General features: G+C 42.9%; 4 protein-coding genes across 7 annotated transcripts; 2 read left to right on the top strand and 2 right to left on the bottom strand.

The window, feature by feature from the left end:
* Positions 1–18,705: 18,705 nt before the first annotated feature.
* On the top strand, positions 18,706–24,886 carry FAM8A1 (family with sequence similarity 8 member A1). The gene is made up of 5 exons (XM_056854807.1): positions 18,706–18,784; positions 20,538–20,658; positions 22,039–22,162; positions 22,799–22,938; positions 24,702–24,886. The coding sequence occupies exons 2-5, from the start codon at positions 20,585–20,587 to the stop codon at positions 24,844–24,846; spliced, it is 483 nt and encodes a 160-aa protein (XP_056710785.1). The 5' UTR covers positions 18,706–18,784; positions 20,538–20,584; the 3' UTR covers positions 24,847–24,886.
* Positions 24,887–31,815: 6,929 nt separating this feature from the next.
* Positions 31,816–97,622, bottom strand: NUP153 (nucleoporin 153). The gene is made up of 21 exons (XM_056854808.1): positions 97,494–97,622; positions 77,330–77,543; positions 75,888–76,136; positions 67,371–67,507; positions 67,162–67,290; positions 64,753–64,869; positions 64,452–64,505; positions 60,480–60,626; positions 59,685–59,734; positions 58,671–58,800; positions 58,027–58,164; positions 55,914–56,006; positions 55,070–55,160; positions 54,136–54,243; positions 47,607–48,224; positions 44,015–44,209; positions 42,477–43,340; positions 37,982–38,365; positions 36,304–36,591; positions 33,199–33,352; positions 31,816–32,030 (listed from the first exon to the last, which is right to left on the bottom strand). Exons 1-21 carry the CDS (start codon positions 97,605–97,607, stop codon positions 31,943–31,945), a joined length of 4,362 nt encoding a protein of 1,453 aa, XP_056710786.1. The 5' UTR covers positions 97,608–97,622; the 3' UTR covers positions 31,816–31,942.
* Positions 97,623–108,902: 11,280 nt separating this feature from the next.
* On the bottom strand, positions 108,903–118,949 carry LOC130481678 (tRNA selenocysteine 1-associated protein 1-like). Of its 4 annotated transcripts, none has more exons than XM_056854435.1 (9): positions 118,927–118,949; positions 117,292–117,359; positions 116,312–116,388; positions 116,095–116,219; positions 113,819–114,016; positions 112,485–112,604; positions 110,731–111,118; positions 110,152–110,194; positions 108,903–109,293 (listed from the first exon to the last, which is right to left on the bottom strand). In XM_056854435.1, the coding sequence occupies exons 3-9, from the start codon at positions 116,339–116,341 to the stop codon at positions 109,157–109,159; spliced, it is 1,041 nt and encodes a 346-aa protein (XP_056710413.1). In that variant the 5' UTR covers positions 116,342–116,388; positions 117,292–117,359; positions 118,927–118,949; the 3' UTR covers positions 108,903–109,156. The 4 variants fall into 4 exon arrangements, with proteins under 4 accessions (XP_056710413.1, XP_056710414.1, XP_056710415.1 ...); XM_056854436.1 differs by having other exon boundaries at positions 116,095–116,216; XM_056854437.1 differs by lacking the exons at positions 116,312–116,388; positions 118,927–118,949.
* Positions 118,950–122,004: 3,055 nt separating this feature from the next.
* On the top strand, positions 122,005–140,393 carry PAK1IP1 (PAK1 interacting protein 1). Its single transcript, XM_056854521.1, has 10 exons — positions 122,005–122,111; positions 125,109–125,271; positions 127,001–127,121; positions 128,689–128,763; positions 132,227–132,279; positions 135,800–135,945; positions 136,033–136,130; positions 137,082–137,181; positions 138,287–138,416; positions 140,251–140,393. The coding sequence occupies exons 1-10, from the start codon at positions 122,049–122,051 to the stop codon at positions 140,391–140,393; spliced, it is 1,092 nt and encodes a 363-aa protein (XP_056710499.1). The 5' UTR covers positions 122,005–122,048.
* The last annotated feature ends 3,786 nt before the right edge of the window (positions 140,394–144,179 follow it).

The raw sequence follows: 144,179 nt of genomic DNA, 5'->3' as shown, positions 1-144,179 counted from the left end.
AGATCAGGGTATAAATTGTGCCTCCGGCACCTCACAAGGTACAGAAGTCCTTCAATTTTTGATTATATTCAGTTGTAATATCTATACTGTATACAACAGACAGTGCTCATCCAATAAGACTTTGCTGTCTGATGGTTAATCTGTGTAATGTTGTGGCTTTAGTCCATGCCATTTTTCAATAGTAAACTAACATGGATAAAAATAAAATTGTAACTTGTTTAAATACAGAATTGTATAAGAGGTGATTTATCACATCGTTTAGCACAGGGGTCCCCAACCTTTTTGAGCCTCAGGGGCCGCTTTCCTTCAGTCTCTTAGTGAAGCTCCTTGTACTGTGGGGGCAGCTGCTGCCAACATAATATTGTTAAAAATCTGCTCAGCCAATCAAATCTCCAATGGCCACTCAGAAACCTTGCTGGGCAAAAGCTCCACTTGGCGCTGCCCTCGTTTAAAAAATACTTGGCAGGCACCAGTAATAATGTTGTCAGTCACCATGGTACCCAAGGGCACCACGTTGGGGATTCCTGATGTAGCAGATGGCTTATTTAAATGAGACTTATAAAAATGTAATATTCAACATTTTACTTCTGAGACACTGAGAAAATAGGAACAATATTATGCCATAATTTATAAGCATTTTTTTGTTTCAAAACATTTTAAAAAATTCATCATCAGCAGAAACGTAAGAGGCCTGAGCTTTAAAAAATGTCCCATGCAATGAAGCAACGGCCAACTTGTCTATCAACATGCACACTTCTGCATATGCTCTCTCATAGTCACATAGAAACAAAGAAACACTTTCTTCATAGAGATACATGCAAGCAAGCATGCATAAGTTCCCTCCCATACATGTCTCTTTTTCATGTCTCCTTTTAAACAGCTTTCTCTCATACCCCAGTGATATGGCAGTGATATAAACCAAAATACCCAAGGGTAGTATGATATTAATTCAGGTCCTGGAAGAATTGCTAGGAGTTCCACACTCCTGATCAACTTTTGTATGCTAGGAAGTCACGTTTAATGCGTTAATGCCTTGAGCCCGACCTTGGTTGGGAAAAGGTAGAGTAGAAGTCAAATAAATATTAATGTGGAATATGGAGACGCTCAAGAGACAAATCCAAACTTTGTTTCGCTATATAATTGAACAGCTTCAGCACAAATAACCTTACATTTAAGAAGATGATGGGAATTTTTGCTAATTCCCCCTCCTGCTGCAACCCCCCACTGTATTGTTCCCGAAGGTCTGCTGGCCTCCCTCTACTGGAGTAGGAGGAAGGAAGCAGTGAAAAGAGCCTTGGCTACTTACCGTGAAGGCTTCTTCTGCTCAGAGGGACGAAGGGCATCTTCATTATGGGTGTTTCCTTTTCCTCTTATCTCGGGAGGCAGGAACCAAATATTTAAATTTTTCTGACCTCTGAGGGTAAACGCCCCCTTGTGATCAGTTAAAGACTTTCCGAGCCTTATATATTTAAGATAGACTGAAGAAACATGTTAGTTATAATTCTATACAAGAAATAAGTTCCTAATAAACATTAACGATGAACCTTTAGGATAACTATAAGTCATGAACCAACAAACAGCGTTTAACTTGAATTGAATGTCAACTGGAAGTTAGATGTAACCATGATTACCTGTAATTTTATTTTATTTGTTTTATTTATATTTTACTGACGTCTGGGCGGGCAAGATGCCCTTCGTCCCTCTGAGCAGAAGAAGCCTTCACGGTAAGTAGCCAAGGCTCTTTCTCGCTCAGAGGGAGAAGGGCATCTTCATTATGGGACATACAAGAGCTGTCCCCCGCCCTTGGGAGGGTTAGACGTCCTGAAGTATACTTTGCAGTACTCGTCTGCCTAAGGCGGCATCTGCTGACAAGTATAGATCTAATTTGTAGTGTCTCACAAATGTGGACACCGAGGACCAAGTTGTAGCCTTACATATCTCTTCCATAAAGCACGGCAGTCGAAGGCTGCTGAAGTAGCCGCACTTCTTCCCAAGTGGGCAGTAACGCCCGCAGGAGCAGGTAGGTTACTTATTCTATAAGCCTGTGTTATGTATAAGGTGATGGTCCTACTATTGGATGCCTTGGACATATGCTTGCCCTTGTCAGGTGGTGAGATATGAACGAATAAGGAGTCAGAGTTCCTAATAATTTTAGTAAGATAAATGTAAACAGGTAGTGCCCTTCTTAGGTCTAGCTAGTGCCAGGCCTTCTCCTTAGGATTCTTGGGGTTAGTGCAGAAGATGTAAGCACTATGTCCTGCTCCCTGTGAAACTTGCGGCTACATTTTGTCCTATCTCAGTGATTGGTTCGAATGGTAGTTGTGTGAGTGTGTCAAAGCTGTGTGCAGGCTCTAGTTGTGAACCTGTGTCTAACAGGAGGAGCTAAATAACTGACGCCCCTTAAAAAGGCTTTTATGTGATGGTGTTTGGTTAAGCGGTATCCAGATACCTTGGGTACTATGGTAGCTATAGATGCCAGTTGCCTTTGTAGAGTGCAGGTAGCTAGCCCTAAGCTGTGTCCCTCCTGATGGCTTCCTTGTTGTCAATATGGTAGTGACGGCCACCGGGCTATAACCTAGGGCTATAAGTCATCTCCTTTCAGTGCCCATGCGGTCAGTTTGTACCACCCTGGATTGGGATGGCATATTGGGTCTTGTAGAGGGAGATCTTGTCCATACAGAACCATTGGAGACTTCCAGACAGACATCTGAATTATAGATGGGAACCACGGTCGTCGCAGCCAATATGGAGCTATGAATCTGACTGATGCTTTTTGAAGTCGTACCTTTCTCAATACCCTTGGAGGGAGGGGGGGAACCCGTACAGTAGGTCGTGTGGCCCTGGTGACATTAAGAGGTCCATTTGTTCCGTCCCCTGTTGACGGTACATGGAATAGTACCTTGGCAGCTGGTGGATGATGCTGGATGCAAACAGATGAATCTGTGGCGTGCCGAATCTCTGAGTAATAAGTTGAAAGACCTCTGGATGTAGAGACCATTCTGCCTCGCTGATGTCCTGTTTGCTGAGCCAGTCTGCTTGTATGTTGACTGTGCCCTGAATATGTTCTGCTGATTTTGATGAGAGGTTGGACTCGGCCCAAGGAAAAATGTAGTCGCTTCTGAGGATCGTCCTGTTCTTGATGGTCCATGTTGCTTGAGCCATTGTCCCTTGAGTGTGGCTTCCCAACCTGATAGACACACGTCCGTGAAGATTTGAATTGGTGTTGGACGGAGATACCAACTTCCTTTCGTCAAATTCTGAGACTGAAACCGTCATACTAGTCTTGATCTGACTTCCTCGGTCAGGATGAGATTTCTGTCACTTCTTCCTTGGTATGTCTCTTTGGTACGGCCTTAAGAACCATTGAAGAGGTCTTGCTCGTAAGCGTGCCCCTTGAACTGCGGGAATGCATGCAGACATGTGACCCTTCAGTTTGGTCAGGGACATTAGAGAAGGCGACCGGGAATTAATCGCTTTCTTTGCTAGAGATGAAATGTTGTGGATTTTTGTCCACCGGAAGGTATAAGGAGTTTGTCAGTGTGTCTATGTCCATCCCCCATCTCTCTCAATCGTTGGGATGGAACTAAGTGGGTCTTTCTGAAGTTGATTATGACCCGTGTTCTGTTAACCTCTTCAGAACTCTCTCTGAATGATCTATGCTCTGCTAGTTTGAGCTTGCGCAAATCAGAATGTCGTCTGAGAAGGGTGCATTCTCACGCCCTCCTTGCGCAGAGATGTGACTGGTGTGTCCAGAACTTTGGTGAATACTCGAGGAGGGGCGATGATAACCCGAATCGTAAGGCCCTGAATTGGAAGAGGTGTCCCTTGTACGGGAACCGAAGGAAACAACAATGTGCCGGGTGTATTAGAATGTAAGAAAATGCTTTTCCCTGAGGACCTGTGTGACTAACTTTAGTGTCTCCATCCTGAAGCGCTTTAATGGGATAATCTGTTCAGAAACTTGAGGTCTAGGATGGCTTTCCATCCGCCGCCTTTGTTGGGAACAGTAAAGAATACTGAATAGACTCCCAATGTATGCTCTAATGGTGAGACTGGCTCCATCGCCTTGATGTCTAAGAGGACTCTGAAGTTCTATGGTTTTTTTTTTTTGGTTTTTTTTGGGGGGGGGAATGTTGGAGATATTACTAGTCGATGTGAAGGAGTGTAAGAAAAACTCTATCTGATAGCCTTGTGAGATAATGTTTGTGACCCAGAGGCCTGGTTGGGAGGTTACCACTGACGGTGTAATAGGCTGAGCCTGCCTTCCACTGACTGGTGGCTGGCGTCACTGTTTGGTTGGGCGGTCGGGTTTATCCCCTTTATTGCCCTGGAAGGTGGAGGATTTGGGAGATTTATTGAATCGTCCTCCTTTACTAAAGGAGCTGCGATTCTGGTTCCGGTGGTTTCTAGGTTGATCAGGTCTGTATCTTTGAAGTATGTGGTATGCACGAAAGGACATAGAGGGAGTGATCCCTTGGATTCCTTGCGTAGAAACTTGTCTTTGGTCTCCACTGATATGGGGACCAAATTGTCTCCAAGCAAGGTCTTTCCCTGATACAGGAAGCCCATAATAACCAATTTTGATCTATATACTCCGCTTGCCAGGGGCGTACCCAGAGAGCCTTTCTGGCAGCTGAGGCTGTGGCTAGTGTTCTAGCTGCATATGACATGTTATCTAAGGAGGAATCAGCTAGAAAGAATACCACTCTCGAAAACATGGATGACATGGTATCTAAGGTAGAATCAGCTGGAAGGATACCACTCTCAAAAAAAACATGGATGCCCTTCTGGCATCTGATGCTGCGGCTAGTGTCCTAGCTGCATATGGCATGGTATCGAAGTTCGAATCAGTTAGAAAGAATATCACTCTCAAAAAACATGGGTACTCCTGTAAAGGCGTTTCTTTCTTCCTGTGGAAAAAGTTGATATAACTTCCTAGTCCAAATTATTGCAGCTCTGTATACTAGGGCAGATGTGATAGAAGCGCTTGATAGTGAGTGCCAAGGCCTCTGAGCATTTATGCCTGCTAACTCTGCCTTCCTATCTGTAGGGTCCCTAATCATGGCAAGGCCATGTAACAAGGTTGAAGGAGTGAAGGCAGTGACAGGTGATTCTACTGAAGGCACTTTTAGAATTTTAGAAGCACCGATAAACCAAATATAAAGGCTTCCTAGAGGCTGTGGAGCATTGTATGGGTGCCATTGGTTTCTCCCGCTCTCCTTTCAACAGAGTTAGAAATAATCAAGCGCTGGCACAAACCTATCTGGAGTCTTTTCTCCCACTCTGAGTCCTCTGAGAGATTAAGAGTAGCTAGGTTTTTATGCCAATGCAGAAGGAAATCTTCTGCGTTAAATACTATAGACAGTCTGGGTACCAATTGGCAATTTTGTGACCGCGAATTAGCTTTCAGCGCTGCTTAGGCTGGCCAGCACGTACTCTCTTGGTACTACTTGGACTGGTGATTGGCTCACCAGGATCTCAGGCAGAGGTCTTCCACATCACCTACTACCAGAATTGGCCCTCAGCATGCCAATCCGACGCTCTGCCACTGAGCCACAGCCGTTCCCCTGCTTTGGCTGATATTCTGCCCTTTTAGCAATCAGATTACTGTTTGTGGTGCTGGAGGGTGTGATCCCTACGATCCCTGTATGGATGGGGCAGGATAAGGAGGTTGTACTGCCCTTAAGCCATCTGAGAAGGCGTTTTTAATCAGGGCGGAGAGCTCTGCTCTTACAGGAGTAAAACAGGCTGCATCTATGAGGGGGGGCGGCGAAGTCACCTTACCGGCAGTCGATGTCTCCGTTGATGCTTCCCGTCCTTGAATAATAATAGGCGAGCCGCCTGAGGACGGAGCATTGCGAGGCAAAAAGGCGAGCCGCCAGCCTCCTTCATTTTCCCCGTTTGTGCAGTGTGGGAGAAGTGGCTATAGCCGCTGTGTTCTCCTGGCTGCTTCCCGCTGCTTCCCGTCCTTGAATAACAATAGGCGAGCCGCCTAAGGACGGAGTACGGCGGGCGAGGCAAAAAGGCGAGCCGCCAGCCTCCTTCATTTCCCCCGTTCATGCTGTGTGGGAGGAGCGGCTACCGCCGCTGTTTTCTCCCGGCCGCTTTCTGTTGCGATCTGGCAGTCGCGTCTTTCAGGCGCGGCAGAGCAGCGTGCGTTTTGCAGCAGGCATTTGGCGCGCTTGTTAGCGGTCGAGCCAAGCCGTTTGTACTTGCCTGCGCCGTTCTTGCCGCTTTTGCCTTTCCCTTTTGAGTTTTGGTCCTCAGGTCACCAGAGTGACTGTCCGAGGGTTCATCTAATTGTAGTGGTAAGGCCACTAGCAGGCTAGGGTCTAAATTGGCAGGCGCTATATAGCTGTCCTGATGCCGATCCGCCATTTTTTATTATTATTATTATTTATTTATTTTGGCGGGAAAAGACCCTTCTGAGGAGAATAGGCAGAAAATTAAGACAGTAAATAGAATTGAGTAGTAGATTAGTTAGGTTAAGTTTAGGTTTGTTAAAATAAGAATATTTTTAGGTCTAATAAGTAAGGTTAAGGTTTCTCTATTATTTCTGTAGCAGAGAGCTGCTAGAAGGCTGCTCTCCCGTTCAAGGCAGGAAATAGAACTGATCACAAGGGGGCGTTTACCCTCAGAGGTCAGAAAAATTTAAATATTTGGTTCCTGCCTCCCGAGATAAGAGGAAAAGGAAACACCCATAATGAAGATGCCCTTCTCCCTCTGAGCGAGAATTTGTCACCTCTTAAGAAAACTTAAGGGCAACTTAAGTTTTCTTCACTACATGGTTGGATCCACCGCACTATATTTTTAAATATTTATTTTAAAATTAATGTCCAGTACTTCATATAAACTGATATTTCAAAGATGCATTTAATTGCCCCATTCTTCACACCAATGTGTGTAACATACAAATGAGATGTAAATGTTTGTAACCCAAAGTTGGTATTAAATGAAAAAAAGCTGCGAGTGGGCCATTTCAAGAAGATGCAACAAATGGAACGTTTAATGATTTTCCTGTTTGCTATTTTTGCACACAGAAACCACTTTCTATTCCCCTTCAGCATTCCAGAAGCAGCACAACTATAAATATGCATGAAAATCCCTTGAGAAAAGGAGCAGCTTGGAGACCTCAGAGGCTAACCTCTGCTCAGGTCAAAATTGCATTCCTCTTCTATGCTTGAGACTAGCGTCGCAATAGGAAAGTTGTATGAAGATGGCCCCCAAATTGTGTAACAGAAGGGGGAAAGTGGTGGTGACATGAAGAAGGGCCTTTCTCGTATGTTGATCCCTATTCAGCCTTCTTCCCAGCTTCTGTGTATGTGCTCTGTGTTCACTGCTATGCAACGATGTGAGATGTCTCATGATGCTCTCCAGTTTTAACGCCCATTCTTGTTTTAAATACAAAATAAACCAGTGCCAGCTTATGTGATATATTCATGCACTATGCTCCATACATTTTTAAAAGCCAATCTGAAAATCATGTTGTTTGTTGTTGAAGCTGATATAAGTAATTCTGCTCGTCAAAATGTAATCTGCGCTGAAACTCTGCTTTACCACATCAACATGCAGATTTTTTTACAAATATCCTTTTAAAAAAGGTCCTTGCACTGAGCTTGCAAAGAAAATATTGACAGAGGGAAGAAGAAGAAGGAAGAAGAAGAAGAAGAGTTGGTTTATAGGCCAACTTTCTCTACCTAGGAAGAATCAAACCGGCTTACAATCACCTTCCCTTCCCCTCCCCACAACTTGTATTGTGTAATTGCAACTTTGGGCCACTCCTAGATATTAAACATAATTCTGTCAGAACATCCTAGCAGGAAACCACAGGACAGGTATTGTACAAGGAAACCACAGAATGTTTCTCCGTGTAATTGACTTTCGTCACCTTCCAAAAACTAGCAGCATGTTTGCTGTCAGATCAATTGCTAGCAAAGTGCAAAACAGTTATTCACTAATTTTCACTAAAATAATCGTCGAGGAAGATAAAACCGGTTGCTTCTGGATCAACTTGTATACAGGTTTACTGACTTTGTTCCTAGAAATAGGAACTACCTATCTGACATTGTGAAATCACCACCCTCCTCTTAAAATGAAAAGCAGTAACATTGCATTTCTTAACAATGTTGTGGCGGTTGTGACCCTATATATCAACCAGGGGGCAGAAAACTAAAGTACCAGTATAAGCAATTTTGATGACAACACTTTTCCAAGAGGACTGGAATACTGCCTTGCACATATAAAATATGCGTGTGAGTTTTACAAGTGTTTTACTTAAAGATAATTTCATCTGGAGGTGGTAATAGAGCACAACAGCTCTTCTTGTGTTCAAATGAGTGTGAAAGAGATACGGAGAGTCGTCTCCAGGCTCCCAGTCCTATCAGAAAACAACAGATCGTTCCAGACATTACTGGAGCCTCTGGGGCAATCTCTCATTTCCTAACGGGAGGGGAACTGAACAAAACAGGGCACTGACTCCCACTTCTTATAGACCTATCAGCAGCAATGAGGCTAAAAGGCAAATGAGACACACTGTGCTACTGTGAATAAGCCACAACTGGAGAGAGACTAAGGGAGCTGCAGTAATAGAAAAGAGCAAGAGTCCAGTAGCACCTTAAAGATTAACAAAAATATTTTCTGGCAGGGTATGAGTTTTCATGAGCCACAGCTCCCTTCTTCAGAAGGGAGCTGCAATGGAGTCGATGTGGCAACCTGGGAGAAGGCCTACTTGGTCATGGCGCATGGAAAGAGAAATTCCCTCAACACTCTGGAACTCTCTCCCCCAGGGAGACCCGTCCGTCCCCTTCTGTTGCCGTTTTCCACCAGAAGGTGAAGACTTTTGTTTTGTTTTGTCTGGCATTCCCTCAGTGATCCCTCCTTCCTAACCAATGTTTAACTCTTATCTTTCATCTTGATGTCTCCACTGAGGTTGTTCTTAAATAATCTGAAGTAAGGTACTTAAAAGAGTTAAGATTTTAATTATAATGACTTAGACTGAGAATGGCATCCATCTGGAAAACCCTGTAGCAGGAAGATTAGGCTCTTTACCACCCTCCATGCCTACTTTGTATCCTTCCCAGGAAGAGACCAGAAAAGCAGAAGCATTTCAGACAAAACCAGCTGGGGATGGGGCAGTCTGACTTTATGAGTGCAGCAGCACTTCAGGTAATAGATCACTGACTTGTCCAGATGCAGATCTGCTTTTACAACCCCTTCACAATAAGCCAAACTCTTTGCTACCTTCCCTGAGAGCTTGCCTATGTGATAAAATGACAGATGAGCCCTTGGCAAAGTCAAAACAACAAAAGTGTGGGGTGTGTGGGAGGCATCTGCCTGTGTGCTCCCATGGGCAAGGAGGGGAGGAGGAAATGGCGGAAGGGAAGACCCCTGTGAGACTGGGTCTTTGCTGAGGCTGGAGGAAGGAGAGAATTCCCACCACTTTATCAGCAGGAGTCCACTGGCCAGGTCCTTTTTGGGGTGCTTTGCAGAACTATATTCCACCTTGTATCAACAGGATCCGATCAAGTAGATTTGAGAAGTCCCCTTAGGTCTTTCCCCATATAAACATCCAACCATCTTCCTTGTCATAAGAAGAAACAAATGAGGGAATATACTAAAGTGACTGTGAATCTTGCTTGGAGACCAATTATTCAATAAATAAAATTGTGGGGCGCCCTGCCCCCCCTGCGCTTGAGATATCTCCCGCCGGTACAGGAGGAGGTTGGGGTGGAGGAGCTTCCTCGGCCTCAGACCTTTCTGAGGGCGAGTCTGGTTTCAATTCCCCCGGAGAGGAAGCCAGGATCACCGTGCCGCCTGCCCAGTCGATCCCCAAGACTCCTCCTCTGCTCCTCCTCGGCCTCCGCGTCCTCCACCCTTTTATCCTCCTCCCTCCCGGTGCCGCCCTCCACCCGTCCCCGTGACATTCCCCGCCTCCTCCCAGCTGCCGCCCTCAGGTTTCCCTATCTTTCCCTGGTCCCCGCCTCCCGCCACGGGGTTGAGCTTCCCCGCCCCCTTCCGCTCCGGGCGCGGCCACCCATCAGCTGTTCCGCGGGCCGCCGCCCCGTCCACTCTTCTTCGGGGCCGCCTCCTGGCCGCCGCCCCTCTCCCTCTCCGCTGCTGCTGCCGCCGCCCTCTGGCCAGCCCTTCTGCCGGCGGGGTTCGCGGCCCCCTGCAAAGGAGACCGGGGGGCCTGGTGAGTTCCCGGGGGAGCCGGGCCGTTTCCCCGGCGCCCCGCTCCCCCCCCGCCGCCGGCCCGCTCCCCCAACGGCCCGAACCCCGCCGCCGCAAGCGGCGGCGGTCCAGACGCCTCCTCCTGCGGCCTGCCCCCTCTTGTGGAAGGAGGAGGAGCCCTGCCAAGTCCGGCGACTCCCGGGGACCCGGGGGTCGCAGGACAAAAATAATATTAATAGGATGATAAAGTTCTGCCATTTTATTTACTGTAATTTTAAAGTTCTGTAACCATGTTGTATATATGAATAACCCCATTTGGAATTTTTTATTAACGTTGGGGGGAAAGCGTTATGCCCAGTCATTCTGGTCTGCCACTTGGGAGACTGGCCCTAAAGATCCTTTTGTAAACAACCACCCAACCTTGTTGAATGCTTCCCAGTGGCTATTCAGAATAACTCAGTGAACTACTGTTGTCCTTTGGAAGAAACCAGTGGATTCCATTCTCTACAATAACGTTTAGTTAGCCGTGTCAAGGGATATATCCATACAAATGCTATGAACACAAGCAGATGAAACCAGCTATATGAATGGATACAAGATGTGAGTTCTGGTTCCGGTTGAGCAAAGAACTATGTTCTGGCTGTGCTCTGCTTTGTGGAGTGTTTTATTTTACTTTATTTTTAGTTTTATTATCTTTGTTTTGTAAGCATTTAGCTGGCTGAGGTCCACATTATTGAGGGAGTTAGTAATAGGCATTTGCTGTTCTGACTCCCTAAAATTCTTTCAGAGCGAGCTGGAGCAAATTTGATACTGAGGCAAATGCGGAAGCCCTTCTACTTTTGAATGACAGCTATACAGCTGGTGGGAGGGGGATGCTGCCTTGTGCTCCTCACCTCTAAGCTAAGTGTTTAACTTAGAATTCGTTGCAGAAATCTCCCTCCTCCCTCTCTTGTTAAGGGCTTGGTGGTGGTGAGCAGAGAAAAGGATCTATACCCCACCCACCCCAAATGGGCTGCCCGCCTTATATATACCAAGTTATATATAAAATAATGGGAATAAGACGCTTCTAATTTCTGATACTCTAGGAATTTTTTTTTTAAAAATTAGATATATTGACAAAACATACAGATGACTTCTTAACAAACGGAAACAAGGAAAATAAGGAAAACAAGAGTGTCAAAATGGTAGAAGCAGACTACAAAAAAACGGAGAGCCTCGGCCTTTCCCCTCAGTTCTTGTTAGAGCTAAATAGGGAGCAGGCAAGGCCAATAGGATCTTTGATATAGAGAGACAATCAGAGCTTCTAAGTTCCCCGGTCTATTGGGCTCCAGTTAGAAATAGACTCATCCTGGCACCAGCAGAATATTTTTTCTTTTATAGAGTCAAACAAGCAAAGAAGAGCCCTTACCGTGGCGAGAGGCTCGGGGCTACCGTCAGCAATTATAGATGGAAAATTTAGGAAGTAGCAAAATCGGAGTGAGGATGCCCTTGTAAGACAAGAGAAATAGAGAATGTAGGTCATGTTTTATTCAAACATGTTTTTTATGAGGAAATGTGCCAGAAATTGATTTTCCCACTTATTAATACAACAGATTTTAGCTCAGAGGTGGAGAAATTGAAATACCTCTTGTGGGAAGGAGATCTTAACAGATTGTTAAAGGTAGCTAAATTCTGTTCCGTAGCTATCAAACTTCGCTCGTTAAAGGTGGTTATAGTTAATAATTTTAAAACCTAAGTTATTAAAAATTTTGGCCATTTTTTATAAATTCTTTTTTAGGGGGAGAATATTTTATCTGGGTTTTTAGTAATTGCTTATTTTCTATTTATAGTGTATTTGAGGTATGTTTGTTCTCTTTTGATGGCAATCGCTGTAATAATAAACTGATCCTGATCCTTTTTCCTCTTGGACCATGGCTCTTAGACCATGGATAAAGTGGCCAGAGTTTTTGCAGGTTCTAGAGTCTGTCATAGTTCTACATTAATTTAATGGGCTTGTTTTGCTTGTTTTATTATATGTAATTTTTTTAATGTAACATTTCTGATTATGTATTTATTCTTTTACTGGTCTTTGACTGTAATAAATAATTCATTCATTCAATAAGAGTATAGAAGCGAAGGCAGCAGTACTATCTACTTTGTCAATGAGAACGCAAATAGTATGCAAACAAAGAGATGGGTTGTTATATCAACTAAAGGGCAAGGAGGGGAAGGGAAGGGTGTCCAACAAGGAAAAGCAAAAGGAAAGTAATCTGAAGGAAAGTAACCTTGCCACATTCTGGCAGTTGTCTGGGAAGCCTTGTTTACTACCATGTTCACAACTAAAAATGGTGATATTCAGGATGGCAGACCGAAATTGCCACCAGATATGAAGAAATGCCCCCCCCCCCAGTAATGGTTAGTGAGATTAAGACTTTTGATTAAGCATCAAAAAAAGGGGGAAGCACCTGGTCCTGAACTAATACCTGCACAACTGTTTAAAACTGACCCAGAATGGTGGGCACAGATTCCGGCCCCAGTCTTTACAGATATAAACAAGAAAGGAAGCATGCCTGAAGTATGGTATAGTGCGATAACTGTTCCGATTTATAAAAAGTGGGATCTGATGGACCCGACAAATTATCAAGTTTGTTGTCCACCATTGGAAAACTTTATGCTGCAAAGCTCTTTGGAAAGCTTAGAACCTGGATCAAAGAAAATAACATCCTTGGAGATGAGCAGGCTGGTTTTAGGAAAGGAGCAAGTACAATTGACCATTGTCATACCCTTCAATATTTAGCAGATAAATATATGAGCTCTGGAGAAGGCACACTGGCAATTGCCTTTATCGATCTTAAATCAACATTTGATACCATCTCTAGGCCTCGATTATGGGAAAAGCTAAAGAAGTATGGCATTGAATCTCACTTCTTTTATCTAATACAACAGCTTGATAGCTATCCGTCTGCAGGGAGTTGGGCGTTATCTGGGGTACTTTCCCTGCACAAAGGTGTTGAACAGGTGTGTATTCTTGCACCCCTGCTGTTTAACTTAAATATTAATGATTTCAGACCTTGTCTTTTGAGGAATGATTTCCATCTTCTGTATTTAACCAGTTGCGAAATCCCAATTCTTTTATATGCAGATGGGGCAATGTTGGTGTCCAGATCAGTTGTAGAGCTCTGTAAATTGATTAAAAATGCTGAGGATTACTGAAATCACCTATTAATGTATAACAAAATCTAAGGTTCTGCTATTTAGTCAAAGGAAAGGAGGAAAAATGTTCAGATGGCATAAAGCAGACTACTAATCTATTGAACAGGTTAATGAATTTAAATACTTGGGAATCCATTTTGATGCATCCCTCACATGGAAATCACATTTGGTCCTGGTGGAGAATAATGCTTTGAAAGTCAGGAGGACAATTGTAAAATATTTTCATACAGCAGGAGGTGAATTTGTCCCCTCAGCTTTAAAGGTATATAATGCCAAGGTCTCAAACCCGTTTTTGTATTGAGCGGAAATTTAGATTGGTGCTGTCTCTGACAGGATGGACTATATTCAGTATAATTTTTTTTGATGCTTATTGGCTACTCCTACATGTATCTCAGGCACAGCGCTGAGAGCTGAATTGGGTGAATTACTGATGGAGGTTAAGGCATGGATAAAAGCATTCCTTTTGAAAGATAAAATCTTAAAATCTGAGGGGAAGCTACTTGGGCTCGTTTAGGCAGATGCACACATTAGCCAGTGGGATCATTTATTGGAAAAGAAAATGAAAAGTCTAGGAATTACAAATGATATGGTAAAGTCTACAGAGACCATAAAATAACTATACTAATCAAAACTTGTGTAAAGAAATTGGATTCGTTAGGGCTCGTAGGGTATGCTCGTTATCCTTTTTGGGTATTGCCCTTCCGATGCAACTGCTGAAGCATTTCTATCACCTGACAACACCAAAGCTCAGAAGAGCTTTTACTTTGACAAGAATGAATGCCCTTCCTTCGGCGGTTTTGGAGGGCAAATATTAAAAAGTGCCATGCTCAAATAGAACACATAGATGCTCACATGACCAAGTTGAACATGATCATGGAGTGTCCTGTATTTATTGAGCTGAGGGCCAGTTTAATTACTCCTTTATTTAAAAATATGGAAATGTCCAACGACACATCTCGCAGTTATGAGGGTGCAGGTGACATTGCTATTATCGGATATAAATGATTCTGTTACTCTGTCTGTGGCAAAATTTATAGGGACAATAATTAAAAACCAGAAGAATAATACTAAATAAGGGATGGATGGATAGATGGATAGATGGACGGATGTTACAAAAGACCTTATGCTATCACATACAGATAAGATGTTTGTTTGTCTTATAGGAAGTCCTTTGGAGACTATGGGATCCCTGGAGGCTTATGCAACTTGATACAAGTTGGTTTCCATGGGGGATACTGGTTTGCTTCAGATATTCTGCATCCCAACTACAATCACAGCTTTGCAGTATTTGTGCTGCAGCCAGTCTTACTTGCTGCTCAGTCTGAAACTGTTGTGAAGCTCTGATGTCTTTCGTTACAGCAAGGATATGATTGGAAAATATGCTGATGGAACCTTGGTTGCCAGAAGTATTATCCTAAATGTACCTATTCTCCCACTGACTTTGGATTTGTAAAGGAGCATTAAATATTGTGCAGCTGGATACCGGCCTGTTACTTGCAAGAAATTCATGAAAGTGTAGAAGGCCTCTTAAGCAGGGGATCAGTACATCTCTATATACTGTTGTTTCTGCACCAAAAACTGAGGAAAGACAGCTTGATCAATTATTAGTACTATCCTTTAAGACATCCCTCCCTGTCTCCTTCTTTTCTCATTATTGGGTGAATTAAATATGGCATCCTAAACTCCTAAACTGGCAAGATATAAATGCAGTGTCAGTCCCCTGTGGCAATTATTATGGCACAATAAATGTGTTAGTTAAGTACCACAGGAGTCTGTTATTTTTGCTTCAAAATAAAATAACATAGCCATCCTTCTGAAAATTCTTGCAGTAACATAGAGCAGGAGAGGGAGGGAGGAAGTAAATACATACTGGTCTTGATCTTGAGGGCAAGTTAGCTCTTATTTGGGGTCAGGTGTCTTTTTCTAGTTTGCTACCCTGCTCTTACATCTGGCCACAAATTTCCTCACTTCCCTTTGATCTCTTCCCAAGTACCTGGGAACTCCCAGTTTCCAAAAAACAGGTAGCCATTAAAAGGAGATTCCCCCCTTCAAGTTACTATATCATGTGGAGAGAAAATCTGATTTCCTCCTACTACAAGCATGTCGCCCAGCTGACAGCTCTATGTTGGCAAATACTTGGTGGAGCCTGGGGTGGGTGGGGTGTGGGGAGAGGCAGGACCTCAGCAAAGAATAATGCCATAAAGTCTACCCCCTCCCCCAAAGCAGCCCTTTTCTCCAGGGGAACTGATCTTGGCTGTCTGGAGATCAATTGTAATAGTGGGACATCTCCAGGTGTCACCTGGAGGTTGGCAACGCTGATGTCTAGGGTTCCAGCTTTTGTAATTTCATAACTTTAAATCAAACTACATGAATTAATTTTAATTCAGATTTCTGAAATAATTCTGAATGAATGCGACAATGCATCCCGAGAAACAGATTTGGTTTTAGCATATTCGAATGGAGGGGGGTAGGGTTGCCAGTTCTGGGTTGGGAAATTCCTGGGGATGTAGAGGGGTGGGGAGGGCAGGGTTTGGAGAGCTGGAGGGACCTCAGTGGGGTATAATGCCATAGAGTCCACTTTCCAAATCAGCCATTTTCTCCAGAGGAACTGATGTCTGCAGTCTGGATAGCAATTGTAATACCGGAAGATCTCCAGGCCCCACGTGAAAAATAGCTTTCACCAGTCTAGGATTAGAGTAAATGTGCACGGGGAGGAACAAAGTTCTCTAGGGAAAGTGAGTCACAAACCATGGGGACAGATTTTCTGCTCTGCTGGGCCACTGAAGCAGCAGCAGAAGAAAATCACGATCATTTCCCAACCAATGGGTTACCCCTAGGTTTGGTACCCGGGGTTGGGTGAGAGGAAAATTAAGTCTATGTGGAAATATTACAAATATATTTTATTAGATAATTCACAGTGGGTAGCCGTGTTAGTCTGTCTGTAGTAGTAGAAAAGGGCAAGAGTCCAGTAGCACCTTAAAGACTAACAAGAATATTTTCTGGTAGGGTAGGAGCTTTCATGAGCCACAGAAGAAGTGAGCTGTGGCTCACGAAAGCTCCTACCCTGCCAGAAAATATTTTTGTTAGTCTTTAAGGTGCTACTGGACTCTTGACTTTTCTACTATATTTTATCAGAAGCGCGATACAGATTTTAAAATTCTTTAAAAGCATTAAAATGGCACAATGGCCAAACTTAAGGTTGATATCCGTAACCACAAACCCAAACGCGTTCCGCGTTTAAAATTCTTTAAAAGCATTAAAATGGCATGATGGCCAAACTTAAGGTTGATATCCGTAACCACAAACCCAAACGCGTCCGCGTTTGGGTTTGTGGTTACAGATATCAACCTTAAGTTTGGCCATCGTGCCATTTTAATGCTTTTAAAGAATTTTAAAATCTGTATCGCGCTTCTAATAAGATATATTTGTAATATTTCCACATAGACTTACATAAATTTTCCTCTCACCCAACCCCCGGGTACCCAGCTTTTGTTTTCAGGTTGGGTTTTATCCCCCTCTTTTTTTTTCTTCCATTACCCCTAGGTTTCCCAGCTCCCCCCAGCGGGCAATGGAGGGTAGCCAGAGCGGGGAAACTCTTGGGAGATTTGGGGACGGGCTTCTGTAAGGCGCGATGCCACAGAGCCCACCCTCCCAAAAGCACCCCGTTTCCTCCAAGGGGGAACTGACCTCTGCAGTCTGGAGATGAGCTGTGATTTCGGGGGGATCCCCAGGTCCCACCTGGAGGCTGGCACCCCTCCTTCCAACGGCGGGAACTCCCCAGGTGCTACCTGGAGGCTGCAAACCGAGGGGGGGGGAAGGGGCCGTTGCGCTCGCGCAGGCCTGCGTCGGACGGTCCCCTCCCCCCCAGCTTTAACCCTTTGAGGGCGCTAGAGCCGTCTCGCGCCCTCCCTGACCGTTTCCCCTCCAACGGTCACCCAACGGTCTCGCGCCCTCCCCTCAGTTCCGCCTGAGCCGCCACTGAGGCACTACCCTAGGTGTGGGAGGAGATGCACGTGTCGATCCCTTCAGACATTTTTTCAGTCAAATTACGTGAAAAATATATTGACTGGCCCTGGACTTGAGGGCGACCGGCTGAGGTCGCCGCTCAATGCACCCTAACCGATGAAAAGGCCAGACCCCTCGGCCTCACAGGTAGTAAATACTCAGAAACATTCCGCAAAGAAACCCTGAATGGGTTTAATCCCTTAGCTTTAGCCCGTAATGAAAACCGGGGGTCCACGGACCCCCAGGGGTCCACGAGAACTAAATTAAGGTCCGCGAAACCAAGTTATAAACCCATCATAAATTAATCTTTTCAATTAAAAGTTCTCTATTATTAAAAAAAAACATATTCAACTATTATTCTAAGTTGAATTTTTAACTAACAGTTATGATTAAAGTTTATTTTCAAATTCTCGGGATTTTTATTTTGAACCTTGGGGTCCCTGCACCGAACAAAATGGTCCTAGTGGTCCATGGTCAAAAAGAGGTTGGGAACCCCTTGTGCCAATCCTTCCTTTACCTCAGCTGAGCATTCCTCTCCCTGCCTTGAATTCTCCAAGCTGCCAAACGCCATTGATCTAGGTTGTCGTGTCGGATTGATCCCTTCGTAATTAGATTGGGATCTCGGGAAACGACGATACGCTCCCTAAGCGAGCGTCGTTAATGAGGGCCGCAGACCATCTGACGCATCCTAGGGGGGGGGTTGTTCCGCGTTCGGGCTTGCGGTTACAGATATCAACCTTAAGTTTGGCCATTGGTTTAAATTTAGAATTTTAAAATCTGTATCGCGCTTCTAATAAAACCTATTTGTAAACGACAAGACGCTCCCTGAGCTAGCGTCGGTAATGAGGGCCGGAGGAGACCACCTGACGCATACTGGTGGGGGGGGTGGAGTCAGGCTCAGCAGGCCCCGAGTGGCTCCTTCCATTGTGGGCGTCCTCCTCGACGTCGCCGCTACGCCACAGGGCCGAGCTCGGCCCCGCCCCGCCCGCGAAGCCCTGCGCTTGCGCGGAGCGAGCGGGGGACGCTGCTGACAGGCGCGGCGGAGCAGGCCGCGCGGCGGGTGGGGGGGCGATGGCGGAGCCCGGCGAAGCGCCCGACGGGGCCGCCGCCGCCGCCGCGAAGGCGCTGAGCGCCGGGGAGTACTCGCGGCGCGTCCACCAATGGCTCTGGGACTCGTACTGCGGCTACCTGGGCTGGCAGAGCGGCCTGGCCGCGCTCGTGGCCGGAGCCGCCGCCCCGCCGCCGGCCGCCTACTACTACTACGGCCCCTTCTACCAGCTGCCCGCCGCCCCCGAGGCCCGCGCCGCCCGCGGCCCCCTGGCTTGGCAGCAGCCGGGGCCCCCTCGGCTCGCGCCCCTCGCCCCGCGGGCCGGCGCCGCCCCCGCCAGCTCCCTGCGGGACCCCGGCCGGCCGGCAGGTAGGTAAGGCGGGGCAGAGCGCGGGGGGCGGGGCGGGCAAGGGGGCGCCGAGGGGGGCGGGGGGCTGTGGGAGCAGAAAGGCAGGAGGCAGAAAGCCCCCCCCGCCCCCCGGCCGCACCAAAAGCACGCCGTCGAGGTTTCCCTCCTGCCTTGCTGCTGCCTAGCGGGCAGGGCGGCTTGTCAATCCCAGCCAGGGCAGGGGCCAGGACAAATGCCCCAACAGCACAGTCTACTCAGAGGGGTGGTCCTGGTACTCTGTGTTGCAGGAATGAAGGAATAAAGCAAGCAGGGAGTTAATTTTGGCAAACTGGGCAGTCTTTTTTACTTTGCCAGTAGGGGCTTTACAAAGCTGCCGCTTGTTGTGTGTGTGTGTGTGTGAGAAGTGCCGTCAAGTCGCTTCCGACTCGTGGCGACCCTATGAATGGAAGTCCTCCAACATGTCCTATCTTTGACAGCCCTGCTCAGATCTTGCAGATTGAAGGCTGTGGCTTCCTTTATTGAGTCCGTCCATCTCTTGTCGGGTCTTCCTCTTTTCCTGCTGCCCTCCACTTTTCCTAGCATGACTGTCTTTTCCAGGGACTCTTGTCGTCTCATGACGTGACCAAAATACGACAGCCTCAGTTTAGTCATTTTAGCTTCTAGGGTCAGTTCAGGCTTGATTTGATCTAGAACCCACCGATTTGTTTTTTTTGGCCGTCCACGGAATCCGTAACACTCTCCTCCAACACCACATTTCAAAGGAATATATTTTCTTCCTATCAGCTTTCTTCACTGTCCAGCTTGTTACCTGGCATCTTGTGCCCTTTTTTGGTTTGCTGGCTCGTGGCTTTTATTATGGCATCGTCTTTTGTGGTCTAGAGGCCTTATGAGGCTGTGAAGAAAAACACTGTGAACAGCAGGGTCCAAGGTGTTGTGAGAGCACAGGGCGAGATGTAATTAAGTGGAATTAATATGCAATCAAGAAAAGTACAGAGGCCATTTGCAATAGTAGCTTGCAGTTTCGCTGTGAACGGTCTCTGTAATTTTCTTGATTGCGTTTGAACTTTGAAAATACGCTGTCGTGCCATTTTCTCCCAGTCTTTTTTATAAAAGCACACAGAGTAAAGTTTACAAATTCAGTAAATCACTGTTCGGGAGGATGCTCTGCTACATTGTTCCTTCTTGTCTTTGTATTAAAAAGGTAATGGTGGTAATTAATGGAGAATTTGGTCTACCAGTGGGTTGGTCATGATAGCTAAATAGAACCTCCATATTCAAAGGCACTGTAGCTCTGAAGTCTAGCTGCACAGGGACACACAATAGAAGGCCTGCATGTTGCGTCTTGAAAGCACCTGGCTAACCAATGCTGTAAGGAGGATGCTGGACTCCATGGTCTCTGGATCTGACCCTGCAGGAGTCGTCCTGTGTTTTGTGTTCTCCATAGTGCTGCCTTGTGCCTTGGCCCCACTATAACACATTAGGTAATACTGAGTACCTTTACATGTGGCTCTGTCTCTGCAGTAGTGATGACATACCAGGCCGCTTGGATGCAACTGTTGCTCAGCACAATAAATATGATGTGGTAAAATGAGTCCAGTGTGGTTAGCACGGTATGGATGAATGCAAGATTGCATCAGTTGCAGTAGGTTGGAAATGGATGCAGCAATTACCATAACACCTAGTAAGCTCTTACTAGCATGATGCAGAATTGTTTTGAGCTGTGTATTTTGCACTAAAACATAGTATTGAATAATCTTTTTTTTTTTTAAACAGGTCGTGAATTTGTTATCCCATCCTTGGCTCACAGGTTTATAGCAGAGATGGTGGATTTCTTTATTCTTTTTTTTATTAAGGCAACCATTGTTTTGAGTATTATGCACCTCAGCGGAATAAAGTAAGTTGTACAATGCATTACACGGCTACTACACATTTTCACTTCTCAGTTTTTTTATTTAAGCAGAATTCTCAACTGAAATGGTAAACCTGTTTCTGAGCTCTGCCATTTCATAATCATAGAGTTGGAAGGGACCGCCAGGGTCATCTAGTCCAACCCCATATTGGAAGCGAGTTCACATCAAACTCCTCTGTAATAAAACTTCCTTGCATAAGGGAAAATAGATTTCTTGCCTACCTTTGCTGTTAACATGCTAGTTTCCTGTCTATGGGGATGTCTTATGATATTTGTATGCAACACTCAAAAGTACACATACAAGAATGAAACAGAAGGCAGGTGGCACACCTTAAAGACTAATAACTACATATTTTGATAAACATACAGCATTACATTGGTCGATTGGAAATGTTGAGATGTTCCTGCTGGGTTATTTCCTTATAATAACAATAGTATTATATTTGTGGTGTTAAAATTGTGTTTTAAGCTTTACAGCAATTGTGTTTTAAGCTTTACAGCTTAAAACCTGACCCTAGGGCTGAGACAAACGGCGTAATCCTAAAGGGGTGGTGGTGAAGAAGTGCCCGGGGATGGCGTAGCTGTACCGCCTCCTGAGCAGCTTGCTGCCGAGCGCAGCAAGTGGAAAATACTTTTTTCAAGAAAACCCTGTGAAACTCTCCATTGAGTTTCTGCCTTTTTGTAGGCATAACATGGCGTCTGCAAAAAGGGGTGTTCCTGGGCCAAAAGGACGCTCCTTTTGACGCTGGCGCAAGCACTTGCGCGGGGAAAATGCTGCCAGCGAGGCTGCATTTGCAGCTCACACTGCCATGCTGCTCCCTGAAGCTGGCATTAGTGGCCCTGCTCCAGCGTGCGTTTAGCTGACGCAAGTGGCACTAATGCTGGCGCGGGGGTCACGCTGGCTCCTATACCCTTTGCCCCCCCCCCTCCGGTTAGGATTGCTCTGCAAGAGGGCTGCATTGCAAGGCAACCCAGGAGATTTTTGGTGGAAGTGAGATTCGAACCAAGGATCTGTACACTATACCAACTCTTGTGATTTTGCAGATATAAGCTTTTTTTCATGGAAGAGGGTAACTTAAACATGAAATGAGCATATGTTACACCCATTAACTGATTACAGGTTTCAACTCCAGTAGTAGTGTCCTGTTCATCTGGTTATGTCTGGAATAAAATCTGAATATAATTTAATGTTTTTATTTTATTAGTAACCTGTGTTTACCTAAAATTTAAAAAGTTGGTAACAGCTGAATGTTCCTGTTTTTGGACAGGGGAAGGTTGCCAACTAAAGAAATCCATATTGTTCTATAATAGCTGTTAGAATTCTGTAGAATATTTTTGCATATTAAAGTGAAGTTTTCTGTGCAGGGATATCTCAAAGTTTGCAATGCATTACATCATAGAGGAAATAGATGAAGAAACCTCCATGGAAGACTTGCAGAAGATGATGGTAGTGGCTCTTGTCTATAGACTGCTAGTCTGCTTCTATGAGGTATCTAACTATGCCGTCAGTGGGACATGTTTTCCATAAGGTAGCTTGCTTTAAGGTGAAACTTAATAAGGGCTTATTTTAAGAGCATGTTATTTTCTTTTTTAACATGAATAAAGATAAAATATATTAACCTAATATACTTCACTTGAGAAAAGCATTGAGACAAGTCAGCCTCCAGGATTCTTTTTATATTTGTTTAGATATATGTACCCTTCTTTTCTCCCTAATGGGGACCCAAAGCAGCGTACAATAGCATTTTCCTGTTTTATCCTCAGAACAACCACCCTGTGAATTGTTAGGCTGAGAGAGTGACTGGCGCAGGGTCACCCAATAAGCTTCCACAGCAGAGTGGAGATTCATACACTAACTACTATAATGCACCGGCTTTTTGTGCAACCAACAAGCACAGGCCAGGATATATAGAAGCATACGAGTTGGATGTATAGGAGTGGAGCAGCGTTAGTAAGGTGGTTGCCATCATATGTTTGATGCAGATTTTGTGAGTCCTAATATGGCTGCTAGCTGATTGCATCAAGATACCTTTTTGCGGTACTGAATTTATATTTGAATGTGTCACAAAGTGAAATATGTGTGTTCATTGGTATTAAAATGTAAAATGGCCTTTTTCCCTTTCAGATTATATGTATTTGGGGAGCTGGTGGGGCAACCCCTGGGAAATTTTTACTGGGCCTGCGAGTTGTGACATGCGACACATCAGTACTTATTGCACCAAGTCGTGTGTTAGTGATTCCATCCTCTAATGTGAGCATGACAACGTAAGTATCACGGTCATGCAAATATTAGACAATAGTTCACTTAAATTATAAAACTGTTGTAGTATTGTATAGAGTGATGTATGTTTTCTGTGGGAAGTACTAGTTAATGGTTATAGATTTAGCTAGCCATGGATTTGTATTAAATATTGGTAGTGGTACAGCATTTAACTGGATACTTCATGATAATCTTCCCTTTGGAGTAGGGGAACGTAGTTTCCCAAGGAAGAAAGTAAATTACTTCTACATCTTTGCATTACTGGTATGGATTTTCAGATAACAGTTTCTGAAGTGAAAGCATTGTAACATCAATAATTGGATATTTACGTAACTGCCTTCTCAAATTCTGAATGGACAGGGTTCTGTTCGATAGAAATCTGCTCTAATCAAATGTAAGGAATGCTCCTAAGCTGTATATCTAAGCTGTATATTTACTCTAATAGTAAAGTAGTTAAAATCCAGCACACTCAGCTCTTTCAATATGCACTGCTTAATTAACTTTTATTGACTTATATGAACATACCTTTATGCACAATGAAACTGGAAGAACTGGATAAATGGGTATTTGTTTTAAATCTTCATCTATCATAGAGTTGGAAGGGGCCATACAGACTGCCTAGTCCAACCCCCTGCTTAATGCAGAATCAGCCTAGAGCATCCCTGACAAGTGTTTGTCCAGCCTCTGCTTAAAGACTCAGTGAGGGGGAGCTTACCACCTCCCTAGGCAGCCAGCTCCACTGCTGAACTACTCTTAGTGTAACTTCGTAATATCAAGCCGGTACCTTTCCGCCTGTAATTTAAACCCATTATTGTGAGTCCTATCCTCTGCTGCAAACAAGAACAGCTCCCTGCCCTCCTCTAAGGGACAGCCTTTCTAGTTAGATGTGGAAGTAAAAATGCTGATACTATGGCACAAGGCTTTCTGGTTGTTTCTGGTATCAATTATGACATGTTCTTGCTCCAGTCTACAATTCTATTCCATATAGCAGGAGTCACCAACATTTTTGAGCCCATGGGCACCTTTGGAATTCTTACATAGGTTGGTGGGTAGAGCCACTAAAACAGAGGACATTGAGGTGCACACAGAAAAGGGGAGTGATTAAAAAAATACACTGGAAAAGAGGAATGAGAATAAAACCAACACTGTGCTGGTAGCTGCCACTGAAACATTATTTTAATATGGCCAGTCAGAAGCCCTGCTGGGTAGGCTCTACCCACTTTCTAGAAACACTTTGTGTGGGTGCCAGGAAAGATGGTGGGCACCTTGTTGGGGATCTTTGCTTATAGCCTGCCCTGAATTCTGTAATTATTACACTTCTATCTCACCTTGAGCTTTTCCTAGTTCAAATTAGTTGTGATACTAAACATTAGAACTTTTTAAAAAAGTATAAAAGCAATATTTTACAGCTGGCCAGATTGTCTTCCCATCCTCACTTAACAATACTGAGATTTTGTGGGATAATGTTTCCATCCAACGCAACAATTAAATGTACTGTATTCTTTTTGGAAGCAGTGCTTTGTGTAAAACGATTAAAAGTAAAATATGAAAGTTACTCAGCATAAAACTGCTGTGAAATACAAATGCAGATATGTTAACACTTCAGTACATAAGGTTGTCAGTAGTTTTAAATAACTCTACTACAAATGCCCATTTGTGAGGGTTCAGCTGCACTTCTTAACTCTTCTATGTTCTGGCAGTCATGAGGTATGGCAGATGACTCCTGTCTATGCAAACTGTAGATACACTTGTTTTTTCTTTCTTCCAGATCTACAATACGAGCTTTGATCAAGAACTTTTCTATTGCTTCCTTTTTTCCTGCATTCATTACCCTGCTGTTCTTTCAGCATAATCGAACAGCCTATGATATTGTAGCAGGGACAATTGTGGTAAAAAGAAATGGCATCAGATGATATCCAAGGAAGCCTTGATTCTACCATTCAGACTAGCTGATGAACGTCATGTTGGACTTCTGAATCTGTCACTTCAGTGCCAGTGACTAACTTGAACATCTACCATTTTTTCCTCCTGCATCACCACATTGGAGAAAAAATGTTTGATTTTAGTATTTGAACTAAGAAAACAAAGCTATCTTCAAAAGACTGGCAGGCAGTTGACAGTTTGAATCCTGTATCAAAGGCAGATATTGTCATGACCATTTCACACACAGTTGCTATCAGATAAGGTAATCAAAGGTATTACAGTATTTTAAGTGAAGGTAACGGTGCCACACGGAGTTGCATATTCCTGTTTCCGGGAACTGCTGAGGGTTTTCCACTTCGGAAAACCTCATCAGGAATCTCTTAAATACAATCATTGTATTAATTTAATGCTCAGTAGTTTCTGTGTTAAATGACTTGCATGGTGAGGCTATTTTGAACATTATATTGATGAACAAACAGGGCCGATACCATCATGGAAGGCAGGTAATATTGGTATTAGTGAATGTGTAAATATCCCAAGCTCTTGACTAAAGAATTTAGATCAATTGTAATTTAGTATTTGTTTTGATGGAGAATGGAAGATTGGACTGCTCCCCCCCCCCAAGCAGTTCCATGTCTTTCATAGATACTTAAGAGCTCCTTACAAAAGCACAGAAAATACTACTTAAATTTTATTTTAGTTTCAGATTAAACTTTGTATAAACAGAAATATGTTTATGCACAGCCTTTTGCATCAATTTAACAAAATATTTTTTTAAAGAGCAGCCAGTTAGAACTATTCCTGAAGTCATAAAGGGAATTTGTGCAAAATGGGTAAAAATCAAAGATATAAATAGGTACACTTTTTCTTTATCTGAGGGTTGTGTGCCTGGCTGACTTAAATTATATGAAGTATATTTTGCACGATTGTTTTTAAATATGCAATATTAACTTACACTTTGGTATCAGCTGTTTAGGTTTGGTTAATCTTGATGTATTAGAATTCTCCATTAGTCTGTTCTTCCATTGGTATTAAATATAACTAGAATGAGCTATTTTTACTATCTTATTTCAAGCTAGCCAATAAGAAAGGAACTAATTTATTCTGTTGGGATACATGTGGTACTTTTTTATTTCTCATACTTACCTTAAAAAGTATAAAAAATATACACTGGAGTTTAAGTTCTGAAAAAGCATCCCAGTGTAAGAAAGTCTAAAGATATGAACTTCCTTCAGGGATAGGTGCATTTCTTCTGTTTGACATTAAGATTTTTGTATATGTACCATGCACTGGGCCTCCGAAGACAGAAAAGGCTCAGCTGGTGATTTTCCAGTTGCTGTCAACTGAATATTGGCATTGCTTTTCTAATTAAGCAAATGGGGGGGGGGAATCAGCAGCAATTGAGTATGGAAACAAAGAAGAAAAAGCCAGTTTTCTCCCTCACATTAATGTGGTTCAAGCAAAGTTGAACATATTAGAGACAGCAGGAAGGGAATCAAAGATCATGCCAAAATACAATCGGTAAAAAGTGAATATTGCTTTCACTTATCCTGAAAATAAACAAAGTTAAAGCAAGCCTCAAAAATACCAGTAGAGCTTTCAGCACTAGGAAATGATACCACAAATTTCTGTTTATTGTGTTAAAGATGATCTCACTAAGCACTGCTTAGAATATATACAAATGTTTGGCTTTACTAATTATAATTTAAGTTAACAATATCATGGGTGCCGTGAAGAAGCAACTAGCACATGGAGAGAAGGCTCTCTGATCCTGAAGTACTCGTTTATAAAGGAGGTTGTTGAGTATGTCAGTGTGGCACAGCAGTTATTGCTGGCTTTAGGCTGGGGAGACAGTTGCAACCACAAAGCTTACTGTGTAACCTCGGGCTGGGTACTGTGTCCCTTATTTCATAGAATTGTTAAGGGGTGAGGGACAGGCTCAGGACTCTAAGTGTAAGTACTTCAAGTGGAAGTACAGTGTTCTAGCCTAGCTTCCATAGAGTCATCTGCTGTGAAAAGATTTCTGCTGCAAATGGATCAATCACCCCAGCATTACATAACCTCTCAAGGAGAGTCATAATGAACTACAGGGTGGACTCCTTTGGTGCAAAATGTACCTTGGCTAGCAAAAATCGGAGCAAGTTGGATTATATAGATTTAAATAAATTACATCAACAAATAAAAAGTATTAAGGATTTAATGCTACATTAAAGTATAGGGCAGAGGAATGGTAAGAAAAATTGGATATAAAACATTTCAACGCACCCCCCCCCACCCGAGCAGTGTTAAGTTCTGTAAGGCATATTTGCACACAGCCTTCCATGATAGTTGCAGTTGAAAGATGTTTTTAGCAAAACCTTTCTAGCTTAGGTATTATTACATGACGCTGCCTTATCACATGGAGCTAGGTCAGACTGGATTTGTCAAGCTCAATACTGCCTATTCCAGCTAGCAGCAGCTGTCCAGGGTTTCAGGTAGAGTGCATTTCATATCACCTGCTACCTGATCCTTTTTACTGGATTCCCTGGGGATCAAACCTGGATCCTTCTGTGTGCAAAGCAGATGCTCTACTACTGAGCCATAGTTCCTGCTCTATAAAGAACACAAACGGATTTGATTACTAAGAATTCTGGCGACTATGAATACGGCATTGTTTTATGCTAGACACTATTATAAATTTAGACTGACTGCAGGATTATATTCCTTTACCTTGTGTGCAGACTAACCTAGCCTCCGATAACATTCATTAAGTAACATAGCCTTCTCCAGAGATGAGATTGCATACGAGGCAAGGCCTGGTTATTTCAGTAACCCAAAACAAATTCAAATGGGAAAAAAAACAAAAAACCATCAAGCTGTTTTACAATTGCAACTTTATAGAACCATGTGCTTCCTTTTTGATATATTTATAAACTGAAGGCTGTTTATTTTAAAAAAATCTGAATGCACCTGTGGCTTTGATCAATATAACACCCTTCACTTCACCCCCCAGGTACTACAAATACCACTAAAAATAGATTTAAAGAATTTGTAAGATTTCTTAATAAAAGTCTACATCCACGGAGAGTCCTGTCTTTATTCACTGTTGCCATTAACAAGTAATTATTTCCCATAATTGGAACAAAAGCATACTGACCAATGTAAGGTATTCTAGTAGTTAGCAAAATTATGTTTTACTCTAAAGGATCCTTTCCACTTACCTCAAAGGAGTTTCAGATATCTCAAAATCACACCTCAGGCCTTAGTACATACAAAGTACTAATATGCAGCAGCAACTCTTAACAATAAAGCGCAAATGGACATCTCTAGGAGTCCTGACTGCAGACTGACTGAAGGGTACCTGGCATGTTTAAGAGCTGGGCCAAATCCTCCTTAGAATGGATCCCCTACTCTACAGCACTTCAATGGATCAAGTTGGAAGCAGTTACCACAAGTGCTGCCTTTGCTGAAGTGAAGGTATCCACTGTAGAATACTAAAAGTATGGTTTCTACACATTTCCACCAAGGATGCTTAAACTATCAAGGTTAGCCAATCTAAACTGAATGTCAAAACAGATATGATGCTGGGGAGATCAATATTTGGAACTCTAGATGTGAAACTGAGTTGCCAAAAGCAGATCTGGACTGGGACCATGACAATGCTTTAATGGCAGAGAAGGGAGAAAGAGGCCCTCCCCCTAGCTAAAGGAAGCAGGGGTGGAGAATTTGGTGAAATAATGCTGATCGCTGCCCTTCGCTGACACCAAGGCCTGCAATCTATATCAAATTCACGCCTAGTGATCTGCACAGATTCCCATCACTAATGCTTTGGCCTTGAATTACCCACAATACCCTACAGATATGCTACAACTCTCTACCATATGTTTCTTCCGCATATGATCTGAACTTACAGACTGCTGCTTGGCAAACCCAGGGGGCTGAAAGCAGTCTCTTTTCCAAACTGCAGATTTCCCCGGATGTAATTTGAGGGCCCTCTGCAAACTGTGTCACTTACCCTCTCTGCTGTTCCCAGTTCTCAAGCACTTTTCACCAAAGTGGTGGCCACCAGGGATGGTTATCAAGGAACTTAAAAGTCTTTGCACGTGTTGAGGCTAATAACTCCACACCTTCCTACCAAACTTCAGAATGTGCTCTGTTGTGGGTACTGGCACTACCAACCGCTGCCTGAAGTGGATCAGTTAAGTACAGTATTTTAACTGCATATTTTGATAGATGTGAAACAAATTCAGAGATACTGGAGTCACCGGAGACAAAGATCAGTATTAGAGCTGGGCACTGTTGATGTGGGACTTTCTCCCATGTAAGCAAAAAGGCAAAATTTATTTCTATAAACAAGATGAAAAGCAGCGGAGAGAAAACCTACCTCAGACACTGATCTTCCCTGTGAGACTTCCTAGGCAAGGGCTGGGAAGAGAACTCAAGGTTCAGGAGCACCCATATCTGTTCTTTTTGGACTATGAACAGGATAGAAAAATTACTGGGATAAAGGAACAAAGAAACAAGTTCGGTGGTACAACTACCCAGTAGGCAATAGACTACCACCACCATTCTCCAAGATAATTTCTGATCTCGCATGACTTAGTATACAAAAACTGTTCCTCTGAGAAAATTTCTTTCGCCCTGGCAAAGTAGTGCACTCCCATTCCCTCAAGAACTCTAATAGCCCTGCACAAGACCCAACGTAGGAGAGGGCATCAGCTTTTGTTTTCTGGGTCTTGTCGCTTTCTCACTCTCAGGTCAGACTGCTCTTCAATTTATACCCGAGGAAATTCCATTGGTCTCTGTAATCCCTGTATTTTTTGCTAAGTGATTGACAGGAAGGAACTAAGGAGTGTTAGGGTCCTGCCCCAGTGAAGCCTGAAACCCTTACAAAAGCTGCCTTTTTAGTTAGAAGATTGCATTGATCAGACAGTTGCTGCCTCACAGGATATGGGATCCATCAGCTCAACCTTCCTTAACCAGTTGGAGAGACTTCCCAGAGGGCTGAATACTCTCTTCCCAGTATAGAAATGAGCCAGTGTGGTATAGTGACAGGGGGTTACCGCACTTGTATTCCCAGCGATGTATGAAGAGTTTGAAAACGTTATCAAAAATACTGTTCACACTTTCTATGTATTCCCACCGATGTATTAAGAGTTTGAAAACGTTATAAAAAATACTGTTCGCACTTTGGCTCCTTTAGCTGTGAAGCTAAATTGGGAATTTATAAGCTGTGGTATCCAAAAACCCTTTTAAAGAGATTTATATTTTTTATAACGTTTTCAAACTCTTCATACATCGCTGGGAATACAAAGTGCGGGAACCCCCACACTCTAACGAGTGTCACATGAGGATCTGGGAGATCCAGGTCTGAATCCCCACTCCCATGTACAGATTTTTGAGTGACCTTGGGACAGTCACACACTCTCAGCCTAACCTACCTCACAGGGTTGTTATGAGAATAAGGTAAGCTGTTTTGGGTCCCCACTGAGGAGTAAGGTGGGGTATGCTAAGATGAAGGCCTTAAGTGCATCGTGCACATTTCACTATTCCATAATCCAACCACCATCTGTTAATACCCTGATGGTTTATTATACGACAACGGCAAGTTCCTTCAGCATTTGGAGAGGACAGCAGAAAGTTAAGATGAAGGGAAAGGAATACTAACCATTCATTACCAAAATAATTCTCATAATGTCTTTGATTATAACAGAACCCTCATCAAATTTAAATTGCCAGAAGTGACCTACAAGCATCTTATTTTTCAATTGCCAGGCTGGTGTTATTTTAATTGGTATACTCTCATGCCACGACTATATGACTTTATTATGATTTAACAGAAATTTTATTTTGAAAGTTAAAGAGTCAGCCAAATGCTCCAGGCAATTGTAATCAGTCCTTTGACTTGAAAAGTTGGGCACCCTCATTAGGGGAGACCTAACAGCACAGAATTTATTCAATTTGTATTGCTCAGTATTAATTAAATGTAGATATAAACACATTTATATTCTCTTAAACTGAGAATATCCTTTACAAATGCATTTCAGGTAAGACCATAAGTACCTTCATTAAAATTCGCACAAACGTTTCATAATTTTTATTGATGGCATTTATCCCATGGTTTAACATGTTAATTATACTGTAATAAACATGGCTTTAATATTAAACTTTTCCTTATTATCCAAAGTCACCAGAGTCCATTTCCGTAAATATAAAAATATATACTTAACACTTTGTACAATACTGGTTTTTGGTCCAAACAAAAATGGATCAGAAAAGCCAATAAACTCACTTTAAGAATTCCCAATTTTAAAGGTCTTTAATGGATTTAGGCAACTTTGAATAATGAGATTTACATAATAAAATCTGGGACAATACTAAACAAAAATTTGCTGTAACACACAAAATTAAAATTTCAAGTTCACAGATTTGTTATGCCAAAGTAGTACACAGAGAAACAGAATTGTATTTACATGTTTGTTTCATAATAAAATAATGAAAAAGGCAAGACAGGTGATAAGGAGCTGTAAGAATGAATAGAAAGAGCATCTAATCGTTAAATGAAGTACTACAGATCTAACTAGTCCTTAGCAGGGATCATCCTTTAGATCATTCTTCCTCTATCAGAAAATTTTAGTGCACAATACATGCCACTCACTCACTTCACACGTACATCAACACAAATTCCGCATTGAATCATTCATTATCCACATTCTCTACTCTATACAGACTCCCCTCACTGATATAATTACAATTCTCGAGGTGTCAGTAAACGCCGATGAGCGTACGAAGTGGTGCAAACAGAGGTATTATACGAAGCCATTCGCTGTGCAGGCTATATTTGCATCTATAGCCAAACCATGCCAAGTCAGTGAAGGAAAAACTGCCGGATTCTAAAGTAGTTTTGCTCAAGGTCCTCCTCCCTGCCACCAATTCTAATCTTAAAAAAAAAAAAAAAACCCTAAGTGGAGAGGACAAAAAAAAGCAAGCAGAGTTTAGGCAGATGTGGCTTCAGCTAAACCCGGCACGAGGTACAATTCAGTAATTAAACAATGCAGGGCAACCAGCTGTGGTAACAGAGTTGCTGTCTGTAACAACTGTTAATATTTATTTTCTACGTCTAACAGCGGTCTTTATCTTCCGAGTAGATAGCGCAGATCCAGATGTCGAGAAAATATTTTTCCCGTTACTCCTGCTTGGAGAAGGGGGGGGGGGAAATCAGACGTAAGGAACTTAAGAATGGTATGTTGGAACACTTTTAATTTTTGAACAAACATGAAAAATGCATACATTATCAAAGGAAGATAGGTCATCTGGAGTACCCCATTAAATCCTTTTTACTAAAGATGTCATTTTCTATGGATCACACCTTTCAGTTAAAGAGTCTTAATCTCAACTTCTGCTTCAAGGACAGCAACATACACACAACATCCCTGAAAAGTTCATGTCGGTCTTCAAGTGTTATCACGCTATTCTTTGCATCAACTCAACATCCAATAATTTCTAATAGCCACAGTATTTTTATTTAGGATGGATTTGTATGCCAATTTATCATACAACAAAGTATGTGATTTTTCCTATTGTTTTTCAGTGACATAGCATCCCTAAGCATGTTACTGCAAAATACTCCTTTAGTACAAATGAGAAATAATAGGAGGAAACCTAGAGAAAATAGAAGGGAAACAGAGGTTTTTCCCCCCTCCAATTTTTCCAACATAAAAATTAGAAATTTTGGGGAACACAGAAAATTCCTATGAAATATGTTCCCCCTGGAATGAAATTCTTAAAAAAAACTCTTTAAAAATGCTTTCTAAGGATTGTGTAGTATGAAGATTTTTATGTCAGACAACCTACCACTAAATAATGATAATTCCTGTGTATGCCAGTTTCAAGGACATGTTCATTGTTAAATGTGACTAATTTTGTTCACAATTAATATGAAACGCTGTTGTGTGTAACACTAACATTAACCTCTTTAATGGAGTATAACAGTCTACTGATAGATCTTCATAGTTACTGTATGATGACTATTTCTAAGTTCAGACAATAAACCTTTTAAAATGACAAGATGTATGCTTTCTATTTTTAACTTCTATTTTTTCCTCCTGCTTCTTTAGATGGCAAAAAACTGGCAGCAAAGGGTGCAGCCTTATATCTGTAATTTTGTTTGAACAAAACTGAGGTGTTTTGCAACACTACAATTTTTATATGCTAAGATGTTTTTCCACGGCCTCTAAGTGTCCAGAAAATTTATTTCTCAGGCCTTGAAATGCCTGTCTGAAGGCATGGCACAGTTAGACACCTACACACAAACACAAATAGCTGTACACAAACCTACCCAAAGATCTGAACCTCCTACTTACCCCAGGCTAAATGCTGAAGGCTGGGTGAATGAAAATCCTGAAGAACCTGCAGGCTGCGCTTGTGCGCCAGGGGGAGCACCAAAGGTAAATACTCCCGGGCTACTGCCTGCAAAGTTGAAATTGGCAGAACTGCTTCCAAACTGGAACACCGGGCCTAGAAGAGTGAGACACTGAGGATCAGTTTCTTGGGTGACGAGCATTTTCTCTCACTATTATTATTAAAGGTCTGCTGGAAATCTTAAATCTCTCTAGAACCACTGAATTGTTGGCGATAGAGAAGTATTAGCAGTTCACTTAGCCGCTGTAATTGAATGCACAATGATAACAGCAGCAAAACCAACTACTTATTGGAATTCCCTGGCTCGTTCCACAAACTGTTCTGAATCCAAGAATCAGGCACCTAGTTCTGCATACCCAAGGAAACTTTGAACTCTTATTTCTTCAATAGGTGCTCTCCATGTAAGCCTCTTCTGAAACTAGGGTTGCCTATAAGCTGGGGGGAAATGTCCTGTCCCTTTAACAGAGGCTTAATATGTGGATAAGGGAAAGTTAAGATTTCCACGGTAGGGAAGTAAAATAACCTCATCTGATAAATAACATCTTATTAAGCCTTTATTCTAGGTACAGGACACGTTTTCTCTAGGCTGTTGGTAATCCTAACTGAAACGGGGAAGAAGTTTCAAAAGCAGTTTCCAATAGGGCATGGGGACCAATGTTTAAATCAAAAGGGGTGTCAGAAGAACAAATAGAGAGAGGAGAAACTGCCTTTACTACCTGACCCCCTGGTCATCCCCATGCCACAGAGATATCTCACCATTCCCATAACAGGGAAAGAAGAGAGGGACGAAGACTGAACAAACAGCAAGAAATACATCCTTGTCTGACACCTTTGTCAATTGGAAGCCATTCTGTTTCTCCATATTTTGTCCTAACAGTAGCCTCTTGTCGAGAGTACAGGTTGTGCATCAAAACTATCAGATGTTATGGCACACCTATTTCTTTTAAAACCAACTATAGCTTTTCATGATCCACAGTCAAAAGCTTTGCTGTAATCAGTTGTTTTATTAAAACAGTCCATGACCAGTAAAATATCCATCACATGTACAGAATAAAAGGTATTAAATTCCAAAAAGGAGATAAAAATGAACCAGCACAAATAGTGTACAATACATTTTTGCTGTAATCTATGAAATACAAGCTGATTTTCTTCTGAAGTTCTTTCGTATGCTCTAGTAACCAATGTAAATTGGCAATATGATCTCTAGTGCCTCTTCCTTTTCTAAATCCAGCTTGAACATCTGGCATTTCTTGTTCCATATATGGCAACAGTCTTTGTTGTAAGATTTCGAGCATCCCTTTACTCATGTGAGAAATTAATGTGATGGTCTGATTGTTGCTGCAGCCTTTGGCATCTCCTTTTTTCAGAACTGGAATGTAGGATTGAGCATTTGCAGTCTGTGCGCCATTGTTTCGTTTTCCATATTTGTTGGCATACTCATGTTAAGATTTTGATGGGCTCTGTTTCTGTGGCTCTACTGGGCTCTGTTTCTGTGGCTCTACTGATATCCAATCTACTCCTGGTAATTTTTGTTTCTTCCAATTGTTCTCAGTGCAGCTTTCACTTCAATTTCTAAAACCATAGGTTATTCTTCAAAAGTTTCTTCTTGGAAGGAATCTGTTATCCTTTAATCTCTTCCATATAGTTCTTCACTGTTCCCATCTTTCCTTTATTTTGTCCTGTTCAGTTAATTTATTTCCAAGTTGGTCTTTCAGCATGCCTAACGATGGTTTAAATTTCCCTTTGATTTCTTGGATCTTGCAGAACAGATCTCTTGTTCTTTCTTTTTTGTTGTTTTATTTTTTTACACTGGTTATTATACTAGTTCTTTGTCCTAAATGCAAGTTGCTGGGTCGCTGCATTTAGACTTCTGATTCTCTTTCTGTCACCTTTTACATTTCCTTCTCATCTATCTTTAGCAATTTAAAGAGTTTCATCAGTCATCCATCAAGGCTTTTCACTTCTTTTGGCTACAGGAATAGTCTTTCAGCATTCTTCCTTGATAATATCTCTGGTTTCAACCTATAGTTCTTATGGTTCACATACACTTGAACTTAGTAATGCAAATCTGGGGGGGAATTTGGCGTCAAGTCTCATCTGGCTTATGGCGACCCCTGGGTTTTCAAGGCAATAGACGTTCAGAGGTGGTTTGCCATTGCCTGCCTCTGTATACATGGTGTTTAGCAGAGAGAACAGAGCTTCTCCAGCTTCTGCTATCTATAATTCGATTTCTATATTGGCCATCTGGTGATGTCCACATATACAATCATATGTTTGGCTTCCTAAAACATGTGTTTGCAATGAACAAATTGTTGTCTTCACAGAATTCCCTTAATAGATTTTCGAGGTAAGAGATGGATCAGAAGTGGTTTACCATTGCCACCTTCTTCACTGTATTAACCAGGGTTAGCTGAAGTGGCACCTCTGTTGTCTGTGATAGATCCTCCGCCAGTATAACCTTCCACTACTGCTGCTACCCTTCAATGATTCCTCTACCTCATCACCACTGGAACTGTCTGTTTTCTTCTGCTGATGTGGTCGTTGATCCCTGAAGGGGTGGATGTATCTTAGTTTGGTGTCTCAGCTGTGATCATTCTGCCTTGAGTGACTTATGGTATTGCTCTCAGCTTCACTGACACACACAAACCCCCTTGCCACTTTAAGATGTTATTCCCCTCTTGAATACACAAGATAAACAAACAAAAAATTCCAGCATTACCTATATATTGATCTGAACTTCCGTGAAACAAGGAGATGTCTTGAATTAAATGAACGGACGTTTGGCATCTGCCTTGATCTTTTATGCTAGGCAGAAGCCAACACGTACATTTGGAAGTATGTATTTAAAACATATTCGGTTTCTATTCTTTTAATATTTTCAGACATTTCAAATCAAAACCTGATTCCCAATATTCCTCCCACCCCCACCCCCAGGAAGCACTCATGCTAATAGCACAAAGATGACTGACAAAGGGGTGCAGAACTAAATATAGCTCTTTGCCAAGAACACTAGTCAACAGCATGAGACCTGCAGAGCTTGCACTTACCAGAACTAGAAGATGAACCAGAGCCAAAACCAGGTTGTTGGGTAGCTTGCTGTCCAAAGACTGGAGGCTGGGTAGTACTTGACACAGACCCAAAAGCTGGTGGCCCAGACTGAGTGCTAGCAGGAAATAGTGACGATGATGTTGACGATGAAAGTGACCCAAAGCTTGGAGCAGGGGGCTGGCTGGAGCCTTGGCTCTGACCAAATGTTGGTGTCTGACTAGCACCAAATGCTGGACCGGGGGCAGATGCTGAAGACCCAGAACCAAACACAAATGAAGAGGAGGAACCTAGAAAAAGTGAACATGTAAATCTGTATTACATCAAGACAGACAATTGGTCCACCTAGCTCAAGTATTGTCTGTTCTGCTTGGCAGCAGCTCTCCAGGTTCTCAGGTAGCAAACATCTCTCCTAACACTTACTATCTGAGATTCTCTAAACTGGAGATGCCAGGGACTGAACCTGGGACCTTCTGCATTCAAAGCACGTGCTCTTCCACTGAGCCATGGCCATTCTGCAAGCAAGCCGAATAAGCTCAGGAACTGCCTCTACTTCAGCTGCTTCTACGAATGTCTCATACAAAATTCCTCTGTAGAGTTTTTAACCTGTATGTGCAGGAACTGTTCACCTGGTAAGGTTCCCTACCTACCAACAGCAGCCCCTTTATTGAACTTTCAAAGCCTTAAACAGGTGTGCACATATACACGGCCATTGTAAGGCTCCACTTCTGTGATCAGAAATGACAGTAGCAGCAGCCAATGAAGAAGAAGGAAAGCAGAAACAGAAACAAGGAGTAAGCAGTTGACATATTAAGTGGTGACAATTGTGGGGGTGGGGGCATAGCAGTTACAGGAGGGAAGGCGTGAGAGACATGTGAGCAGAGGACAAAAGGAAGAGCGTCGTTTTTACAACTTGAATTTCCCAATCAAAAATTATTATAACTGTTCTAAGGACGGGGGGTCTACTGATCAAAAAGATTAAGCTAATGTAGCTCATACTCCTAACCACAGTGCTGCAACACCTCCGGTTCAAATCTCAGCTCACTGCATTGTTTCAGAAAAGCCGTTCTTCCTAAGCCTCCACTTCTTACGGGCAAAATTAATTTATTGTTTAATTTATAAGGTAAAGGTAAAGGTCCCCTGTGCAAGCACCGGGTCATTCCTGACCCATGGGGTGACGTCACATCCCGACGTTTTCTAGGCAGACTTTGTTTGCGGGGTGGTTTGCCAGTGCCTTCCCCAGTCATCTTCCCTTTACCCCCAGCAAGCTGGGTTCTCATTTCACCGACCTCGGAAGGATGGAAGGCTGAGTCAACCTTGAGCCAGCTACCTGAAACCAACTTCCGTTGGGATCGAACTCAGGTCGTGAGCAGAGCTTTTGACTGCAGTACTGCAGCTTAACACTCTGCGCCAAGGGGCTCATCGTTTAATTTATAGGCTAATTCTAATTTATAGGCTATTCTGCAGATTGTTAGGAAAGTGCTCAAACACTTAGGAAAAACACTATTTCCCCCAAGAATCCCTTGAATTCGTTACTGGAACAGATCTGTTACCAGTCTAATCTAGTATTTTAAACCAGCATTTCAGACCTTTCCATCCATTCTCCACAGCAAGTCTTTGGAAAGCCAAGTGTCTTTCATGTACACCCACAAGCCTACGTGCTCCGAGTTTTGAGAATACCTGTGGAAGTTGCAGTGGTGGTGGAGGTGGTGGGGGCTGCAAAACTGAAGCCAGAGTTAGCAGTACTGTTAGTCGTAGCTGCTGTCCCAAAGAGAAATGGAACAGGGGTGTTTGTGCTGGAGGTGGTCGCTGGTGGCTTGCTCTCTTGAGAGAACCCAAAGGACTGTGATGTGCTGGAGTCAGTGGGATTACCAAAAGCAGAGCTGCTCACAGTGCTGCTGGCCTGTCCAAACAAAAAGGTTGGTGGAGGAGGATTGGAGGCAGATGTAGTACTGCTGAATACTCTGCTGCTGCTGCCACTGCTGCCAGCAGAAACACTCGGCACAGCAGAGTTAGAAGAACTAGGGCTCAAGAAACTGAATGCAGGCTTTGCTGATCCTGGATCTGAAAGGAGAAGTTAAGTGCATTACTTTAGAAACAACAGTTCAAGATACAAAGACAGAGAGAGAGGGAACAGTCCTGCCTTAACACCTGTAAAATTTGTCAGGCTTCACAGATGTGTGTATTAGAGTGTCCACTGAGCACATGTTCTGCAGAGAGACTGCAAAAACTGTAACATATTCTGCACCAGATGGTTGGGTAGCAACATTGGCTGTGCATTCACCGCCTGTTTTGGCAAAAAGACTAGTCCACGCTGCATGCCATGAAAGCAGGCTACTCAAGGACATGTCCACAATCCACAACATGATCAAAATGGTGAAGACTTGATTAAACTTTTCAGTGGCTCTATCACCTTCCACAAGTGAAATTCAACAGTCACGATACTTTTTGAAAGCTGTAGCAGGTGAAAAGCAAATCTATCTTTTTTGCTCAGTACTCATATCCTTTTTCTAAACGTTTTCCATTAATGCTCTTCCTCTCCTCCACTTGAACATACAGGTCTGTGTTAATGTTTTCTTCACCTTGGCCTTTTTTTTGCTCTCCTGTACTTCTCTTCCCCCGTCTCTTGCCCTTTGTACTTGTATTTCCTTTCATTTACGGATTTAGTTCAGATGTCACACAAAACCATAATTTTTTTAAAAAACTATGGTTAGTTTATGAAATCAGGATTTGGTTCACAGATTATCACACAAATCTTGATTTGCCTCAACAAATGCTGTCTTCCTTCTGTAGTCTGGGTGAACACCGTTGGGGAACAATCCAGGATGTCTGTGTTTGTCTACCATGGGAAATCATAGCCTTAACTAACTGTTGCTAACAGATCAACTTCAGACCCTGGCTTGATGGACCATAACTGGAGGCCCAACATTCAGACAATCACACTAACCACAGTCAATTTAATTAAACCATGGTTTCACATTGTGTCTGAACTGTGCCACATTCTCATCTTTCCTTGCTTTTACATTCATCTTGCAACATCATTAGTTATCTTGACCTATTATAATCCATTTCTCCTTTAGTTCTTTTGCCTCCAGCCAGAACTTTAATCTTTCCTTCTCCTCATGTAATCTTCTTTGAAACCAGCTCTTATTATTTTAGAGACTGGAAACTTTACTTTTTGCAGCCTTCTTTGGCAGGTAGTTCTAGTATAGTCTCTTTCCCACCAATTCTGCCTTCTCGATCTGGCTTCCTTGTTATTCCTTTTCAAAGTAATTTTCCAGAGAATTGCAAATCAAACATGCAAAGTGATTTGGATACTCAGAAATACATTATATATATCCTAAGTATCGTAGTCTCGTTAGATTATTTGCTTTCAACATTGCATATTTTTCTATTCTTTTGTTTCAATTATTCTATGTTCATTTGATTCTACCTTTCAGTGCCTCTCTACCTTTAATTTGATTCTACCTTTCAGTGTCTTTATTCTTCTTCCTCACCTACATCTTTAAGTGACCCCCAGTATCTTTTTTGAGGTCTCTTCCTTTGTGTGTGTGTATGTGTGTGTGTGTGTGTGTGTGTATAAAGTGCCCTCAAGTCGCAGCCGATTCATGGCGTCCCCTTATGGAGTTTTCAAGGCAAGAGACTAACAGAGGTGGTTTGCCAGTGCCTTCCTCTGTATAGCAACCCTGGACTTCCTTGGTGGTCTCCCATCCAAATACTGTATTCTTCCTAATGCTTCCATTGTCTATTTCTTTGGTTTAAGCTGCCACTTTTATCCCAGTTACTTAAAACTATTTCTGTGCTTATGATCTCTTTTCAATATTAATTTGCCTCACAGGATATCCTCCCATGAGCTTAAATTCGACCTCATTGCCCTTCCTGGTTGTACTTTTTCATGATTCTTGGTTGAAGTTCTTTTCCCCTTTCCTCACATTTTTTTTCTGGAGTCGTTTTCAATCAATCTCCCGTTCTTCAAATCCAGTCACATCCATTCTCTTATTCTAGACTCAGCCATTTGCAATGAATTTCTGGTCATCATGCTTTAAAAAACCCTCTCTGTTCTGTTCCTCTTTTGATTTGATCTACTTCTACACATTGTGTTGGCCACATTTTCCCCTTTCTCCAGTTTTTACATAGGCTTTCTTTTCCATCCTGTATCCATTATAAAATATTTTTAAACTTTGTATTTTCATTCTCTTGTCCTTTGCTAACTTGCTTGCCTTGTAATAAATAATAAACAGTACTTGCATCAGCCCTGAACTGGATGGCCCAGGCTAGCCTGATCTCGTCAGATCTCAGAAGCTAAGCAGGGTCAGCCCTGGTTAGTATTTGGATGGGGGACCACCAAGGAATACCAGGGTTGCTGTGCAGAGGAAGGCACTGGCAAACCACCATTGTTAGTCTCTTGCCATGAAAACCCCAAAAAGGGGTCGCCATAAGTCGGCTGCGACTTGACAGCACTTTACACACACACACACACACACACACACTTGAATCACCTCAACGATCTGTGGTTACATCATGACTGTAATTGCTTAATTAGGCATTACCTAGCTCTTATAAAATCATTCACCCATAAATCAGCAATATGTGAATAATACTATATACAATTATCAACTTCACACATTAAAGTTTCCATTCCTGTTCTGGTTTTCCTACTTTCTTTTAAGCAGGGATTTAAGAGATGGCTATTTTAACAACCAAAAGATACTTCTCCAACTGACTGATCAAAAATAGTCAAAAGTATTTAACGTATTAATTTAACAGAACTAGAAAAAAGAGAGAGACTTGTGAAAAAAATAAGTTAAAATTATAAAATATTATGTATCTGTTATTTCTAAGATCCTTCTTTGCAAATTTAAATACATGTAAATGGCAGATGGAATAGTTCTCGTTTTTATTGGAGACCCCCAGAATAAACAAGTTACAAATTGGGTTTAATGTATAAGTAAGCAAAGTGCACTTAGCAACTATAGTGACAGTTGTGGCTTCATGAAATTAACGATCATGGTTAAACAAAACTGTCAACTGACCAGCATCCCAATTCTGGTGGTGGTTTCTAGTATTACATTTTTCCTGAAGTCAATGGGAGTTTTAAAAAACACAAAAACTGCTATTCTACAACTAAAGCAAACTTATAAAATTTTACTTCAGATATTCAGATGCAAAACTGTAGTTAGAGAATTCTGGCTCTCCTCAGATTTATGTGAAATTAGCAACAAAGGCCCAATCTAGAGGATATAACAGCCTGTTTAAGTACATCCGATTCCCATGGCATAGCTGAGCTTGTGTTGAATCCTTACCAGCCAGCTGAACAAAAAGGATCCTTTGAACTGTACAGCCTCTGGGCAGCTTTCCCCAAGGTTACCTTCCTATTCAAAAATACTTTAAAAAACTTTTGTGTGCTGTGGCACCAGCCCAGAAACTCAAAAACTTGCAACATGGACATGATCCAATTCATGGCTAAATAGTGGAATTTTACATGTGAAGAAATTCCTGTCTCTTAGAAGTCTTAACTGTCAAGTATCCCCAAAATGATACAAGCTCATTAAAAAACATTTTTTTATACAGCCTTTCACCAAGCGGGCTATTAGCAATCATCCACAAGGCAAGAAAGCCTAATGGTTCATTTTATGAACATATGTCAGGATTTGGGAGGCCTCCTTGTAACAGCATGATCTTTAAATCACTTCCCAAAATAACTGACTCTTACTGTATCGTGGCAACAGGAAACTAAAAGGACTGCCTGCTTCCTTATGAACGTGCCTGACCACTACGGTCTTCACAGGCCCTGCTCAGGGTACCCGCACTTTCTGAGATTAGGTGAGCGGCAATCTGAGTTATGGCCCCAAAGATCTGGAACTCTCTTCCCAGGGAGATCCATTTGTCCCCCTCTGTTGCGATCTTCCGCCAGTGGGCGAAGACTTCTTTGTTTTGTTTGACATTCCCTCAGTGATCCCTCCTTCCTAACCAATGTTTTAACTGTTTTAATGATGTGTGGTTTTTTGGGGGAGGGCTTATTTTAATGGTTTTAAAATGTGATTTTACCATATACATTTTAAATAGTTAGTTGCTTTGGTGGTTCTTGTGAGGGCAGAATGGCAGGATATAAATTTTGTAAATAACATAATAAAAATAAATAAAACTTGAAAATGCAGAGAATTTTTGCACCTACCTGCAGGGTTGGTGTGTGCACCAAATGTAAAACCTGCCTTTGTTGGTTGCTCAGTTTCTTTCTCTGCTGGTTTTGCCAGGTTGAAACTAAAAGCAGGTTTTCCTGTGCTGTCATCTTTGGTTTGCTCCACCTTCCCAAATTCAAAGATGGGTTGCGCCTTTGCCTCTTCATTCTCTGCTTTCTTTCCAAACACCAATGGATTTGAAGGGGCCACAGTCTCCTGTTTGTCATCTGTCCTTTCCAAAACAAGCTGCGGGGCAGTCACAGGTTCCACAGTACCAAAAGCAAACCCACTTTTTGCTGAGGGAATCTCCTCTTTCTTCCCTTCCAGGTTCTTAAAGGAAAAGGGAGTCACCGCACCTTCCTTTCCCTCAGAATTTCCAAATTTAAAGCCACTTATTCCAGTTTTATTCTCTGATGAAGCTGCAGAGGCTGTGCCAAAACTGAAACTCCCCAGAGCAGGCTTGTTAAGTCCTTCTTTCTTCTCTTGCTGCCCGAGGTTAGCTATTCCAAACTGAAACCCTGTGCTAGATGTACTGGTAGCACCAGACGCAAGTCCAAAGCTGAAGCTGCTGCTACTCTTGCTCTCTTTTGAGCGGTCCTCTGATTTAGTCTCCACTGGAAAGCTTCCCAGCGTGGAGCCTTCAGCTTCGGAGATCTTAAATCCTCCGGTCACAGCGTTCGCTGAGCCTCCAAGATCTGACGTAATACCAAATTTAAATCCTGTTTGTTCTCCAATCTTGAAGTCTTTCCCTGTGCTTCCCAGCATCTGAGGCGATTCTAAAGAGGATGACTGAATACCAAACTTAAACAAAGGAGCAGATGGGGCCGAGGAAGCAGCAGAAAGAGTAGAAGTACCAAGACCTAAAAATTAAAACAAAACAAAACTGTACGCCAAGTCTGTACTACAGAAATAACTGAAGACTTTATATTGAGAAACCCTGTCCAGTAAGTCCTAATGGTATGAGCCAATTCTGAGTGCAATAAGTAACTTTTTAGTGGAATCTCTCTCTGTCCATCACCAGAACTGCTGCACTTATGCATAATAAGAGCCAACTACACTGTGTTAGGCTCCAGTAAGACAGCTAGTCAGTTTTATTTTTGTGCATTTCACTGCCACTTAACTATATGCCTTTTTAATAGCTTTTCTTGAATTTATTCAATAAAGCCTTCTTTTGCTTTATGGTGTGTGTTGCTTAAGGAATTATTGAGACCAAACCCAGGTAAAGCTTGGTTACGTTATTGCACCAAGGCAGGACCAGCCTTGATATATGCTAATGAAAGCAACTGTGTACCAAAGCGTCCCATTTAGGTTACTGATACAGGAAATGTGCACAATAGGCTGATTCTGTGTGTTTCTGTATATGCATTGGCCATGGAAGAACTAGCAGTGGGTGGAGAGGGAGGGTAAAATGAGAGAAAAACGTGGGCCTTTTTGAGCCTGCCTTTCTTATTTTTTGCAGACAGGGCTTAACAAAACAAACAGCCCATACAGCTGAGTGTTGTTGCCTGAGGAGCTGTGTATTGGTTTTACTTACCTTTTACTTCCGCCTTGCTGCCCGGTTTTGCACTCTCACAAGCCACACACTTTGTGGCATCTGATTTGTTCTGTACTAAGCAGGTCTCGCAGTCCCAACTCCCTTCTGGTTTCTTGAATTTGTCTAAGCCCAGAAAACCACCAGAAAGACTGGGCAAACAGGAAGCACTGCTACTCACCACAGGCACCAAACCTCCTGGTTAAAGAAACATAATTTATAGATTAATCATCAAATCAAAACACCACGTCAAGCAACTGCTAGTATATATAAAAAAGTAAACGTAATCAACAGCTGCTTTTCAATGGCAGAAGTCACTTAAAAACATTGACAGACATCATTCTAATCTCCTCAACCCAATTCATTGTGGGTTTTTCTTTTTACATTTCCAACACACTTTACGGATGGTTTCCAAAGTCTCCAATATGTAGGGTTGCCAACTTCAGGTTGAGAAATTCATGGAGATTTCGGGTTGGAGCCTGGGAAGGGAAGAGACCTTAGTAGGGTATAATGCATAGAGTCCACCCTTCAAAGTAACCATTTGTTCCAGGGGAAATGATCCCTGCAGTCTGGAGATCAGTTGTAATTCCAGATCTCCAAGCCCCGCTCGGAGGCTGCCAACTGTACTGATACGTTAGCCCATGGTGGATTTGAACTGTTCTGCACTGTCGACTAAAATGAAGCTAATGATACCTATTTGAAACGTGCAAGGGAAACAAGCAGCACCATCCCATATATTTTTATTTGAAAGCAGGTTATGCTGAATTCCATAGAATTTACTTCCAATTAAAAGACACACAAAGTGCAAGAATCATGGTTAGGCTATTCTGCACTTACAAAAAAGCAGCTAATTAGCAACCCAGGGTGGATACTTCCAAGGTAAGAAAAGAAGACAAGGAAGGTGCAAATGCTTGAGCCTGTGTGTTGGCTAGGCTTTCTAAGAGGTGGGGGGAACAGCCAGGGTACTGCAAAAACAGGTGGCTACTTTTCACTTAAAGGAGTTCATCTTCTTAGGAGTTCCCAAGTCATCTTGAAACAGAGAAGTATTTTATATGGGATTTTTTGGATTACAGGAAACCTTTTCCATTTTTTAAAGAGATGATATGCTATCTCAGAACTAATTTACACTAGTGCAGTGCTATAAGAATTAATGTATAAGTGGCCACAACATCTGATGAAGTAGTGTCCACTTCATCTGAGAAACCTTGGGAGAGTTGTCATAATACATGTTTCAAGAAATTACCATGAAGAGCTTACTGGCACCTCTTTTCCATTTCTGTTTTAAAGGTACTTAATCCAAAATCTAATACTTTTAACAATGTAATCCTTGACAGAGTTACACTCTTCTCACTCTATCGAAGTCTAACAGGCCAAGGATAATCTGTTTAGGATTGCATTGTAAGATGTTTTACTACCAAAAATATATTAAGGAAGGTAAACCTCCTTGCCCTTTAATGTGGGCATCTCAGAGTCCAAAAGAATTAAACAAGAGTTTGTGAAAGACTGTCTATTTTGAATGAACAGATGCAATTAGAGGTGAGAAGGACATTAATTCTTATTTTCTCACTGCACCATGATCTTGATTTCTAGAATATATAGGGATAATGTAGCATAACATCCTAGAAGAACATAAGAAAGACCCTGCTGGATCAGACCAAGGCCCAACAAGTCCAGCAGTCTGTTCACACAGTGGCCAACCAGGTGCCTCTAGGAAGCCACAAACAAGACGAGTGCAGCAGCACCATCCTGCCTGTGTTCCACCGCACCCAAAATAATAGGCATGCTCCTCTGATACTAGAGAGAATAGGTATGCAGCATGACTAGTATCCATTCTAACTAATAGCCATGAATACCCCTCTCCTCCATGAATATGTCCACTCCCCTCTTAAAGCCCTCCAAGCTGGCAGCCATCACCACATCCTGGGGCAGGGAGTTCCACAATTTAACTATGCGTTGTGTGAAAAAATACTTCATCTGTTTTGAATCTCTCGCCCTCCAGCTTTAGCAGATGGCCCCGTGTTCTAGTATTATGGGAGAGGGAGAAAAACGTCTCCCTGTCCACTCTCTCCAAACCATGCCTGTGTCTCATGCTGGGGCCGGCCTGTACAAGCGGTTAGGCTCCTGGCATGAGTGCAGGCCTGGTTTCAGTTGTTTACATATTTGCTGCGCTGATCTCACCCTCGATTCCCCTCCGCCCGTCGCTGTAGCCTTGAGCAGCTAACGAGCTGTGTCTTCCCACTCTCCCTCATCCTCCTTTCCTTCCCCCCAGGCGTTGTTATCAATTCCTTTCCCAGGCTTGCTAGAATGTGCACCTGTGATGTAATCATGCTACCACGTTTTAACTTGGCTCTGTAGTCTGGCTAGCTCATTAGCAGCTTTGTATTCTGCAAGTTACCTGAGCTGCACCTGTTGCCTTTTCAATAAAGTTAACCTGCTTCTCACTTGGCTGTCTGAGCGAGTGGCTTTTTGGGAATTGCCCAGGTTGGCTGGAGAACCTGACAATAGACCTCTATCATGTCTCCCCTTAGCCGCCTTCTTTCCAAGCTAATCAGCCCTAAGCGTCCTAACCGCTCCCCATAGGACAGTTGCTCTAGTCCCCTAATCATTTTGGTTGCTCTTTTCTGCACCTTCTCAAGCTCTGCAATATTCTTTTTTAGGTGTGGTGACCAGAACTGTACACAGTATTCCAAGTGTGGTCTCACCATAGATTTGTACAAGGGCAGTATGATATCAGCAGTTGTATTCTCTATTCCTCGTCTAATTATGGCCAGCATGGAATTTGCCTTTTTTACAGCAGCCGCACACTGGGTTGACATCTTCATTGAGCTATCCACTACCACCCCAAGATCCCTTTCTTGGTCTGTCGCTGCCAGCACAGATCCCATCAGTGTATATGTGAAGTTGGGATTTTTTGCCCCAATATGCAGCACTTTACACTTACTCACATTGAATCTCATTTGCCATTTTAATGCCCATTCTTCCAGTATGTAGAGATCCTTCTCGAGCTCTTCACAGTCCGATTTTGTTTTAACCACCCTAAATAATTTGGTGTCATCTGAAAACTTAGCTACTTCACTGTTTAACCCCAACTCCAGGTCATTGATGAACAGGTTGAAAAGCACCGGTCCCAACACAGATCCCTGAGGCACCCCACTGCTCACATCCCGCCATTGTGAGAACTGACCATTGATTCCTACTCTCTGCTTCCTATTTTTCAGCCAGCTCTCAATCCATAAGAAAATTTTAAAAATAATCACACACAATGAATTATACTATATCTTCTCACTTTGCCTTCAGTCTGTGAGGTTGCTTGGGCATGGGGGTTAACTTTGACAGTCTCAAGCATGTAAAACTAGCGATGGAGATCATTTAGTAATTTGCTCACCATCATATAATGGTTGATTGGACACTATATATTGGCAAGAAAGGAAGGCAAATAATAGGGGACTTAATTACAAATATTGCAAAAGAGACTTCATCATTTGCTTTCACATTTTTAAAATGCCAGGTTACACTCAGAGGTGTCCTACACTTTTTCAGGGCAAGATAAAATAATTAAACCGTGTGTGTGCTTTTTCAAATGTTGCAAGCTCACCTGGTTTGTCTGACTGACAGGCCACACATTTGCTGTCCTCTGCCTTATTTGACACTAAGCACACAGAACACTCCCAAGCCCCTTTTGGCTTCTTGAATTTGTCCCCAAATCCCAAAGTGACTGTTGTATCAGTGGAGCTAGAAGAGGAAGACACCGTCATTGTATTTTCTGTGACCACAGGCAAGACAAGAGCTGGTTTTACTCCTGTTCCAGGTTTTGGTGTTTCACAGGCCACACATTTTGTAGCTTCTGGTTTGTTCTGAACCAAACAAGTGTCACAGTCCCAAGTTCCAACTGCTGCCTTAAACTTGTCTCCAAAGCCCTGTGTCCCTGTTGTAGAAACAGCTGATTTGATGGCGATATTCAAAGTACCAGAGTGTTTAGTACCATCTGATGTTGACACTTTAGCCGTCTGACAGGCTATGCATTTGCTGTCCGTTGCCTTGTTTTCCACTAGACATGCCTCACACTGCCAATACGATGAGGTTTGTTTTGAAGTATCTCCAAGTCCTGAAGCAGCTGCTGAGAAGCTACTTATTGCTGGCCTTGTATAAACTACTGTGCTTGTTGTGACAGGTGGAGTAGCTGATGAGGAATAAGTGGTTGGAGAGGCAAAGCCTAAGAAAAGGAAAAGAAAAGGCAGCCTGAATTCCTAACAAGCACTTTTTTTTTACAAGACAAGCAAACAAACTTGGAGGTATCATTGCCAGATCAACAAATGCTTGCTGAACTAGCAGCATATAGCAACCACCCACATCAAATGAGCTTAATTACTCAATATCCTCTCTCATATACTATGATTTCTGAAGCTGTTTTCAGATTGTTTATATGAGTCCAAGTTGTTTATAACACACAAAAACCAGTTTATTCTAACTGCAATATTTAGGTGTTCACAGAATTCTGTATTTTCTGGCAAGGACTGTTGTGGCTAAATGTTGGGAAGGAAGCAGTAATATGAGCCTTGGCAAGAGCACAGAACGGAGCCTTGTTTACTCACCGAGAGGGTTCCTTCCGCTCCGAGGTAAAAGGACATCTTGCAGCTTGGGGTTATTCTCACCTATTGCTAGGGGAGGCAGGACTAATATTCTATTTCCTGTCTCCTGGGCGGGAATAGCCAGAGCTTCCAGTTGACCACTAACAAGCTACTTGAGACAGGAGGTATAAAAAACAGGTAACACAGATAACAACAGATATCAGTAATAACATGAATACTGAAGGTAAGGAACTCCTGAATGTGGAGAACTGTGTTAACATTAACTGAGTTGGACTTTTATTGTCCCTGACAAGCATGCCACCCTGGTTACTATTTTTCTGTTCGGGTGGGCAAGATGCCCTTCTACCTCAGAGCAGAAGGAACCCTCTCAGTGAGTAAACAAGGCTCCGTTCCCGCTCTGAGGGAAGGGCACCTTGCAGCTTGGGACGTCCAAGAGCTAGGTCCCAGGAGGGATTTGATCTTCCACTTCGATGACATGTTGGAGTACTCTTCTACCGAAAACCGCATCAGCAAGGGTGTTAATTTTGTAGTGTGTTAATTTTGTAGTGTCAGGACTGGGGTGTACAACTAGGCCCTGTTGTAGGTGGTTGGAGAGACATGGGAGCCGCCAAGGTCTCTGGATTGACATTGATGTCAGTGCCGCAAACCAGGGTCTTCTTGGCCAGTCTGGCTCGATCAGGATCACCGTCGCCCTCTCTGACCGGATTTTTCTGAGTACCCTCAGTAAGATAGGTAGGGGAGGGAAGGCGTAGAGTGTGCCCGAGGGCCACGGAGCCAGGAGAGTGTCTATCTGTTCCGCTTGAGGATGGTAGAAGCGGGAGTAAAGGCAAGGAAGTTTGCTGTTCTGGGACGAGGCAAACAGGTTTACTTGTAGGGGGCCAAACTTGTCCAGGATCAGGAAGACGTGTGGGCACAGGGCCCATTCTCCCATCGATGGTGCAACAGCTCAACCAGTCTGCCTGGATGTTCTGGAAGCCCTGGATATGCTCGGCTCGGATCGCCAGAAGGTTTCTCTCTGCCCAGGCAAGGATCTTGCTGGCCTCCTGGTGTAGTGTCAACGACCTGGACCTACCATGTTTGTTTAGGTGGGCCTTTGCCGACACGTCCATCCTGATGAGAACAAATTTGTTGTAAATGATGCGATGGAAGTGCCTTAACGATAGATGAACCGCCCTGAGCTCTAACAGGTTGATATGTTGGCTCTTTTCCACTGAGGTCCCCTGGACGATGTGGTTTTCTGCCGTGGCCCCCCCAACCTTCCAGAGACACATCTGTAAAGACTTGTATGGGTTGTGGGAGGATGAAAAGCAGTCCCTTTTTGAGGTTGGTCGATTGAGTCTGCCAAAGACTTCTTCTGACCGGAAGAGGCACAGAGACTGGCCAGTTGCTTTTGAGAGCTATGCATGCCTGGAAGGGGCGCAGGAGCCACTGGAGTGGCCTTGAGTGGAAGCGTGCCCACGGTACGTCAGGAATGCAGGATATCATAAGTCCCTGCAGGCGGGCCAATGACATTAGATGGGAATGACGGGCCTTGGAGGTGGATCTTGCCATGTTGGAGATCCTTTCCACTTTGTTCTTGGGGAGGACAAGCAGGTCAAGGGTGGAGTCTATGATTACCCTTAGATGGGGGATGCGCTGCAAGGGATCTACTTGACTTGTCTCCCGATTTATGATGTAGCCATGTTCTTCTAGAACTTGCATCACCCTGCAAGTGTGGGATACCGACAGCTGTCTGGATGGGGCACAAATCAGTAGGTCGTCCAGATAGGGGTATAGTTTAATTCCTTCTTTTCGAAGCACCGCCACCAGCATCACTAATACCTTTGAGAAGACCCTCGGAGCTGACCCCAGGCCAAACGGGAGAGCCCTGAACTGGAGGTGGAAGTCCATGTATGCAAATCGTAGGTATTTTCGATGGGTGGGATGGATAGGGACATGTAGGTATGCCTCTTGTAGATCTATGGAAGTCATGTATGCACCGTGTTGCAGCGCTTCTATGATGGACGAGAGGGTTTCCATTCTGAAGTGCCTGGACTGCACAAACCTGTTTAGGTACTTCAAGTCCAGAATGGCCCTCCAGTCCCCGTTCTTCTTGGGGGCTGTGAAGAAAATCAAATAGATTCCAGTTCGGTATTCTGCTGGAGGGACCACCTCGATGGCTCCGATTTGCAGCAGGTGAGCAATGGCATCCATGGTCCTTGCATGTTTGGCAGTAGAGTGAGATCTTGGGGAAGGTACAAAGAGATTTTTTGGTTTGGCTTTTAGTTCTATTTGGTAACCCTGTTCTATCACTTGCAGCACCCAGGCATCTGGCTGTGAAAGCCTCCATCGTGGAAGGAAGAGCTGCAACCTTCCTCCCACAGGTGAAGTGGCGTCACTGCTTACCGGTCTTGGGTTATTTGTCCCCTTTGTCCCCTCAGAATTGCTGGTTCTGAAAGGGACATGAGAATCTACCTGGGCGATGAAAGGACTGATGGTTGCCCAACCATGAGGTACATTTTTGATCCTGCCTAAATCTTGGCAATGCATGATTGGATCGGAAAGGCTGCTGAAAAGGTTTGGTTTCCTTTCTATGTGGTTTGGGCATGGTGCGGTTTTTATCTTTTGACTCTGTTAACAGCTTATCTAACCGCTCTCCGAAGAGATTTCCTCCCCATAGGGGATAAGCTAGTAGGAGAGACTTTGCTTTGACATCAAATGGCCAGGCTCTTAACCAAAGAGCCCTGCGAATGGCTGCATTCGCAGCAACTGACCTAGCTGAAAACGAGAGAGAATCCAGGGAGGCATCGGCTAAAAAGGCAGAGGCCTTGAGGACTCTGTCTACTCCCTCTTCTACTCTTTAATCTGTTCCAAAGAACAGTTGGGATAGCTTCTTTGCCCAGGCATGGGATGCACATGCAATGATTGCTGCTGTGGTGGTGGCCTGTAACGTTAAGGTGGAAGCTTCATGGATCTTTCGAAATAGAAATTCCATCTTCCGGTCTAACTGATCCTTAATGCAACCCACCCCGTCCTCCGCTGGGAGTTCAGGGGACTGGAGGGCTGCCACAGGAGCATCAACCACCGGTATCTTGAAAAGCTCCATGGCTGTGGATGACATGTTGTAAAGCTTTTTTGTAGCTTCAGGGAACTGCCTATTAATGGTGGGCTTATCCCACTCAGTTTTAATCACCTGCTAAAGTATTCTGGCAGAGGGACCCTTTTGATTTGTTGGTTTACTCTGGGGAAGTAGGACTTAGTGCCCTTTGGCCAGACCTGGGGTTTGGGTTCCTCCACCATTTCAGCCTCATCATTAAGCTCAAGAGCAGAGAGGGCTTTGGAAAGGAGGGATTGATAATCCTCAGGAGAAAACAGCTGGGGGGGATTTCCATCAACCACTGTGATCTCCATGTCAGAAATACACTCTCCCTAATCCCTGATGCTGCCTTCAGAGGAATATACTGAGGCCTGATCATGTATAGTATGGGGGGAAGGTTGAGTGTAATTGGTCTTCATGGCTCCCTTAGTTAGCCATGGACCAGCATGGCTGCAGAATGGATCTCTCTCACTGTAATGGATAGGGGAGCTGCCCGAGAGAGTGGGGGGATCGGGGGGGGAGACTGCTTTTGGGTGGCCAGAGCCTGGGCTAACATGGCTGCCACCTCCTCCATTGTCGCTGTTCTCCCTCCCGCTGACCCGCCCGGGGGAAGGGGTACATTACCCGTGGCTGTCTTCGCGCAGGGACATAAGCTACTGGCCTGTGGCTCTCCCTCAATCCCCAGAGGTGGGGAGGCCGCTGCTGCGGCGCCAGAATTGTCCTTCAGGGGTTGCGGCTTTTTCACGCCCTTTTTTTGCGGCTGCCATTTTGCCTCTTCTTTGAGGCTTTTTTCTGAAGGTGCTGATCGTAGGCCTGAGCAAAAGGCGTCTCTTGCCACTCTGAAAGAACGCCGAAGTGGCAGACGGAGGGCGTTTCGTTGTTGTGGCTGCCTGCAATCGCAGCGCGCAATCATGATCAGCCTCCAATAGTTGTCCTCCTCCCGGCCGCTTAAAGCGGCAGACCCCATGGTAGCCAGGGCTTGCATGGTGAAGGAAGGTAGAGAGAGGAGAGGAAAGGTTCTCAAGGACAGTAAGAAGATTTCTTTGTATAGTAGGAATAAGAACACAGATAGGGAACAGAATAGGAAAGGTTGAAGATTTCCCTAGGGCTGGGCTAAACTAGAAGGACAGAACAGCAGAACTCTGCTGTCTACGTGCTCTCCCCAGCAAGGCAGGAGGGAAACTGGAAGCTCGGGCTACTCCCGCCCAGGAGACAGGAAATAGAAAATTAGTCCTGCCTCCCCTAGCAATAGGCGAGAATAATCCCAATCTGCAAGATGCCCTTCCCTCAGAGCGGGAAACTGCCCTGCAACACAGCTCCAAAGGCAGGCTTAAAACTTATTTATAAATGAAAAAAAGATAACCTGTACATATTAGTAAATTAGTAGCCAGTGGGAAGATGGCCCTAGTCTCTTGCCTTGAAAACCCTACAGGGTCACCATAAATCGGCTGACACTTGAAGGCACGTTACACACACAGAAAACTGTGAATTTTCTTTTTAAATGAGGCACAAAAACAAAGCATATGAAGAATACTTGCCTTAGGTTCCACAAATTTTGGTTTGGATTCAGTAATGAGTGAACAGAAAAGGAACCAACATAATACTGTTCTGCTTGGGGAAGGGAACATGCAAGCTCTTATGCAACATCTCCTGCTCCCATCTAAGTTTGCTCATATACACAATGACATACACATGCAAGATCTTGTCCAACAATCTCCTCCCTCTCCCATATTGTACCTTAAAAGAACCATTTTGAGAGTGGAGAAGCTGCTAGGTTCACTTCCTGAAACCCAGGAATCAGTTGCACAATACAAGTGGGGACACAGTAAATTTGACTTTGTGCAAGCAGCTGCCATGGTTGTTTTCTTGTACTTTTCTTGTACAAGCATTGTGCTGCGCCACCACGTTGCCCCCTGGTGTCGACGGGTCCAGTGTCTTTTACCCCAACAGGTGGGTGCCTCTGCTGCCTGGCTCGTCTTTCCCTCAGGTAAGCTGCTGCAGCGCCTGACTCTGCTCTCCCCGAGCCTGTGTTGGAGCGGAGGTGGGGTGGAGAAGCAATGAGCCCGTAGTGGCAGGCACGGGACAAGTACCCTCGCGCAAGTGGAAGTCTCTCCACTGGATCCAACCCAATATTTGAAATAAAAAGGACCACAAATATAAAAGGACCACAAAAGTTTTGCCCCCTGGTCTGGGGAAGAAAAAGAGCTGCAGGGATTTTTCAGATACTTGTGTATTTTCGTACTTGGGAAAGAAAACGGGCGGAACTTGTATATATTTATATAGGATAAGCATTATTCACTGTTGACTTTGGTTACAACTTCCATTATACCCCTGGACTGCCTTAACATCAACTGTGGGGTCACTTTCGGCTTGTTAAATTCAACACAGTTTTCTTGAAAGTTCATATAAATGCAACATTGCCTGCTAATAAATATTTACCCTGCATCAACTTGACTTACCAGGAGTCTTTAAAATATCCAGCACACTTCCTTCTTTCAGGACTTTTGCAGGCTTAAAGGGACCATCATACTCTTCATTTTCTCTCTTATTGCTGATATTATTGACTGCTGTGGATATGAAGAAGAAAATGTTTGTTTCACTAGATTTTATTGAGAGTACTTGAGGTAATATCTACCACATTCACACTCATGTAACGTTCTGCACACCCAGGAAAACTACCAGGTTTACAGAAAAATCTGAATTGATTAAACATGCGCCCCTCCCCCACATTCGGGGGCAAGAAATATCCTTAAGGTTATTTGTGATATCTGCACATGCTGAAACACTCCTTAAACCAAATCACTGGCAGTCAAATAGTATATTTGGTTGCCATAGCAATCCAAAATGGCACATGAACACTGGCAGTGGCTAGGACCACAATGAAGAAGAGGAGGCAGCCAAATTGGGGGAGGCGGCAAACTGACACTAAGGGGTGAGGAGGAAAATGAGATCTCCCCTCCACTGTGAGTTCTCAGAGGTTGTTCTTTTGTCCCCAGCGTATTAAAACCTTCAGCTGAGACTTTTCTTCAATGACTGAGGTGACATCTGCAAAGTCTTCCATCAGCGATGCATCAGTTGCAGAACTGGGAGACATCCTGCCTAAGCCTGATTTAGAAAATTTGAGTTCTATTCTGACGGACTTTCAATAGTTGTAGATGCCAGCTTTTAGTCTAAGCATGTTGACGTTTGCAGGTGTTGTTACTTAGGTACTTTGCGATTTGCAGAAACGGTATTGTAGTTTTTACTTTGGGCTCGGCTGGTACCCAGACCAGTACCAACCAAGCACAAGTTAAAAACTACAACACAACACTAACATTAACATGTTGCTATAAAGTTCCAGGTGATCTTATTTCCCTGCTCAAGAAAATTCTTCTAAATACGTAACTTAATTACCTGCATTGATCAGAGGCATAACTGGAGCATCCTTGGGTTCTGAAGGCTCAGATGATTTTGCCACAGGGACACTAAATTTAAAACCGCCAACCTGGCAAAAAAAAAAATTTTAAATGTGAAAAGAAGACATTCTTGTCACACACTCATAATCTCTTTTATTGGCATAAAATCAAAACACAGGATTACATAATAACAGAAAATTGTAGCAGTTGAGCATTGCTGACAATGTTAGAACATAAATAGATAAAAGGATGCTAAAATTAATAAAAACTCTCTAATTAACTTGCTGGCGAACTTTCACAGCAAATCTCAGAAATTGCGCCACTTTCCCCACTGTTACAGGAGAGTGACTGTTCAATAAAAAAAACAGCATCAGTCTAGGTTGTCCATCTAGTGAACACCAACATCTGGATCCTACGAGTAAATGAGAAAATTTCATGAAGTTGGTGGAGTAGATCTTCTTTCCCTCCCTGTAGAGCTGTCTCTGGAAATCTTCTGCTGAGGATCGAAGGACTTACCTTCGAAATGAACAAAATGAACTGTGTGGGCGGGAGGGGCCGCAGCAAGGAGAAAAAAAACTGCCTGCTAATTTTGCTAGCAGAGGTCTGCCAGTGGAAATGGGTGGTGATTTCCCCCCATTTTATTCCCCAGAATCTTCCATCTCACAAAAGAGAATTCTACGGCACACAAAGGACTGGAAAAGATCTGATCTACAACTCCTTTCCAAGAGCTCTTCCACAGGATACAACACAATTAATTTGAATATTAATATCTATGTCCTTTTCTCTCTACATTATCACTATCTTCTTTTATTTATAAGTTTACACATGCATTATTTACTTACAGACATGGCTGGTAGCACTTCTGCTTCAGTGGATTTTACAATTGGAGATGAAAATCTGAACACAGGACTGCTAGCATTACTGGCTGGTTGCACCTGAATTTTTCAAAAGAATGGAGATTTTTAAAAGCTCTATTGAAGGGATTTATTTGCTGCTGGTTAACAATGCAGGAAACATACACAATAAAGTTTAGAAGGGGCCTAGGTGATTTATGCATGCCCAACATAGCTTGTGTATCTTTGACTTCAGCAGCCACCCCCTCACCCCCACAGCACATGTTTTAGAGGCTTTCAAAAGCAGAACCTCCAACTTTTTATTAATACTAGAACTTGGGGGTACCCAATGAAGTTGCTCAGAAACAGGTTCAGGACAGACAAGAGGAAATGCTTCTTTACTCAATGAATAATTAAACTGTGGAACTGCCTGCCAATGTAGTGATGGCCATGAGCACAAACGGCTTTAAAAGAAGGTCAGACAGGTTCATGGAGAAGAGGTCCATCAGTGGGTATTAGCCACAGTGAATAAAGGCAACAGTCATACACAGAGGCAGCAAACCTCTGAATACCAGTGCCAGGAAGCAACATCAGGGGAGGAAAGCAACTGGTGGGTCTCATGAAGACATGAAGCTGCCTTATACTGAATCAGACCCTTGGTCCATCAAAGTCAGTATTGTCTCCACAGACCGGCTGCCGCTCTCCAGGGTCTCAGGTAGAGGTCTTTCACATCACCTACTTGCCTAGTCCCTTTAACTGGAGGTGCCAGGAATTGAACTTGGGACCTGTTGCATGCCAAGCAGATGCTCTACCACTGAGCCACAGCCCCTCCCCTGTGTGAAACAGGATGTTGAACTAGATGGACCACTGGTCTGAACCAGCAGGTTCTCCCTTATGTAGAGAGGAATCTGGACCATTTCTTTCCTGAAAAAAACAGAGCTAGCAAATATCTAGAACATATTAAACCAGAAAAATCTGTCTAAAGATGCATTTTACCTTTCACATATTGGAATGAAAGATGGCTGGATCAAATATAACCAGTTGTATTATTTTTTTATATGCACGACTGCATTTCTAAATGTTTTGTAATAAAAAGTAGAAATGAAAAAGGCAGTCTGTGACATAACACGGATCTTTAAATCCCAGGCATCTTTTTTAAAGTAGAGTCAAACCACATGCGCCAATGTTTACAGCAATATGAAAATAGTTGTCAACCATACCTACTCTATTTCTGAGCTGGTAATTAAAAACATAAGAAAGGCCCTGCTGGATCAGACCAAGGCCCATCAAGTCCAGCAGTCTGTTCACACAGTGGCCAACCAGGTGCCTCTAGGAAGCCACAAACAAGACGAGTGCAGCAGCACCATCCTGCCTGTGTTCCACCGCACCCAAAATAACAGGCATGCTCCTCTGATACTAGAGAGAATAAGTATGCAGCATGACTAATATCCATTCTAACTAACAGCCATGAATACCCCTCTCCTCCATGAATATGTCCACTCCCCTCTTAAAGCCCTCCAAGCTGGCCACTGTGACTGTCAGTGACTGCCAAAGAGGAAAAAGGCATCTGCTGACTGCTTTGCTTCCCTCATACAGAACAGAAATTGATTGAACCAAAAAAGAAAGCCTTGCTCAGCATGGTGTAGTGGTTAAGAGCAGTGGTTTGGAGTGGTGGACTCTGATCTACAGAGCTGGATTCGATTCCCCACTCCTCCACATGAGCAGCGAACGCTAATCTGGTGAACCAGGTTGGTTTCCTCACTCCTCCACATGAAGCAGCTGGGTGACCTTGGGCTAGTCACAGTTCTATTAAGAGCTCTCTCAGCCCCACCTACCTCACAGGGTGTCTGCTGTTTGTGGGAGGGGAAGGGAAGGTGGTTTTAAGCCGGTTTGATTCTGCCTTAAGTGGTAGAGAAAGTAGGCATAAAAAAAACCCCAACAACAACAACATGATTATGCAGGTCAGCGTGAGACACCCAGGTCTGAATTGGCACCTGAGCTCTCAGTGCTGACAATTTAAGTCACCCAGACAGTGAACGCATGAAGGAAGAGGCTAGAACTTGATGACAGGATGGTAGGGATGTAAGAGGATAAGCATGCAAAACATTCAAAAATAACTTACCTTTTTAGGTACTGATTGTGCAGAGCTGACAGGTGAAGATGAAGCCGTAGTACTAGCAAGAGGGCCAAAGCTGAAGTTTGGCAATGAGGACGCGCTGATGGGCAAAGATATTTCTGGTAGTACTGGCACCTCCAACTCCTAAAATTGTGCAGTTATAGGATTATTATTTAGATTTCGTTAGAATGGATATTCTAATGACTAATACATCGTTGGAGAGGATCCGACAGGAATGTGAAGTACAACTTTGCTTGATATTTAACAAGTTCCTATATAAACCATGTTGAGGCCCAAAGTTTTGAAGCTCAACCCTCCCCACAGTCTATTAAGAGATATCTCCATGTCATGACATCTGTGCTTACTCTCATTTTGGGGGGGGGCTTCAAGTCACAGCTGACATATGCAAGAGACATTCTGAGGTGTTTTGCCATTGCCTGCCTCTGCATCATGACCCCAGTATTCCTTGGAGGTCTCCCATCCAAATACTAGCCAGGGTCAGGGCTGAGAGTGTGTGACTGGCCCAAGGTCACTCAGCAAGCTTCCATGGCATGAGTGGGGATCTGAACCTGGGTTTCCCATGTCCTAGTCTCACACCTTAACCCCACATTGCCTCTCTACTCACCTTGCAGAGTAAGAAATATTCTTACCTCCTCCTCTCGTGCAGATTTTGATACATAGTGGACACCTCTTTCCCTCCTCATCTTGCCGCCACCACTTCCCACTGCTGGAGGTAATCCATTGGATGCAGAAGTACTGAACTTAGGGTTTGAGACAGTCCTAGTACAGAACCAATACATATTATAGGATACTTAAGTGAAACTACTCATTCAACCCAATGGCCTTGAGTAGTATCACACTAACAAAGTTAAATACAATCCTACTAACCCAACAACCCAACTTTGACTCATTCAATACATATTACATAGCTTCACAGCATCCATAAGCTCAACTTACCCTGCAAACAAAACCAACCCCCCAAAAGGTATGCCTATGCAAGCAATCTATTGATTGCAACAAGTATATAGCAAAATATACAAGCGAAAGGCAAAGTCTAAAGATTGCCTAAAGATGGCTAAGTGTCAAGCAGATATTTAATTGGGTAAGAAAGAAGTTGTAGTCTCTTCACTTGGATACAGGAAACATTTTAAAGGAAATGTCTCTTAACATTATAAAATACCTGAAGAACACAGGAGTTTATATTTTTCCACCAATGGCTAGAAGAGTAAAGGGTGAGCTTACATAACCTGTGGTTGGTTTAGGGTGTAGACTTCTATTCCATTCCTCTATGGAAAGGAAAACGTGGCTGCCCCTTTGCCATCACTCATTTTCTCCTGTTTTTTAATATTCTGTGTAACAATTGATCATTCATCACCAGCTTTTACCACAGTGTTAAACTAATCCTAATTTGTTTGCAGAGCAATGCCAATTGATACCTGCTTTTTTTTGTTCAGAGCTGTGCTTTATAACATTTCAAAGTCTGTATCTGCAATTCAAAGTTGCTGTTTGTTTTAAGTCAACTCTCTCCAATTAATATTTCATTTCAGGATTGTGCATATGTTCCATTAACTATCTTTGAAAGAAAGACACACAGGGTACCCATAAAAGAGCCACAAAACTCATTCACAGTAGCTTCTTTACGTCTAGGACAAGACTTCACGTACCTTTCTGACAGATCTCTTTGATGTTCTGATGGATTTTTCTCTTTCACTCCCTGCAAAGAAAAAATATGTATCAAGTTCATTTATTTGATTTCCTGGCCCCACTCTGAGTTGTTATTCCTGGGGAAAATGACTTGATGTGAGTGAGTAACAAGACGACAGATTCTTGTTTACCTAAATGTCTAAGCCCCACCCCCCACAGCTTTTTCAGTGGGTTCCACGGCAGAACTCCTTGGCTGCCCCCTGCTGTCTGAAGTCACCAAATAAATCCTCTCCAGGTGTAAATGCATTTCTTCATATCATTTCCTTTCTCCCTTAGAAGCTTCTTGATTCATAAATCTTGAACAGCATAATTCTAAACCTGTTATTTAAGGGATAGAAGGACTCAGATTCCATGTGATCCTTTCTTTGCCTGTACCAATTAACCTGCCAGCCCAGTGTTAACTGCAGCTCAAGACTACTGAAAAAAGAACATTCTGCTAGATTACATACTTGGTACATAAAGCTGCTCCATGATTTTCAATAGGGAAAGTAAGTTCACAAGGTTTATTATTAATGTACTCCTTCTTCTCCCACAAACTACTTAACAGGACATTTACTACATCTTTCACATTTTCTTTACATTGTACAAATTAATAGCCTGGATATGTCTGCCTTGTCTAAGTACCCAGTACACCAAAGAATTAAAAATGAAGCAAACCATATAGAAGCTACCTCTGAATCAAATTTATCTAAGATTGTAAATTAATTTCTAAGGTTAGAAAAGGCGTAAAGTTCAATGTTTTAAAGTATACATACTTCGTGGTTCATCTCTATTCTCTGTCGAATCCTGCCTGATTCAGCAGCAGATGTTAGAGATGGTTTAAAATATTGTGACCGACTCATTGACAGTGAAACAGCCTTGGGTGTCACAAGCATCTGGACTGGAGGATAATGGGATTCAACCTTTAAAAGAAGCAGTAGTTGCAGAATCAAAACCAACCTGAATAGAACTGATTATCACACAATCACTACTCTCAATGGGAACTGTTGAACATATGGACCGGAGCTATTCAACTCTGAATAATTCCTAATTCCATAAATCAGGTCTCAATACAGTCTTAAAACAGCAACAACAAAACCCCCTCAATACTAATCATATTTGCAACTACCACACTATTCTCGTACCTTATACACACACCACAAAGAAAGACTTGAAGTTTGGTGTAGTGGCTGGAGTGCTAGACTACCATCCGGGAGACACAGGTTTGAATCCCCACTCTGCCACAGAAGTTCACTGGGTGACTTTAGGCCAGTCACACACTCTCAGTCTTATCTACCTTACTGGCTTGTTGTGAGGATGAAACGGAGACAACAAAATAAGCCACATTAGATCCCATTGGGGGGATAGGCAAGGTATGAAGTAAATAAGTACATGAGTCCAAATTCACAGGGGGCTATGAATTCCCACACTGGACTGGAGCATACTACATCATTCCTTTGATGCTTGTATGTTCCTTCAGCACAAGGACTCCTCCATTGATGAAAGAACATGGAAGGACTTTGCGCTGGAGGACTGTACATACGCCACGGGAATGAAATGGTAGGATCCAATCTCTTGCATTAAAAAAAAAGTTAGGTATGTAAATCTCAGTTAGACTTAATCTTTTAGTTTATCATCTGAGCTGACCATTCCAATCAGCCTCACTAATAATTTACAACTTTGGGTTGATTACTTCTTAACCATCTTCATGAACAGATATAAAATCCCAGTCGTTATTTTTATAGGATGGAAAATCCTAAAGATAACATTTTCAAATGGCAACTCAAAATACCATGTCCTAAAAAAAAAAAAAACACCTTCCTCTCACCTCTGCAGGCTCCCGGACTTCAGTTTTTGAAAAACTGCAGATACCTACACATGTGCTATACAATACAGTTTCCTTAAACTTAGTATTTTTTACCTCAAACTTTTACAGTCTTGCAAACTATACTTGTCTATATTTTGGCAAATCTCCACACTTCACACTAAACAGAACCTGAAATGGATGACATCAATGTGTGCATGGTCAGAGCATATTAGTAGTATGCAGACTACTTAGGCAAAAATATTTTTCATTCATTTTACTGAAGAATGATATTTATGACCTGGATACAAACATCAAGTATTTAAAATGAAACCAATATTTATAGTTGAACCCTAAGATGTCAGCAGCAAATATTTTACAACAAAGGAAGAAACTGGTTTCTGAAGTCACCAACCAAATGTTATTCATTCTGTAGCAACAAAAATTCAGGCTACTTTTTTGAAAGTTTCTTTCTTGAGAATTTTATGTAGTTTGCACATGACCAGCATCAAGCTACTACCAAACAACGTTCACTATGAAATTGCATTAATGAAACAATTCAAAGCATAAAAGTACAAATGATTTGATTACAGAGGGAAAATAAGTGACACATCGGAACTGCCAGGACTTTAGAATGTAGGCTGCACTATACAACTCATTTTACCGATTTCTCAATGTGCTATTGACTGCCCGCTTCCTTTGGCAGCAAACTACTATCAAACCTCTCTTGGCCAATTTTTACTGCTGCCAACCATTTTTTAAACTATGAATGGACAATCCCTGCTTCTCCACTCAGTAACAGCTGGCCAAAGCATTCATTTTCTCTCTGACACATCTGGTATGTATCGCCTGTTACTATTTACCATTTCAGCACAAGTGTGACTCAGCAGCCTAAGAACTGCTATTTGCCTGCATGAGGCCCTGCTGCCAAAAACAGAGGGAAGCCCTATACTTTCTAGAATTAGCACAGAAAAGCATACAACCATCAGCATGGGCTGCTTTTCCAATTGATCCAAATTTGTAAACACTATAACCTTGATATATAAGAAAATATGGAAAATCCTGTTGTGCCTTATTTGTTAATGCTTTGCACAGTATTTGAAATCCCAAGGGAAGCAACTGTTATGAAACATTTGCGACTTTATTTTCAGTCTACCTTTTCTGTGACAGGAGCACTAGTATTAACATTTAGGAGGCATGAATATTGGAAGACAGATTTTGATATAACATATTGCAACTATGTTGGTCTGCTGCAGCAAAGGTGAAGGAAAAATTATGTGGTACCTTAAAGACCAACACATTTACAACAGAAGTTTTTGCCAGCTGAAGTCCATTTCTTCAGACATAGCGAGAAGTTTATGCAACAATAAATTTTATCCTTTTAAGGTGCCACAGGACTTTTCCTTTGTTTTGACATAACATAGTTTCTTTACTTTAACAATTCTGCTCAAATGACCAATAGGTCTTAAGCAGGACCATACTAAAGCACAATGGCCAAAATATTTACTATTTAATATATTCCCCTTACCCTTTGAAATAGGCAGCCAATATATGCCAGGAAGGGTCAGTGCCTTCTTTCCATTATCAAATGACTCAACCAGTCTCTGTCTATCAACTTCAAATAATGGGCAATGGAAAAACAAATGACATTGTACCTATACTATCAGTCCCACAAGGGCAGATCCTACTAGAAAATGGAACTTTAATTAATCTGAGGTGATGGCAGAGCATTCAATGGGGCCATCATATAAGCTCTCCTATACTTGGGAAAGGTTAGCATATTTAAATACTCCAGCATACTCTGTGGGAATATACCCCAAAAGAAGGTGGAACAAACTCTCCATGCTCTACTGTGCACACCACTGCGATCTAATAAAATCAAGATTTTAAAAATCTAAATCTCCACCCTCCTTTCCCCAAGTTGTTTTATAGTATCCATCAAGAACCCTAGCTGATTAGCCCTTTTATCTACCATTTGTTTCCACAGTGACTTATAATTATAATTCCCAAGACACTGCACATAGAAGCTGGGGCTTGTATTTAGCACCAACCTTACCCAACATTTAAAAGTAGAGTGCCAGGCTCTCATTCGAGAGAATTCATTGCCAGTTCAGCTTAAACCCATGACCCATCTTAAGAACCTATACAGAGGAGTTTCAATAGAACCATTTATTCCATCAATCCAAACTGAGATCCTGCATAGTAGTTGAGGGACTACCTTAGACTCAAATACTCTTATAGCTGCTGGTATGAACTGCCCACCCTCATCTGAAATAAAACTTCACAATTGCATTAATTACTTCACCCACTTTACTCTTAGCCATTTTTATATTGTAGTTCCCGTTCAATCTGGCATTAAACAAAATGCCCAAATAGACAAAACTGTCCAACTGTTCACTCTCTTGGCCCTTTACCTTCCAAGACTTCTGGTATCTTTTCTTCTGACTAAACACTACGATCTTAGTCATCTGGGCATTTATGATCAAATGCTCATTTTCGCAATATTCTAAACTAGAGATTAAATTGCACAACCCATTTGCTGTCCACAACAAAAGTGCCGCATCATCTGCATACAACAGAACTGAGATCTTATTATTAGCCAATATGGGATGATGTTGAGAACTAATCATTTGTGGTCGAGCTGGTAAATCTCAAATATAAAAAATAGAGGGCAAGGGGACAACCTTGACTTACCCCACTTTCTTAATGGAATCTCTCCAGACAGTCCCCCCCCTCCCATTCCCACATCTAACCCTGGCTGTAGGTCATGTGTACAATTTAATTATCAGCCATATTAGGCGCTGGTTGATGTTTGAAATAATTTTTCCCAAACACGCAGGTGGGATACCCTATTAAAAGCCCCATGCAGATCAATAAAGGCCACAAATAAACCTCTATGACTCCCTGAAGTTTGCATCACTAATTATTTTTTAGCTGACTTTACCCTTTTTCTTGGAGAATGAAAGTCAGTGACATTCAGCGTATTTCCTTCTGCAGGCTGGAAAACAAAACACAAAATTAAGAAGAATGATTTTAAAAATAAGGTTTCTTTGCATTAAAAAAAGTTTGAAGACTAACTTACAGAAGACAATGACGAAGAAACAGAAGGAATTCTTTTAGCATCCTGTTGAATAAGCATTACAGCAAGTTAAACTACAGCTATACAAAGCAAATTATTAACTGAATACAATACTTAGAAAGTATTCATATTATGTACTAAAATAGCTTTTCAAAGAACAATTTACTGATAGTGGACTTGACATCTTCTCCAGTGACTGCAGGATACGCCGTGCAGTGGAACTTGTCACTCCATAGGACTGTGCATTCACTTGCTTGGCTTTCATTTGTCTTCTTATCGGCGTCTGAAACATTAACATTGCAAATTGTTATAACGCTGGATTTCAGCCTGTGTGTGCACACACTGTTACAATCAATTCTTACACTGGTCTCCAAGTTTCAGAAGGGATCTGAAGGGACAAGTCAAATATAACAGAGCTTTGTCATTTGTGGATTTGTGACTTTACTTGTTCATAGTCCATGGTATGATCATGCGATCCTGCCTCCAGTCCCTTTTTACTACCTCTGTGCCATTATTGTAATCATTACATTTTGTAAGAAAATGGGATGCTTTACTACTGAGACACCTCCTAGTATTAGCAAATTTCATTATTTGTGATGACCCCAGGGACAAATCCCTTCTGAATGGCAATGGTCTACTGTATGTTTTGTGGCCCAGGTAACCATGAGAGGTTTATCTCCCAACTTCATAATGTGTGTTCAAACTTTTTATTTATTCAACACCAGTATACGCTGAATTCTTCCAGAATTTTACCTCTTTGAGGACTACAATAGAGGAAGAAGAATGAATAAGCACAGGAGAAACAATAGTATGGTTATAGCCAAAGTATATTTTAAAAGTACTTTTAAAAATAAAATCATATTTTTGCATAAATTAATATGAAACTAAGCTAAAAAAAATCATAGGGCCGTCATATCCTATGCAAATAACATAGTTTTCTGTTCTCACCAGGCAATGACATGAAAATCTTATCCTGCCAGCTAACAACCTTGCTGTCTCCTCCCCACTGGTGTCACATGGCAATGACTTATGCCAACAAAGGGTTAAACAGTCCCATCTCTGCGGAGAGGTGGCCCAATGATATGTTGAGCCTAGCTACACCCATCAGGACAACACCCCCCTCTGCCTGGAATCTTGACACTTGTTTTGGCACCACTACTTAAAGGGGTTATCCAGGGAACTGGGGTTAACCCAATCAGGTGTGGAGGGTTATCCTAGTGTGATTACTCTGGGGTTTAACCAGATTTGTCCTTTCTCCTTGAGTTGCCTTGCTGGTGGGAATGGTGTCCCAATGCCCCAGCCATCTTCTGATTTGGTCATTTTTTCTTTTATCCAAACAGGTTGCTTTCCATATAGCCCATTTTACTGTATTTGTCCTGGAAAGTTGCCAGAAGCCATTTTATTCCTAGTGACTGACGCTGGTTCCAGGTGTTGAGCTCAGTTCCACGGCATCCCCGAGGAGATAGGAATGTCTACAGTAGTTACCTTGTGGTCTCCCCTGTGGCTTTTGTTTGTTTTGGAACTGACATTTGTTGTATTTTGGTTTGTTGGGAGAAGGTTTATGAATAGTTTGTCAGAATATGAGGACTTGGGTGTTCTTACCATGTGGAACCAGTTTTTAACCCCCACTCTGCAACAAAGCTCACCTGGGTCAGTTACTCTTAAGGAATGGGATGAACTTGGGACAGCCATTCTCTCAGCTTAACCTACCTCACAGCGTCATAACTAATTCACTTTCATTACATTGCTTAAGAATTACTATCAAGCCTTGTCGAAGGCTTTCAAGGTCAGAGTTCATTGGTTCTTGTTGGTTATCCGGGCTGTGTGACCGTGGTCTTGGTATTTTCTTTCCTGACGTTTCGCCAGCAGCTGTGGCAGGCATCTTAAAGTTGTGCTGATGTTTATGAAGCCACTGAAATTCATAAACATCAGCACAATTTTAACAGAAAAGAAGAGAGTTTAAGAATTAATAAGGCTTGGCTTCCTGTCCTGAAAACCTCCAGACTAACAAAGACTACAGTCCACAATAGCCTTGCGGATTAGCAGATCACTTCAGGATACAATATTAACATACCACACCCTCATTAGCACATTATCTTGATACTTACAGGACAATGATTAGCACATTACCTTTGATACTTTTTGCAGGACAATGTTTCAGCTCAAACCCACCCCTTTCTGACTATATATTACTCTTCCTACACACATGACACTGAGAGACACTGTTCTTCAGTGTTACTCCTCTGAAGATGCCTGCCACAGCTGCTGGCGAAACGTCAGGAAAGAAAATACCAAGACCACGGTCACACAGCCCGGATAACCAAAAAGAACTATCAAGCCTATTGGAGAAAGCACCCCTTAAAAACACACTAAGCACAAATAGTAACTATTGTATTGTTAGAAAGCAAGTTTGCATTCCAGATCTATATACCTCTACAAGCCACTCTAAAAAAAGACTGTTGTTACAAACAACTCAGCATTCTTGCATAGTACAAACACGGACATTTTATACGTAAGATCAATATGCACAATCCCCCCTATTCTCTTATCCCCACCTCTTCAGCATCTCTCTTACCTGATAAGGAATAATCCGTGCTTTGGATTGCCTTGCTGCGGCAGCTGCACCTCCGTACGTAGTTTTTCCAGGATAAAATGGAGAATTCCCAAGCTGGCTTGTCTTAAGAACCGATGTGTTACCAAGGGACTGCAGATAAGTACAGATATCTAATCAGCAAAGTGGACAATAAAGTAATGTGGCTGAAGCAAACAGTGTGTGGTACTTACAGGGGAGAGGGCTCCAAAGGCCGAGAGATTAAAGCCAGGTTTTTTCAAGCTGGTGGCCGTAGCGTGCTGAGAGCTGGGCCTTTCGGCCTCTGCAGACCAGACTGGCGGTACTGAAGCACTTTTTGAAACAGCTATATCTAAAATAAGCACATGTATATTTTATTTGTATTATAAAACATGTTTAAAATTGGGGGGAAAACAGGAATGCTCAAAATAAATTAGTATGAAGGTATGCATAATATAAAATCAACCGCACTATGCAAAATTTCTCAAATGGATTAATTTTATTTGTTGTGACACCATAAATTCTAACATCAGCTATGAATTCAGAACCTCTTCGTATTGCCTTTCTATACCTAGTTCTTGAAAAGAAGGGGAAAGTGATGAAGATTTACAAATCTACACAGAATGTTTTGATGGGGGGGAAGAGTATACAATTAGTTCATGTAGGCGTTTATGATAAGATATAGGTTCTCATTATATGGGTGTTCCCAGGTCAGTCATAGCAAACATTGAGTCTGAAGAAAAATCACAAACACTTATTGGTAGACACAGGATAACCATGAACAGAACGGCATTAAAGGTCATCCCACAGAACTCCATGTCTGAAGGGTGATTTCAGCCTGTCTCTCCCCACACCGAGTCCAAGAAATTTTGACAGCGCACAGGTTCTCAAAGTTCTAAGACTGACAGCAGTGCAGCAAGGCCAGGAGTTCGGACCACAGAATGCTTGGGTTGAGGACTTCTGCCAGTTTAGCCTCCTATCCGTCTTCCATCAGCACTGCAGACCAGGGAGCTGATAGTGCAGTTTTAAGTACTGACCACTGACATCTGCTGTTGAGGCTGCTTCTGGGGGAGGAGCTATATCTACTAGGCTCCCTTAAATTCTTAAAGAGACAGCGTCCATGGAAACAGCAGGAGGTGAGGACTTTTGCCAGCTCATTTGCCTAGCGCCTCCAGTAATGCTACAAGGATGGAAAAGCGCAGCTTGGACTTATCACAGCCATTTTTGTTTTGATCTTTTAAAAAACTGCAATGTTTTTATTTTAAACTGTTTATCATTTTATAAGCTGCCTGGGTTGCATAGTAGTAGAAAGGGAGAACATACTTACTATAAACAAATGATGTTCCCACACATAGGAAAGTGTAGCCAATGTTTTGTTAAAAATCTACACGAAGACTCCAAGGGTGAATTTCCTCCCCATGACACCTCTGCTGCTTACCAGCTCCACCCTCCTTCTATGCTAAACACCAGTCCCATTCAATTCAGCCTCCCTCCCCCAGACTGCCCTTGCTCTCCACAATCTCAGCCACCAACACTACTCCACCTACTTCCCTTCTAAGCATAGTAACGGAATCATAGAATTTTAAAAAGTTGGAAGGGGCCTAAAGACCACCCAGTCCAACTCCCGTACCATGCAGGATGACCTAAATTATCCCTGACAAATAAATGCCCAGTCTCCACTTTAAAACCTCCAAGGATGGAAAACCCACAACATCCCTGGGTAACTGATTCTACCAATGAACTGCCCTTATTGTCCACATGTTTTTCCTAATATCCCAACAATATCTCCCCACCCAAAATTTAAACCCATTGTTACGAGTCCTATCTACCACTACCAACTGAAATAGAGCCCTACCCTCCTCTAAATGACAGCATTTCAAATACTTAAAAAGAGTAATCATATCCCCCCTCAACCTCCTCTTCTCCAGGCTGAACATTCCCAATTCCCTCAGCCTTTCTTCATAAGGCTTAGTTTCCAAACCCCTAGTCATCCTTGTCGCTCTCCTCTACATCCGCTCTTAAGTTTCTATGTCCTTGCTATAAAAAGTCCTCCAGAAGTGGACACAATACTCTAAATGGGGTCTGAGAGTACAGTATACAGTGGTACTATCACATCTCATATCCTGGACACTATACATGTATTGATACACCCTAAGATCAAATTTGACTTCTTTACTGCTGCATCACACTGGCTATTCATACTTAATTTGCAATCCACAAAAACGTCATACACACGCTACTATCCAGAAGAGTATTCCCCATCTGGTACATGTACATAAGATTTTTACTACCCAGATGCAAAACCTTACATTTATCTCTATTAAACTGCATTGTGTTCACATCTACCCATTGTTCCAATGTTTCCAAGTCTGATTGTATTTTATCTCTATCTCCTGGAGAGTTTGCTATCGCACCTAATTTGGTGTCATCTGCTATTTTAATGAATAGACCCTTCATGGCCTCATCTAGATCACTGATAAAAATATGTAAAAGCATTGGGCCCAAAACCAAGACCAATGGAACCCCACAGTCTCCTGCGAGGTTACTGTCTTCTACCCATCCTGGTCCTCCATTTTGCTCTTTCCCCATTTCCTATATCCTGTGACAGACATTGTATCTGTCTATTTACACATGTTTTGTTTCTAGCAAGGCTTCACAAGCATGCCACATTATAAAACATATTAATCTATATAACGTAAATAAATAATCTGGAATTTCATCACACATGACAACTTTTTCATCCTGCAATAAATGGCAGGAAAGCTCACCTAAGGCAACACTTGTAGAAATATGAACATTCTCAATCCACTCATAATAATCAGAATTCCAGCCTCAAAAGATCTATAGAGCCGTAAAGGGCTCTTAACTCTTCCTTCTCACTCTGCCCATATTACTGGGGTAAAACAGAGTTGCACTTACCTGTAACTGCTGTTCATTGAAGTCTTCGGTGCAGACACACATGTGGGACTGCGCCTGCACGCAGGCCTGCCACCGGAAACTTTTCATAGCCTCAGGTCTAGACTGGGGATGACCCTCCCCTTGGAGCAGGCAGGCCCGGCTTCCTGCCGACCTACAGCATGCTTCCTGGGCGGGGCATCCCCTCAGTTTCATGCCCGCCGCCGACCCTTGTAGGTGTAGTTTTCTCTCTCTTTTTTAAAATTACTTATTTATTTAAGGCCGACAGCGGGGTAGGATGGGAGGGATGTGTGTCTGCATCGAAGACTTCAATGAACAGCAGTTACAGGTAAGTGCAACTCTGTTTTCATTTTCAGTCTTCGGTGCAGCCCCACATGTGGGATTTTAGCGAGCTATATACACCAGGAGGTGGGTGTCGGTCTATTGGAAGAGAGTTTGAAGGGCCACTTTGCCAACTTCTGCATCTCTACTTGCTAGCAGGTCAATGGTGTAGTGGCTTACAAGCACCTCCTCGCTTGCCCAAGTCGCAGCCTTGCAGATGTCGGTCAGAGGGACCTTGCTGTAAAAAACTGCCGACAATCCCTGGGCCCTGATAGAGTGGGCCCTAACTCCTAAAGGACATGGAGTATCTGCTGATTTGAAAGCAGACCTGATAGCAGAGGCCATGCATCCTGCAAAGGACTGGGCCTAAGCTGCTTTCCCTGTTCTTGGGGTTTGGTGACAAATAAACAGGCTCTTGGAATGTCTAAAGTACTTTGTCCTGTCTATATAGTATAAGATTGCCTTCTCACATCTAAGGTGTGTAACACTTTCTCTGCTTCCAAAGACGGGTTTGGGAAGAAGACAGGCACCAAAAACTCTTGAGTTAGGTGAAAACTGAAAATCACCTTGGGTTTAAATAGTGGGCTGGGATGTAAGACTACCCGTTCGTCAAAGATCTTTAAGAAGGCTTATCTATCCTGAGGGCAGCTAGTCCTCCCACTCTCCTAGTGGATGCCACTGCTATCAAGAATGCTTCCTTAGCTGACAGTAGATTGACTGGAGAGGTAGCTAAGGGTTCAAAGGGGGAGAGCATCGGTCCTGCTAGCACCAATGAAAGGGACCACTGGGGAGCAATCTCCAGTGCCGGAGGAAAGTGTTGATGAAACGTTTAGCTAGTGGGTATATGGAGACTGTGTACCCCTCAACCTTGTCATGGCAGGCTGAGATAGCAGCCAGGTGTACCTTGACAGATGAGACTGCCAGACCCTGTCTGGTTAAGTCTAGAAGGTAAACCAGAATCAGTGGTAATGGGCGGCTAAACGCTGAGGAATTGTTAGAGCTAACCCAGTGCTCAACCTTTCCCATTTCAAATCATACAAGTATCTAGCAGACGGCGTTCTGATTTGTAGGAGAATCACTCTGACTGGTTGGGACAAACCTATGCCCTGGGTTCTATCCTTCAGGCTGTTCGGTGTAGGTGATTTATATAGTGATGCATGAGAGTGTCCCAGCGGAACAGATCTGGGGCCCTGGAAAGTTCCCTGAAGTTGTGGTCCGCTAGGAGGAGCAGCAGCTCTGATAACCACATCTGGCGGGGCCAGAAGGGGACAATCAAGATACAAGATGTGTGATTTCGCCTTGATTTTCCCTATGACCCTTGACAGGAGGGCAAAGGGTGGGAATGCATAGAAGAGGGTGCCTGACCATTGTATCTGGAAGGTGTCCCATAGTGACTCTGGGTCATGACCCGCTAGGCAACAGAACCTCTCCGCCTTCCTGCTGTTGCGGTAGGCGAAAAGATCAACTTGTGGGAAGCCCCATAACTGAACAATGGGAAAACAGGAGCTTGTCCTGGAGCTCCCACTCATGGCTTGTGAGGAACTCTCAGCTGAGACTGTCTGCCCAGATGTTGTGAATGCCTGCTATATGGATGGCTCTTACTGAAATGTCGTTTTCCAAGGTCACTTGTCATGCTCTCTGGGCTTCTCTGCACAGGGGAAACGAACCTGTACCCCCCTGCTTGTTGGCATAATAGACCGCAGGAGTATAGTCCGATTGCACCAATGTTCCCGAGCCCCTGAGAATATCCACGAAGGAGGTGAGTAACAGATTGAACGCAGGTCAAGCACATTGATATTCCTGTTTCCCTGCGATCCTTCCCAGCGTCCCTGTATGGAGGGAACCGGTTAGAAGGTTGGACTCTGATAACCACCAATCCAGGGACCTGAGACTGTCCTAGGGATAGACAACCTATGGGATTGTGAGTGACAGAACTGGTTGAAAGTATGTAAAAACCAGTTCTGCAGGATTCTCATGTGGAGTCTGGCCTGGGGAGTGACGGCCGGGGTAGAGGCCTTCAAACCCAACAATCTCTGAATCCATACCACCAGCTGGTGTCTGAACCTCTGGAACACTCCTGCCAGATATGTTGTTAAGAGCAGGGTCTGAGACAGCTACAGACTGGATTCTTTGGGTGGGGACCAACTTGGATTTTATCCAGTTTACCACAAGATCTAGGTTAATGCAGGTTGTTAACACCAACTCTGTCTGGAAAGGGCGATTGGGGTGTCTGCCGTGAGAAGCCAATTGTCAAGGTAAGGGAACACACTACATCCTATACGGAGGGTGGTGGAGTCCCCTTCCTTGGTGGTCTTTAAGCAGAGGTTGGATGGCCATCAGTCAATGGCACTTTGATTGAGGGATCCTGCAGAGCAGGGGTTGGACTGGATGGCCCTTGTGGTCTCTTCCAACCTTGAGATCTTGTGATCTTGAGAGACCCTTTGAACCTTGCCCTGCTGCAGTAGCTTCTGCAGTTGTGGGCCAAAGTCAGGAAAGGGGTTGTCTCTTGTAGACTTATGATGTGAACAACTGGGGGGAAATTTACCTCAAAATGGTACCCCTCCATGACAACTCTCAGAATCCAGCTATCCATGTAGATGGATCTCCAACGATCACAAAATTTGGCCAGTCTGTCAAGAAATTGAAAGCTTTCTTGGATGGCCTGCAGACACAGTCAGAAACTTTGAGTGGGCTGTTGCTGATCATCATGGCACTAAAGGTGAGTGAAAACTGAGACTGAGACTGAAACTGAACTGCTGCTGTCTTTCAGAAGAGGGTTGGTGGCAGGTTTGGCCTGCGTTTTCCCAACTGGCCCTGGTGACATGGCTGTTGGTATTGCCTCTGTTGAGGACACAGCTGCTGAAAGTGTTGTTGCCTTTGCCCTTTAAGAAGGGAGGAGCAAAGCCCTGGTGACGTGGTTGATAACACTCATGGGAAGGGTTGTTGTATGGTAGGACCCCCAGGGATCTGGCTGTCTAGTTGTCCTTCTTTATGTTTGTCAGAAATTCTGTGGTGGAAGGAGCGAATACAGTGTCTCCCCCTAATGGGGGGTCCTCCTCGGCCTGTATTAGGTTAACTGCTGACTTGGCCTCCTCAGGGAGGGGTTCCAGATGGGGAGCGGCTTTTTCCCAGAGGAACAGCTGGTAGCCCCCCATGATTGTCTGGTAGTTGGCGATCCTGAAACTCAGGGCAGATGAGGTATGAGATTTTCTGCCCACGCAGTCAAGCCTCCTATTCTCCGTGTCAGCAAGTGTGGAGTGATGCCCCTGCCCCTGGCGGGCTCGCATCTCTCCTGTTGCGATGAATGGTCAGGGATTCCACAGAGTCCTGCTTGTAAGGATCCTCTATTTTCTTTGCAAAAACAGGGGAGGAGGCTGGTTATTTATTTTATTTATTTATTATCCTTTCCACACTAGCTTGCCACTATTCCAGGAGCGTCTGGGTAGAGGCAACTAAGGATTCTGTCCTTGGGCCTATTATCAGAGGTTGTGATGTTAATCTCGAAGGTTCTGCCAAGCGCAGCATCTGCTCGCTCTAGAGACGTAAGTCTTCAGAAGGTGAGATGGCTTCAGTGTCTCCCATGTGCTCCTCCAGAGAAGGTTCTGACACTCCCTCTGAGCTTGCTACAGAGGCCGAGGCCAAGGCCTTCAATGGAGGAAGGCTAGGTTGGTGAGCTGGATCCATGGCTCTCGGGATCCATGGCTCTCGGGGTCCATGGCTCTCGGGGTCCATGGCTCTCGGGGTCCATGGTTGCTTGGATCCATGGTGATCGGATCCATGGCTCTTCAGATCCATGGTGATTGGATCCAGGGCTCTTAGAATCCACGGCTCTTTGGACCCATGGCTCTCGGATCCATGGCTCTTTGGATCCATGAGTCGGAGCCAGTGAAACCGACTGGACTGAGGGGGGCCGCTGGGGTGTCTCGGATCCAGTGGGCAAGTAGGAGCTAGTAGGGCTCTTCTCCACGATTCGGCCTTCAGGCGTGTAGCGCGGACATTGTGAGCTCCAGCAGTGAATTATTGGCATACTTTACAAGCAGCCACGCAGTGGGCGTTCGCCCAGACACATTCTCAGACCGCAGAAGCGAAAGTCCATTGGCTGGCCAGCCAGCCACGGGCGGCAGCCATCGCTTAAAGAGGGCCTTGGAGGCCATAACGGCCCTCAGAACTTGACCGAGGGAACCGAGATTTCCAGGCCCTCGGCACTTGACCGAGGGGACCGAGATTTCCAGAGGAAAAAACTCCAGTACAGGGGAGAGAGGCTGGTCAGGAAGCCCTGAGCGGCAGCCTGGATCTATCAGAAATGAAAGTGAAATGCACTGAGGTTTGTTAGAGACGTCTGTTCTCGGTGGCGGCAAAGAAGGAACTGAGGAGGGATGCCCCACCCAGGAAGCATGCTGTAGGTCGGAAGGAATCTGGGCCTGCCTGCTCCAAGGGGAGGGGCATCCCCAGTCTAGGCCTGAGGCTATGAAAAGTTTCCGGTGGCAGGCCTGCGCACAGGCGCAGTCCCACATGTGGGGCTGCACCGAAGACTGAAAATGAACCGGAGGTTACCTTTAGGCCCATAAATACAGAGCAAGATCCATGCTGGTGGATCAGACCAAAAATCTATCTAGCTAACCACCTTGTCTGAAACAATGGCCAGCCAAGCCAGCAATCCTGACATGAATACACCATACCTCCTGGATGGATTTTCCTCAGTATGTGATATTTAGAGGTATACTGCCTCTAATTACAGGAGTTCATTTAGCTCTCATAGCTAATAGCCACAGATATATGTGTCTTCCAAGTTTTTTGTTAAATGTAGAAGCCCCCTGCAGGCTCCTAAGGTGAGGAATCTGAAATTTAAGCCTGTAGTCCCCAGGCTCAAGCTGATGGCGATTACAACTAAACCACTGTGCCTTAAAGTCATGAAAGGTCACTGCAAAATTTACATGCCAAGGCACTTACAAGGTAAACACAGTCAACTGCATAAAATTTAATAATCTAAAATTATATTCAGAAAACAATCCTCGGGCTAAAAGCAAACCATATAAACAGCAAAAAGACAGTTTCTATCAGTTGAAAGCTCACATAAAAAGAAATGTCTTGGCCTGACACCTAAAAGAAAGTAAGGCAGACACCAAGAAAGCCTCAAGGAGAACTGGGCATGCAAAGATGAGATGCTACCATTGGGAAAGCCCCATCTCCAGTTGCCATTCATCTCACCTTTACCAGCAGGGACACAGAGAGGAGGGAAAAAGACCTTAACTGGTAGGCTGGACAGTACAAGAGAAGCTCATCCTTCAAGTATCTTGGCCCCAAGCCATTTAGGGCCTTAAAAATAAGAACGAGAACTACAAATTAAAAGCATAAGAAAAACTTGTTTAATTTAAAAAACAAACTAATATGTATTCTAATTTACCCATGAACTACTGTTGGAATAATAAATGGTACTAAAAATTATGAGCATAAACAAGCCAGTAACCAACATAAACTATGATCAAGTTTGTTACCTTTATCAGATGCTCTTGATGAGAAGCCACTAGTAGTTGAGATGTTGTCATCATCATGCTGAGAGGTAGAATCTTTCATTTCCTTTCCAAGTGAAAGTCCAGAGTTACTAATCTGAAATGCCGATGATGTGGAGGGTTGACAAAGTGGCAGTGGGGAATCTAAGATGGTGCAGTTAAGGTGACTCCGATGGAGAGAGGGTCTTGTTAAAATATCTGTGAAGTGTAAACCAGCCCTACTCGTTGAGGGCCCTAAAGAATAACAAAGCAATGAAATTAGCATTCTCTGAAGCAAACACATGAACAGCAAAGCTATTTCCTATCTACAGTAGCTCTATTGCCAAGTTTCAGGTATTAACACCAGGCAGTTATTTTACTTGAACAACATACATGTAAGATTTCATCTCTGAAAATAGGTACCACATTTCTTCCACATACAGTACTATGTTATTATAACAAGGCATTGGTAGAAGGCAATGATAAATGTATCACTGTTACTACTTTTAAACTTAATGCTGCAACAGCTCCCTAACTGGGAGTGAGAGAACTAGCAATGAAAACTAATTATAAAGGCTGACTCTGATGCAAAGATCCTACTGGGCAAGGCAGAGCAGAATGGCTTTCAGAGTGCCTCCTGGTTTTTCAGGAGCTTTTTTTTTTTTTTTGTCATCAAGTCATAGCTGACTTACGGCAACTCCGTACGGTTTTCAAGGCAAGTGGTGTACCAAAGTGGTTTGCCATTGCCTGCCTCAACATCACGACCCTGGAATTCCTTGCAGGTCTCCCATCCAAATACTAGCCAGGATCAGGGCTGAGACTGTGTGACTGGCCCAAGGTCACCCAGCAAGCTTCAATGGCATGAGTAGGAATTTGAACCTGGGTTTCCCAGGTCCTAGTCCAAAACCTTAACCACTACACTACGCTGGCTCTCCTTCAGGAGCATAGGGAGCTGTAAACAAGGATGGAGGGAACTGGTGTCAACTATTCTCTATGCAAGCAGAGGTGCCTGTTGCTCATGTAGCAAAATATTTGGAGCCAAATCAATATATATTGCACTGAGCTTAAAATACAATCCTCCCAGTGAAGGGATCGTGGTGGTTCATTGTTCAGTACCTGGAAGATTATGGGTGTTAAAAAAAACTAGGAGAGAGTCAAGACAAGAAACCTAGGCTGCCTTAGTATCTATGATGATGGCTTAGAAACTGTTGGTAGGCAAAAATGAGTTAGCTGAAACATTAATCCAAAATTTCAGAATGATGCCGAGGAGACTAAAATGACATTTGATGAAATGTACTGAAAGACACAAAACAGTATTCCTCAGTTTCCAGTTAATCAACATGTAAGCAAGCATTTGTGACTTATACATTATTTACACAAACACACATATATTTACACAAACACACACACACATATAGCTGTAATCTTGGACAGAATCTTTAGCTGACCTTCTAAATTAATTCTCGTTGGTTCAGGAGTGATTCGGCCATCAATTTCCAGAGCATTGTCTGTGATGTCAGAAGCAAAATCAGGATGAAAGTTCACATTCTCCTCCTGACTCCTTTGTTCATCAGGGGATGCCTCTTCACTTTGTCTGAAGTATCGCTGAAGCCAAGTAGGGACAATGTTCTTCACAGATTCCTTCACAATATTAATAATACCCTGGTTTAAAGCAACAACACATTATTTCTGGTTGGAAGTTCCATAAAGGTCCAATTTTACTAAGCTATAAACCTGCCTCCTATGTACTAGAACCAGGTCATAGCAGACATTACAGTGGTATTAAGCAGCCTGAAATCACCTCGAGGTTTGTGGTTTATAAAAATCTTTGCTAACAAACTGTTGTATCTTCCATGCCTATTGAATTAACGTGTGATGGTTCTTTGCAACTTACAAATGACACTTCAATTCAATGGTAATTTATCAGTGCAGTCATCTAAAGAAGAAGAGTTGGTTTTTATATGCCAACTTTCTCTACCGCTTAAGGGAGACTCAAACCGGCATACAATCACCTTCCCTTCCCCTCCCCACAACAGACACCCTGTGAGGTAGGTGGGGCTGACAGAGCTCTTAATAGAACTGTGACTAGCCCAAGTTCACTCAACTAGCTTCATGTGTACAAGCGGGGAAACAAATCCAGTTCACCAGATTAGCCTCCACCGCTCATGTGGAGGAGTGGGGAATCAAATCCGGTTCTCCAGATCAGACTCCACCGCTCTAAACCACTGCTCTTAATCACTACACCACGCCGGCAGAAGACGAATATTAAAGATGAGACCACTCACATGAATACATTACTGGTCCATCTAGTTTACTTGTGTCCATTTGGAGTAGCAGCAGCTCTCCTAAATTCCAGCCAAAGGTATTTCACTTCACCTTCTATCTAATCCTTTAATTGGAGGTGCCAGAGTGACTGAATCCAGGACCTTTTCATACAAAGCAAGCACTCTAACAATGAGCCAGGGCCCTCCTTGAACAACAGTCTTTCTTCAGCCCCATTTCCTCTCTCTTCATTTCAATTGTGTGTCAAATTTCAGCCATGCTTTCCCCTTCAAAGCTTAGCTCTGTAAAAGCAGATGAGCTAGATATATCTGTAATACAGACTTCCACTGCCTGAAGTTTTGTTACATTCAGCAAGTTCAGAATCCTCATACACATTTAAAACAGTTGTGCTAATTTTTTTCTATCTTTCTCTAAGCTTATACCTAATAAATCCCATGATTTCAATATAATTAATCAAAGGATTAAAGGTAATGCACAAATCTTGGCAGTTATCCAACAATTCCAACCGAGTAACACAAAAGACGCAAGATAATCGAAAAGGATTTAGTTCAAATTTAAGAGAAGACTTGCTTGACTAGGCTTCAATCCTAAAGGCACTTTCCTGGGATTGAGTCAGATTAAACAATATTACTTTTGAGTAGACCTGCTTCAGATTGCTCCATAAAGTAAGGATGGCCAGCTTCTCAGCTGTGAAATTACCAGTATTTCCCAGACAGCGGTCAGGGGATCAAAAATATATTTTGCTGCATAATGGCCACTATTTATAATAAAGCAGTCACCATCTAGCAGTAATAATAATTGGAGCACATATGCTACAGAGTATTACACACACAACTATTCTGAAAAGATGCAACACTAGGGCACGGACGATCATTTACAATGTGAAAACATGGCAAATGTTTCACCTTAACTTGGATTAAAATCTGAATATTGGCCATTAGATCCTGGATCCAGGTAAAAGTAACCTGTATGGCAGTACAGCAAAATACAAATAAAAGGAGGTGGTAGTTTTCAGTATTTAGAGGGGAGAAAATAAACAAATCACCTGTAGCTAAACAGTAATCAATTTTTAAGCTTCATAAGCTTTCCCTCCCTGCCAAGGAGAATAGATTTTGCAGAATGAATAATGATTTCTTCTGGTTGGTAAACCTTCCCATCCAGGTGAAAATAATTTCAGTTCAGAAAATTCAAAAATTTGCAGAAATATTTTCTGCGGAGGTAGTTGGTTTCAGGTAGCCGGCTCAAGGTTGACTCAGCCTTCCATCCTTCCAAGGTCGGTGAAATGAGTGCCCAGCTTGCTGGGGGTCAAGGGAAGATGACTGGGGAAGGCACTGGCAAACCACCCCGCAAACAAAGTCTGCCTTGGAAACGTCGGGATGTGACGTCACCCCATGGGTCAGGAATGACCCGGTGTTTGCACAGGGGACCTTTACCTTTTAGAACTATATATGATAATGTAAAAGAACATGTTAAGTTCATTATTTTGCCTTTCTACAGATAATGGGTTGTATTTAACCTATCTAAGGACAAAACAAGTTCACAGAAAGCATCTCTGATGCTCTCCCTTTCCCAGTGCAGCATCCAGCATCTCATACCTCAAGAACAGCTTCGGGAGTGGGGGGAGGGAGCAGATAGAGGGCAGAATTGGGAAAGTGTGTTGTTGTTTTTAAATACATTTTATTATTATTTTTTAAAGATACAGAATAAAAAGAAGGGGAATAAGAAAAAATACAAACAAGTGTGTTTTTGAGTGCAATCCTAAGAGGGAGGGTAGTTAGGAAGCACCCAGGGATGGCACAGCCGCGCCACCTGCTCAGAGGCTTGCTGGCAGGCACAAGCCGAAAAGGCTATTTTTGACAAAAGCCTTGTGCTACGCATAACTCAGCGCCTGAAAAAAAGGGGTGTTCTCGGGTCGAAAGGGCTTTGGGGGTTAACTGTCAGTTCCGTCCCTGGGGCCACCCTCTTTGATGCCGGCACAAGCCTCTGAGCCAGGAAAACACTGCTGGCGGGGCTGCACAAGCACCCGATGCTCACACTGTTGTTCGGCTCCTCAAAACCAGCATAAGTGCCCCAGCACCGGTGCCACTTTAGCCAACAAAACGCTGGTGCTGGGTTAACGTCGGCTCCAAACCTCTCCCTCCCCATTAGGATTGGGCTGTTTATTTTATTTCATTATTTACAGTCTAAATATTGTTGAAGGCTTCCACAGTCAGAATTCATTGGTTCTTGTAGGTTATCCGGGCTGTGTGACCGTGGTCTTGGTATTTTCTTTCCTGACGTTTCGCCAGCAGCTGTGGCAGGCATCTTCAGAGGAGGCATCTCCTCTGAAGATGCCTGCCACAGCTGCTGGCAAAACGTCAGGAAAGAAAATACCAAGACCACGGTCACACAGCCCGGATAACCTACAAGAACCTATTTACAGTCTGCCTTTCTCACTGAGACTCAAGGCAGATGACACAGATTAAGTCAATATGATCAACGACTGGGACGTCCCATAAACAATGCAATAGGGTGTGGATTGCTAACATATGAAAATAAGCGGGAATCACCTCCCTTTCTCAAAGAAATGCTGGATCCAATCTGGGGTGTTTCTTTATGCTTCTTACCACTTTTTTAACCTGTTGTTTTCATGCAACCAATGTAACAGTCAACATGAAAGTATGTTAAAGGGAACTGAAAATTAAGAAAAAAATACACGTTGGCCCAAAAATCATGGAAATAGGTACAAGCTGATTTACATTTTAAGTTTAAAATAATTTATGATGCTCTATCAAATTCTGTTCTTGTGAGATTGTTATAAAGCTTGATTTTATGCTTCTATCAAGGTAAGTTTGCACAACTTAAAAAAGGGGGTTAATGGTAAAATGTTATTTCATGGATGCTCAAGCTAATGTTTTCAATACACATGTATAGAAAGGGGCTCCATAGCTATGGCAATCATGCAGCTTGCTGGAGATGCCTTCCTATATAACACATACCAGAAAGACTGGCATGATCTTCAGTGTAACAGTATGCACGGGTGTGTGATAAATGCACTTAGCAAAACAGACAGATCTTTAAATGCAGCAACAATGCTTATTTGGCATGCTAAAATATTTTGCAGCATTTTAACTGGTCAGTGTCAACTGATCATCTCCCAAAGCCCCAAATCGCAACAAACTCACACCTTTATATTTTATAGTTATAGGCTGATATGAATCAAATAATGTAACCCTTTCAACCCCTTTTTACAATATTTGCAGTTTGGCTTAGAATGAACAAATGGGGTTTTAACTCTGACCTGCAGAACTGAATGTCTTAAATATTATGCTGTTTTGAATATTTATGCCTACTTTTTCTGGTAAAACCAGGAAGTCAAAATCTGTAATTACAAACATATGGTAAAAAGCCATGAAAAGCAGCCAGTAGATAAAAAGTAAATGACCAATCGAGCCATACAATATGAACCAACATCAGAATATCTGCTGATGCGTGCTGATTTTTTAAAATTTTTAAATCTATAGCCACTGGTCATTGCTCTGACAATGCCAGTTGTTAGGGACGTGGCAAAGCTGGTACTACCCTGATCTTCATGCACTTGAATTACAAAGATGCCCATAACTTCTTGACTGAAGTCTAACATTAACTTTGAACTGTAACATCTCTTTTGTTATTTTAATAATTTAATAATTGATCAGTTATTAGTCATCTATGCAGCCCAAGTATACTGAAGGCTGAATTAGATTATGGATATATTTAAGCTTCTAAGGAATTAATTTACATATCACACACCTTAATTTACATAACACGCACTTCTGATAATGGTGAAAAGGATGCACTTTTCAGAATATTTTAATTTTAATAATGGTGATCCTGTGATTTTAATATTGGTGATCTCTCCAATGGTTTACATTTCATCAACTATACAGATAACCAAGAGAAGGTTATTTCTCTTATCTCTCCCTCTAGCAAATGATCTGCTATTGTTGTAAACACAAGAACCGTATCTTGATTTTTGGAAATTTTTAATAAGCACTTTTACCTGTCAATTCTTTCTCTGTTAATGAAATCCTTCTCTCCAAGTTCTGGCTAACACTAATTGACTAAAGCAGTGGTCGGCAAACCGCAGCTCCCGAGCCGCATGCGGCTCTTTGGCCCCTTGAGTGTGGCTCTGCACGCGCGGGGGTGTCGGTCGGTTGGGTGACAGGAGAGGCAGCGGCTGTCGTCGCCTCCGCCGTGCGAATGAACTGAGCCTCTCCTGCCGGCGGCGGCCCTTTCCCATCTCCGGGGGCGGGGCGGGGGGCGGCCAAGGGAGGCGTGAAGCGGCCTGAGAGGGGAAGACCCACCCTCCTTCCTTGGCGTGGTACTTCCCTTACAATAAAATATATATATACACTGTCAGTTTGCATTCTCCCCCCCACACCCACCTCCGCCCCCAACAAACCAATCTGTTTAAAGCTTCGCCCCTCGGGCCAGTTCTGCCCCTCCCCCCTCCGAGGTCTGTGCCCCGGGCGGCCGCCCTGGTCCCGCCTCCCTCGCGGCAGCCCCCCCGGCCACAACCTGAGAGGAGGGGGGGGCAGGGGGCTCTGCCGAGGGAGGTGGTGAGACCCCCGCCCCGCTCCTCTGGCGGCTTCTGATCCGGGCTGAGACCCTCCCCGGGCCCCTGCGTGGAGCGCGGAGGCAGAGGCGGCGCTGGCGGTCCCCCCCAACCCCTTCAGCCGGATCCTCTCCGGCCCCACTTCCGCTTCCGCCCGGGAAATACGAAGGCCGGCCGAGCAGCACCTCTCGCCTCAGGCCGGCCCCGGGGTGGGGGGAAACCGCAGCCTGGCCGGGGGCAGACGCTGATGGCGGGGGCTGGCTGGGTTGTGCTGGACAGCGGCGGCAGCCCGAGAAAGAGGGAGGGAAGGGCAGAAAAGATGCGGGACTCCCCACCCCCACCTCTCCCACCCCTCTCTTCTTCTTCTCAGGGCAGCTGAGCCCCCCCCCCCCAGTCCCGACGAGGGCGGGAGAGTTGGGAGGCTGCGAGTCCCTCAGGGGACAGGGCGTGGACAGGGTGTCTAGAGAGAGCCAGTGTGGTGTAGCGATTAGAGGGTAGGGCTAGGATTTGGGTGACCCGGGTTCAAATCCCAGCTCTGCCATGGAATTTAAACTTTAAGTTTAAGAAATTTGGCTCTCAAAGGAAATCTCAATCGTTGTACTGTTGATATTTGGCTCTGTTGACTAATGAGTTGCCGACCACTGGACTAAAGTATTCAAAATGTGCAATAGTACAAAATTTGTCTTTACCTATCAAGCCTCCAAACATATGAAGGTGTGAAAACATAAGACAAAGACAGCTATGTTTACCTAGACTGCCTTAATAAAGGTATGTTAGAAATGAGTATGTACATACTTCTACCCTGATTGTGAGGTAGCTCACTTCTTCTGGCACAATACATTTTTCCAGGCTAGTTATGAACTATACCCTTTATTTCACAATATTTCAATAGCTTAAGATGCCAGTGGACAGCAGTACACTCATTTATATATATTTTTAATTAAGAATGGGATATCCAGGATACATTCAAAATAAACGGAGGTGGTAGCATTCAAATCTCTCCCTCTCCCATTTAACACAGCATCACATTACCAAGTAGCAGAATAGTCAAGAACAACAATACCTCTTTAAGGTAAGCATGGCCTAAAGGCACGATCATCATCAGACTGTCAAACAGAATACTTTTGTTGTGATGCGGACATGTCTAAAGGGGAAAAAATCTGCTTACAATGGACCTACAAATGGCATGAACTACACTGTTACCCAGTAACTCCTCCTTCGACCTGTGTGGCTTCCAGGGCAGATGTCAGCTATAACTTCCTATAAAGTATTCAATGAAATTAATTTATATTGTTGCAAATACAAACAAATATCAAAGCTTTTGCTCCAAGGTTATTAATTCTAAATTTCACAGGAACAGTGAAAGACCAGGCTGTATCTCATAGTGAAGCAGAAAAACAAACAATGCACAAATTTTAAGGTATACCACAAATGAGACCAGAAGGCTTTAAAATTATAACAGATGTTTCTATTGCTGCAGAAATACTGCATGATCCAACTAAAAATGCCCAATGTTAGTTCTTAAATGAAGAAAACTTTCTTGCAAATAAGGTATTTTTAAACTGAACACAACAGCCAATGAATGTAGACTAGCAAAAGAGAACTACTGTCATATATGTGTGTGTGTAAAGTGCCGTCAAGTAGCAGCCAACTTATGGTGACTCCTTTTGGGCTTTTCATGGCAAGAGACTAACAGAAGTGGTTTGCCAGTGCCTTCCTCTGTACAGCAAGCCTGGTATTCCTTGGTGGTCTCCCATCCGAATACTAACCAGGGCTGACCCTGCTTAGCTTCTGAGATCTGACGAGATCAGGCTAACCTGGGCCATCCAGGTTACTTACACACACACACACACACACACACACACACAGTCATATACACATTGCAAAATTATCCAGATTTTTTTTAAATAAGAGGCTTTTTGAAAGTCCATCATTGGGACAGATTTTAGTTACATTCTGCATATGTAGTGCTTCAGTGCTACTCATAATTTTGTATATGTTTACTGTAAATCAGCATTTCAACATTTTGAGGATAACTGCTGTTTTTAGGATCTAAATTCTGGCAATTCTTTCCTTGCGTAGAGTCACATGATCTAGGTCTCTGGCAACATCTGAGCCTCTCCTTCAGCAGTATTGTTTGTTTCCCTCCTTACCACTTGATGGTTTGACAAGGGAGTGGTTTGCAGAAACATTCTACTATCACAAAAAAAATGAATATGCAAAGCATCCATAACAGATCATTCCAGCCCCGTATAACATCCTTATATTAATTTATATTAATTAAAACTGTATTTCTTACCTTTAAAGACCCTGAAGAGCTTGGGGTCAAGGTGCCTGAAGGACTGTCTCCTCCTGTACTATCCAGCTAACCTGTTACAGTCTGCCTCTCAAGCCTTGCTCTCTGTGCCCACCACCTTCAGAAGTAAGACTGATGGGTGGCTTAGAAACACGGTATTTTTTGCGGTGGCACCTAGCCTTCAGAACACCCTCTCCCATAAGGCTCACCTGGTACCCATTTTACTTTTTTACACATTTTTTACCCAGCCTTTTAATTAAGGGTTTTTATCTTATCAGCTTTTTAATGGATAGCTCTGTATTATGGATTGGTTTTATGCTGCTTATGTCACTCTAATGGCTTCTTTTTAATACTGTGACATGGAACTGCTTCGAGCAGTTTCTAAGGTGAAATAGAAATATCCTAAATAAAACAAATATTTTTAATCCTTCAGTTAAACTTTTTATCAGTTAAGTATATTTAAGAACATGAGATTTGTTTACTCTTCATTAATTGTCAGGACAAGCAGCTCACAATTTTTATGGATATCGCTATAGTGCAAACAGCAGTATGCGTTATCTTTAGAGCTGGTAAGTTAATTCAGCCTGACACAATATAGGCTCTTTAACTCTCTATTTCATTTGAACCCTTCAAAAAGACTCAAGAATCCATAGGAGCCCAAGACAAAATTTACCACTGCATTGCTATTTTTATATTACATTGAATAGTTATATGTTTACTACAACCCATATGCTTACTATAAGCTTCTCATAATCTAAGCAGTACAATATCTTAAAAAGGGCAGAAGTTTAGAATGAAATATACCTTTACAGAGATTTCAAGAATTAAAATATAACAGACCACAGCAAACACCTCCAAATGTATGCTACATTTACAATGTGGTTTTAAATATATCTACACAAATTCTAATAATCCAAAGGGATCTATTAATGAAGAATATTAGGTCTACTACTTTGTAAGGAACATAAATCTGCTAACAAAATTAATTCATGGCTATACCATTAAACCAAGGGTGGGAAATGTAAAACCCACAAGAAAATTCTGCAGCACAAAACTAAACTTTCCTTCGCCTCATAGGAGACACATACTTTGCACCAGTGTTTGTATTCATGGTGCCAAGCAATCACACACACACACCTCGGAGTTTCAGAGTCATAAGAGCATATCCAAATTTGCCTCTAGAAGTAGACAGCTATTTATTCATGCATCTTATACTTTTCATGTACAGCTCTACTACTGCACTTTAAAGGACACCAGGTAGTTGAGGCAGGGAAATCCCTCTTGCTGTGGCCTTGGAAGGCTGCTGATAGTCAGCTGGGTTAGAAGTCTGCCTTGATATACAACAGCACCATATAAACCCCAAATCTCACCAGCCCTGTTAGAGATTTCCAAAGATATCTATAGCAAACAGACCAGCTGAAGTCAGCTGTTTCAAATTCACCATCTTCAGTCTGTTCACAAAAGAAGTTCTCTACCACTGATTTTACAAGGCCAAAATACTATTTAAAAAAACCCTACTAACAAAGATTTGGAACAAGAAGATCAGATGAATGACTCATTCATACTATGAATATTTCCAGACATTGGGGGAAAGTACTAGAATAATACACAATAAAGTACTTTTGGCCTTGTGATTCTAACAACTAGAAGGTAAAGACCAGAGAAAGAAAAATGACTGTGGAACACCTCTAATTTAAGCACACAAAAGAAGACAATTATGTAATTATACGAAATGAGATTATATGGTGAATGAGTCAAATATGCACCCCCCGCATTTCCCTGAATTCCTACTAAATAAAATTTTTGCTTACAGCAATTCTTGTCAACCAGCGGTATCAATCCATACAGCTATGCAAACACAACAACCTGCACTGACAACCTAAAAGGCAGTACTGTAATAACACAACAGTCCTTGCACCAAGTGTCATATATCTGAGTCAACGATATAGTAGTTCATAGGATTGGGCCCAAAAATGGTAATGACCTGGTCATGATGACCAACAGGCAGTCTTCCAAAGCAGTTTTTAGCTCACACTATAGGATATCTTTGAAAGGAAGAAAGAACTGTCATGAATATTTTCATATGTTTATCTGTGCCCAAGATCAGGTGTCCTGTTACATAACAGATCAGGAATGTACAACTCAAATCCCTCTGAAGGTTATTTTTACCAACAACTAAAAGGGGGACATACTACTATAACCATCCCAGGAAAGCATTCAGGCTCCAATTTTAAATTTAGGCTGAATTCAGATACCCACAATAGCCCATAATTTATATTCCCATGGTTTAGATCAAGCCCATTAGTTTGTGATAGTTTGAAACATTAGATGTTCTGATTATACGGGTACATACATTTCGATGCTTATGCATACTTATAAACTTGTCCTAGCCCACACTGTGTGGAAAAGTGGTCTAAATGTTACATAAATGAACTGCAGATGAGTCTACAAACAAAAAAACTGTGCGTTGTAACAAACGGGCAAACTAGAGATTTTAGTTGGTTTGTTAACCTCAGTTTGTATTAATGAAGGTTTGTTGTAGCAACTGAATTCATGAACCACAGTCTGTTTAGTAGCAGAATCTCTTGCTAACTGAGCACAGAGGTGGAAATACTGGAAGGTGTTCTCTCTACTGGGAGACAGGAAAAAGGCAAGAAACAGGCAAATGGAGATTAAAACACAAATGGAGATTAACACAAAAACTACTTAAACTAGTTAAAACACAAACTAGTTCTTAGTTAAATCTGGTTTATAAACCAGAAAGGGTTTCATAAGACATAGTTTACCGTGACATCGGAATGCAGCCTCACTGTTCTCCTTAATCCATTCTATTTGCCACTTTACTCCCTGCATCTGCAGAACACGTTTCTTTTTTGCTCTGTATCCATCTACCCGAAGGACCACCTAATCCCATATGTACCTCCCCATCCACTCCTGTCATCTTCAGAGGGCCTGCTTTGGGTGCCCCCGCCATCTGAAGTTAGATGGGTGACAACCCAAGAAAGGGCTTTCTCAGTCATTAAGCCCAAACTCTGGAACGCCCTCTGTCATTGTCTTCCGCCAGCAGATAAAGAGGGGGTTTTTTTGCATCCCCCCACTGTTATTTGCCCTCCTCCCTGGCTGTGTTGTTATGGGTGTTTGTGTGTTTAAAATGCAATTTAAAAAAAAACCTACAGATATAGATGAAGCTGTTTATCCATGGCCAGCTTGACTTGATTCCCTACTCCTTTAAGATGGTCAAATTTTGCACCTTGACAAGTTCAACAAGGAAGCACCTTGTTAAGTCTTTTTTTTTTTAATTATGTCTGCACTACTAAAATCATCCTGCTATGTGGCTTCAAAATTTTACTGTATGGAGATGTGCTGATGACTCTTCCATCCATCTTAGCTGATCTATGATTGTTAATAAAGATTGATATTGAATTAATTTAAATATTTTATATATACTTTATACTTAAATTTTACGGGAGTAAGCCTAAGAAGTCTACTCTAAAGTAAGTCCCATGTTATTAAATGGGGCTTACGCCCAGGAAAGTGTTCTCAGGATTGCAGCCTTAATGTTTCAAATATTTTAATGGTGAAATGTTTTAATGTTCACCAACTCGTCAACCCTATTTCGGTGGAAAGGTGGCAAAGAAATGTTTAAAATCAAATAAATAGACTACCAAAAAAAACTGATCTTGATTAGTTTGAAAGATTTTTTGTGTGTGAAATCCCTTTGCATTCCATTACACAGGCTGCATTCGCATTTGTTTGTACCTGTCCTATCCAAGCCTTCGAATCTCATGTTCAAAATATTGAACTCAAGGGGATATGGGACAAGGACAAACAAATGAAGGAGGGGCTGCAGGAGCGGCTTCTTTCGCCCACCCCATGCCTCTCTCCCCTTCTCTCCCCCCCCTTGCCTCCCCCCAGCACCAAGCTGGGGTTCTAGCCAACCCCACAAACAGTCAGAAGCAGCGAAGGCTCCTTTCCCCCACCCTGGCTCTCCTCTCTCTCCCGCTCTCCTCCCCCCATCTGTGGTTTCTGCCAACCTCACTGCATCCTGCAGCCCAGATCCCCACAAACAGTCAGAGAGAAGTGGAAGCAGCTCCTTCGGGCACCAATGCTGCGCGCTTCCAGCCAATGCATACAGGTCGCCTTTGCTGGGTGGAGGCAAATGTGACCCTGTATGCGTCGGCTGGAAGAGTTCGGTGTTGGCGCTGGAAGGAGCCTTCGCCACTTCGCTCTGTTTGTGAGGATCTGGGCCGCAGAGAGGTTTGCCAAAACCCCGACTGAGGTTGCAAACTCCTTTAACTGTCCCACACCTTCCATTTAGATCGCGGCAAAACAGGAACAGAAAATCCAAGAAATGTATTGAAATGGTGAGGGTCGATCACGAGTGTGGGAGAAGGACGTGCATTTAAACTTCACCAATTCGCTACATTCCTGGGAGAATGGAGCGACAAAAGGGCAATGTATTTTAGGCCTTACACCTCATAAAATAGTGATTATATACAGAAGTTTATCAGAAGTATGTTGGAGATGTGGTTGGAAAGATGCAGATTTGATATATATGTTTTGGACATGTTTAGAACTTAATATATTTTGGCAAAAAGTCATTGTTTATCAATGATAAGTTACACAGTAATATACCACCAGATCCTAAGATAGTTCTAGTAGCATATTTAAAAGGAGTGGTAGCTGCTTCAGATTCCAAGTTAGTCTTAATTCTGCTTAGAACTGCTAAAATGGCTATCACAGCATATTGGGGGGAAACAACAGAAACCCCCCCCCCTGTCTATGTAACATTGGCTTCATCATTCCTGGAATCTAGCCTAACTATATTAACATACTACCAAAGGATGCAAAGAAGAAATTCACAATATGCAAATAATGCTGTGGAATGCTGGGGGTATTTTATTATGCACCGGAATGAAAAAGTAAGATAAGACATATCCTTTTGCTTTTTCTGAATTGTTGTACACATTATTCTCTTTTTCTTCTTTTCTCTCCCACCCTTCTTTTCTTATGTAGTGTAATGTATGCAATATTTACAATAAAGAACTGACACTGCAGAAAAGGCTATCGGGGAACAGCAGGACTCATGTGGACACAAGCCATAGTACAGGGTCTGCAGTGAGCAAAATGAAGGGGGGGGGGAAAGCTGCAGGATCCACCCCACAGCATGTTTTCTGCTCTCTCTGCACTATCCTATATATTTGTTCTTAGCTCCTCAGCTCATCTCCCAGTTCTCCCTTCTTTTCTTCAGTGTCTGGTGTTGCTCTATTTTTTTCTCTGCCTTCTAACTTATTATACCCCTTACTTGAGTACAGCATCCTTACTGCACAAGGTTTTCACTCTACCAGCAAGCCAACTACCAAGTGACACAGTAGATGAGCTATGCAGCCTAATTGGCCAGTTGGGTAAAACAGTCTGGAAAAACTGACTCAAACTTCATTGTGTATCTTCAAAACCAGGAAGTTAAGGAGCAATGCAGATGAAATGACACAGATATTCTCCCATCCATTCTCCCATCCCTACTTCATCTTTTGATGGGCTTGGGCAATCTCTGTGTATCCACAAAGATGTAAACAATGAAAATTTGCAAACAATGTAAATTTGAAGCTACAAATAACTGTTCCATGGCCCTTATTTTATACAAGTCTATGAAAGTTAACATTTCTTAGAATCTTCACAAAAGATTTTCATCTGTGCTCAGACGACTTGTAAGACTGCAAACTTGGTTTGTAAGGTATGCACAAAACATAGTTTACTGGCTCAAATGAAATAACTATTTCTGAATTGCTGAAAACCTGGGCATACAAGGGATGAGAGAACAACCCAACATGGTGCCAAATCATGACACAGGCTGCAATCCTGAAGGGGGGTGGCAAAGTTTCTTAGGAGCCAGCGTGATCCTGCGCCGGCGTAAGTGCCCCTTCAACCCTGGCAAACCAGTTGGCGTCTGGGAGCCACAAAGCTGCACCAGGCCACACCGCCAGTGCAGCCATGCCGGCAGAGAATACCCAGAAGGGAAAGCCCACGCCTGCGTGGTGGAGCATTCCCAAGGTGGGAGGTGTGGAGCTGCCTTTAGGCAGCTTCCTAACCCCTTTTATTTATTATTTATTTATTTTATTAAGCTTATATTCCGCCCTCCCCAGCAAAAGCCAGGCTTAGGGAGGTGCACACGAATATAGATTGTACAATAAAAACTTAGTAAAACAATGAATTAAGACTTGCCCCATAAAATCAATAACTAGAAAACAACATGTGTCTGATGGCGCACTTACTTGTGACATATAGGCTATGGTAGAGCCTACCATATTCCAATCCCTATAGCAGGCGTCCTCAAACTACGGCCCACGGGCCGGATCCGGCCCCTCAGGGTCCTGAACCTGGCCCCTCAGGCCGGGCCCAAAACCAGCGCCGCGCCTCCCCGCCGGGAACTACGAGCCCCATGATGCAGAGCGGCCTGCCTCTGGATGGAAACAGGAGGGGGAGAAAGCCCGTTCCCCCTCCCGCTGCATGTCGGGAGCGGTAGTTTGAAGAGGCCCTCCGCGGCCTCCGCGAGGGGATGGCATCCGACCGGCTCTGCTTGGGTGCCATCTTGTGACCTGAGGCGGCCGTCACCGTCTCTTCCTCCTTTCCCCCTCCCTCCCTGCCTGCCTGCCTTCGTCCAGCCCTCCAAAAGAAGGAGCTGAGGAGACTGCCGCCAATTGCAGCCGCCGCCGATGGTTTGGACCTCAAGCTGGTAAGGGGGGCAACGGCTCGCCTCTGGGGCAACCGGCCTTCCTCTCTTTCCCCCCCACCCCTCCATCTAGCCTCCTCCCTCCTTCGCCTAGTCCCGAGTGCGCCTACTCAGGAGTAAACCGCATTGACTCCCGGTAGAGTTTAGCCCGCCACCTCCTGTCCGGAGTTGCTCTTGTCTAAGCCGAATCCGGCCAATTATGCATGGGAGGTTTTGCCTTGGATTTGCCGCTCTCTAGAGGCACATTTTCCCCACCTTGAATTCTCAAAACTGCATGGGGGGGGGGGCTTATTGTTGAGCTTTGAGCATTCAGATGGGAAAAATGTGCTTCTAGAGAGGGGCAAATCCAAGGCAAAACCTCCCGTGCATAAATGGCCAAAAATAAGCCCCCTTGCAGAGTTTTGAGAATTCAGATAGGGAAAATGTGCATCTAGAGAGCGGCAAATCCAAGGCAAAACCTTCCACGCATAAACATTTCCCCCATCTGAATTCTCAAAAACTCTGCATAGGGGCTTATTTTTGACTTTTGAGGATTTGGCTGGGGAAAATGTGCATCTAGCCCCATATAGCAGCATGCCCAGGAAGCATCAAGCCGACCTCCTGCAAGACTAGCAACCCACCCTGCAGCCCTCTCCTTCAAACTGACCTTTCCCACCTCCCCTCCTAAATTTACCTCTATTTTTATCCTTATTTTCCCTCTCCCTTTTTAAATTTAGCCAAAAGCAGGCCCATACTTCCCATTGAAATATTATAAGTTTATGTTGATTAAAATCGTTCATTTTAAATATTGCACTGTTTTATTTTTTGTGCACTACAAATAAAATATGTGCAGTGTGAATAGGAATTTGTTCATATTTTTTTCAAACTACAGTCCGGCCTCCAACAGTGTTTGAGGGACAGTGAACTGGCCCCGTTTAAAAAGTTTGAGGACCCCTTCCCTATGGGAGATAGGGAAAAAAATTGGGGGGGGGGAGTAGGGAGAGCAGCATTGATGGCAAAGAAACCATAGCTGGCCTCAACCATAGGCCTGGTGGAACAGCTCTGTCTTGTAGGCCCTGTGGAAATCCTTAAGGTACAGCAGGGTCCTGGTCTCACTGGCATTTTCTTTTCTTTTACTGTAAATTGCTTTAAATTTATTTTCAGCGGCCAGGAAGCCTCTGAGGAGGCGTCTCAGCTGTACCGCTCCCAGCCGCTGTGGATCTACCCTCCCTTCAGCAATGGCTGTGTTATGCTCAGCCTTTTGTCTTGCTTAGGCAAATTGTATTCCTCCTACTTATTAAAGAGGCTGTGGACTGGGTTGAGAGTAATGACATCCTTGGCTGGGAACAGATTGGCTTTAGAAGGGGTTGGTCTGTCACGGACCACTCTTTAGTGCTCTCCCATCTAGCCGAGAAATATTCCTCCCCCCGAAATGGCACCCTTTATGCTGGTTTTATGGATCTTAAGGGAGCTTTTGATACCATCCCGAGGGAGAGGCTATGGTTGAAACTATCACATCCTACTATGGATAGGAGGTTACTATGGCTTATTCAGCAATTTCATACTGACCTCACAGCTCAGGTTCGCTGTGGCAACCAAGGAGAACTAACCGAGCCCTTTGAGCTGGTCAAGGGAGTTAGACAAGGTTGCCTCTCCTTGCTCCTCTCTTGTTTAATCTATACCTGAATGACATGGCAACCAATTTCTCAAGAGTTTTGCCATCCCCCAAAGCTTGCAAGTCATCCCACCCCAATTCTACTCTATGCTGACGATGCAGTTCTCCTGACCCGCACAAGAATTGGTTTGAAATGGTCTTTGCAAACTTTTTCTGAGTACTGCCCTAGGGAAGGTCTTAAAATAAACCATCATAAATCTAAGATTATGATCTTCACTAAGAGGAGAAAAATGCCTCTTTTTCGCTGGGTATTAGATGGCTTTGAGGTTGACCGTCAAGGAGTTTGTTTACCTTGGCACTGTTTTCCCATAACCTAAATTGGAATGCCCATCAAAAAGCAGTGTCCAACAAAATTAAACCTGGGGTTGGTGCTGTTGTCAACTTTTTTCACACCAAAGGTGGCAAATATATTCCAGGGGCTATTCAGGTTTTTAACCTGAAAATTACCCCAATTATCCTCTTTGGTGTTGCCATCTGGATAACAGTCATCAATGAATCTATAGATCGTCCACTGCTTCAGTTCTTACGAAAACTCCTAAATGCCCCTCGATGTGTCGCTGGCATTACTCTTCGTTCCGAGTTTGGCCAAATGTCACTTGAAGCTAGGGTGTGGTTGGCCGTCTTTAAACTACACCTTAAACTGTGCTTTAGCACTGAGGGGTTCCTAGCTTCTCTGAAGCATGACCCTTTTAAATCCTCATGGCAAAAAATCTTAGATGAGAAACTGGCGTTGTTGGGCTTCTCGCAGGATATGTTATTAGATCTTGGGAAAACTGAAGCTTTTGCCAAAATTAAAAAGCGCATTAAAGTGCTCGATTATAACAGCACTACTTTTCATGCTCGTTGCATCTGTTCATCCCAGTTCTTCGGAATACCCCCTCTACGTGGTCTGCCTGCCTATACATATTATCTGACAACTCCTCGTCTCTGTAGAGCTTTTTGCTTGGCTAGATTGAATGCTAACCCTTCTATGGTAATGCAGGGCAGAATTCTGAATATACCATACTCAGACAGGATCTGCCCTTGCTCTTCTGGCTCTATTGACTCATTACCCCATGCCCTTTTGGAATGCCGCTTTTACGAGGAACTCCAATGCCTCTGTGACTGACATAATGCCTTTTTTACTAAGCGATAGGGACCCCAAGGCTGCATTGTCAGTGGCAAGATTTGTTTCAATCCTTATATCCCTCCAACACTAGATATATGCTGCTCAAGATCAATTGATCAAGGAGCTTCTAAGGGATAAAAGGAAAGGTAAGTGTCATGCCTGAACTATACCAATGTTGCAACAAATCAATGACAGAAAGTTCCCAACTTTCTTGGTGGAACAGGCCCATGTGACACCAGTACGCTGATATTTACATCAGTTTGTACACATATTACAATAACGAATATAATTCTTTCTAATACAACTGATATGCTGGGGGTTAAGTAGCGGGTTTCAGCATATGTTGCTTTCCCTTCTGTTTTGTGGAACCATATATGCAACATTTTAAAAAATCTATACTTTAAAAAAAAAGAAATTGTTTTTAGAAGACATTAAGAGGAGAACGTTTCTGAGAAACAAAAGTTAAAAAAAGATGAATTTACTTTTGGCACCAAAGTTATACATACTTTTTCTATGTGTTTTATTTAAATGAACAGTACAAGCCACAGATTCCTCAGCTACAATCTGCTATGAGAAGCTACTGTAAATGTAGTTTGGGAACCACATGCTCCAAATTGTTCAGATTGGTATGGACTCCACATACAGTAATGAACAGGTCATACCCAAGATGCAAAGGTATCCCATTCTGCTACTCAAGAACAACAAATTACTAAGAACAATTTCTCCACTTGATGACACACAATTTCTACAAGTTTACTTGGGGGGGGAACGCTTTAATGAAGGCTTCATAAAAATACTGTTTATTTTCATTCAATCAGATTTTGTTGGTGAACATTAGAAACTGTACTCAGTATCACAAAAAAGATATTTTAGATCATGGTAGAATCTGTTTACATACAGAAAAGGTGTTATATACAAAAACTCTGGGGTATAAACAACTACTAAAGAACCTGCATTTTATGGTCTTTACTTGATGGTGATATATGAAGTTCATTATTGGCACTGTTAAAGTTCTCACTCACACAATTTGCCTCTAAAATACCTAATTTTGTATGGATTTATACTTGTATGTACCGGTATTTAGACCATGGAACTATATAGCAAGACAATAAACTGTTGAATGAATCTACAGGAAACTATTTAATAAATTTGAAACAGCTTCTAAATTGAACACACACACTATATAAAATGTATGGTGATCACAAAGTTGATGTACAAACTACTCACCTTCATAATCCAAATATTATAATGAAAATAAAAGTATGTACCTGGAGCTATAGAGTATATGTAAAAACTGAATCCTAACTATTACATATTTCAAAGTGTAGATGCACGAGTGAGATGTAAACAGCCTCCTATGCATTAATAGGTACATAGAATTGCAAAACTGGACAATGACAGATTCTGACTCCCCTACATAATACAGTGACACCAGCCAAACTCCATTCCCCAATTTTATATACAAAGACATAAAGAAGCCTTGATCACACTAGTGGCTTTAACCATCAGATGCCTTGACGACCCTGCCCAGGCAGAAAGAAAAGATGTAAGTATTGTAAATTAAAACAAAACAAAGAACCATTAAACTGTTCAATGTAGATGTACAATGCTTTTAAAGTACCTTACAAAGAACTGCTTACCATATGTACACTTCATGTAATATTTAAAGTATTGTTAAAAAATACATGTATCATTTCAAAAAATTCTTAAAAGCAACACCTTCTAATTGTGTAATTCTAGCTTATATTCTTTAAAGTTTTACTTTATCTACAACATGGGTGATTAACTGTACCTCAATTTTCAGCCAATTAACACCCCCTCTATCTATCTATCTATCTATCTATCTATCTATCCATCCATACACACACACACACACACACACACACACACATGCCACTGAGTCATGACCAGACCATAGCAACACCTTCCACAGGGCGTTCCAGGCATGGTGGTCTCCCATCCAAGTACTGACTGTGGCACATTCTGCTTAGCGCTCAGGCCAAACTGGGCTAATCGAGCTGTGCATTAAAATAAATATCTCCCCCTCCCTGACAATTTTGTTAACTTCAGCCAATATTTCAACACCATCACCACCTTCACACAACTCAACAGTGGTTCTTAACTATAAATCAGTTATAGTAAGAACCCTTAACTCATAAAAAATGACCATTTACCAGTTGTTTAACATAACAACTTTAACAATACATACAATACAACCCTGCTTGAACTTGTTGCAAGACCACATGGCTGCAAATAACATTTAAACTACTACTTAAGGATGCACCGAAACATCTTCAATCATGCCGCATGGTTGTAAAATATTACATGGTTGTAAAATATTACTAGTCTTGCCAATACTTTATTTAAAATCATATATTCATAACATAAATTGCTTCCTGATATATAATCCAGTCTCAGCTCTTGAGGAATTAGATGACACTGCAGACACACAAACGTCAGCCCTAAGCAGCAGAAACAAGGTTTTGTTTTGATCTGTGCAGAGACTACTACCATTCTAGACACATTCAATGCATTCCGCTAAAAACTGATAGGCGCACCTTTAATCGCGAATAAAGGGCCGATTCGGAGAGAACGCGTTTCTGTTCCCTTCTTCACCAATAGCAATTAAAAAGCCGGGGGGGGGGGAGAGAAGATAACCACGCTAGAGTCCTGAAAGCCCCCTCAACATCAAACCTAACGGGGGCTTCCCTGAATAAGTCTCTCTCACACTCCCCTCCCTTGAGCGGTTTCCCGTCCGCCCCCACCCATGGGGGGGGGGAAGGCGCTTCCTTCCTCCCTCCTCCCGGGTCATTCACCCAGAACGTGGCCTGCCCGGCTCCCTCCCACCTGGGAGGCCCGGCTCCCTCCGCGCCAGTTCCGGGGCTTTGGCGGCGCCAAAGGCTTCCTCTCGCGGGCCCACTCGCCGCCCCCGCCCCCCCCCCGGGGCCTCCCGGCGGCCTCTCACCTGCTTGTTCCTGGGATAAGGCTTCGAGGAGGCCGCTGCCAGGTGGTAACGCCGCGTCCGGATCTTCCCGCCGCCGGCGCCGCTCCCGCCTCCTCCGTTTCCCCCCGGATCCATATTGGGAGCTCCTCAGGCTCCCACCGCCACGAGCGCGCGGCGTAGACAGAGGCCCGGCCCCGGTCTGACCCGGCCCGGCCTCCTTACCTCCTCCACCCCGCCCGCCCTCTCTCTCTCCCCCCCCCCTCTCTCTCTCTCTCTCCCCCTCACGCTGCCGCTTGTTCCCCCTCCCCTGGCCCCCAGTCCCGCTCTGTGCTGTCACTGTCTCTATGGCGATACTCCGCGCCGCGGGGCCTGCCTCGCGCCCTCACAGGAGGCCCGCCTCGCTCCCAATTGCCCGAGGGAGCGCGCGCGCGCGCGCGTGGCTGCCAAAGTCGGCCGCGACGGCCCTGCTTCTTTCCCCCCCTCCTCCCCACCCCGAGCTTCTGTCGCCGTCCAGCGCGCGCGAGCGAGCTCCCTTCTTCCCGACCAACCACACTGTGCCCGCCCAACGCGGGATCGCGTCACTAAACCGCGACCCGTCATCGCGCCGACAGCTCGTCACTCCTCACGCCTCTCCTTGGACGAGCTCATGGGAGATGTAGTTCCGAAAGAGTTACGGGCCGAGCCGGAACGGCAGGCAGGCGCCTTTAGCGCAACAGAATCTCGCGAGAATAAGGGGGAGAGTTCTCTGTTTTAAAATGAATGCGCGAATGTGGGGGTGGGGAGTGGGAAGGGGCGTTGTTGCAGGCCCAGTGCCGAGCATCTGAGATAGGGTCAAATTTGTAGTATCGTTAGAGGCATGGTGGACACACACAGGCATGGCTGAAAGTGTGCTACACTTGAACTGATTATATACATATATATTATTATAATATATATTATATTATATATATTATATATAATTAACTGATTATATATATATATTATTATAATATATTATATATATATATTATTAACTGATTATATATATATCCATATTTTTATATATTTTTACACACACATATATATATATACTGATATTGATATATATATATATATATATATATATATATATATACACACACACACACACACAAACACAGATAGATAGATAGATAGATAGATAGATAGATAGATAGATAGATAGATAAAATCAGTATATATGTGTGTTTGTGTGTAAAAAAATATAAACATATGGGAGATATAGATATATCCCACATTTTTATTGAGGAAATTACCAAAGGGAATTGGGGAAAAGGGAAGGTTTGAGGGCCATCTAGGTATCACCAAAAAACAAAGAGCCCTTGTAAACGGGGGTGGAGGGTGGGGGAGGCGAGAGAACAAAATTTGCATATATGAATTTTCATATTAAAATGTGTACATAATTGTGTGTGTGTGTGTGTAAAGCGTCGTCAAGTCGCAGCCAACTTGTGGCGAGGCGACCCCGTAGGGTTTGGAAGGCAAGAGACTTCCAAAGGGGGTTTTGCCATTATTTGGCTCTGCATAATCGAGGCTGGTATTCCTTAGTCGTGCCTCATCCAAATACCATGCAGGGCCAACCCTGCTTAGCAGCCAAGATCTGAAATCAGGCTAGCCTGGCTATCCGGGTTAGAGTTTATATATAATTACTGTAATTTAACTAGAAATACAATTGTCCATACAACCAATTTTGTCTGGAGCTGCATGAGGTGCTCAGCTTCTTGAGAAGCAGTTTGTCACTCACCTTTACAGAAACTTTCAGCCAACCCCCCCCCCCAAAAAAACCTTCAGTTGATTCTACTACAAAACTCGAATATTTTAGAGAGCAGGTGTCAAAAAAGAGGGCAACTAGCCATCCTAGTCTGATACTGCTAAGGCAGGGATGGGAGCCCTTGAGGTTGGAAATCTGGTCAGCCCTATTTTTCCAGATTAAAAAAAAAAAGGTACAGGTCCCCTGTGCAAGCACTGGGTCATTCCTGACCCATGAGGTGACGTTTACTAGGCAGACTTTGTTTACGGGGTGGTTTGCCAGTGCTTTCCCCAGTCATCTTCCTAGGCAGACTTTGTTTACGGGGTGGTTTGCCAGTGCCTTCCCCAGTCATCTTCCCTTTACCCCCAGCAAGCTGGGTCCTCATTTTACCGACCTCGGAAGGATGGAAGGCTGAGTCAACCTTGAGCCGGCTACCTGAAAACAACTTCCGTTGGGATTGAACTCAGGTCGTGAGCAGAGTTTGGACTGCAGTACAGCAGTTTACCACTTTGCGCCACGGGGCTCCTCTTCTAGATTTATAGATTTACAGTTTTAAATTATGGGTCAGATACTGTTGAAGTCTTTGCTAACCTAATGGGTTACAATCCAGCCAGCACACTCTTTACTGCTATATATTTCACTGGCAGAGTACAGATAATTGCTTTCCCATGTATTCTAGCCAGATATGTAGTTAACAAATAATTCTGTCCAAATAAAATAATACCAGAATCCAGTGACACCTTAAAGACTTTGTGAAGTTTATTTCAGAATAAGTTTTTGTGAGTAATTTAAACTCATTCATGTGATTGCTGTAATTTTAATTTAGGACATAATCCGGACAAAATTAAACACAATTGATCTCTACAGACGAGATTAACTCTCCATTTGGATATGAAAGTGCTTAACTTTGTCAGGACTCCTTCTCACCAACTATATTCTGAAGTAGTTTGAAATTTGGTATACCTGCCAAATTAAAAGGATATTTTGATATGTTTGCATTTGATGAAGTGACTTCTAATTCACAAAAGCTTTATAATGGAATAAATGCTAGTCTTTAAGGTATTGCTAGACGCCGTTTTTTCTGCTGGCTACCCATCTGGAAATGCCAAATTTGTAAACCTAGCATCAATGCAAAGTGCCCTGCCAAACAGGCATGGCTGAAAGTGTGCTATTCTTGAACTGATAGCATGTTGTTCAAAACAAAGCTGTGGAAACCTAAAGACTAATACATCATTTGTGCTGTGCCTGAAGTCCTTTTCACCAGATGCATGTGTAACCTCAGCAGACTACATATGTATATAGGGGTATAGACTACAGGCATCTTTACAAAGGAGAAAGGGGTTTGTTTGTTTTTAAAGGGGAATATGTTTTAAATTGTGATCTGTAAAGGCATCTTTAGACATGAGGAAAGGTAGAATATATTTTAATAAAATGAATATGCATACAGTTGGCTAGAGAAAAAATGATGAAGTCAGAAGGCCGTGAAACAGAAGGCACTAGGTGACATATTAATGTAAAATTCAAATGTGAATGGTCACTATATTTGAACACAATTACACCAGCACGGTTTGGACAGAAGCTTGTCAAGAAGCACTGGACTATCTGCTGATAAAATGTTTGTGTAAATTTACCAGAGGTCCTAGATCTGAAGCAGGGACTGTTTTGAGATCAGATCTGGGTGTTCGTTCCCTTGAAGCCCAAGCTTGGGTGGCTGCCCTTAGGATGTGGTTGAAGATTGCCTTTTATTGTTAAGAAAAGACTCTTATATAAGCTCTTGGAAGCAACTGATAGAAACTAGGTTATCTATGCTGGGAATTGAAATTGTGGAATTAGAGTTGGAGGGGGCTTGGCGAGAGCTGGAATGGTAATATTGGATTATTGTCGAAGGCTTTCACAGTCAGAGTTCATCAGTTCTTGTAGGTTATCTGGGCTGTGTGACCGTGGTCTTGGTATTTTCTTTCCTGATGTTTTGCCAGTAGCTGTGGCAGGCATCTTCAGAGGAGTAACACTGAAGGACAGTGTCTCTCAGTGTCAAGTGTGTAGGAAGAGTAATATATAGTCAGAAAGGGGTTGGGTTTGAGCTGAATCATTGTCCTGAAAAAAGTATCAAAGGTAATGTGCTAACCATTGTCCTATAACCGTGTTGGCGAACCTATGGCACGTGTGCCGACTCTGGCACGCGTAGCCCTCTCGGCCGGCACGCGCCCGGCCACCTCCACTCAGCCCCCGGGGAAGCAGCCTTCCTTCCCCTTCCCTTCCCCGGCTGGAGGCGCGGGGTCGAGGCGCGGCTTTGCCTGGCCCCGCGCCATGGGCGGTCCGTAGCGACTCTGGATTGGCTCCTCACGCCAGAGGTCGGACTGGGAGGCGCTTCAGAACGGGGGCGGGGACTGCGGGCGAGCCAGGAGCGGTCGCCCTCAGGGCCCGCCTGCCCGCTGCAAAAGGCCCCCGAAGGCCGGGCCGCCACCTGCGGCGCCTCCCCCGCTCGGCCAAGAGGAGCCGCCGCCGCCGCCCCGGTTCTGCCCAGCGCGCAGCCCAGCCGAGCGGCCTACGAAGCGGCGCCGGGGAGCGGGAGCGGCCCGTGCGGTGGGGGGGGGGGCGTGCTGCGGTGGGGGCCGGCGGGACTTGCGCCCAAGCAGCCCCCGGAGCCTCTGGGAGGAGGAGTAAGAAGGCTCCTGGCCCAGCCTGGGCTCCGCTGCAGCTGCCAGAGAAACGCAGCGCAGCACGGCCCTCTCTGAAGCCGCAGCGTGCAGGAACGCTGCGGCCCCTTTAAACCCCCGCTCGCCATCGGCAAGAGGAAGCGGGAGGCGGGAGGGAGGGAGGAAGACGCTTCCCCCAAGCCGGGAAGGCGAAGCGTCCCTGCACGCCGCGCAGCACAGGGGTTGAAACCTCTCTCGCCCGCTGCGGAGGGAGGGAGGGAGGGAAAGAGGGAGGGGGGAAGAAGAAGAAAAAGCCAGTCGCTCCCTCCCGGGGGCGGAACATGCACGTGGGAGCCGATCAGGTGGAGGACTTTTGTGGACTTGGGTGGGGGGGAGAGGTGGGAAGGCTGAAGCCCGGTCGCAGGGAGCCGGCTGTGTGTGTGTGTGAAGGCTTTTCTCTCTTTTCTTCCTTTTTCTGTCACTCTCCTATTCTTTCTCTCCTGTTTTTCTGTCTCTTTCTCCCCCCTCTTTTTCTCTCTCCTCTTTCTTTCTTTCTTTCTCTCTCTCTCTCTCTCTCTCTCTCTCTCTCTCTCTCTCTCTCTTTCCTTCTTTCCATGCTTCCTTTCTTCCTTCTTTCTGTCCTTCATTCCTTCCTTCCTTCTTTCCTTCCTTCTTTCTGTCCTTCCTTCCTTCCTTCCTTCTTTCTGTCCTTCTTTCTTCCCTTCCTTCCTCCTTTCCTTCTTTCTGTCCTTCATTCCTTCCTTCCTTCCTTCTTTCCTTCCTTCTTTCTGTCCTTCATTCCTTCCTTCCTTCTTTCTGTCCTTCTTTCTTCCCTTCCTTCCTCCTTTCCTTCTTTCTGTCCTTCATTCCTTCCTTCCTTCTTTCCTTCCTTCTTTCTGTCCTTCATTCTTTCCTTCCTTCTTTCCTTCCTTCTTTCTGTCCTTCATTCCTTCATTCCTTCCTTCCTTCTTTCCTTCCTTCTTTCTGTCCTTCATTCCTTCCTTCCTTCCTTCTTTCTGTCCTTCCTTCCTTATTTCCTTCCTTCCTTCCTTCTTTCCTTCCCTGCAGATCGACTGCAGGCTGCAAGCTGCGCCCCCCTGGCACCTTGGTTGCCTGGGCCCACCGCTGGCTGCCCTCCCACCTGGGAGGAGGGGGAAGACCTGGGGGAGCTGAGGCACCCTCCAAGCCTTCTCTGCATAGCCTCCCCTAAGGTTGCCAACCTCCAGGTGGTGGCTGGAGATCTCCTGCTATTACAACTGATCTCCAGCCAATAGAGATCAGTTCCCCTGGAGAAAATGGCCACTTTGGCCATTGGGCTCTATGGCTGTGCAGTCTTCCTCCCCAAACCCCGCCCTCCTCAGGCTTCACCCCCAAAACCTCCCGCCAGTGGTGAAGAGGACCTGGCAACCCTAGCTTCCCACACACACACACACCAGGAGATCTCTACGCCCGGTATGGCCTTCGAAAGACGTTATAAATATGCAAATGGCCCTTGGCAGAAAAAAGGTTCACCACCCCTGTTCTAAACTAAAACCTCAGTATTCAGGTTAAATTGCCGCATTGGCACTCGGCGATAAATAAGTGGGTTTTGGGTAGCAGTTTGGGCACTCGGTCTCTAAAAGGTTCGCCATCACTGTCCTATAAGTATCAAGATCATGTGCTAATGAGGGTGTGGTATGTTAATGTGGAACCATTGTATCCTGAAGTGATCTGTTAACATGTGGATTAGCTTTGGATTCCACATGTTAACAGATCACTTCAGGATAAATGGTTCCACATTAACATACCACACCCTCATTAGCACATTATCTTGATACTTACAGGACAATGATTAGCACATTACCTTTGATACTTTGCAGGACAATGACTCAGCTCAAACCCAACCCCCTTCTGACTATATATTACTCTTCCTTCACACATGACACTGAGACACTGTCCTTCAGTATTATTCCTCTGAAGATGCCTGCCACAGCTGCTGGCGAAATGTCAGGAAAGAAAATACCAAGACCACGGTCACACAACCCGGATAACCTACTAGAACTGTAATATTGGATTGTTTATAAGATTTGGATTTTCTAAACTCATAGTAGATCACAGAGTTTGTTGTACTTACTGGGGATATTCCTACTCCAGAAGGTTGCCTGGCCACCAGCGGGGGGATGGGGGGGGGGTAGGGATGCCAAAACCAGGTTGGGAAACTCCTGGAGATTTGAGAATGGAGCCTGGGGAGGACAGGGGCCTCATTGGGGTACAATGCCATAGTCCACCCTCCAAAGCATCCATTTTCTCCAGGGGAACTGATCTTGGTCAGGAGATGAGCTGTAATTCTAGGGGATTTCCAGGTCCCACCTGGAGGCTGGCATCCCTACCCAGAAGTCTTCCATTCTACATTAAGCAATTGGCTGTATTCCTTGAGGGTTTCCCATCCAATTACTAGCCAGGGTCAGGGCTGAGTGTGTGTGACTGGCCCAAGGTCACCCAGCAAGCTTCTATGAAGCGAGTGGGGATTTGAACCTGCGTTTCTCAGGTCCTAGTCCAACAGCTTAACCCCAAAACCACACTGGCTTTCTAAATTAATATGTTGGGGGAGTATAAATTTCCCCCAAAATAAATATGTGCTGTCTGCACAACTACCTACCCCCTCCTTGGCGGTGACAGCAGCCAGGATCTAGTGCAGTCCTGGCAACAGTGGCAGCCAGCCGCACTGGACCTGTTCAACAGCAGCACTGATTGGGGGGAAGCCAAGCTGTGCTGGGCCCAGCAGCACATGTGGCAGCAATTGGTGTGTGTGTGTGTGTGTGTGTGTGGAGAAGCTGCTGCAGCGGGCACGGCAGCAGAGGCTGCAAGCCATACCCGCCCCACTGACAGCACTGCCGGAGTGGAAGCTGCAGTAGGCCAGGTGGCAGAGGCTTTGAGCAAAGCCAGGCCCAGTGGTAATGATAAGGGGATAGAGAAAGCCACAGAAGGAAAGGCCAAGAGCAGTGCCGAGCATGCCACCAGTGACTTGGGCAGTGGCCAGGAGGTAAGTAAGATTGGGTGGGTTAGAAAGCCTCAGTGGACTCACAGACAGCAATGAGGGGAGGGAACAAGAGCTACAGCGGCCAGCAACGGGGCGATTAATATTGGAGGAGAGAATCCCCCATGGGTATTGCAGATCTCCATTTGTATATTCTAATAGTCAAGTGTTGGCCAATCTGCAGATCCAGAGATCAGACCCACAATGACAGAAAGGAGATTTTTCTCCAAACTTGGGGGGGACCCCCCAGGTATACAGAAAAATCGGAAGTCTTTAAAATACATTGGAGAGGTTTAAATCACCCCAAAAACAATAACACTGTCTGTGCACATGCAGATGTTGTCGTTTTCAATACATTTATGGTTAAAAGTATAGATAATTGAAAACCTGCAGCATTGATTTAAACTAATGGTTTTAGGCTTCAAATTTGAGCCTGCATGGGAAAGAATAAGTAGTTTGTGTTTGCGAGATGGGATGGCATTTGAAAAACCACATAGCAAGATCAGATGTTCCCAGGCACTGGATGATCATTTGAAGTCTGGGAATGTAGCCAAAACAAAACTGTCAAGGTTGCTGATAGCAGATATAGAGAAAAGCACATTTTGGTGGTTGCTTTCAAGTCAAATATGGATGCATTATAAACAAGTCCAATAATAACTTGTTTTGTCTTTTGTGGTCAATAAGCCTTGAAGACAAAAGTGTGAAAACTGGGGATTTGAGAAAATCTATGTTTGGGTGTTATTTGCTATGTCATCTATTTGTCTGACACAAGATCAAGGTTAGGAAAAGATGTTTGTTAAAGGGATATTTTGTCTTTATGTCTTTTGATGTCTAAGAATATTGTAGAATTCTCATAACAATTTTTTACTGATTTTCAAAGCAATTTTAATTGGTTCTCAAAATAATTGACCTCTGGAAGGGTATATAAAGGGATTTAAGATTGTAAAGGGTTAGAGATTCTTCTTCAGGCATGCTTATATGCTGTCTAAGACTTCACAACATGACTCGTTGATGGTATGTATCTTTGGATTTTTACTGTGTTCCTGTATCCAGATCTGTACTAATTTGTTAGAATCTGTTCGATTTTTTCATGTAAGCTCTCATATATTCTACATACACTAGTATGTTTTTTACATTATTTTACTTTATTATTAATATTGAAGCATTTACAAAAATAATAATTTTAATTAAAAGTTGTATCATTGCTTGAGGTGGCCTGTTAAATAAGATAACATATTTTCCAGTGAAATACAAGATATAGAAACTTAGCCACTTATCACAGCAACTGATTGCTTCACAGATAACATACCTGTCCAGATGACTTCCTGATGCAGCAGCTCCTGGGGCCCCCAGCCACTGCAGCTGTCAGAGTAAGGGCAGGCACACTGACCCAACATGAAGTCAAGGTGGGGGTGGGGAGTAAAAGAGATGGGGGAGATTGACAGAAAAGGCAGGGGAATGGGATGCCACTTCCCTGCAAGCTCTTTGCAGGCCCCTGCTTGTCAATATATCTAATTCTCAAGATGGCCTACTCTGTGGATACTTACATCCAGAGATGGGAACAATAAACAGACAAGAGAGACCTTTCTACAAAAAGCTTTTGACAAAGTCCCCCACCAAAGACTGCTAAGCAAACATCATAGTCATGGGATAAGAGGATAAGTCCTCTTATGGATTGAGAGCTGGCTGAAAAATAGGAAGCAGACAGTAGGAATCAATGGTCAGTTCTCACAATGGCGGGATGTGAGCAGTGGGGTGCCTCAGGGATCTGTGTTGGGACCGGTGCTTTTCAACCTGTTCGTCAATGACCTGGAGTTGGGGTCAAACAGTGAAGTAGCCAAGTTTGCTGATGACACCAAATTATTTAGGGTGATTAAAACAAAATCGGACTGTGAAGAGCTCCAGAAGGATCTCTACATACTGGAAGAATGGGCATTAAAATGGCAAATGAAATTCAATGTAAGTGTAAAGTGATGCATATTGGGACAAAAAAATCCCAGCTTCACATATACACTGATGGGATCTGTGCTGGCAGCGACAGACCAATAAAGGGATCTTGGAATGGTAGTGGATAGCTCAATGAAGATGTCAACCCAGTGTGCGGCTGCTGTAAAAAAGGCAAATTCCATGATGGCCATAATTAGACGAGGAATAGAGAATAAAACTGCTGATATCATACTGCCCTTGTACAAACCTATGGTGAGACCACACTTGGAATACTGTGTACAGTTCTGGTCACCACACCTAAAAAAGGATATTATAGAGCTTGAGAAGGTGCAGAAAAGAGCAACCAAAATGATTAGGGGACTAGAGCAACTGTTCTATGGGGAGCGGTTAAGCTTGGAAAGGGCTGTTGAGCTTGGAAAGAAGGTGGTTAAGGGGAGACATGATAGAGGTTTATAAAATTATGCATGGTTTGGAGAGAGTGGACAGGGAGAAGTTTTTCTCCCTCTCCCATACTAGAACGTGGGGTCATCTGCTGAAGCTGGAGGGTGAGAGAGTCAAAACAGATAAAAGGAAGTATTTTTTCACACAACGCAAAGTTAAATTGTGGAACTTCCTGCCCCAGGATGTGGTGATGGCTGCCAGCTTGGAGGGCTTTAAGAGGGGAGTGGACATATTCATGGAGGAAAGGGGTATTCATGGCTATTAGTTAGAATGGATACTAGTCATGCTGCATTCCTATTCTCTCTAGTATCAGAGGAGCATGCCTATTATATTGGGTGCGGTGGAACACAGGCAGGATGGTGCTGCTGCAGTCATCTTGTTTGTGGCTTCTTAGAGGCACCTGGTTGGCCACTGTGTGAACAGACTGCTGGACTTGATGGGCCTTGGTCTGATCCAGCAGGGCCTTTCTTATGTTCTTATGTACAAACCTGAGAAAACCCCCAGGTTAGTAAAAAAAGGATCTGAAACCTAACCCCCCAATAATAGAAGTGAATGCTCTCCCAGTGGCCTTGTAAGGGTTGCGAGGTAACCACAATAGTGTGGCCAATTGTGTCCACAAAGCCTTTGTTTCTCCTCGCTCAAGGCAGGGGAAGGGGAAAGGCCCTTTCCAGAGATGTTTTGGCCTTTGAGGGAGGACTCCCAGGGTCAGGCCAGACAGCAACCACCAGGGAATTTGCCACCATGCAGCTTGCATGGCTGTCCCCAGACTGGCTGCTTGCTACTGTTTAACAGCAGCCACCCCACAAACACCAGTGTAGTGGCTAGGGTTTCAGATGAGGATCTGGGAGACCTAAATTTGAATCCCTACTCTGCCACAGAGGTTCACTGGGTGGCCTTGGGACAGTCACACGCTCAGCCTAACCTACTTCACAGGATTTTTGTGAGGATAAAATGGAGGAAAATTAGCTGCTTTGGTTCCTCATGGAGAGAAACCAAAATGAATATAGCTGAATATGGAAGACAAATAAAAGGTAGGTTGGTGGAAAAGAGAACAGGAAACCGCAAAAGGCGAAGATACATGGGATTCCAGAAGGAGAGAAAGAATAGTGTGTGTGTGGAGATATAGCGGAACCTGTGGTTCCCCCCACAATTCCTTCAAGATTTCACATCATGCAAACTTGGCCCAGCCTGGCAAACTTGCACCTGGACCAGACTTTTCAAGTGGACAGGGTGCTACAGTGAAGGAAGGAGGAAGAGTTGAAGACAGGACAGGGGGCAGATAAAAATCGGTTGGCTAGTGGGTGAGAAGGAACCAGAAGGGGAGAGGCTGGGGGTACTTCCAAGAAAAGAAAAGAGGAAATAGTGGGAGAGAAGAAAATGAGATGCCCTGTTAGTCCTTGCCCCGCCCCCCGCTTGTTGTATGTTGTCATGTTGTGTTCTGCAGCATTATTAATGCATTAACTTTCCATCATCCCAATTTTAAACAGCTATGTAGTTTCATACTTCAGTCTTGAATACTACTTCCTATGGAGTAAACCTGAGATCATGTATCCGATAACTCTGATTGTGTAAGTAGCTAGAGTATTGCGTATTTTGCAAGAATGATGAAGAGATTCCAAACTACATGTTTGCAGAAACAAAGTTTTATTATTTACATAGACAAGTCCATCGTTAGACTTTGTAACTCTTTACATTTCTAGAATATTTACATGATTTCAAGATATTGAGTGATGAACAAAAATTACAAAGGCCATCAAAGCATAGCAAAAAAATATCCATCACTGTGCTTTAAAACTTAGAATCTAAAGTAATGTCAAAGAAATGTAAATTTAGCACCTTCCTCATAACGGTCATGCTATGTTGTTAACATAAGACACTTTTAGAAAGCGGTAGGGATCTCAGATGTGACTGTATCCAGAGGTTGCCAATGACAGCTCATAAGTGTGTCAAAGAGTTCTTCACTTCTCACCATAAATTCTCTGTTCATTCTGTGAACATCTACATGGAGCTGTGGATCTGTTAAAACAAAAAGTGGGTAAGCAAATACCTATTAAGAAAGCTGCTAAGGAAAGCCCAAGGGCTGAATATTATATTTTTAACAAACAGAAAATATTAAATATTTTTGAAATTATGTACAACAGTTTAAATAGAGAAACTCAAAAATACTGAAAGTAACTCTTGGTCCTTTCCAAATGAAGAGTGGTCTAGCTGTATGTACATCTCTTATCAAAACTATTACTTTTTTTTTATGCTGAAGGAAACAGCTGCTGTCTTCTACTTCTTAATGTGTCCTTCATGTTTTTTAATGATCCACAGGAAAAGTTTTTTCTTGACATTGGCCACAACTGAGAGATTTAGGTGCATACCAAAAACACTTGCCAAGAAACTTTAATGCAGCAATAGTCCTCTTACCACATATTATTACTAACTACCTCTGAAATATAACGTAAGTATGAAAAATAGTTGTCCTTAGTTGTACAGAACTGCAGTTCAAGAAACAAGCTAAGATATGGTTTTCTGAGTTGTGTGGCCATTTTTTATACTGACCCTTAAATGTGGGAACTTGTAGATTAATGGACAAATTATGCAGTGAACACAGGAAAGTAGAGGGAGCAGTATAAAACAGTATTTCGATGTTATATTAATGTTCAATTCTATACTATATTTAAGAAGTATTCTGCAATCCTATGCTACACACCCTCAACCTATTCTTAATACGTCCATCTTTGTTAATCTTCATATAACTCTGGGTTGGCTATCATAAAGCAAAAGTTCAAAGGCTTTTGTAGACTACTACTTTTTCAAGAGGTGCCCCCAATGCAACAACATGAACATAATACTCCACAGTAGCACTATTCATAGTAAAAAAATTACCTTCTGTTATTAAATCATCATTCATAACCATTGCAGAAGTCTCCTGAAAGAAGCACAAAACATGTCAATTCTCTTTAAAAAAAAAACTAATTTTTAAAGGAAGGTCTAGATCCCCAGGCCCTTCTTGGTATATAACTTGTGATTTAACTCAACTAAACTGGGTAGCGTTTGGAATCTTATTGTAATAAAAGATGCAGAAGCCAACCGTTTAAAAACATTTATCGACTTTAAATTTTTATTTAACAAAATCTGCTAAAATAAATTGAATAACTGAATTTCACAGCAATAACTAAATTATTCGACTGTCATTCTATACACGCTTACTTGGGACTAAGTCCCGAGACTAACTTCCAGGCAAACATAAAGTGGATCAGGTTGGAAGGACCTTACACTATTATGATAATTTAGAATTAGGGCACTGAGCTCCAGAGTTTCTACCTGTTATTTCAGTGCTTCCCTTTAAAACATTAGTACAGGTTTTAATGTAAACATTAAAAACCAGACAGTGGTCATGTTTAAGACCTACAACCAGACTCCTTACTCCAGACCGTGAAAAACACCTTGATTTTAAATTTGTACCTGAAATACAGCTGGATTCATAGATTGCTGTCCCATATTTCCAGTCTGTTGCATCCTGTCATAAGCATAACTGTAGTTGTAGTCACCATAATCAGCGTAGTCTCCATATTCAGGATAGTCACCATATTCTGGGTAGTCACCATAGCGGTTACCAAAACGGGGACCAAAGCGCTCAGCATAACGTTCAGGAAGATGGTCACCAAACTGCTCAGGGTAGCGGTCTGGAAAACGTTCAGCAAAACGATTGCCTCGATCGAAACGGTCAAGGCGTTCATAGCGATCAAAGCGTTCATTTCTGTCATAATTATACTGGCGATAGTAGTTCTGATAGTCTTGGTAATAGTCATTATAGCTATATGGCTGGTACCGCTGAAATTCTGCTTTCAATCTGAAAAACAGGATGGAAAAGGTAAGCAAACATTTACTACAGACTAAGCATCTAGAATTGTCAAAACACAAGACCTGCCTATCAGTGTTTCCCCAAAATGGGAAATATTCATGTTTATAATTAACTGCCACTCAGAGGTGTATTTGAAGGCTCTCAATAACCAATTTTAGCAGTAATTACTGACTTTCAGTATCCACGCAAGCTCTGGGCACGTGCAGAGAGCTTGCTGAAGAGGCAAGATCAGAGAAAGGCAGAAATAAAACTCAAGGGGCTTCTACAAACCATGCACACTGTGCATGACCAACTCATCCCAGGGTTCTGTATTCATGGCAGGAGACATGAGGACAGTCTTTTCTACCACTTCATGACTGTCTTTGAAGAAGCAGCACATCACTACTCTCCCCTTTTCTTGAATGTGACATGGAAATGACTGTGCTGAGTTGTGGCCATTTAGAATGAGTTATAATATCAGCTAGGACTTGAGAGATCTGTGTTCAAGTCCTCCCTCAACTAGAAAGCTTACTAGATATCTTTGGATCAGTCACTCTCTCTCAACCTAACCAACTTTATGAAGATGCTATGGGGAAAAATGGTGGAGAGAACCACATACACTGCCCTGAACTCTTTGGAGAGGGCAGAATAAAAGTTCGACAGGGTCCAATAGGATGTACAATTTATACAGACTGAATCAACATAGACAGGAACGTAAACATAAAAGATTGTTCCTGAAGAATTACAGATATGCCTTGCTTTATATAACTGTATACCACAGAAATACAGGAATTTTGCCGTACGCAAACTACATGGATAAGTATACAGCAATTATTACATACAGAAGATTTTATTGTTGCTGTAAAAACACAGAACAGGAGACTTTGTTTAGGATATCCATTTGCCACATTCTCCAAAGGATGCTTAATCAATCTTTGCTTAGCTGATCAGAGACTGACTACAAATGTAAAAGAACCCACAGTATTTGTTCTGCTCTATTTTTTGTGGATCTTAGTACTGCAGAAAGCGAAGAGGAAGAAATAACTAAATGGATACCATATCCACAAACACCAAAAGGTCGGCCTGTCATTTGTTCGTAAGTACAAAACTTGTTTCTTAGATAGCAGATGAGTAACTATTAGATGGTGCCACCAAAAACTAAAAGGGGGGAAAGTCAGATACAAGAACTGGACATACACAGATCAATTTTAAGTGTGATGATTTCCCACTAGATCAACACAAAACAAAGTGAGGAAATTCAAGTACCATCATCCTTTGCTAGTGATATTTTAAGTTTTAGAAGTGGCAGCAGGACAAGCCTAAAAGTAAGGTGATATAAATCAGAAGATCTTAACATTTATGAGCAGCTTATTACCTTTTAGAAATTCCTAAAGTCAACCGGATTCGCTTCCCACCCAGACCAGGTGCATTCTGACAATCTTGCAAGGCTCTCATCATATCACCTTCATCAGAAAACCTGACAAAGCCATAACCCCTAGATAATTGACACACACACAACTTTAGTTAAAACCAGCCAAAAAAACCCCCCCAAAACATATTAACTTGCCATCAAGTTTAGCATGCTAGCAGATCAAGCTTACCATTTGTTTTCTGTGCCCTTTTAAGAAATATCTGAACAGTAAAATGAACTGGGAGCTCATACTCAGATTTACTCCTCAAACCCTGTACCAGCATGAGCTATAGAAATACTGGCCCTCTAAATCAGTGTATTTTCCACAGTGAAGTGCTACCTACTGATACTAGAACAAACTTGGTGGCGTGACGTAACACCCTTAAACATTTGTCAGTGCCACACTAGTAAACATCCACTGCAGTATAACTGTGCCCTAATATACTAAAATTTGACCTCTCATCTTTTACTCCTCTTCTTGAATTTAGTACTGGTTAACACGCCTTCCTTTCCCCATTATATTCAATTTGTTCATTGCAGGTTCTTTTATATTCAATTTGTTCATTGCTGGTTCTTTAAGAATGTTATATTATGTGAACATGTTTCAACTCTACACCTCCATCTTTTCTTTGAAGTCACAAAGGCCTGCAAAAGTACAATACAAGCCTTATGTGACCAATAACTCATCCCTAACAATACTTAAACATATAACATTATGGTTCACAAGACATCCTTGAAACAGTGGGTCTGTATGCATCTGCTCACTGGCACACTTAGGACCAGGTCATTAAATGACTTATAAAAATCAGTACCTTACTAGAATTCCCAAAAACTCAAGTAGGCTTCTTTATACAGTTGTACGCAGTTGCAAAGTATCAATTCTAATATGTTCTCTCACAAACCTCAAAAGTTTTATTTTTAATTAGTACAGGAGATTGAATACGATCTCATCTATGCTCTCTCCTCTCCTGCGCCACAACACATTGAACTCCTCCTCATCCAGCCATGCTGGGACCAACAAAGAAATTTTCCTGTAGGGTTCATTCTGCTTCCCTTAGGTTTCTCCCTTAGAATCCTAACACCTTCTATGGGCTTACGTGGTCCTGCTGTATATTCTAGTGAGTCACAAGACTTGTAGCCAAGACAAAAGTGAACACTGCTAGTCTAGTTATCTTCAGTCACCCTTGTGAAGGCTTAAACCATTTGTCTCTTGATATAAAGAGACTCGCTATGATACATTTACAGAACCCGTTGTAAACTAGCATTAATTACTAACATTTTAAATTTGCAGTGATTACCTGGAGTATCCTAGCAGATCTGTTGCCACTTTACAGTCTACACAGGAGGGGTACCTTTTGAAAAAGTAGTCATAGAGCAAGAAATCATCCACTTCAGGAGTTATCTCTCCTACAAATATTGCAAATTCTGGCCTGGAAAATTCCGTCGGCCTGGAAAATTCCGTCGCCCTAACAAATTCTTGTCTAGGAAATTCTGGCCTAGAAAGAGGGGGGAAAATACACACATCAGTCTTGCTATAATACAACCCTCAGGGCCCTGTATCCACTAGGTTACCTTCCATAGTGAACCACTCAAATACCTACCTAGGTTTGATCCAGCCAATACTTGTTTGTCCTTGTCCATGGTGCATTCACTGGCACCATGCACAGAAGAAAACACTGTCTTTGATCATGTTTCAGCAACCATCCTCAAACCACTCATTCTGAAAATCTACTTTGGACAAAATTGTATGAGGGCTGCTGTCGTAGTATGAGCCACAGTTATCAACTAACTACCCAAGCCATAAACGCTGCCTAATCTGTTTAGTCCTATGGAAGTTTGCTGAACAAAGTTAATCTAAACGTAAGTGGTCAGCAAACTCACTTGCCATCTGTGCTTTCTCAGTGATTCCCAGCAGCAATCCGCAAAGCAAAGAAACTATGCTCAACATCGGTTTCTTTACTACCACTGTCACCAACACACAGCTTTGCTGCCTACTAAAAACCATGGCCACCACAAACATAACTTAATGGGGAGGTGGAGAACCCATAAAATTATAAGTTGTTTTTCCCCAAATCAGCTAACAGTTCCAGCTATTTGTTATTTCTTCCACTAGGGCGGTATATGAATAATTTAGAGGACTTTAGTTTGTAGGCATCTTTGATGTGATGCAATCTGCTCACCCAAGCACTCAGGACTATACTATGTGAGCTATGAGTGCCGAGGGCTAATATGTTCTAGACCCAACTCTTTCTTCTATGACTTCATTGCATCCATCTCTATTTTCCCAATTAATTATTTTTCTGAAATAGAGGCAAGGAAGAATAGATGGAATTTAATAGAAGTTATCAATAAACCAACAATTACATATCTGATTTAAAAAGCAACCTTCTAAAATATTGCGATAGTTGCTTCAAGCAAAGGAGAAGTCAAGCACTTTTCCTTAAAAAGCAACTAATTATCAGTAACCTTTACTATCAGTGAATGTTAAAAGAAAATACAGTAGCGTGAATAATTTTAGCGTACATTCTCTTCCTATATTTCAGTAGTTAAAAGCTCATCGAAATCTTTAACCTGACAAATAATTTAAGAATATTGGTTCTTGTAGGTTATCCGGGCTGTGTAACCGTGGTCTTGGAATTTTCTTTCCTGACATTTTGCCAGCAACTGTGGCAGGCATCTTCAGAGTAGTAACTCTGAAGATGCCTGCCACAGTTGCTGGCGAAACGTCAGGAAAGAAAATTCCAAGACCACGGTTACACAGCCCGGATAACCTACAAGAACCAATGAACTCTGACTGTGAAAGCCTTCGACAATAATTTAAGAATAGACACAAATTAAAACATTTAACTATTTTTCATAGCTAGTTTTGCTCTAATCACAGACCAGATTGTGTTTTACTCTATGGCAATTTTGAAAAGCAAACTGATTTGGGGAATTGAAGGGTACAAGAAAGTATAATGTGTGAACACTGGTGTAAACCCAGTACAGATCCCAGCTGTGTAAGCTATTATAAATGTTTTCTACTACTGAAGTATGTTTCTTCACTCCCTAGTCACTGGCATGGCTATTGCTGTTTTCGGTATATGTCCTCCAAGGTGAAGATATGATACTGTACATGGGAAAACCTCAAACACCTTAAAGATTAAGAATTCAAAGCACATATTGACACAGAGGAAGGCATAATCAGAAAACCTTCTGGGAAGCAGTGATCAACCCAAGAGGACAGAACGCTCTTGTATGTTCTGGATGTCTACCATCAGATGCATCGTTCTTCATGTGGAGTACAATATTCTTCCAACAGTCCAGGAGCCATTCTCTATTGAAGCCTCTTGCCTGATTATTTTAGATCACATTTGTATCAACTGTGCTTCTGAAAGCTACTAAATATGTTTAGCAGCTCTGTTAGACTTATATTTTAAATTTAGCTACATATTCTATCCATAGAACTTTTCCAAAAGGATTTGTCAGAGTAACCCAATGTGTTGGTTTGGTTAACTTTGCACTATTAGATTTAGAGATTATTATAGGGACAAGAGCCAGCTTTTTTCTTGTCAGTTTTTCAAGGTTTCTTCACCTGCTTGGAATACTAGTAAAATCTGGTCTTCCTGCTCTTGCTTTACTCTTTTTCTTCCGTTTTTTGTGGGGGGATCTCCACCACAGAGGCAGGCTTTCTTTTTTGGCCTTTCCCACTGTATCCTGCTAGAATGAAAAACAGTTATACAGTATTTCATCACAATTAAATGCCTCCCTCCCTCCCCCGATCACCACCTTGGTGATTTCCCCATATTCACCTTTCCCTTGACAGAAGCCTGGGGTCCCATCTCTCCCTCCGCCTCCCATGAGGGAAAGCAGCCTCTGGGGAAAATGCCTGGCAAAAATAACAGAGCCAAAGGATTGTATGAAAAGCCATATTCCCCTGACTTTGTCAAGCTGGCTAAAGGAGTGACTGCTTTTCACGCCAACATTTTGACTCCCTCGGTTTCCTTAAATTTTTAAAAAAGTTAACCTTTAGAGGCTGACCAAGCATGTAGTTTAAGAGTTGCTTTACAACAGGACCCTGTTTAAGCGTTCTGAGACTTGCTCAGAGACACTGTAGCACAAAGAGGCCCTCTATGAATGAGAGGCAGAGCCAGAGCACAAATTTTTACCTAAAAGAGGCCTTGGCCTTCTTCTTGCAAGGAACCCTTCTTCTCCAAGAAGGTTGTCCATACTGCAAGGTGCAAATCACTACCTCAGGACAACTATCAGGGGCAGGACAGAGCCAGGGAGAACTCTTGTCCAGTTTTCATGACAGCAACATGCAACAAAAATGTGGCATTCAAAAAAGGAAGAAGCCAGCAGAGGCTGTTGTATGGCAAGGAAAAGGGAAGTAGGAGGCAGTAGCCAAGGTAACACAAGTAATATCCCTCACCTTAGGGATACAGAAACATTTTCATTACTTACATGGCTAGTGGCATTTCACTTCTAGTGTACCAATGTAGCATCCTAAATAGTGAGTGTTACAGGAAAATCCCACCACAAGAACTCACTCTTAAACAGTGCAGGAAGCAATGCCTCATGATCACCACCCCCACTCCAACACCAATGTGCTTCAGTTTAAGATTTCCAGTGCAGGGGAGAGAAGGCTTGTCAGAAATGTATATGAAGAAAGCATAGGGCAACCCTCACCCCACACCCATACATTGTTTTAAGCCTGACATTTGCCAACAGCTCTGGGCCCCTACCCTCCAGGAGTTAAGGCAGTGGGCTCATCCTCACCAAATGATCTTACCTGGCTAGCCATGGTTAAAAGATATCTTCACAGGAAAGGTAACACCAGCAACTTTCCTTTCTGGTACTCTTTTTTTTTAAAAAAGAGAGGAAAACATGTAAGTTTACATGAAAGATTGACACCCACACATACATTCTTAATTCCAATACTGTAAGTTTAACCTACAGACCTGGCTTTTAAACAAGCTCAAGAGACTTTGGACAAATCCTTTGGCAGCTCATTATTACCTCATTTATACTCCATCTTTCTTCCCAATGGTGACCAAAAGCAGCTTACATAATTCTCCTTCACAACTTCATTTTATCCTAACAACAATCCTGTGAAGCAGGTTAGGCTGAGAGTACCCCATTGTCACCCAGTGAGCTTCCATGGTACAGTCTGAACCTGGGTCTCCCAGACCCTGGCTTGACATTTTTAACCACTGCACCATGCTGACTCTCGTTATGCCATTACTGTGTCAGAAACACATATCAGTACCTCAGAACAGCCCCACATTTTCCCCTTCTGTATTGCGCATGAAATTGCTTTGCTCTGACAATGTCATCATGCCACCTCTACCAGATTCTCTTTTGATTATGGAACATTTTGTCTGATTTCTAATTATTAATCACTAGAAAGTTACTCGCATGTACGTATGAAGCAGGAACAGGCATTCCTACTGCCAGAATGGCAGTGCCCATGGCACCAGCTAGCAAGATCAGTGCTGACACCCCCACTCCACATGGGCATTTCAGTTACTGGCAAACTCAGTCATGCGTGCTTATGGCAGGACTTTTATTGTACAACGATCTTGCCAGCATTCCAATATTATTCTGGCTCATCTTACATAATAACCCATATGTCACCTGCATAAACTGTAGAGAGTACACTAAAGCTGTTACAAAACTGACAAAAATTAGTCTGCTACGCCATTTTCATCTGGTAAGGCATCTACTCTAATAACTCGGTTTCTTCATTTTAGTTTTTGGTTTCTTCATTTTAGTGGTTAAGAGCAGTGGACTCTAATCTGGAGAACTGAGTTTGATTCCCCACTCCTCCACATGAGCAGCGGAGGCTAATCTGGTGAACTGGATGTTTCCCCACTCCTACACATGAAGCCAGCTGGGTGACTGTGGGTTAGTCACACTCTCTCAGTCTCACCTACCTCACAGGGTGTCTGTTGTGGGGAGGGGAAGGTGATTGTAAACCGGTTTGATTCTTCCTTAAGTGGGAGAGAAAGTCAGCATATAAAAACCTACTCTTCTTCTTCTGTAAGAGAACCAACTACCGTATTTTCTTTAATTATTCAAAAAACTAGCATAATGCAACCACCACCAACAAAAAGCTTGGTGGAATTTCATATGGAACAACTGCTGTACCACAAGCTGCTATATTATCACACCAATGCAGTAAAGCAAGCTGTTACCACCGTGCCAAAGACAGCTACGATGAGCAAACATGGTGGGTGTTTTGTTTCTTGAGTACAGATAGCCAGACATTTTTATTTACTCTGGCAAAATATATGTTAGGGGAGCTAGTACACAGCTCCATTTTTAAGATACTGCCAGACACACAATCATTTTTTAAAAAAAGACTTGTTCAGCAGCTACATCTTCAAATTAAATAATTTCACTTTTTGCTGTTTATGCGACTTACCAGTCACTGTGCATGACAAAAACTGCCAAACAAGGAGAACTGAGGCCACAGAAGACGATGAGTACCAAAAAAAGATGCTATCCAATATATTCCTGGTTACAGTTATTAAAACTATTTACTCAATGGTACTTTTGTCCTCCAAGACTGTTCAGCAACCTGTGTTTTCACTGCAATACAAACAAACAAAATGCAAATTAGAGGTGTACAAATCATAATTTATAATGGTGCAACTTATATGGTCCAGGGTGGTGGAGGAAAGCTGTGCTATTTGGTTACTGGTAAAAAGTGTTTGTGTATTGTAACATAAGACACCCAGTAAATTAGGTTCCTCCTTTTAAATACTGTACTTAAATAGCTGTCCTACTGTGAAGACTAATGGGCAAGTAACTACATCTTCCTGGAATCCTTTATAGCAAGGACAGGCAGAAGATTACAGATCATCACTAGCTAATTTGTGATGAAATTACCCAGCACCTTCTGGTTCCTGCAGAAAACATCAGTAAGCAGACCCTGGTCCGATCCATCTAGGTACTTCTTATATTCTTATTACAGAATGCACTACCAGGTTATGTCTTAAGAGAGTCTGAATAAGAAGTGTTTTTTTATAAATTAATGAATAAGAGGCATTCTTACTTTTAAAAAACCAGACCACTCCAGACGGAAATCACCCACCAGCCCAGAAATGTGGAAGCCAAAGAAAAATCCTCACCGTCTTTTCGGGTCTTAAAATCCCTACCCACTGCTGATTTACACTGATCTTTGTAATTCGATCTGAGAGATCATCCAATGCTCTAGCATTAGCAAAGCTGTGGGTATAGATTAGGAGTTATGTGCAAGCTAGTCTGAACTTTCAAGAAGAGACAAGGATAACTACTACCATATGCTATTTCCAGAATTGCTACCTGAGAATCTTTAACTGGAGATCCCAGGGCCTCGTACATGCAAAGCATTTGTTTTACTATGGAGAACTGGGCCCTTCTTTTACACAAGTAGTGGAATTGTTTTAAACTGAACTAGCCTTATGAATGCTAATGATTTCCATATATTCTTCAAAGCACAGAGTACTTCACACAATTCATGATTTAGATAACTCACTTCAGGGATGCACTCCATGCTGCTGATAAAATATTTCAGCTTAGTAGCTCAGACTGCATCAAAACTCCTAAACTACTTTAGATTTCTTTCTCAGTAATATGTATAAAAATGTAAGTGAATATAACTGAATAGCGATTAAATAACTTTAGTTACAGTTTTGACTTGAAAGCACTGTTGGTATCATATAAATATATATTACTAATAAATGCCTTATTGATAGCCAAGGCATTTTTTTTTTAAATTGACAATCAGAAGATAAGTAGAACCTAACTGAGTTGCTGGGGGGGTATACTTTACCATAGTGTTTAAAAATATTCCCTTCGGGTGGGGAAAAAAGCAAGCCTGTTCAATCTAAAGCCCCCTCTGTTTCCCAAGCATTCATTCCAATATAAAATTTTATCTTTATCTAAAATAACAAATATATGACTTTTAAAAGCAATTATATAGAAATTCTTCAATGTTTTGAGTTTCAGTTTGCAGACCAGTTGCCTTAACTTTTTCCTGTTACCCTTGATTTTTCTCCCTAACCATCAGGTTCATATCACTGCTTCAGCTTACTCATTTATTCAGAAGTAAACTGTAGTGAGACTGCCAAACAGCTGTGTTTAAGAATACAGTTCTAATGCATTAATGTACAATAGAACAAGTATTAGAACATATCTTGAGTGTACTAGTACGTTTAACCTGTGTGTGTGTTAAGTGCCATCAAGTCGCTTCCAACTCATGGCGACCCTATGAATGAAAGTCCTCCAAAATGTCCTATCTTTACAGCCTTGTTCAGATCTTGCAAATTGAAGGCTGTGGCTTCCTTTATTGAGTCCATCCATCTCTTGTTGGGTCTTCCTCTTTTCCTGCTGCCCTCAACTTTCCCTAGCATGACTGTCTTTTCCTCTTGTCGTCTCATGACGTGACCAAAATACGATAGCCTCAGTTTAGTCATTTTAGCTTCTAGGGTCAGTTCAGGCTTGATTTGATCTATAACTCACTGATTTGTTTTTTTGGCAGTCCACGGAATCCATAACACTCTCCTCCAACACCACATTTCAAAGGAATCTATTTTCTTAAATGTTTAACCTACTGCTGTTGAATTTTTATTTTCTTGCCCTTGTCACTATTATAAGCGGGAAAATTTGTTATTGTTTATTTTATTTTTAAAAAAAATACAGTTCTATCTATGACAAAGCCATCAGGGAATAACTGGCACTACAGTAAAAGGAAGTAAAGTCAAGTCAAATCGCTAAATAGCCCCTCTGGCCCACCGAAAAACCCAAAAACAAAGCCCAGTAATCCCTTTATTAAGAGGAACCAAAAATAACACCGTGTAGGGTGCAAGCTGTCGTTATGTCGGCCGCCCTTCGTAATGGGATTACACGGCTTTTGTTCTTGAGGTTTCACTACGGCGGGGCTTCCTTTCCTAAACTTCGCAACCCATTTCGGGCATGCCTGGGACGAAGCGTGGGTGCCACGAGGCGCCACAGGCCGGGGAGGCTCCAACGCGCGCCAAGGCCTCCCCGGGGGCGGGGGGAGAGAAAGACTCGGCGGGGGGGAGGGGGTAACAGGACGGGCCCCCCCTTCCCTCGAAGTCCACTGACCGGGAGGTAAAGGACCCCCTTCTCGTTCGCCACCCCCCCTCCGCTGCCGAACCCGCCGTCACTAACGTCTCCTGCCTTCGGGAGAGCCGCCATAAGGAACCGCTCGGCCCTCGCAGCGCTTCTTCCTCCCTCCCTTTCCTCCTCCTCGGAGGGACTTCCGCCCGAGGCTGTCCTTGAGACTGCCTGTTTGGTTTCCAGCACACCTGGCCTGTCTGCCTCCAAACGCGACACGCCGAACGCCCGGAGAGGGGGGGGGAGAGAAGAGAACAAGAGTCGATTCCCCTGAGCAAGAAGCGGCAGCGACGGTGCGCGACAGGAGCTGCCGACTCAGGCAGCGAAGTAGACACCCTCCTGTATTTAGGGGGGGTGACTCCGCCATGGATCAGGCGACCGAAGGACCCCTAGAGGACTAAGGCGCCGCCTCAAGGCCGCGCGATGGAGCTGATCGCGGGCTGCTACGAACAGGTTTTGTTCGGATACGCGGTGCGGCCGGCTGAGGTAATTTATATTTTAAAAGGAAGGGAGGCGAGGAGGAGGAGGAGCGGGAGGCGAGAAAGGAGGAGGCCGGGCGCAAGGCGAACTTACCACGAGGGCTGCACGCGCTCCCAGGACCGGCGGGCGGCCGCGCGCGAGAGCAACCGACGGCTGAGCCGCTCTGGCCTCGTCGAAAGCCCTCTTTTCCCAGAAGCCTCTTCGGCACCCTCCTGCACGCAACCCCGCCCTGTAGCAGCGTCGATTTGCAAGGCCTCCGTCTCCGCAGGCAGCAGCCGCGGCGGCAGAGCGGACCGTACCACTGCTGCGGGGGGGGGGGATTATGATTTAAACACACAGTTTGCTTGTTTATCTCTCCCTTCCGATCCGCGCAAAGTATAAAAACTAGCATGTAAGGGAGAGACATTTTATCCTTCCTTCTTGCTCTCCTGGTTTTCTGCTTGCTGGCACGTGGCAATCGAGGTGCATGGCAGAATTACCCCAGTCTGTTCATTTCAATTGCCCTGTTGGGACTCTGGAAGTTTAAATATGCCCAGGCTCTGGCAAGTGGTGTTTTGGGCTGTAAGAGCATAGCTGCTGGTACACCCTTTTCTGGAGCAGTATTGGGAGGCGTGAGTCTGACAAACAAGCATGCCTGCATTTGGCCGGGGGGAGGGTTAGTTTACCAGATGCATAAGAGAACAGGACACCTTTGAGCTGAAATGTACTAAACATTTAGGATCTGACTGTAAGGCTGAAACAGAGCAGTGTGGGAGTAAGCCCACAGTGGGACTTGGATCCAAATGGAACAGGAATCTGCTGGGCAAGAAGAACCTAGCCATGCAACTTTGCACAAGTGCAGCATCCTGTTTAAATTGGACCACAATGTACATAATGGGAGGATGCCCATCCAGGCTACAGATCTCTGGCATGCTGATGGTGCATGCATAGTTGCTGAGGGCCCACTTTAAGCAAGTTGCTGTGCTTGTACAGAGTCATACAGTAAGTTCTTCTCCAACTGCATTGCATTTAAAGTGGACCTCAATGCATAGTTTTAAGCTGTTGCACAGACACAGCTATTTCATTGCTTTGTTTTGGGCGTGATGTCATTCAGACATTTAAAAAGTACCAGCGACATGATACCCTTGACCTGCAACCCTGATATTATTTATTTTATTTACTTACTATATTTGTAGTCTCTCAGTGAATCTCAAAGTGGATTACACAGTGTAAATTGATACTGTCAATAGTAGAGACATCTGATAAGCAAGGGACTCAGATTACATAATTCAATAAACACTATGGGAAAAACCCAAACATCCTCAGTGTAGAAAATACCTAAAACCTGTGGTATACCCATTGCAGGGAAAATGTTAATTGGATTTCTTTTTTGTTTTAATCGGGTCACATTTGACTCCTTTTCCACCATCAGTCTAGTTCTGACATGGGTGAACACAATTTTTCATGCGCAATCCGTATTTTTGTACTTAGTTTTTATTTTGACACACCCTGCTAATTTATGCTATCCTTTATTTAAATTAACATTCCCTGTTTCAAAATTGGCTTTGTGAAGCAGTCCTCATTAAAGCATGCTTGGGAGGATGCCATGACTCCTCAAATACATGAGAAAGCTTACGCTTGGTGGTCTTCTCATTAGTTTGTCAAAAGAAAAATGGGCTATAGTACATACTGTAGTACTAGGGTTGCCAACCTCCAGGTGGGGCCTGGAGATCTTCTGATATAATTGCTCTCCAGACCACAGAGATGAGAAATGGCTGCTTTCAAGGGTGGGCTCTATGGCCTTTTTTCTTCTGGGGCTGTTTGGCCCTAAAACCTGAATTGCTGCAGGAACAAAGTGGGTGTGAAATTTGGACAATGAAGACAGCTGACAGGAAGAAAGATGATTGGTTTGAAATATTGGAGGGTTTTTCTTTTGGCTTTGTTAAATGCTTTTCCCTCTGCTGTTTTGCTGGGTAGATTCTGAGGAATAGCTTATTCAAATAAACTGTGTCCTTGTGGATTGTATGCAATTGAAACATTCGCTCATGTCTTCTTTGTTTGTGTGCTGGTGGCCCAGTTGAGATTTCTGGATTCAGCTAGTGCTTCTGCTGCTTCCCCAGCTTTTTTACGAGCTGGTACTGATTTTGGTGTAACACTGGCTCTGGCAAGGTTTTTTGCTGCAGTGGCTTCGACATGAGGGTGAAATTAGAGGGTGGTATCAGTGTGTTTTATGTTGTCCAAGATTGTTGGGTCATCAGATTATTTGAAATAAAGAATACCCTCCCTCACTGTGGCCTGTGTTGTTGAGATAGATTGCAATAAATCGTGATCTTGTGGATCATGAATTAGACACACACAAAAAGTTCAAGACACATTGCTTTCTTTCAGTAAATATAGAGGTTTACTATATCAAAAAGAGGATAAACCTGTAGATATGAGCTATTAATTTATATTCCAATTCATTTCCTGAACTCTTGCCAGCACATGGCTAACAGGCTATAAGGCTTAAAACATAGTAAAGAATACAGTTAACATTATCTACTCGAGAAAGAAGTGAAAAGAAATAAGTCTCTTTAACCAAAACAGCAGTTCAACTGAAGCTTCTAGAATCATGCCAGAACATCACATGACCAATCGCTCTTGCTCTGACCAGACAACATTTGCCAAGTGGCTAGCACCATCCCCCTGAGTCAATGTAAATGAAACACAAACATTTAACTCTTTTTGTAATCTTGGCAGAGACAAAACTCATATACTAATTCCCAACATGGGTCTTTTCCAGGGGCTTAGTCAGCTCCCAGCCCAGAGCCTATTGCCTCTTAGACCCATGCCGCTATGGCTGAGTCTGAACTGTGCCATAGCTTGCTGCTGGCCAACATGGGAGGCAGCAGAGTCTGAACCGTTGCTTCCTGATTAAAGCTGAGCCTGGGCCAAGAGCACCACTGCAAGGTTATAAGTAAATCCTTCAAAATATTGTGATGGAGCCACTAGAAAGGTTTGTTTTGTTTTATGTTTTATTTTCAGAACTGGGCAGTTGTTTCTGATTTCACCCACCACGCCCACAGTGCTTCATTGTCAGCAGTCGCTGTGAATGACAGATATGTCGTTACGGGCAGCCGGGATGAAACTATACAAATCTATGACATGCAGAAGAAAGTAGAACATGGGGCATTGCTGCAACACAATGGTGAGGAGGTTGTTCTTCTTGAATTAGTTGCATGTGATGGGAATGGGCTGTGTATCTGAATGCTGGTTCCCAGTAGGATTTGACAGGCTGCAGAAGGCTTGCTCTAATCCAGAGGCTCATTATGTATGTGGAAGCACCAGTGTGCGCATGAAATACCTCTGACTTTTCCATTCATTTCAATGGAGAAGGGACCCATTCTTTCCCAGCTCAGTCACATTATTTTGCCTTACTAAAGATCTTTGCTATTAGGTTCAAATCATATTTTGTAATTCACTGACTGATTGACTGAATTTTTTTTAAATCATACTTGTAGCTTGCCTTGAGTTCCAGCAAGAAAGGGAGACTGTAAATGAAAGTAATAATAATTCCCATTAAAGTGAATGCAGGAGCCAGTTTAGACTGGAGCTCTTGTGTGCACACTGAAAATCTGGTTTTATTTATTGACTTTATTTATAGTGTGCCTTTCTCATTGACAGTCAAGGCAGATTATACAGTGTAAGTCAATACAGTCATTAGGATAGGTCATCCAGTAAACTATGAAATAGGATTTGTATTGCATGAGTCTGAAACCAAGTAGAAATCTGAAACTGAGCTGAAACAAAGCATACCGGTAAGCACATATAGCTCATTCCTGAGCCTGGGGGCCAAATGGGCTTAGTAGGTGATCAACCCCCTACACCAGCATCCGTGCCACTTGCTCCATGCAAACTAGAACGAATGCCAGCATAGTGCCACTTGTGGTGGGCCTCTAGGAGTGCAGCGGCAGCAGCTTGGACACCAGCAGCTTGGACACCAGCTCGGCCTCCCACCAGTGTCCTGCCGGCACAAGTACTCGTGCCGGCATCCTGGGAAGCATTCCCGGGGTATTCCGGGGGGCAGGGCTGCCAGTAGGCAGACTCCTAACCCCTTTCTGCCCGGGAATGCCCCCTTCAGAAACAACAGTGCTGTGCCAACTTTTTGTTGCCGCAGCATCGCTGTTTTCAATGGGGCTATTTCCCCCATTTCTGCATTTTTGTTTTTTAAAAATGTTTTTCCCCCCTGCAGCAGCTGCGAATCCTCTTTGGAGGTGTTGCAGCTGCACCTCAGCCACACTGTCCCCGGCTGCTGCAGGGCTCAGGAATGAGCTATAAACAATGCAGACGTTACATGGGAGGATCATACACACAGCTGTAATTCAGCACATACAATCTCCTTGCTTATTTCAATTATTAATAGAAATTCTTAATAGAAATAAACTGGATTCCAGTGAAATGAGCATAGGCCATATTTAGAATCTGTGAACTTCTAAGAATCAAATGAGAGCCATACTTTCCCGAAAGTTAGTTTAGTAAATCTGCTGTTGACTTTAAATGTAATAAAATAGCAGGCACTTCTGGCAAAAAGGCACAAAACAAGCTGTGCTAAATCATGCAGGTAAGTATATTGTGAGCACACAAACATGAGCTTTCAAAACAGTATGTTAAGTACAATACATATACAGAATGATCATAGTCTCAACCCGTATGGGAGTACAATACAACAATCCATCGGACCCTAAGGTTCACGAAGGTTGGGTTAGCGAGAGCCAAAGTATAGTGTCCTATTTCGTGAAAGCTTTTTCGATATTGGCAATCCCACGACGAAAAGTCATTATCCTTTGACTTTAAATGAGCATTTTGAAAATATCTGATGTATTTATGTTTGAAACGTCTGCAGTGTATTAAATAGAGCTGATCGTTTTGCTCTTCAGGCACCATCAGCTGCTTGGAATTCTATGGCAGGACACACCTGCTGAGTGGTGCTGAGGACGGCTTAATATGCATTTGGAACGCCAAAAAGTGGGAATGCCTGAAATCAATTAAAGCACACAAGTAAGTGTTGCTGTTGTTTTTATAACTACACCACTTTTTGAAATACACTGTAAACATATATAATTACAATCAACATCACGAAACAATTGTAAAAGTAAAATAGTTGAACTAGGATGTCGGAGGTGCCGTTTCAAATTGCCGCTGTACTGTGGGAGTGGTGATTGGGCCCCTTTTTGTCATCCTAACCTGTCTTGCATGGTTGTTGGAAGAAGAGAGAATGAGGTGCATTACCCCGAGCCGCTCAGAAGAAGGGCAGAATAAAAATGTACTAAATAAACAATACCATTCACAATGTACAAATAATTTAATTATTATTATTAAACACTTTTAATTCTCCCCAGGCAGCAAACAATTAAAAAAAATAGAAATATAAAAAAACGACTCAAAACACATGAAGGAGAGGAAGGGTTAATGAGAATCACTGAGGGAACCCCGGACTAAACAAAAAAGTCTTCTGCCGCTGACAGAAGAGAACAACAGAGGGAGACAGACAAATCTCCCTGGGGAGGGAATTTCATGTTTTTAGTGCCACAACTGAGAAAGCCTTTTCTTGGGCTGCCACCTGTCTAGCTTTAGAAGGCAGGGGCAACTGAAGCAGGGCCTCCAAAGATTACTGTAGTGGTCTTGTAGGCTCATTTGGGAGCTGGCAGTATTTGAGGTGTGCTGGTCCCAAGCTGTATAGGGCTTCAAAGGTCAATACCAGCACTTTGAACAGCCTAGAAGCAAATTGAGAGCCAGGCTAGATAGAACAAAACTGGGGTACTATGCCCGCTCCAGCCGGAATTCTGACTGCAGCCTTCTGCACCAATTGTAGCTTCTTGGCACTCTTTTTTGAATGCTGGGCATTTTTTATTATGTATGGAAATAAAAAAGTTATAGATAAGACCATACCCTTTTGCTTTTCATGAATGTATGTAAACATCTTTTTTTTTTTGCCCCTTCTTTATATCAAATCATTATGTAGTGTAGCGTATACAGTAATTGCAATAAAAAATGAAACTGCAATAAGAGAGCCAGTGTGGTGTAGTGGTTAAGAGTGTGGGACTAGTATCTGGAAGACCCCGCAGGGATCTGGTTCGAATCCCCACTCGTGCCATGGAAGCTTGCTGGGTGACCTTGGGCCAGTCACACACTCTCGGCCTAACCTATCTCACAGGGTTGTTGTGAGGATAAAATGGAGGAAAAAAGAACAATGTAAGCTGCTTTGGTTCCCCATTGAGAAGAAAGGTGGGGATGTAAATGAATTAAATAGATAAATAAATATATAAATAGTGCCAGTATCAAGCAGCAACTTATAAAGCCCAAGGCTTACTAATACTGCCTGAATCTACCACTATCCTCACAAAAATCTGGAAACTGAGTAAGGGCTTTTTAAATAGGCTTTTTCAGGCAGTGAGTTCTGTTGAAGTCATGACAACTGGGAATACTCTGCTCTAGGCCAATTCAAAATGATACAGGATTGATAGCAAGACGGCAGGTCTCAAAGGATGGGGAACCGTATTGTGAATGAACATGTTTATGTGTCCATGGGAGTAATGGATTACGGCTGACTTTTCCTTTTTATTAGGGGACATGTGACATCTCTTTCTATTCATCCTTCTGGAAAGTTGGCTTTGTCAGTAGGAACAGACAAGACGTTACGGTAAGTCTAAAGGTTGTAAACATCAGGACTCTGTGTTTCTAAATCCCCGAAGTAATGAACAAGAAATGAACGTTACTAAAAGCAAGAATATCACGTTAAAATTCTCTCTGCATATTCTTCAGAAAATATTATGGTACAGTATGATATATGTAATTGGAAGAAATTTTGGTTCCTTGTGGGGGGTCTTAATTTAATTGGCTAAATAAGGTAATAATTCTGCAGGTATAACAACAAAGTTTATTCATAACTGGTGTCCATTTAAATATCATGAATTTATTTCAGGCCAGTTCTGGGTACATGGGTGACCTTGGAGCAACCCCAGCTAGGCATGTCCTTTGCTTTATCCTTTACCATTTGTTTCATACCCTGCATGTCTCTCTCTGCCTGCCCCTGTATCCCAGCTAGCAAAGGCAGAATACGCATGTTTGTGTACATGCATGCTTTCTCCTGATTTGCCAAAAGACTGAGCCATACAACTGGAAAATGTGGCAAGAGGCTGTTCAAAGGAAAGAATGAGAGGCAGGAATGATACCAAAGCTGGTGGCAGCCAGACATTCAAGGGACAGTTGCTCAGTGGACATGCACTGTGGCTAGACTTTGGGCAGTGGTCTTGCCTGTCCAAACAAAGCCTGGGCTGCCATGAATCCTCACCCGTTCTGCCCCGCCCCCCAAAAGGATTCATTCTAATTTTCTGAGTATGTGATTAAAAAAATTTTTTTTTTGTAAAACAGATACGTTGTCATATGCTATCCAGCTATGGAGATTAAATGTGTGGTTGCAAAATTCAAAATGAAATCTAGAATTTTGCTAAAGGAAAGAGTGGATGAACAGCTTTTAAGAGAAGGTGGTTTTTCAGCATTTGGTACTTTGAAGTCACATAATTAGAAAGAAAACACCGCCTTAACAATCTGCTTTTTCTACTTTGTAAACCAGGACATTAAAAACATGAGGGATATTTTGGGACATCATTTCACCTGATGTTGTCTTAGAATCTAAACCAGAACATTTCAGCTGGTTTAAACAAGAAGGGGGACCCACAAGGGGTGGGGAATCTGAATTTCATCCTCCCCCCTTGCTTGCCCCCCCATCACCATCTCTGTGTCCTTCTCTTTGTCCTGGCCACTTCCAAAGCCCCATGTCAAACATCCAGGCACATGCATGGGCATGCATTGTGGCTGGTACAGTAACTCACAATGCCAGCTGAGCCCCAGCCAAGTTTCTTAAAGTCTGCACTTGTGCAGACATTGTGACTAACTGTGTGTGTGTGTGTGGAGGGGGGGTCCTCCAATATTTTTTGTTGCAATTTTAGATTTTTTTTTTGCAACTCTTGCAGCCCAATCCTGAAGGGGGGGCAGTTCTGCGGCAGCTGGGAGCAGCACAACTGCGCCTCCTCCTCCAAGGCTTCCCGGGTGGGTGGAGGGAAAAAGAGACCTTCCCAAATTAAAAAGGGAGAAAATCCCCCATTGCCAACAACGGGGCTGCACCACTGAAAAAAGGGGGCGTTCCCGGGGCAAAAAGGCTGTGGCGCAGGCTTAACGGAAGGGCTTTCGCTGGCAGGGCTGCCCTGGCATGTTTGCCCATGTCCTGGCGTAGGTGCCACCTTGTGATAAGGTGGCACCTATGCCAGCGCGGGATCACACTTGCTCCAGAGGAATTTTGGACCCCTCCTTTTATAGGGTTGCCAACTGCCAGGTAGTAGCAAGAGATCTCCTGCTAATTCAACTGATCTCCAGCCGGTAGAGATCAGATCACCTGGAGAAAAATGGCTGCTTTGGCAATTGAACTCTATAGCATTTAAGTCCCTCCCCTCCCCAAACTCTGCCCTCTTCAGGCTCCGCCCCCAAAATCTCCCACCGGTTGCGAAGAGGGACCTGGCAACCCTATCCCTTTAGGAATAGGCTCCTGGAGTTGTTTGGATTTTCAGAACCCTAAATAGTAGCCATGGCCCATTGTACAGTTTTTGCTCTCCCCTGGCAGGCTAGCCCTTGGCTCTTCGATTCAATGATTAGAGAATTGTCCTCAGCTCATCAGCTAGACCAGCAGTCTTCAAACACTTGTATCCAGTATTTTCCTGCAGCCCTGCATCCAGCTACTTTTAATATTTTTTTAGCCATGCAATCTGCTTTCTGTCTTTCCCAGATGCTTTGTTTGCATTGATAAAAAATATTTGTATCCCATTTCCCCCCTGATCAACTTGATTCAGATTGGTTTTCTGCAGAGCTCCTGTCTCTGTAACAGCTGTGAAGAAGAGGGAACTGAAGTTGATGAAGCTTGTTGTGTAGGGGTGACAAAAGCTGTAACTTCTGAAACTCTTTCTGTGTAGGAATTAAGGCTCTGCTCCCGCTGTTCCTTGGGAAGAATTTTTTCAGGCATGTATTGTCTTCAGAGCCTGTTTGAACTCTACCCCCTCCTTTTTTGCCCACTCTCACCAAATTAACTTGCATATATAAGGCTGTTTATTGTAGTTAAGTGTGGTGGGGAGGGAGACCATTGGGTTCATTGGCAAGCTGCAACATCACTTCTTCAGTGAAATGCTTCTTAAGATGAAATTTTTCACTATCAAAAGGTGTAGAAGACTTTTCCCTTTTTTCCAGTAGATAGAATTAGAAATTTGGTGGAGCACTGAAAAATACTCGTATAAAATATTTTTCCTTTTAGAGAGAAAATTATTTTTTTACAAAGCATTTTACTCATTCCAAATGTGCAAGTATGAAAAAATTTGACGTCTTTCTTATATTTTTCAATGGGAAATTTGTGGAGTACTGAAAAAAACTCTTATTCTGTAGCTATATACATTTTCAAGAATTTATTTCTTTAATGTAAATAATGTTGGCAACAATTGATATGCTAAAGTCCATTGTTTTCAGTGGGATAAAGTATCTTAATATCAAAACCTGCCTATAAGAGAGTTTCTGTCCAAGTAATACACTTTTTTTTTGGTTACTACAGAATTTGTTTTCTACCTTCACCTTCAGGTTTTTCCTATCTCGCAGATGGCAAAAATTAAAGATGCATGTGCTATGGTAGCATAGGGTCAGCAGTTTGCAAATCTTTACTCAGTATACAGATATTTTATACTTTTAAACTCCATAAATATGTCAAATGATACAATTTTATGTGGTAAATAAGTTACAAATGACACATTTTATGTTGTTCAATCAATAAAAGTACTATAGTTTTGCTAGGAAAATGAGGATTGCATGTATTTCCGTATCCCTCCAAAATTTATGTTTTCTTTCCCCCAAACCTTTGTTGTTTTTTTGCATGTTTTCAAAATTTCCAGAAATTTTGCATCTCTATGTGGAAGAGAGTGGTTCAAAAGTTGCTGTAGTATTTTTCAAATTGTTGATCTAAGATGCCAATAAAGGTATTGTATTGTAAAATTGTTGATCTTTAAGGAATTAGGCTCTTATTTCCACTCCAAAAGATGTCTATTCAGCCTCTTTGTTATTGTTGTTTTTAGAACATGGAATCTTGGAGAAGGAAGATCGGCTTTCATAAAAAATCTAAAACAAAGTAAGTATATTGCTTTTGCTTTGCTATATTTATCAAAATATTGAAGTTATATGTGTTTAAGCACGCACCACATTAGAGAACATGTACATTGTAGAAATCTTTCAGTCACATCAGTGAGAGACCACAATTATTGTTGCTGTATTTGTAATGCAAATGCGAACAGTGAAAACCTCTGCTTGCCCAGTTCAAATGTTTACTACACCGTTTGTCACTAATGCCAACATGTCCAGTAAAATGCTGTTATAAATAACTAGCCTTCCGATTGGCGATATTCCTGGCTGAAATATGATTTTATTCCTAAATCATATTTCTCCTACAAATCCTGCACAAAGCCTCCACCAATCACTGATCAAGTCCTTTGTCATTTTTTGTCTCTCGCACCCAACCTGTTGCTACATCTCTTGGAGTAGCAGCAGGCAGTCACTTGTAGAGACATCTTGTGTTTCTTCCCCCTTTATAGCTAGGACTGGTGCTTCTGTTAGGGGCTTCTTCAGTAGCTGTATTTGTGACAATTCTGCTCTAGGCACAAAGTTTAATTAAAAGCGAAAAAAGACCCCAAGCCTGCAAATCAAGAGTGAAAAAAAAATTTTTTTAAATGAAAGCTGAGATTAAATGTATTCACCATCTGGATAAAATCCTTCACTTATGTGGGAGGTGGCTGGTAAATGTTGATCATTCAGTTTTGATTATTATTTACCTGGACCAGCACTGTCACTATTGCAAAAATAAAGGTTGTATTGGAGAAGTTCTCTTTATTTTCCAGGTGATGGTTTGGGTACAGGAGCTCTGTATCCAAGCAAAACACAACAACAACCAACAACAACAAAACATCATAGCATTTTGTCCCCACTTGAATTTCTGCTTGCACAAGATAAGAACATAAGAAGAGCTCGGTTGGATCAGACCAGTGGTCCATCTAGTCCAGTATCTTGTCTCACACATTGGCCAACCAGTACTCTGGAGGACCAACAACAAAGCACAGAGGCTGAGGACTTCCCTTGATGTTACCTCCTGGCACTGATATTCCAAGGTTTACTGCCTCTGAATGTGGAGGTTACCTTAATCACCATGGCTAGTAGCCACTGATAGACCTGTCCTCCATGAACCTGTCTAATCCTCTGACCGCAAATTCCACATTTTAATCACTCATTGGGTAAAGAAGTATTTCCTTTTGTCTGTCCTGAATATCAACTTAATTGGATGCCCTTGAGTTCTGGTATATTGGGAGATGGAGAAAAAGTTCTCTATGTCAACACTTTCTCCCTTATGCATACTTTTATAAACTTCTATCATCCTCCCCTTAGTTGTCTCTTTTCTTATAAGAACATAAGAAAAGCCCTGCTGGATCAGAACAAGGCCCATCAAGTCCAGCCGTTTGCACACACAGTGGCCAACCAGGTGCCTCTAGGAAGCCCCCAAACAAGACGACTGCAGCAGCACCATCCTGCCTGTGTTTCACAGCACCCAAGATAATAGGAATGCTCCTCTGAAAAGTCCCATACTTCAGCTTTTTCTCATAGGAAAGGTGCTTCGACCCCTTAATCATCTTGGTTGCTCTCTTTTGTACTTTTTCCGGCTTTGCAATACCCCTTATGAGATGTGGTGACCAGAACTGCACACAGTATTCCAAATGAGGGTTTACTATAGATCTATACAGGGACATTTTAATATTGGCTGTCTTATTTTCGATCCCTCCTAATAATCCCTAGCATGGAATTTGCCTTTTACCCTGCCGTGGCACATTGGGTTGGCACTTACATTGAACTATCCACTACAACCCCAAGGTCTCTCTCATGCTGTCTCAGCAAGTTCAGACCTTATCAGTGTATACTTGAAGCTGGAACCTTTTGCTCCAGCGTGCATCATCTTACACTGACCTCCATTGAACTTCATTTGCCACACTGTTGCCCATTTACCCCACTTGTGAAGATCTTCCTGGAGCTCTTCAAAGTAGGCCTTGGTTTTCACCATCCTGAATAATTTTGTGCCATCTACAAATTTGACTACTACACTGCTCACCCCCGGTTCCAGATCATTTATGAACTTGGCTCAGTTCAGCAGGACCTGTAAGACAGAGCTGTTCTGCCAGGCCTATGGTGGAGGGCAGCGATGGTTCCATCACGGCTGGCCTCCCTGCGCTCTCTGTACCACCTGCCCATTTCCTGCATTTTCTATGTCGGTCAGTTTCCGCCTTTCTTCCAGGCCGTAACGCTACCAGTACCAATATTAAAGGTGTCTTTGGATTTCATGGTTTTAGTTTGTTGAACTGTCAAGTTGTATTATGGATTTTAATGATATTTATTGTTGTGATGTTGTATTTTAACTGGAATATTATTGGTAACTATGTTTTGGATGTCAGCTGCCCTGAGCCTGACCTTGATTGGGAAAGGGCAGGTTAAAAATCTAATAAATAGACACCTAGCCCTGGTCCCAATACTGATCCTTGTGGGACCTCACTGCTTACTTCCCTCCATTGTGAGAAATGCCCATATATTCTGTCCAAGATGTTGTACAACCAATTTCTGGGCCATATAATACATAAGAAAGAAAGCGCTTGGTGTTCCACAAGATATTGCACAAACAGAACTACATTAAGTCCAGTTATGTTTCCAATGGTATATCCCTGGATCCAAGCCAATGTACATATAGAATCTCCAGGGAACCCTTGTCTTTTGCATTGCCATTGTAAACCTATTATAAAAAATAAAAACAATGTGTACAACATAGCAGTGGCAAACCACCTTTGCTTAATAACTTGCCTTGAAAACCCTCTGGGGTCACTGTAAGTCAGCTGCGACTTGACTGCACTTAACACACACACACACACACAACATTGGATTGGTTCTGACCTGATGTTCCTGATCCTCCAAACCATGGCAGGTTCACACATAACCCTTGTCCCCTCCTCCTCCCCTTCAGATGGTTCGATTCCCTCCCATACTTTCTGTCAACAAACTGTTGCTAGCTATTGAATGCAAACTTGGCAAACTGTTTTGTGTCATGGTTTGCCTGGTTCCCTTGTCATGGCAAACTGGTTTGCCAAGGAGAAGGAAGTAAGGGAGGGAGGGAAAGAGAGATCATGATCCTGAGGCTCAGGCAGAAAGCTTCCAGCTATGATGTATATGTGAACCACATCATACTTGAATATATTAAGTTTTGCCTTGCTTGAATCATTACTTGCATCAAGTACATCAAGTACATCAAGTACATCAAGAATAATTTGCTTGAGAGATTGTTCCATAATGTTTAAGCCCTGTCATGAATAAAACTTGATATAGATCAATATCTTTGAAAGGCACCTCTCACCTTAAACATTATATAGATGTAGAAGGAGGGGGACACTAAACATCATTGAATTTAAGTTATAAATAATTTTAGGAGTTATAAAAAAATAATTTGGATTGTTGATAAAAGATAACCTTCAGAATATTCTCTCTCTTCTGCAGTAAGTGATTATTTTGTTCTTACTTTAAAACCTTTCTTTTACAAATCCAATTTCATTTTTCCCTTGATAACTTAGATGCACATCTTGTGAAATGGTCACCTAGCGGAGAATTGTATGTGGTGGTTATAGCTTCTAAAGTCAATATATACAAACTTGCAACTGCTTCTATCTCTGGCACCATCGTTACAAAGAAAAACATATCTTCACTAAGATTTATTACAGTAAGTAGAAAACAATGATGAAATAACAAAATCATTAAGAATACATATATTTTCATCTGTGATTTTTTAAATTACCCATTCTTAAAGGATTGCATACTTGCTGTTGCCGGAGATGACGAATTGGTACGATTATTTGACTGTGAATCACAGGACTGTCTTTGTGAATTTAAAGCTCATGAAAACAGGTACTTTCTATTTACCATAGAACAGGCAGGACGTTTGGTATGTTTTGGCTTAATGTTTTAAGTAACTATTTAAATTTTCTGTAGGCCCTTATTATATTTTTTATAATGAATATTTTTATAATGAAAATGTCAATGTTAAGCACTTGAAAATCTAACTGATTTCAGTGTGAGATAGTTAAGCATGGGTTTTTGTTATAAGTAAAGATGCCTAACTGTATCTTTTGTTCCTATTCAATGTATAAATGTGTATTATCTATAAACAGAGTATTATGATAAGTTGGTGGTGATGGAAAGTGCTGTCAAGTCATAGCTGATTTATGGCAACCTCTTGGGGTTTTCAAGGCAAGAGACCTTCAGAGGTAGTTTGCCATTGCCTGCCCCAGCGTAAGAACCCTACTATTCCTTGGGGGTCTTAAGCATGGATAAGAGCGGATAAGGATAAGAGCGGTGTAGTGGATAAGAGTGGTGGACTCTAATCTGGAGAACCAGGTTTGATTCCCCACTCCTCCACATGAGCGGTGGACTCTACTCTGGTGAACTGGGTTTGTTTCCCCACTCCTTCACATGAAGCCTGCTGGGTTACCTTGGGCTAGTAGTCATAGTTCTCTCAGAGCTCTCAGCCCCACCTAGCTCACAAGGTGTCTATTGTGGGGAGAGGAAGGGAAAGTGACTGTAAGCCGGTTTCAGACTCCTTAAAGGTAGAGAAAATTGGGGTATAAAAACCAACTTTTCTTCCCATCCAAATACTGAGCAGGGCTGACCCTTCTTAGTTTCTGAGATCTAACGAGATTGGCAAAGCCTGGGCCATCCAGATCAGGACATATGACAAATTACCAAACAACTATTTTGAAACCATAAGTGGAATATTTATCTGTTCTTTTACCTCATGAGGATTTTTTTGAAATTCTTCTGATTTTGATGTGGTATTAAATGTCAGTTATTATATCATAGAATAAAGGATATATACAGTTTTAAAGGGGAAGATTTACACATTCTGGTGACTGCATCGAGTGATGGATACATTAAGATGTGGAGTCTTGATCCTGACAAGGTTGGTATATTACAGCCTATTCCTGAGAGCTGCAGTGACCAGGGACAGTATGGTGGCGCTGCGGCGCCTCCAAAGAGGTTTGCCCGCTGCAGCAAGGGGGAAAAAGGGCTTTTTAAAAAGTAAAATTTAGAAGAGGGGGAGGGAAACCCCATTGAAAACAGTGATGCTGCACCAGCAAAAAGCTGGCTGTTGTTTAAGGGGGCGTTGAAAGTTCCCGGGCTGAAAGGGGTTACAAGTGTGCCTACTGGCAGCTCCACCCCTGGAATGCCCAGGGGACGCCTCCCGGGATGCCGTCGCGAGGACTTACGCTGGTAGGATGCCGGCGGGAGGCTGAGGTGGCGTCCAAGAGCCATGCTGCTGCAGCTGTCCAGGGGGGCAAGTGCAAGTGGCACTATGCCAGTTTGCATGGCTCAAGTGGCACGGACACCAGCGTAGGGGTCACGTTGCCTCCTAAAGCGATTCAGCCCCCAGCCTCAGGAATATACTGTTAGTGACGTGACTGCATTGTCCACGGAACACTACTTAATTCTAAGAAGAGCACTTGATCTTATTAAGCAGTTTCACTGGCAATTTTATGCATGCTTTTTGGGGAGTGAACCCACTTACATCAATAGGATTTTCCTGCTAAACATGGGTGCCTATATTTCACCATTGGATGATTTGTGCTAATTGATTTGTGGTATAAGATAGGGGCAAAATTGGTGTTCCTTTACAGTTTAAAAACATGCTAGAGATCTGACTATGGATCTTCCAGCATCAATTCTAATCTGATCCTTAGTTTATTATTTTATTTGCATTATTTATAGTCCGCCTTTCTCACTGAGACTCAAGATGAATTATACAATGGAAGTCAGTGCTATCAAAAGAATAAGACATCTGATAAACAAAGTAATAAGAACAGGATTACAGAAATCTGAAAATAAAGCATAAGTATTAGATAATATGTTAACAATGCCAAAACAAAATGTGGAATTACATAGGTAGATAACAATGTGGTGAGAGGAACCCAGTACATACAGCAAACAGATAGTGTGGCACAGAGTTCTTGGGGTATTCTGTGCTGCAGAAAAACGTGGTTACTTATCTGTATTTTATTTTTTTTTAGATTAAGAGTTCTCCATCATTGCTGTGTGAAGTCAATACCAAAGCCAGACTCACTTGTCTTGCAGTTTGGCTCAAAAGCAATTTGGAAGCTAAACAGACCTCTGATGAAGCCAGAGCATCTTCATCTCAAGGTACCATAAGCTTTTCTTGGAATTCTGTTAATTTTCAGCTATATGTTACACATCAATGAGATGTTTAAAACATCTTGCTTAACCAGATTCCATCATAACCATATCTTGCGATATAGAAGGAAGAAGCTAACTGGTTCCATTCAGGCATAAAATAGCAACTGTATATTTTTTGAGATGGGTGATTTTCTGCCCTGACCAAATATGTACAGCTGGTGAACTCTACAGAGATCAGAAACACAAATTGATAATGGTATTTCTTACATAAGCCAGTGGTCAAAATTAATTATCAGGAAAATCAAGTCTGTCGGTATTCCATTTGATTCTCTTTTGATGCTTGGGAAAGAGCAAGCATTTAGATTGATACGTCGGTGCCTACTAGATATAGAAATGCAGACCCAACCTCCCTAGCTAATAGACACTGTTCCCCCATGTTTCATGGTATTACTCCGACTTATGGAGCTACAGTTTCCTACTTGTCTTATTTGGAGTCACTGGACATTCGCAGAGCTTTCATGCTCGCTAGACTTAACATTCTTCCTTCAGCTATTCTACAAGGAAGATAAAAAGGAATCTCTTTTATTGATAGGTATTGTCCATGTAAGACTGGGGATCCTGAACACTTAACCCATGTGCTGTTGTACTGCCAGCTTTACATGAGGCCGAGGAATACCTATATTAAACCCCTACTGCCCAGTGTCAGTCTCTCTCAGCTCAGCAGTTGGTGATGTACCTTTTATCTGATAGAAACCCCTCTGTCACCCGACAAGTAGCTAGTTTTCTCCTGTCTGCACAAAGGATTCGCGAGCAGTTTGTTCGTACTTCTAACTTAGTTCTAAGTAATGTCATTTTAATGTAACCTGTTTTAACCGTTTTCGCAACTCTGTTTATTGTATGCTGATGTAAATGCCTAATAACGGTAATGACAACGATGATGATAATGGTATTTAAATTTTGGTTTAGACAAATGTGACCAGATGGGCTGAAATAAATGCAATAAAAATAAAAAATGGAAGCTTAAAAAAAAAATTCTTATTTGTAAATATAAGTTAAATGAAGTTTCACACATTAGATAGAACAGATGGTGTAGTGGCTAAGAGCAGTGGACTCTGATCTGGAGAACCGAATTTAATTCCCCACTCCTCCACATGAGCAGTGGAGGCTAATCTGGTGAACTGGATTTGTTTCCCTACTCCTACACATGAAGCCCGCTGGGTGGCCTTGGGCTAGTCACAGTTCTCTCTCAGCCGCACCTACCTCACAGGGTGTCTATTGTGGGGAGGGGAAGGGAAGGTGATTGTAAGCCGGTTTGATTCTTCCTTAAGTAGTAGAGAAAATCGGCATATAAAAACCAACTTCTTCTACAGCACAATCCTGAGTGGGGGGGTAGTGGGGGGGGGGCTGGGGACAGCGCAGCCATGCTGTCTCCGGAGTGGCTTGCTGTCTCAGCGCAGCAAGCCGAAAATGTTATTGTAGCAAAACCCTGTTAACTGCTCCATGCAGTTTAAGAGGGCTACGCTTCCTTTTTGCAGGCTCAAGTTTGTGCTTGCAAAAAAGAGCATTCCTGAGGCAAAAGGGCTCAGGGAGCTAACTAAAGTCAGCCCTGCTCTCAGGACCTCCCCCTTTTGAGCTGGTGCAAAGCCTTGCACCAGGGAAACACTGCCGGCGAGGCTACACCGGTGCCCATGGCTCGTGCTGCCATGCTGCTCCCCAGAGCCAGTGTAAGTGGCCCTGCGCCAGCGTTAGTGCCATTTTAGCCAGTGCAAGTGCCCCCCCTTCAGGATTGCTCTACCCATGTATTACAGTTCTAACTTTAGAAAAATGATGTTTTTTCCAGTAGATGAAGAACCACGGATTAAGAAGATATGCTGGACTGACAGTGGTAAGACAGCAGAGAGAGATGGCCAAGAAGCCTCCAAGAAAAGAAAATCTACAAATGTACAGCAAAAGAAAAAAAAGATTTTGCAGAGGCTGAAATGAATGAGTTTTCGTTACCATTTGGCATTATGAATATAAAATAAATTATCATTAACCATACTTTATGTTTTATATTGCTAAAGCAATTTGTCCATTGATACATCATTTTATTAGTCAGCATTTATGACCATTTGATTTATTAATATTAACTAAAATATAATGTGAAATGGCCATTTAATTTAAATCATAGTGGTTTTTATTAATAGTTTGATATCTTGTATTTTCAGGGTTATTTTTTAAAGAGAGAAAATACTTCTTTCAAATAAACCATTTTTTAAAATACAAAAGTCATACAGAAGTATTCACACTTGTTTGCAAGTTAACAGATTACTGCATTCCTGAGTATGGTCGATGTTTTAATTGTTTCTAAAATCTGTTATTTTTTCTGAGGAATTATTGAAGTCTAGAATTCTTCAGTGTCTTAAGTATGTTTAATTGATATTACAGTCCCCCGAGGTGCGTCTATTTATGTTGTGTCTTTTTCTATTCATTCACCATAGAAACCAAACTTTCATTTTACTTTTTTGAACTACTAAGAATTCCATGTGTATTCTGAGGTATTTATAGAACTGATCTGTGATTGCTGACCCACAGAGAGCAGATCATATAAAGAAAGGAAGACACAGGCAGATCTGTTTCTTCCACTGAAATTAATGAGGAAGAGCTTTCAGATCAGTGTTCTAACTTTTGAGTATATGATAGAGCTCCCGTAAAAAATACCTGAACTAACTCATACAATTTCAAAACCAATTTGATTAACTGCTATCTTTTATATTTATAAAGGGAAAATATAGTTTTTCTGTCTTTCTGTGCCACCTGTCTTTGTGCAACTCAAAACCCTGATTTCACCCAGCCGTTTTCACCAGTAATCCGACTAACTCTGGGACACATCCTGAATTCCATTTTATGACTAGAAGAGCAAAATCTGGCCTTTTCACCACTCCAATATAAGTTATTTTTCTCCCATCCCCCTTTTATTTGTGAGCATCCAACCCAATGAAGAGTTCTGTAGATGCTGAAAGCATGCATACTGTTTTGTGATATTTTGCTTGGACCTTATAAAAGGCGTGGAACTTTGCTGCTGACCAACACAGCTACTTCCAATCTTAGGAAAATTACACTATTTATTTACTTCCCTTATACTCTCCTTTCTTCCCGATGAGGATATAAACCAGCTTACATTTGTCATAGGCTTGCCAGGCCCTGTAGCTCCACCGGTGGGAGCTTTCCAGGGCTGTGGCTGTGGCGCGCGATGCGCCTACATCTCTTCCGGGTTTACCTGGAAGCGACGCAGACACTCTAATTATCTTGGCAAACCTCTATAGTTTCTATAGAGTTTTATCTGAGATTGCTAGAGCGTCTGCATCACTTTCGGGTTTACTCGAAAGTGATGCGTGCCCGCTGGCCATTGGCTGGCGGGCAGCCCGGTGGATCGGCAGGATTTTACCCGCCACCACAGGGCATTGGCAACCCTAATTGGTTACCATGTTGTTACCCTAAGTAAGCAGTGTCCATTTTAGTAGGGGGAATTAGCTGGAGACAGAGAGTGAGAGGGGGTAACTGGGATCGATAACTTATGTATACCCGGATAGTCATGGGTGAAAACTCAAATGAGCAGGCAGTTGTATAATTAAAATATAGTTGTATTAAGGAATAAAAATAGTAAAAAAAGAAATATATTTTAAGCAATGAACATACATGCACAAAGCTGACTAAGAAAAAAGGGTAGAAGTTGGATAGTTTCAGGGATGGGTGATAGTTACCAGTCCTGAAGGGACGTTTAGGGAAAGCAGCGTTGAAGAGAAAAACGACCAGCGTTTCCAGGAGCAAAGGAACGAGCCCTCATGCAAGGGGGGGGAGTGCGCCCACAGATCCAGAACATACACATTATGAATGGCCAAAGAACCAATATACATACCCCAAAATGGGTGCTGAGGCAGTATGAGGTAAGCTGGGAGGGGAGGAAAGCCAAAGACAAAGAATTTATTGCTTTTCCAGGATTCCAACAATAAGATAGGAGAGGCTTGATGAGTCGTCAGGACCCAAGAGAATGCCTGGACTCTTGGAATACTGGACTCTTGAATACTGGTTGATTGCTGGGATGGGTGCAGATAGGGTAAGTAACGGTCTGCTTGGAGCACTGATTAAATCACCTTAGGGTGGCACAAGGGGGATTAGCTGCCCCCATTGTCTAGCCAGTTCAGTGGCCAACTGCCTTCCTGCCCAGGCTTGACACACAAGATGGATCCTAGAACTCTCTGAGAGGCATCCATTTTGTGGGGAGCAGTGTCTTGGTCTGATGCCAGTCTTTGGCCCCTGTGCCTTCATGGCACCCCTTAGTGGGAAGAGGGGTCTGACTGCTTACAACGTGTGCTCCCCTCCACATGGATCCGTCTAAGTTGGATCCCTCACCCAGAACCGCAACCAGTTTGAGGGAAATTTAAACTCAATGTTGGGAAACCTCTTCCTGCTTCTGCAGCCTGGATTGCTTAGAAAACGCTCGCCAGTTATGGGCAGCAGAATGTGTGGTTTAGGGAGTCTGGCTGGATAGGGAGCAAGCAAGCTCAAAGTGCCTGTTAGGCTAACAGTAACCATGAAACAACAAGGTTTAGATTTTATTTAGGGAAATACGGAGGTATAGGAATAGAAGGCATAAGAATAATAATGAAATGGTTGTGTCTAGAACACTGGTTCCCAACCGGGGGTCCGTGGACCCCCAAGGGTCCACAAGAACTAAATTAAGGTCCGTGAAACAAAGTTATAAACCCATTATAAATTAATATTTTCAATTAAAAGTTCTCTATTATAAAAATATATATTCAAATATTATTCTAAGTTTAATGTTTAACTAACAGTTATGATTAAAGTTTATTTTCAAATTCTCTGAATTTTTATTTTGAACCTTGGGGTCCCTGCACCGAACAAAAAAGTCCTAGTGGTCCCTGGTAAAAAAAAGGTTGGGAACCACTGCTCTAGAAGGATGTGAATCTGAAGAGTTAAAAGGAAGAAGAGGAAAGCTGAGTTGCCAGCTCAGCAAAATTTCTGCTCTTGGGAAGGGACACAAAGAAGAGGGGGAGAGAAGGGGAATTTAAAGGAGAAAGCACTTTTGAGAGAAAATTAATGAAAAGTCCATGTCCAGAGAAGGAACTGATCTGTCCTCAGTCTGGACAGATCAGAGCTGGGTCTATTTACCTAAAGGGGAATGTTCCAGAAACTGAGCCGGAGCAAGCCCTAACCACACCCATGAATGCTGTCGTGGGGGTGACCCACTAGACTGATCCTCAAGGCAGAGGTTGTCCCTGGGAGGAAATGGTAGAATACTAGGGGACTTAAGGAGAGCTCCCAAAAGTCTCAAGAAAACAATAAAAGAGAAGGAGGTTCTTGGTAACGCTTTTATCCTCACAACAACCCTGTGAGGTTAGGTTAGGCTGAGAGTAACTGGCCCAAGGTCATCCATTATCAAGCTTTCAAGCTTCCATGGCAAAGTGGGGATTGCAAATTCTGCTTGTTTATAAAACAAAAAGTAATAGAAATAATTTATTTTTTTCATTAGAGGATTAGGTCCTCATGTGCAAGTATGGGCTTGTAAACAGAGCTTTTACTCCTATTAGTTGCTGCTTCCAAGTTTACAGATTATCTTGAATATCAGTCCCAAGGAAAGAGTGCATTAAAATTATCTGTACAAAGAAAGGATCTGTTAAAAGACAACACACTAAAAACCCTAATTTTTGCAAATAAAATAGACAGTTCTGGCTTTTTCTTGAAGAGGCTATTTCATTCAACCCTGTT

Source organism: Euleptes europaea, chromosome 8 (genome assembly GCF_029931775.1).
Source record: "Euleptes europaea isolate rEulEur1 chromosome 8, rEulEur1.hap1, whole genome shotgun sequence".
Classification (NCBI taxonomy): domain Eukaryota; kingdom Metazoa; phylum Chordata; class Lepidosauria; order Squamata; family Sphaerodactylidae; genus Euleptes; species Euleptes europaea.
This window is presented reverse-complemented; position numbering and strand designations above follow the sequence as displayed.

What these genes read in the sequence shown, in the direction of transcription:
- FAM8A1 (XM_056854807.1), top strand. Translation starts at nt 20,585, where the DNA reads ATGGTGGATTTCTTTATTCTTTTTTTTATTAAGGCAACCATTGTTTTG. An exon ending in ATGCACCTCAGCGGAATAAA is followed by an intron (nt 20,659 to 22,038) that starts GTAAGTTGTACA and finishes TTTTCTGTGCAG; the next exon opens with GGATATCTCAAAGTTTGCAA. An exon ending in TCTAATGTGAGCATGACAAC is followed by an intron (nt 22,939 to 24,701) that starts GTAAGTATCACG and finishes TCTTTCTTCCAG; the next exon opens with ATCTACAATACGAGCTTTGA.
- NUP153 (XM_056854808.1), bottom strand. Translation starts at nt 97,607, where the DNA reads ATGGATCCGGGGGGAAACGGAGGAGGCGGGAGCGGCGCCGGCGGCGGG. An exon ending in GGATATTTTAAAGACTCCTG is followed by an intron (nt 48,225 to 54,135) that starts GTAAGTCAAGTT and finishes TCCTTTTCTTAG; the next exon opens with GCTTTGCCTCTCCAACCACT. An exon ending in TGGTTCATCTTCTAGTTCTG is followed by an intron (nt 33,353 to 36,303) that starts GTAAGTGCAAGC and finishes TCACTCTTCTAG; the next exon opens with GCCCGGTGTTCCAGTTTGGA.
- LOC130481678 (XM_056854435.1), bottom strand. Translation starts at nt 116,341, where the DNA reads ATGGGACCCCAGGCTTCTGTCAAGGGAAAG. An exon ending in AGGCTTCTGTCAAGGGAAAG is followed by an intron (nt 116,220 to 116,311) that starts GTGAATATGGGG and finishes TTTTCATTCTAG; the next exon opens with CAGGATACAGTGGGAAAGGC. An exon ending in TGAATCCAGCTGTATTTCAG is followed by an intron (nt 110,195 to 110,730) that starts GTACAAATTTAA and finishes TGCTTCTTTCAG; the next exon opens with GAGACTTCTGCAATGGTTAT.
- PAK1IP1 (XM_056854521.1), top strand. Translation starts at nt 122,049, where the DNA reads ATGGAGCTGATCGCGGGCTGCTACGAACAGGTTTTGTTCGGATACGCG. An exon ending in CATAAAAAATCTAAAACAAA is followed by an intron (nt 132,280 to 135,799) that starts GTAAGTATATTG and finishes TTGATAACTTAG; the next exon opens with ATGCACATCTTGTGAAATGG. An exon ending in TTTAAAGCTCATGAAAACAG is followed by an intron (nt 136,131 to 137,081) that starts GTACTTTCTATT and finishes ATTATATCATAG; the next exon opens with AATAAAGGATATATACAGTT.